Genomic DNA, 121,896 nt, shown 5'->3' with positions numbered 1-121,896 from the left:
TGTGAAATGTACGTGGGTATCAGCTGAAAATTGCTGGATCCACCACTTCACCAAACATCCACAGAAAATCAATGTGGATTTCATGATTTGTGCCCACTAGGTTCACAGACTTCTCACACAAAGGGGAAATCTGAGGTCTAGCAACTGTGCTTCACCTTTGCCTTGAATCTTCCATTTATGTTGGTAATTACTTGGAATGATTGATACTGTGTATTTTTTTGGGAATGCATTCCATAGCTTCATATATACATAAAACATATTTAAATACTAATAGTTATGGTTCTCCTCATTTTAATGTCCTAACTTTGAACAGATCACATTAAATTCCAATTAGTTTGTCGGTTCATTAGCTGTATGGTCGCCCTCTGCTGTCCATTTTAGAAATGATTTCTGTGTTTCTGTTGGCAAAGAAGGCTGCTAAGCTACCTTGTCACTGGCATTTTGAGTCCAATAAACGACATCTTGTCATTTAGCCCTATACATATTGGAATCAGCGATAGGAATAATTTTTAATGTTGACTTTTCTGTCAATTTTAAATGTCTTAGCTGCACTTAATGCACGTGCGGGTAATACGTTCGGTACAATGAGCGGCAAACTTCGGGGTCCAAGTGAAAAACAGTTACGCGTCATAGCAGATTCTGTCATACACTGGATCGCGCTGCTCAGCTACGCGATGTGCTGAGGTCCGCGTGTTCCGTTAGCACCCGAGACGTAACCCATCCATATTGTCACCCGTTCTGTGATTCTGCGCACTACGCTTTACGTTATACTATATTTTTACAAAGAAAAAAAGAGATGCTCTTATGCATTTGACAAACATTTCCATCTTGTTTGTAAACCTACTAGAGCTCTTGCACTAAAAATATTATAATCGTTTACGAAGTAAACACGGGCGGGACATGTATCGGTCGTACGGGTTAGACAGGGCAAGCAATCACGTGAGTTCCATCCGAAGATGGCGGAAGAGCGCGCGGCGCCCGCGGGACGAGTTTCGGGAACTTCGGATGCAGCTGAAGATGACAAGTCGTGTGCGAGCGACAACGGGGAGGTGGCGAGCAGCCCGGAGGGCTCGTTCTCCCCCACCTCGGTGATTTACTTCAGGGAGGCTCTGAGCTCCGGGAACGTGCAGTTCGCGCAGACGAGCGCGTCCCCGACGACGTCCGCGTCCACTCAGCCGCAGTACGAGTTTCACATACAGAGAAGTACCAGGAAAAGTGAGTGTGTGCGCGCGCCTTGTCCGCGTTTTCCCTACACGAACCGACACGGCCTGCTGGGTATATTCCTTCGTATTTCACTGCACGTGACAGCAACGAGGTGGCAGTTTGGGTTGTAAGAGCTGCCAGGGCGTGGAGCAGTCGTGCGCGGTGCAGCTGAGCGAACTCTCGTTTCCTCTGCCCCCCGGCATGAGTCCATGTTCCTTTTCTGTCAGCACACACTTAGTAAATTACATTACACGCATTCGTGACATTCCAGGAATGATTGCTCCGGAATGAACCGAGTTACAATGAGGATATGATATCGCAGTTTGACGTGCGAACCACAAACTGAGGCAAAGATGGTAGTGTAGTGGTTAGAGTTGCCGCCTCTGCATCAAAGGTTGCAGGTTCGAATCCCACCTCCAGCTGTAGCACCCTCTGAGCACCCAGGCCAAGGTGGTAAAAATTGCTCCGGCGGTGAAAAAAACAATTCATCTGATGCGTAAATAATTGTAGATGTCTTAGGATTGTAAGTCACTAAGTGGCTTTGGAGAAAACGCCTCAGCGAAATGAATACATGTCAATGTAACCGCGACGATTCACTTTAGTGGCTCTCCGAAGGGGGCGTCGCAGTTAGCGATTCCCTCATCGTCCGAACGTCTCCGCTTCAAATGCCGAAAGATCTAGAACCGTCGATCAAGATTCTCACCCTCAGCCGAAAGAGTCAGAAGATCCTACTGCCACTGCTGGCTTTCTCAGCGTAGACATCGTAGGGTTCAACGACGGAAGGGGAAAAGAAAACGTTTAAAGCCAAAACAGACTGCGATCCAGAAATTGGATGCAACTGAAAACTGCCTTTGATAAACATTATTCCATTTCTAGGCATTTCATAAAATGGTTTCTTTAGTTTCTCCATCACTCCGCAGTTTAGCTTTACTGTGGTGCGAAGTGCACATAAACATTTGTGAGAAAAAGTGCTTCGGGCCTGTGAGCGCTAGTATTCAGACCTTCTTGCAGTATAAGGGGGTAAATCAGTGTAACGCTCATTATTTAACACTGCGCTTTGTTGCGGGCAGAGCCGTAGTTAAATGTGGGCTAATAATAAAAAGTAGCTATAATGTCGATGTTATTGTATGAAACATGTAAATTGTGGAACACCCATTGGACGGTTGGCAAGATCGTCTCTCATTTAATTTGAAGGCCGACTGTGTACTTTATTTACTACTGTTGATTTGCTGTTTCGTGACCTTACTTTTAGTCACTTTAAAGAACTTGTATTTGTGAAAAAATTGATAAAAATGTCTTTACTTGGATCTCAGGAATCAGTGCTTGGCAGAGAGTGCTGAAATCATCGGAAAGAAGATTAAATAATAATACATAGTTACAAAACACGTGTTATACTTGATTAAAGGCGTATTTACGTTTACATTTATTAATTTAATACACACTTTTCTCCAAAGTGACACATCTCCGAGAACAATACAGAACGTACGTTACATCAACGGGAGAGATTTGGATACGGACATGTGATTCTTGAGTACCGATTGTCACAAATCACCATTTGAACCACACACACACACATTTTCGGAACCGCTCATCCCATACGGGGTCGCGGAGAACCGGAGCCTACCCAGTAACACAGGGCGTAAGGCCGGAGGGGACACACCCAGGACGGGACGCCAGTCCATCACAAGGCACCCCAAGCGGTGCTCAAACCCCAGACCCACCGGAGAGTAGGACCCAGTCCGACCCAGTCCAACCCACTGCGCCACCGCGCCCCCCTCCATTTGAACCAGTATACATTATACGAGTCCCTGCATAAAGATTTTTGAATTCTTAAACAGTTGTTATAAATTATAAAACATAAACACACGTTTATTGACCAGGGAAGAAGCGAGTCCAAATGAGGGGAGTTTTGAGACACTTCTGAAATGTCGAGAGAGATTCTGCAGTTCTGAGGGAGAGGAAGATGTCATTCTGCCACATCGGAGCCAGAACCGAAAACCTTCGAGCCTTTGATTTTTGAACCTTTTGCAGATGGGGTCACCAAGCGGGCAGAGGTGGAGGAGCACCGCTAGCAGTCTGGTTCGGGTGTAGTGAGTGATCAGGTCTTGTATTTATCAGGGAGCAGATCTATTAATGGTCTTCTAGGTCATAACCAGTCTTGAATTCGATGCGGGCGGCTATAGGACGTCAATGTGGAGAGATGAGGAGGAGCGACACGTGGGAACGCTTCAGCAGGTCGAACGTAACTCGTGCAGCAAAGGCTGGAAAACTATACAGGACAGAGGTGCGGTAGTCCAGGCGAGATGTCGCCGTGGCCTGGACCAGGTGTTGCGTAGAGTTTGCTGTGAGATTGTGGCAGATCCTCTTATGCAAGATGTATCTGCAAAACCAGGTTTTGGTGAGAGAAAGACAGGAACTTCTAGATGGACTGGTTTACATGAGGGTTTGTTTCGGTAAATTTTAGTTACTTGGTTTGTGCCACATTTTGTGACAGAGCTTTTTACGGGAACGTGGTTATGCTTTATTAACACTATTCATATATATGATTAGACAGTGCAACATTCCATCTCTTACACACGCAGCATAATATACGTTACATTTTTTAGTTCATTGATTTTTTTTTTTTCTTCCATTGGTTTTCTTCCAAAGTCTCTTTTGAAAATGTATTGGACAGACCATCAATGAGCAGTGACACCCCCCCCCCCCCCAAAACCGATGATGCAAGAATAAAATAGTTGAAATAGAGGAAGTTTCAACTTATATTTGAATATCACACTGGCATAGCTGCACTGACACGTCATGGGGAATTTCCTGTATTTTCTTAATTCGGCCGTGTTATTTTTAATTCAACGGTCGATGCATGCACTTTGTTTTTTGTCCAGGAGAACAAAGGCCAAGTCGATTGATCCTCGCCCGTCACTCAGGCCATACCAGTTGCAATATGCGCTGCTGCTCTGCGTTGTCCAGCTGCAGTCAGCAGATGACACAAGCAGATGGCCTTCAAGCTTGACCCGCAGGACTCGCATTTCGGGTTCAAAAGAACTCGCTTACTGATCGAATCACTGTATAGTGCTTCGTGTGGAGGTAGAATTTATCACACGGTAGTTACGATCTGCCGTTTTGGGTTCTCTGCAGCAAATACAACACACAGTAAGAGAACCGTCAGGTCAGAAAAACCACAAGAATTTCAGAACTGCTTCTCCTATCATGGAGGTACATGGAGGAAGTTTCCACACCTTACAAGCCCCTCTTGTGTGTCCTGGCAATTGTCCCTTTATGCCCCTCCTCCAGAGCATCTGCTCACGTGACGCTCGATCCTCAGCGCCGCTTATCAGTCGGCCATACTGGTTCACACCCAGCGTGCTCCGTCTCCACGGCGCGCTCAGCCAACCCCGTTCTAGTCATCCAGGCTGAGCGGGGTAAAGGAGGCTGCGATTTTGGCTCGGGGAGGGGCAAGCTTTTCTCTGCGTCTCCGGGTGACAGGTGGCCAGCCGGGGTGGGCTCGTTGGGCTTTTGTTGTTGACACGGCAACGTTTCCCCCTCCTCTGTGGGGGAGGCGCGGAGGCAGAGAGAAGAGCAGGGTCCTGGTGGTACGGCTGCAGGAGACGCCTCACCTGCTTTTGTTCTCTAATGTTCTCCTGGCCTCCCATTATTTCCGAAAGACCGCGGACTGAGCCATAGCGGATTATTCTCGTTTGTTCTCACGTTACGCCGTGCCTCTTCATCGAGCCGGATCTTTATTTGAGAGAGCGTTTCTCAGCGGTAGTGGTGGTGTTGTCAGCTGAGTCATCATGTCTGATCTGATACCTGAGAGCGATGCTCCCACGCCCACCACTGACAAGATCACTCAGGCCGCGCGGGAGACTATTTACCTTTGCAACTTTCGGGTCTCTGTGGATGGGGAGTGGCTGTGCCTTCGAGAGCTCAACGACATCTCTCTGACTCCTGACCCTGAGGTGGCCCGCGAAGGTACGTGGTGGACGGTGTGGCGCTCCGCTCCCTACAGGTGTGAACCTGAGAATCGCTCTGTGAAATAATGCAAGGGCTCCTGTGTTCCGTGTCGGGGCCCAGCGCTGAAAGAATAGAATATCTAAAATGGAGCGTGAAGATGTTTAGGAATATCCTTTTACTTAATGTTACGAGCTGCAGAAAGACTGTTTTAACTATGCGATAGTCCTGCTCGGTGTAATTTTTGCATAATGAGACATGTTTCAGTTGGTTGGAAAACGTGATTTTTGTTTTAAATCATTGGACTTTGTTTCGCCTTTAACTCTGTTCTGATCATAATGCTGCTCTCCTCTTTCATTTTAACATATTTCTGTGTTCTCCAAGCAAGAGTCAATAATGCAGTAACGTTGCTGTACCATTATTTAGTTTTTTATTAATTGTAGGTTTTATGCAATGAGAAACGCACTAATTCACATACTGGAAACATTTCATGAATAAACTCCATTCCTGTATCGTGGCTTTAACTGTTGTGTATAGTAAATGCCCCCCCCCCCCCCCCCCCCAAAACTGCAGATGAACCATAGGTCATTCATCAGATATTAAAATTCTATCTTCATATAGTTCAGTACGTCCAGTGCATTGGTGCAGCATTGCTTTCCTTTGTCTTTACACTTTTATGACATCAGTGTGTAATGTCCTGATGCAGCCAGGTCTTAGTCACTGTCCTTTTGCTGAGACGTAGGTTGCTTTGGACAAAAGTGTCTCCTAATTGAATAAATGTAAATGTCTAAAGCTTTTAAATTATGCCTCTTATGCAATGAAACGGATAGATGTCCTCCTCGGGACGTGCTGTAGTAAAGTAATGTGAATCTCGTGGAAATATGCTGGTTTTTTCACTAATACGTTGGACGTACTACAGTTGGTGCATTGTTTTCTTTATAGACATCAGGGAACATCATGCTTTGTGTTTTGCTTAATAGGTCTGTTGCGCGAGCAAAGAGAAATGCTTCCTGTTAGTTTTAATAAAAACGTACTGTACCGAAGTAATCTCTGCTGTAATGTGACTCCCTAAGCTAAATGTTTTTACTGCATTAAGGCAGGTGATACAAGGAGCCACTGTAACTGGAGTCTCAAACAGTGGTCTGCAGATGCTCTCATTGCATCATCAGCTGGACTTTGGTTTTAGTGTCATCAATTGGCGTAACATTTTAAATCAGTGTTTCACCCGATGTTTGTGACTGGATAATGTTAATTTGTCATAAACCACTTTATTACTGTAATTAGACTGTCAGTATAAATGTATTAAAACAAAAGGCCGGATGGTGGCACAGCGAGTAGTGTTGTTGTCTCACAGCGCCTGGGTGGTGTGAGAGGACATGGGTTCGATCTCCACCCAGTCTGTGTGGAGTTTGCATGTTCTCCCTGTGTCTGCTCTGGTTTCCTCCCACAGTCCAAAGATATGTTGTTCAGGTTCCCCATAGTGTGTGTGTTCCATTGACATATGGATGAGTGACCCATTGTAAGTAGTGTGTCTAGCAATGTAAGTCACCATGGTGAATGAGGTGTGTGGGCTGGTAACACTGCATAGAGTTCAGTGGAAGTCACTTTGGAGAAAAGCATTTGCTAAATAAATACATGTAAATATGGAAATGTAAAAGTTATCAACTTGATGGATGCCATCTGTTTTTTCACAAAAAATTACTGTCCATTCACTCCAGCTAATGAAATGTATTACCGTTTTGATACATCATACTTATTATTTGGCATTTTCGCCCGATTGCTGGTCATTTTACTCTCACAACAGGTATTTTATTCACTGCCTACTTTCACTCTGTAAAGCAAGCAGACACTCTGCTTCTTCCATTAGAAAACCAGCTGCTGTATGTTTCCTTTTTCCTGTCACACTGATTTGTAACCAGTCACAACCCTTGATTAAGAAAAATGCAAGATCACAACTGAAATCTGAAATAACACATTTACTAATCTGTTATTATTATTACTGTTATTCATTCATTTAGCTGATTCTTTTGTTTAAAGCAACTTACAATTTTAATAAGTGGCCTAGATATACATTTATATTGCTGGATATTTTTGCTGTATGAATTCAGGGTTTGGGGGGCACGGTGGCACAGCAGGTTGGGATGGGTCCTGGGGTTCGAATCCTGTTTGGGGTGCTTTGTGATGGACTGGCGTCCCGTCCTGGGTGTGTCCCCTCCCCCTCCAGCCTTGCGCCCTGTGTTGCCGAGTTTGGCTCCGGTTTGCAGCGACCATGCTTGGTACAAGCAGTTTCTGACTGTGTGTGTGTGAATTCAGGGTTTGTACCTTTCTCATGAGCACTATAGCAGGAGAATAGATACGCGATCTTGTGAACTTTATTACGTTTATATTGTACCCATCTGTGAAGGGAGTTATCCCAAAGTCTCTGTCCAGAGTGAAGCCTGCGTGTTGCTCTGTGCTTCGTGGGTGGACTCGAGACCAGTTTCCCTCTAATTTGCAATATTTATTAGTGCGATATGTTTAACCTTAGCTGAAATATGGTGCGTGCAGTATCTGTGTACACTGACCTGAGCAGGCAGCTAAATGGCCAAATACAGAGGTGAATGTTATGTACAATGTTTGACATTTGGAAATGTGAACTCAGTGTTTTGCCATTTGACCACAATTAATAAACTGTGTGCATATCTTGGGGGTTGGGGGGGGTGGCATTGCTGTGGACAGTGCACTGGTAATGAATGAATGATTTAAATACAGTAATAATTTTTACATCATATTGTAAAACATGTTATTAGATGTTGTTGTCATGTAGAAATTCTTTTAAATACCTATTTAAATTTTTTGGGACAAAGGATTTAATTAAAAAAAAATTTGACAACCTTTTTTGTCTTGTAAGAAATAATGTGAATTTCATATTAATTTAATGCTCTTACAAGAATTAGCCTAACAAGCTGATTTCACGGAACAAATTAATCTGGTTATTTGAGGAATGGATCTATTGGATCACATCTGCTGAAATTACTGATTATATTTTGCCAGCATTCAGCCTGTGAAACAGAGGAAGTGCCATGCTTGTGATTCATTTTTAAATTCCCCTTTTCGATAATTGTTGCATCCATGTTCCTGTTAATGTCGTCTTAGAGCTTCAGAAAAAAGCAGTAATTTAGATTATTAACATGTAATTCTGAAATTGTTAGGAATCCGTATTTTTATAGTTGCATTACCGGCAGGTCTTTGCAGACTCATTTTGAATAGCTGTGGTGGTTTGAGTCTGTGGAACGTGGACGGATGCATCCTGGCATTACCAGCATCTGCTGGAGACATCTTTAGGTAGGTAAATAATATCCTTGGTCACTTGGAGTAGTCATGTTAAAACTGTAGCCCTCCCAGCTGGGAACAAAATAAAATAGATCACTGAATGCACATAATTGCTTTAGAAGGTTATGTGACACATTCATTTTGTCATTTGATGGAATTAGTCAGACAGTGTCAAGGCAGGAAAATGTGTCCCAGGACATTATGGAACAGACAACCTTGTACTCTTGTGCCAGGCAGGGGTGTAGAGTCCCTCTAATTGTTGCTAAACATGTGCACATCTTTTTACCCAAAACACAGTGAAGAATAATTGGTCAGGTGAGCACACGTGTTTGCAGCTATGGAATCACAAACAGAGAAAATGATCTGAAATGCACACTCCCTTTTGGGAAATGATCCATTATCTAGGGCATTCATGGTTCACGCGGAGTAAATGGATACCCCCTTGCTTTTAGAGAAGCGTTTGGGGCTTCCCTCCTGTCCCCAGGGTATCCCGTATTGTATGTAATCTGATGCCTAATTGCATCATTCTGGACATTTTTTTTTAAATTCAGAACCAAGAAGCCGTATTGTCTCTGCTAACACAGGATGTTCAGAATCTTAAATCCTTAAATTGTTTTCATTTCTTTAATGTCAAGGTCTAAAAATGTCATTGTGTCTTAAATGCGATTCTTGGTGATATTCTAAATATTTGACCTAATGAACAACAGATGAGCAACTTTTTTTTGTGCGGTGGAATTTTGTCCTGCGTAAAGTTTTTTTCTTTTTGAGTCTAGAAAGTTCACACCTTTTCGAAGTGTTAAATGTTGAGGACTGCACTGCAGATTCAGTTAAAGCTAGGGCCATTTCTGTAGGATTTAAGTAAACAAGAAATGTGTGGTGATTTTGTCAGTAGAAAGTCAATCATTTATGATGTTGTCATATTACTACTTACACTGGGTCACTCATCCATACATCGGTGGAACACTCTCCCTGTCACACACTCTGGGGGAACCTGAACAGCTTGTCTTTGGACTGTGGGAGGAAACCAGAGCACCCAGAGGAAACCCACACAGACACAGGGAGAACATGCAAACTCCACACAGACTGAGTAGGGATCCAACCCCTGTCCTCTCTCACCACCCAGGTGCTGTGAGACAGCAGCGCTACTCGCTGTGCCACTCGTAGTTTTATGAATATGACAATGAGTTCACTGTTCTTCAGTGGCCTTTCTAGTCACCAGATCTGAATCCAGTAGAACACCTTTGGTTTGTGGTAGAACGGTAGAGTCGCAGCATGAATGTGCAGCGGACAAATCTGCAGGAATTATGTGATGCAGTCATGTCAGCATAGACCAGAATATCAAAGGGATGTTTCCGACATCTTGTGGAATTCATGCCACAGAGAATTGAGGCTGTTTCGAGAGGTTAGGGCTACTGCCGCTGGATCCACGGGTTACAGGTTTATCCCCACCTCTGGCTGTTGTACCCTTGAGCAAGGTACTTACCCTGAATTGCTCCAGTAAAGTTACTCTGCTGTGTAAATGGGTAAATGATTGTAACCTTAGCACTGTAAGTCGCTTTGGAGAAAAGCGTCAGTTACATGAATAAATGTAGCTTGTAAATTTTTACACATTTACAGCTTGCATTGTATTAAAGTTGCTAATTTTGTTCTGCAGCAATTGTAGTTTTTTCCATCAAGAAATATGAAATAGCCTTAATTTAATATAAACATGTATTCCAAGCTTCTAGCGCTGGTCCCTGACAGGTCCTGGGCTCTGTATTTGAATCTTGGTTTTTGTGTCCTTCCCAAGACATAGAAGAGCTGTGGAAAATGGTACATGTCTTTTTTTTTTTTATTTTTTAAAATGTCACAAGATGCTTTTGAATCCTTTGTTTCTCATAGCTTTGAGTGTAAGCTTCATTACAGCTGTAAAACTTGATTTTTCTTATTTGTTTATAATTGGGTAAAAGTCCCCCCCCCAATGTTCATTGGTCATCACACCTTTTTTCTTTCCTCCTCATAGTTTTGTTTTTATCCTCTCCTTTGTGCATTTTCTCAAGAAATTTCATGACATACCTTTTGTCCCTGAAATGTCTGACTGAGACTGTGTCAAGTTTGTCATTTCTCTGTTTCCTCCCAGATCCCAAGGATCCCATTGCCATCGAGAGACTCAACTTGATGAATATGGCCAAGCTGAGCATAAAGGGTCTCATTGAGTCGGCGCTGAACCTGGGCCGAACACTCGACTCGGACTACGCACCTCTTCAGCAGTTCTTTGTTGTGATGGAGCACTGTTTGAAACATGGTCTAAAAAGTAAGTTTCCCCCCCCCCAAATGTAGTTTTATTTATACGGTGCCTGTATATACACACATAGTCACCCCAACTTTATGAAGGTTCTTGAAAAATCTTTCATGAGGTGAATTCTCGTAAATCGGACATAATTACCATTAGTTTCAGTTGTAACATTTGTGTTCTTAAGCCCAAAAACTGACTCTCATTTATACTAAAATAGCATCAAATCACATTAAAATGGACACAGTTACTTGAGTACTTAACACCAGTTATGATAACGTAACAAAAGTAGGCAGGTTTCCTTCTTGAATTACTCTAATACCGTATGGCCCTCTACTTGTGCTCCTTTGTCTCTTTTGTAGCTAGTAAGGCTTAAACAAACAGAACATAGATACCGTCACGATACTCAGTGTGTATGTACTAATTTAATCGTTAATGCAAAAAACAGAAGCGTAAGACAAAAGAAATGAATGAAAACGATGCAAATGACCAAACAAGTTAATATGTTACCTTAGGTGTCATAATGTTCACTTCCATTGTCCTGCACTCATAAGGTGTTCTGGGTTCGAATTCTTCTGTGTTGCCTCTGGGCAAGGTACTTATCCGGAATTTGTGAAGTAAAAATAACTGAACTAAATGAGTAGGTCTGTCACTTAGTATAAAAAGCCACTGTTGTAAGATGCCTTGGACAGATGATGTCAGTTACATACCCAGGAATGATTTTGTGTAATTGTGCAGCGTTCAGAACTTTTAAAACTGATACTTATATTTGTCAAAGTATTCATTTAGGAAATAGTTTAGTACAAAGCATTTTCTGTCCAAGCAGCTTCCGTAAGTAAAAATTTGTATAGATTTATGTCATTTCTGATTCAGTGTAATTTGTTGTTTCAAGGAGACTGCTGGTAGCCTGCATGTATTTGCGCCCTTTTGTTCGGTTCCCTTGTCACAACTGTCTGCTTCAGTCTCTTTAGTCTGTTTGTCGAAAAATGCTTCTCGTTATTTTGACATGATTACGGACTCAAAATTTATTGCCAGCCATCTGGAAAGGCCATGCTGCATGGAAGATTTTCAGCTAGCAAGCCGTGATGTATGAACGTTTTCCAAATGCGACTGTGAGACCAAATGGAGGCCTAAACTAGAAATTCTGCAGAAAACACAATTATAGAGCCAAGGGAACTGGTTCTTTTAGTTAAGGCTGATATTCAAAGCCAACAATTAATCAGATTATTTTCCTATACCAAACAAGGCATGTGATAATATGAATGACTTTTTTTTTCAACCTGCTGGCATGGACTGTATAATTATAATCGTTGTTGTAGAGCAGGCTCAAAATGTAAAAATTTTGTACATTTGAATATTTATGGGCTGTATCTTAAATTGTAAACATTATGATATCTTAAATATAATGTCAAAAAATACTGGAACAGCTTTATAGTTTTTCATTGTTTTAACTGTACAATGTTTTCATGTGGTTGCTGACTTGAGCATCATGGCGTTTCTAATCGAACTCATGTCTCCCGATGTGACAGCCAAGAAAACATTCCTTGGACAGAACAAGTCCTTCTGGGGCCCTTTGGAGCTAGTGGAGAAGTTAAATCCAGAAGCAGGTGAAATTGCAGCAAGCGTGAAAGACCTCCCAGGGCTCAAGTGAGTTCCGAAAGTGTCAGTGTTGTTAATTTCCGTGTGCTCAAGTAGCAAACTGACATTAGTCTTGTTTTGATTTTTTTCTTCATAATGGTCGACTGGCAAAGTGAATTATTGGCAGAAACTCTCCTGTAATGCGTGGTAAATGTTCAGTCCTTGCAGTATTTAGTACACCTCTGGTTTAAAACTGCTTGTTTGCCGCTGTAGAACGCCGTTGGGGCGGGGAAGAGCCTGGCTGCGTCTTGCCCTTATGCAGAAGAAGCTGTCAGATTACATGAAAACTATAATAAACAGAAAAGACTTGCTAAGGTATGAGTTTGTTGTTACCGTCTTTGAGAACCATCCCTATGGGATGCTTGTACGTGTTTGTCTTTGGGTTTTGGTGCGGTCACAGTGTCCGTTGTCTTTCCTCAGTGAATTCTATGAACCAAATGCATTGATGATGGAAGAGGAGGGAGCGGTGATCGCAGGCCTATTAGTGGGTCTCAATGTCATAGATGCAAATCTTTGTATGAAGGGGGAGGACTTGGACTCGCAGGTGACGTGGCTTTCTTGCTTGCATAACATGAAGCTTTTTGTTTTGTGCTTGTTAGTTACGTAACTTATTCTCGTTTTATTGTTGTACATTATAGTAGGGTTTAATGTAGCTTGATTTAGAATTTGATTTTAATTTTCATTTTCCCCTCAGTATCAGTTTTTTAATTACTAGATAATCTGTAATGATTGCATCTTGAGTTGAGTTTTAATCCTTATAATAGATGGCTAGGTGAAGTGCTGTTACGTTTGATTAAAACAATTTATTTGAAGCATTGTGGAGTGAAGCAAAGGAGACAGGCGTGAAATTGGATCATTTGTCTCTTTTGTTTGCTTGTTATAAATTTCATCTATTGTGTTTTAGGTTGGTGTTATAGACTTCTCAATGTATTTAAAAGATGGAGGGCATAGCAGCAAGACCACAGAAGGGTATGTCATTTTTTTTTTATATAGTCCGGTATCTCATCTCAGCAAGTGCCATAGTTGTTTTAACAAATGCCTTTTCAGCATTTACACAGTGATACTTGAACATTTTTTTTTGTTTTGTTTCAGAGATGGACAGATTACAGCAATTCTTGATCAGAAGAACTATGTTGAAGAACTCAACAGACATCTCAGGTACTGTAACTTCAATTACAGAGGTGTTTTTTTTGAAAGTACAGTAAAGACTCTTTACCTTGAGCTCCTCTTGTTCTGTTCTACCAACAGTGCTTCAGTGAATAATCTTCAGGCAAAAGTTGATGCGCTTGAAAAATCAAATACCAAGTTAACAGAAGAGGTGGGCAATTACTCATTAACTGCATTTCAGCAAACACACACAGCTCACTGCTTTTAGAAATGTACCCTATACATTGATATTTCCCCTCACATCAGTTTATTAACTTCTCAAAGAATGTGACTAACTTTTTAATTTTATTTGTCATAATTCTATAAAGCATATCAGGTTTTTTAGTTACTGCAACAGACATCACTCATCTCATGTCACTCATTTTACTTAGCTCGCAGTAGCAAATAACAGGATCATAACTCTACAAGAAGAGATGGAACGGGTAAAGGAGGAACATTCTTACCACTTGGAGTCAGCGCACAAGGTATTCACATTAATTTTTTTCGTATCTCCACGTTGCTCGGCAACACTTTTTGAGCTGGAATATTACTTCAGTTTGTTAAAGTGTTGATTGCAAGGTGTGCTTGTACAGGTGTCTGGATCAGAGGACAACGCAGATGGCCAAGTGTTGGGGGACACTTGGAAGCAACTCAAGGAGGAGACTCAGCTGCGGCTGGTCAGTTTCTCCTCTGTGAGCTGAAGAAGCGTACCCAGCATATTCCTTATGGACTCCGGCTTAAGGGAGATTTGCTTTAACAGACCGTTCAGTTTAGGAGGGGAAATTAAGAGTACTTGTCTGATTCAGTAGACAAATTGTCTGCTAAGCAGTGATACAAGCATGTGGAAACTAGTGTGTAAGAACAGAAACACGTAACAGGTGAATGACTAGTGTGGATGAATTCACACACGAGATGAGTAACCATTGCACGTATGTAAGTAAGGGGTTAGTGCAGATGAATACACGCACCAAGTAAATGACCTGTGCAGATGAAAATACACATATGCGAGATCATACAAAATACATAAAAGTGAATCAAAGCCTAGTGCAAACACTCAGTGGTAGAAGCTCAAGATCTAAGCTACTGGAATATGCAGTATGACTCTAGTTTGTCACTTTTACTGTCACTGTGCCCGCCACTATCCCATCTCTCCACTTCCCTTAATACTCCACCTTGTTCTTCCACCTGTAAGTCACTTATTCATTTTTTTATACTTTTTTTTTTTACATTTAAGAGCCAAAATCACTTGCACTGATATAGTGTTGATGGAGATTGTCAGTACATAATGACTTTTATGTGTAAAAATTACAGTTGCTTGCTGTTAGAAGCAGCAGGCAGTGTAGTGGTTTTGGTTGTTACCTTATCCTGAAGCTCCGTGGTCTGAATTCCCTCTCCTGCCGTAGTGCCCTCGATCAAGGGCCTTTCTCTGAATTAAAACCCTAAGAAGCTCCAAGCAGCTATTTACGTGCTATAAACAGCTATTGTACAGTTTTATGGTGGTCACATATGCATCCAGATCTCCTCCTGTTGATGTGATGCACTTTTTGTATTGTTCTGAGATGTATGTCGCTTTGGAGAGAAGCATCTGTTAAGTGAAAACAAGTAAGAATACCGTGCTGCATAAATAGGTTAGATACAATCTGGGAACATATAGTAATTTTTTCTTTTGAAATTAATGCAAGTATTGTATGTGCATAGCAGATATTGTTCTCTTTCTCAGAATAAATTAAGTGGATGTTGAGTGTACGTAACTGGGTTTGCTGCACTGTGATACAGGAATTCTTTACCAGCTAAATATTCTGTGTATCTTTGAGACTGGTCTCTCTTGCACTGGCTCAACCTTGAGGAACAAGTTAGCACATTACTATATCGAAATTGCTTACATTTCTTTGCACTCCAGATTTTTTTTTTTAATTTATTTAAAAATAAAGATAAACTCGTAAATACTCATTCTATTATAGCAATATGGTAGAGGATGAAAGAGGAAAAAAAGTGTATATATATATATATATATATATACTGTACTCCAGGATGTGGAAAAAGAGCTGGAATTGCAAATAGGAATGAAGCAGGAGATGGAGCTGGCCATGAAGATGCTGGAGAAGGACATCTGTGAGAAGCAGGATGCTTTGATGGAGCTCCGGCGGCACCTTGATGACCTGCGCACTCTCAACCATCAACTTTCTGTTAAGACGCAGGTACCGCAAGTTGCCAGGACATGCAGCTGTCAAGTCCCTGTCATCTAAAATCTTTTGCACTCAAATAATAAAGGCGTTTGAAAATAAATATAGATTTTAATGAGCATTTTCAGCCTTGCCCTGACTTTTCTAATAGTACTAATTATTGTTGAAGCTGAATATCTGACCAATATTCTGTTGTCTTAAGAAAATATCATTTTAGACTAACTTCACAATTCTCTGCATATTTGTTTTTACTGTGGAGTTTTTGCATTTTGATAAATGTAGCGGCTAAAGTACGTTCACATTGTGCGCAGACCTCTGATGCAACTTTGAAGCAGAAGAGCGAAGTCATCAGTCGTCTGGAGGAAAAAGCAAATCAAATGGCTGCGACAATCAAGCAACTGGAGCACAGGTGAGAGAAGCACTAGGGTGTCCACTTAGCGGTAAGAGTAGTAACTTTTGATGTTGTACTGTACAGAGGTCTCAATATGATTCTTGTAGCGAATGTGTGCCTGCTCAGTTTGAAGCTTTATTTGTGTTAATAAAACATTACCTTCATTGTTTGACATTGTTGTTCTGTTGTTAATCTATTAACATAAATTCAGCTTCAGACAGTTTTAATTGCACAACTGAACACTTGTCAAAGCTTTATTACTTAGAAGGTTAGTTTGAAAAAACAACATATTTAGGGGGACGCTCATGGCCTGGATTACAGAATTCTTACCTGTATGAGTTACTATGGTTTGGATTGCTAATTTATGATTCATGATCTGTGATTGTTTTTAACATTTCAAGAGTGTTGTAGTACAGTTATTGCTGCCATGTTGAGGTTCTTGTAAACCTTGTGCATTTGTGTCTTCTGAAAAAGCAGGACTGCAAAGGCTTACTGCTTGTTCACAACTTTCCTTTTGTTTTGTTGCTTTTTTTTTTTTTTGTTCCTCCACTCCATTTTCATCACTTCAATTGATTATTTTCTTCCATCCTAAGTGAAAAAGATGTGGTGAAACAGGCCAGAAGTCTGAATTCTGCAGCCTGGAAACTCCTCCACCATCAATAGACCAACCATAAGAAGGAGTTTCCTAAAGTTGTTCCATAATCTGATTTTGATATATTCTTATGTATTACTGAAGTAGAACGATTCCCGATGAGTTACTACTTTAATAAATTGAAAAGCAATCATCATCAAGCCCTATGTGACTCTGATGTATATGCTTTAGTTGAGCAGTTGTCAATAATTTCCTGTATTTTAAAGACCTTTTGTTAATTATGAATATATGCAGTGGCATTATGGAGATGGATACTAAATATAAATTTTTGTAACGCTGTTTAGCCTGTATTGAACTAAATTGATACCCATCTTTAATATTTTGCTACTCCTGTCGTCTTGTGAGGTGCAGTGTAGAAAGTTAGGTCTGCTGACCTTTGTTTTCTCTGCCAACATACAAATAAACTCAAGAGTTTTGAACTGGAAGAAACTGACCTACTTTTTTTTTTTTGGAGTTGATACCATTTTACCAAAGTTGTAAAAATATGGATGAGACTGTATTGGTCCTGAAAACCCATTAAGAAAAATGTTACGCTGGCAATGTTGCAGGAAAAAAGACTGTCGCGGCAGCGGAAACAACTGACCGAACATGAAATGTATTAAAACATTTAACAATACAGATTAATGTCTGTATGAATCCCATAATCGGATTCCAGCAGGAGGGTAATGTGTAGTGTATGTTTATTCAGCCTAGATGTAAGTTACAGGGAAAACAGTGTAATAAAATAAGGATAACAAAGAATGGCCTGGTTCACCTTTTTTGCAGAAACTTCTCACTTTGTTTCTCAGTTCCAAGTTATGATCTGAGTTTGGTATTTTTGTTTTTCATCCTGAAATTGGGGTTTTCTTCCCCTTCATGGCTTTTATTTTACCATAAGTTCATGTGGCTCAAACCCAGATCCAGACAGGCGGAGAAGGAGCGTGACCTCGCAGATGAGGCCAACCGCTTCTTCAAGCAGGAGTTTGGGGACAAAATCGAGAGTCTACAACTGGAGGTGGAGCAGCTGACCAAGAAAAAGTAGGTTTTGCCTTTCCGTTGTAGATGAAAAGGAGGGCTGGTATAGAGCAGGAGGGAACCATGGTGACCAGAGGCTATGCAGTGAATTCTTCCTGATGTAAAACCCCCTTCCATTATTAAAATGTGTGAATGCTCTCAAGACTTTAGTTTTGTAGTTGTAGTAATGATATGTAAAAGCTGCCATTCATCGGCTTGTTACACATGTCCTCAAAAGCACATGGTTTCCCTGTGGCCATACATTCATAGATATTAGAATAACTTTGTAAGGAGAAATGTGTACAACAAGGAGCTGTATGTCGGGACTGTTACAGTGACATACTTTGAATGTGTAACACAGGGCTTGTCTGGAGCAGGAACTAAAGAAAGAGAGGCAACGCAAGAGTGGCCCTAATGATGCTGTTCCTATGGAAGTGAAACCCTCACTGCTGGAAAGGGATGTCAACAGGCAAATGGATGACATGAGAAAGGTAGCAGTGCGGTCAATTGGGTAGCATTCTAAAATTTGTCTCCGCATACCAACTCCCCAGTACACTTTGGTGTGAAGTGTGCTATTTTATAGGCTATAAAGTGAAACCTATACTCAGTAAAGGAGTTAAATCACAGTATTTCATTAACTCGCTTCATGTAATACAGCTGTTGCTGAGGGTCAACATTTTTGTTGTTTCAGATTCATCAGTGCAGACCAAATTCAGTCTAAACGAATTTTTTTTCCCTTCTAGGAGCTAGAGGTAGTGAGGAAGGAAAATGTTCATTTGCGAACAGTGTTGGAGGAAAAGGAGAGTCTTAGTTCTAGCATGTAAGTAGAGGGAAAATTCCAAAAAAAACATTGCTCCTCTCTGTAAGATGCACATTAATGCCTATTATTTCAACCCTTAGGTCACTGTCACAAAATGAAGAGGAACAGGTACGTTCATTATTATACATTTAACCATTAGTTTGGTAACTGTGGGTCCAATTTTAAATTCAAGTTGTAATTTGTTCCTGATCATTTCAAGGATCAGTCAGTGACTGAAGACAATCAGCCCTCTGTCTGTAATATGTGTGAAGAGGAGGAGTCCTTGATTAGACCCAAGGTATACTGGCTTAGTTACCCTCATGGCATATTAAAAAAAGTGAAATGAAAACACATGCAAAACATGCAGTTCAATATTTTGTGTCTCAATTTTGCCTCTCATACTTTAGAAACTTTGTAACAACTGCAGAGAAGTGTTCTGCGAGAGCTGCCTTGCCAACGAGCTGCCCTTACCATCTTCAATCAGCCCCGTTCAAGTCTGCAACCAGTGCCACTCAAAGTTACTGCACCAGTATTCCTCCAGTCCATCTTGAGTTGCTAACTAATCATATTCTTTATAAAGGGAGGAGTGCAACTGTTGGAATTAGGAAATTTTTTACACATGTTAATTTGTAGAAAGGGGTACTGTTGAGTGCTCCATGCTGGAAATAAGTCTTGTACAGTCACTGAATCAATGATATCATGTAATAAATGACAGATTAATGTCCACCAGGTGGATTTATGCTGTGCATACTCAGTGTTGTAAGAAATAGTACAATCGTGAATTGTTTTTGAGATTGATGAATGTCTTTCCCATGTTGATTCAGTGTTGAATCAAATTGAGATCACTCATGGATCATAAACATATCCATTTAGGTTTGAAAAACCATAATTATACATATGGACTTCAGTTTTATCTTTCTGAACTGGAAAAATTTCTGCCCTGTCTATAGTGACAAACTGTTAAGTTACTATTTTGCCTGTATTGTACTCAAAGCATTAAATTGAAACAAACATGCATTACTTTTTAAATTTGACAGATTGTGCAGTTTAAAAATTAACATTTCATTTAACAGCTGCAGTTGAAGTGTCCAGCTTTATGCAAAACTTTACCTCTACTGCTCCGTATTTAATTTAGCATCACCTATACCTGACTTAAAGGGGCGTTTCTAAAAAAGGAGGAATATTTTTTTACTTCAAGGTCATATTGTTTAATTTAACAAATGGTGGAATTCTATAGTGGAGTAAAACATTAATGCAGAAAATTATGCAGACATTCCTCATGGTTCCTAGCAGGTCTATTTAAAACTGAGCACTTTTGGGACAGTTTTTTGCAGTAATAGGTATACAAAACTTGTCACCCAACCACTGAACATTATGTGCTTAAACAAAAAACAATTAAACTGCATTATGATTATACATTACAGAAATGCATTTCAGTACATAGATAGTACTTCACAGCCTAAAGATGTAGTTTTGCAAAAACCATTCTTTCTCCTGCAGTGGGAGGAAAATAATTGTAGACAGAGAACCACAGTGTAGGCAAACAAGAATTACTGCAGTCTACCCAGAACATTTTACAGCGCTGCTAGTGTAGGGCAGCATTTGTCTGACTCCTAACTTCGGGCCGTTGGAGAATTCAGGAACAGCTCGATGTATCGCTCACCTACAGAGGGAAGAATATTTTGACAAATGTTCAAGAATAAAATGGTAGCACTAGAGACCCATTTGCTCACTTCATCCCTGGAAGCTGCCTCAAACAAAGATTTCTGCTAAGTAAGCATATTTAAGTAATTTACTAAAATGTGCTCATTCTAAACACAGACTCTGGTCAAAGTACTAACCGTCTATTTGACACCTTTGAGCAACCTGAAGTCCTACTGGAGATTACTTTCCAAACAACCTTAACCAGTACTAGTATTGTCAAGGATGTGTTCAGCCTAGAATTTTTTTTCTTAGCATAATATATAAAGCATTAACAGCAAACTGCTATGCTAAGGTTTTGTCATGCAACTCTGATGTAAACGGAGTTAACTGTAAAATTTCATCCACTTACCAATACAGGCCTTATCTCTGGACATTGCTAACACGGCATCTTCGTGGCAGGTGAAGTATACATCCGCTTCCCCACTAGCTCTACCATCTGGACCGTATTCAATACAGATCTTAGCCAGCTGTAGTGGAGAGAAGAACTGAAAGGAAAATACACTGAATTCCAGTACTGCTGCTTAAATGTATGCAACACATACAACGTCCAATTCACTTACATTGACGATATCTTGTCCAGAAGCGCAGAAGGGCAACCCCCTCACATGTACGCAGTGTTGTGTTATGCTGGGAATGTTAGTTGATCCCAATGCTGGAGCAACATTACCTGTGGAATAAAAATCTTAACCATTTTTGTATACATCGTATAAAGCCACCGAAGAGTTAGAGCCATAAGGAAAATGTAGTATAGGAAGTTTCATATGTGCTCACTGCTTTGAGGATGAAGGTCAGGCTGTGTAGCTTGGTCAGTGTTCCCTTCCATTGTGGGGACTGGAGAGACTGGAGCCCTGCTGCTGTATCCAGACCTGATGCCACTTTTTTTGCTGGGGAACACCTCAATGTACCTGAGGTGTGACAAATGCATGACAACAGTTAGTGTCCCCAGTAATGAAACATTCCTGGATACTGTAAAGCTATTCCTGCGTTGTTCCTCACCTGCTCCCCATTGTCTCCCGGTGCTTCTCCAGAGCCTGAGCAGCCATTTCCTGTGATGTGAATTCCACATAGGCAATGCCTGTACTCCTCCCTTTTCTATCAAAAACCAGGGTAACTCCATCTTCAGCAATGTCCAGACCTGTGGGGCAACAATGTTGTGTTCATTTGATATTTCAAACTATAAAATGAGTGGAATTCTGTACACATTACTGAGGCAACGATACCTGCGAAAAACTGAATAACATCTTCCTCAGTGGCGCTATATGGGAGCCCTTGGATTTTAACCACACCACCATTTGTGGGGAGCTGCTCTGGTGCCTTCGGCAAGCCTTCAGCATCACTGTCTGACACTTAAAAACACATGAACAAAACCATAAGCTTTTTCTTTCACAACTACTGTTTTTTTTTTTTTAACAGTACAAAAGGTCCTAATTTCACAGTTTAATGAAGTGCCAACCAACACTGACGAAGCATGAAAGCAGGAAGACTTGATGTAACAATTTACACTGCATTTGCTTTTTCATTTTCTCCAAAACAACTTACAATAAAATTACCTAAAATTATGCCACTTCGTTTAAAACCTATCAAATTCTTTTTTTGTTTTTGGGGAATAAAGTCAAATGAAGTGATGGCTTTCAGGTGAGCACTTACCTTGTTCGCTGTTAAAGTAGTCTGTCAGAGAAACCCTCTGGCTACGGAAGTGAGACTGAATGGCACTTTTTCTGCTTGGGAATATTTCGATGTACCTGAGAACAATAAGATAACAGCAGTTAACCCCCAGAGCAATTATAATACCTGCGGGGCACTTTATAAAGCAAGGGGCAACAACTCAGTTTCTTACCTGCTTCCTATTCGCTCTCTGTCTTTTTGTAAAGCCTGATCAGCCATTTCCTGTGAAGCAAACTCGACATAAGCAATGCCTGTGTTTCTCCCGTGGGCATCAAAAACCAGGGTCACACCACCTCCAACAATATCCAGACCTGTAGCCAAGAAAATATTGTTCATATAAGGGATAAATATTACATAAAAATAATTTTGTATAAAACAGTTCAGGGAACTCAAACCTTCAAAGAAGTGAACAATATCCTCCACAGTGCAACTGAAAGGAAGCCCTCTGAGTTTAACCACTCCGTCAGCGGCAGGGAGCTGCACTGACGCCTTCACTATGTTCTCAGCATCGCTGTCTGTCACTTCCTGTACTGGATAAAGCACAAGGACATTGGCATTTTCCTTCACAGCTTCCATCCAAAGACATGAAATCCCACCATGGATAAGACCACAACATCATGCTTAGCATCCTGGAAGAATTCCACCTGACTGACAATGTAAGATATCGTAAGAAAACAACACACCCTCTACATAGCGGTGACCCAGATAGTGCATGTTCTTCCTTAGTGCTCTTCGGACATCTTCCTTGCACTGCAGCTCAATGAAAGCTTTCCCGCTTGGCTGCCCATGTTTGTTGTGTATCATATGAATTCCATTCACTCCACCACGGATCTTGCATTCTGAGTAGACAGAGGATATGCAGACAACTGTTACCAATTTTCCAAAGAAGTGTTCTTAAAACTCCGTACCAGTAAGCCATCTGCAGTGTACATTCTGACTTTATGAAACATGATAAAGAGACATTGGTTGTGACACCGAGGAGCTACAAGTGGAGTTGATGCAGTTGCTGCAGAAAGGTCCCGTTTTGTGTTTTCTTGTGTGTTTGTTGCACTGTTTTTCTTTAATAAAACACTCAGTAAGCCCTCCCCATACTGCCTCTTACCTGGTGACTCTCTGGACGCAGCACGCCTGGTATGGTACCATATTTTAAACTAACGTGTAATAATTTACTTTTGTTGTTGATGCCATGACACAAAACAACATAATACACTCTAGAATAAAATATAGTATAACATAAATGTGGACATTTATTTTACATTCATTTTCACTCTATTTTTATTCCCCCACCAAAATTCTGAAAACTACAAAGCCCTAATGCTTTTATTTAAGCATAGGTATACATTATAATCTATGTTTTAGGTCTGTGTTTGCAAATAATAAATGAACACTGATATTTGGTCTTTGTACATGTGTACGCAATGAACAAGTACAAGGTGGTGTGTCTGCACACAGGCAAACATTACTTGCAGGTCACAGAGGTCCTGTGAAAGATATGCATTTTAATGAAATCATACTCATGAGCACAGTGCCAAAAGTGAGCATGATCCCAAAAAGACACGGCTGTAAAAGTGCATAGCATTAACTGAGCAATGACTATACTCGCACATACATTTACTCATTTAGCTGATACTTTTCTCCAGTGACCTAGAAGGTGAGGCTACTTGCAGTCATTTACCCATTTCTAGAGCTGGGTAATTTTACTAGAGCAACTTTATTATGTTAGCGGCTGTCCCAAATGACACTCTGGGAAGTGAGAAAATATGCTGTTGAATAAATGGATGAATCTATTTAACATTAGAAGTAACTCTGGACAAAAATCTTGGCAAAATAGAGGTTAATAATAATTCCAAAGTGTATTTACAATTAGTTTACTGATACCTGCATTATTGATTTAGCAGAAGCTTTTCACCAAAGCGATGTACATCTCATAGAAAATACAATGTGTTCATTACATTAACGGAAAGAGTCACTCAGATGCAGACCGTGATTCTAAAGTCCAGTTAGTTTGTTTCTTTCCATCACATGAACCATGGACGTGACTGACACGTTTAGGGGGAACTTAGGAGAAGCGACTCCCAAAGAGGCGAGTTTTGAGATGCTTAGCGAATAGAGAGATTCAGAGAATGAGGAATGACCAAGAATCACCTGAGAAGAACACGAGAAGATCTTCAGCTGTACACGACCAGGGGAGACCTTTTGCCTGGACTATGAAATGCTCCTTTTCCCTTTGCTCGCAGCCGTACTCGGGCAGAGGTGGGTATTGCTGGCCTTCATCGTGGAAAGGAGACGCCGGTGCCTGCACACAAGGGCACACATCACGGTGATGATCACCATATTGAACTCTCAGTACCTAGCGCAACACAAGAGCAGAGCTCTCTCTCTCACACACACACACACACCTGTGATCAGTCCCAGGTATGAGCAGCATCCAGTGCCAAGAACTGTGCCTCACTCACACTAACTCTGATCGACGCACCTCGCTGCAGAAACTGCGCAGAGCCACAAACTGCCTCTGAGATGCGAACACATCACGATGATGAATCGGATGATGATGATGCTGCCGATGATGCGCATCTGGATCTGCGCTCTTCTTTCCATAATCGTGCGCGACCAGCCACTGCTGGTGGTGGCACTGAGGCCCCGCGGGCCTCCTGTCAAGCAGCAGCGCTTTCCTCGAAATGCCACCAAACAACCGGCCGCGAGGCCTGAAAAGAGAGGACACGAGCAGAGATGTGCCGCGTGCAGCCATTGCACATCGGGCTCCGCTCAGTCTGAGTCAGAGACAGACACAGAGTCCGGCTCCAGCAAGGACAGTGAATATCGCAGTAGGAGAAACCACTGAGCTTCACTTTCCGTAGGTGTCGTGCAGACGAGACGGGAAACCAGAGAGCGCTCAACACATGAGAAGTATGTCAAAAAAACAGAAAACAAGCAAACTAGTTGACATAAACGTGCCAGCAACTCCTAGAATGTCACTCGCAGAAAGACACGTTTTCCGGTACCGAGTCGACGACGACGACAAAGAAACAGAGAGAGCGACGCCGACGTGATGGGTCCACAGCACCGCAGTACTGTGCTGCCCTCTAGAGGAGCGGCGGAGTCGGCACAGATCTCATTTCATCGGTTTCTGATTGAAGGCCGAGATGCGGGGACCTTGAAAGCGTTTAAAATTAAATGTTGTTTAGGGAGGAGCGCGAATAGCGCGTATTGTGAGCTCTCCAATTATTTAACTGCAATTTTTGCATATAAAAAAGAAATGTAACGTATACTATCATAACCATTTCAGCGAATGATAAGAATCACGGCTTGTTTCAAGCCTATTACTATTGTAACGACCCGCGTTACTGATTGAATGTAAATAGTTGCATTGTGGGAGATCTGTAAATAATGTCTGTAACCGCTGGGGCCACTTCGGGGGGAAATGGTGGGTTGACTGTGTCTGCTACTATGTAAAGGAAGCCTAGGGACGCTAAGGTAGGCTGGCTGTAAGCGCACGTCCTGGAGGAAAAGGGGTCCTCGGACCGAGAGTATTATTTCCCTTTGTGTTGGTGTTCGAATAAACCGTTCGTTATGAACACTACTTCCGCGTCCTTCCTCGCCCCATCCAAACCCACGGCGCTGCGCGCCACACTATCATAGGTACAAAAAGTATGAAATTCTTGAGTGCTTTTCCACAGACTATAATGAACAAAAACAGTATGTAATACTGCACAAAACAATAAGTCATGCTAATAATAAATAACAATAGACAGCCAGAGTACAGTTAAAACTGAGAACGTAAGTGACAGTGACCGTGCTTCGAGGGAGTCCAGCTCTAGTCACTGAAGGTGACACGTTGGTGAGTGTTGTTGTATACTCTTACAGCAGTGGGGTAAAAGCTGTTCCTATACCTACCTAGCAAATGCAGTGCGGGTTCCAATAGACCTGAGCAGCCTTACGATAAGAAAAGTGCCTCCGTGCGGTGGTGACTACACTTCACCACAGAATGACGAATTAAATTCCACTAAGCTCGTAGCTGCAAAAATTATAAGCTTCTACTGTTCTACTTATACGCTTCTTTTTTGTTTTTAAATAAAAAGCTAATATGAGGGGCGGGTTTACCGTACACTTCACTGACAGGAAGCGCATCCGCGAGCCTCGCGATTTCGTTACGTTTCCGACAGGAGGGCGCGCGCGTGTGACGTCACGACTGCGCCAATTTTTGAATCGCCACTTTCTTCATACAGTACATAATACTCGGTGTCTCTGCTGTCTCCGCCGCAATGTCCCCGGTTTCGAAGAGATCATGTCCCAGTCCCCCTAACGACAGCCTGGGGACACGACTGAAGAGAATTTCCATCGAAGGCAACATTGGTGAGTACTGACACACTATTGTAATCATTCGTTTGTGGATGATACTCATACTGCTCCTTTCGCAAGAACGCAGAGTAACAAACTCACTCAGCTCAGCTAGCCCACTAGTACTAGTCGCTCTTCGTCATCTTAAAAAAAAAAAAAAAAAAAAACTGGTGGCGGGCTGTTGAAATTATAGATAAAATATGCATGATAATAAATGATGATAAATATGGAAAAAAAAAAAACTTCCCGGGCTGGCGTCGTCGTGTACAGAATTAGAATAAAAAAAACTAGCCAGGCATCTAAACTTTATCCCTTCTTCGTAAATTTCTTATGTAAAACATATTTCAAAATTTTCATGACATTTTTTCTTCGCTCTGATCCTCTAATATATAGTATTATCCCTAAATATTAACTTTTCACCCGGGGAAGTTGTTTGGCGCGCGAAGCGGGAGAATTTGGCGCTGAATGGCAGCGCGCGTCACAAGGAAGGAGGGAGGAGCTCGTGCCGCTTCCGGCTACACAGTAGTTGTGAATCGATTCAGATGTTAATGAGTTCGCACCTGAAGCCAGTGCTTTTGTTATTAATTATATAAGTCGTGTCCGCCCTTAAAGTCAGATTGAATTCAATGGGTGTAATTTATTAATGTTGAAAAAAACTATTGTTTTCTGTTACTTACAGGTCAGAATACACCAGCCTTCTAACTTTAAAGGTTTTTAAAAGCAAAAATGTTATTCCGTGTAATCAATGCAGAAATGATTTTTCCCCGGGTGTTCGGTATCACATATACAGTTTATTACTGCGATAAATCGATGGTATTTGGTATCTTATCAGGGCCGGTCGCTTTCAGAGTCGTATGCCAAAGGCAGATGTGAGCTATGCTACAAAGAATAGAATCATAATTTAAACGTTGGCAATAATATGTAATAATAATATGTTTGATCATTATACACAGTGAAACATTTCTGCTTTATCCATTTTACTGAGATTCCAGCAGTAGTCGACTCGAGTATTGCCACCATGTTCTAACCTGCTCACACCTTTCGATTCGTTCGAGACTGAATTACAAACTCTTTTCAGGTCGTAGGTTCTTATGATTTAGGAGAACTTTAAACATGCTCTTAGTTTGGATTTTCATTTTTCCCCCCAACTTTATTTTGTTTCTTCAATATCAGCGGCAGGAAAATCGACATTTGTGCAATTACTGGAGGACTACAGTAAGGACTGGGAGGTAGTACCTGAACCCATCGCCAGGTGGTGCAATGTGCAGACTGCACACAGTGAATTTGAGGTATTGTATAACAAAAATAATAATCATTATCATCATAACAGCAATTGTGATCATTGTTATGTTTATATTTACTCACAATCAAATATTAAATAATGAATTCAAATCCCAACAGAAAACCAAATATTAATCCAAGCGCTTTGGGTATTTGGTACGGTTCCAATTAGTATGATCCTTGCTGGGAGCATCTGCATGTTGTTGAAGTCTTTCTAATTCTTTCCCCACTACCAGTGCCACTGTGGTCCTGACATTCCACATTCATGACATCTAGATCCTTGTACTTGCTGAGTTCTTCAGGTTTTTCTTTGACCTGACTTGGTGTTGAACAATACATTTTACAATAATTTAAGGTATTCTTTCTGGATAAATTAGGGGTAAGTACCTTGATCAAGGATGTTGCAGTTGTTGACAAGCTGATGGCTTTAACTGCCTGCTCTGTTGTATCTTAAACTCAAGTTCAAGGTATATTGTCAAAAGTACAAGTACTGTGTGCAAAGTACTATGAAATTCTTACTTGAATGTGCTTCTCCACAGACTATAGACAACACAATAGATAGTACTACAAAAAAAAAAAATAAATAGCCAAAATAATTAAAAGTGACAATGCAAGTGATGCACTTGGAGGGATCAGTGTAAATTCTAGTTGCAAAAGTGAGAGTGTAAAGTCCAATATCCAAACTCTGTTTTGGGGGCCATGTTCAATCATAGTAATTATTCCAGGGGTTACTGTATGGCAGTGAAACACAGGCTACTAATGTGTCTGCTGGCACAAAAATTAACTTTATGCATTTTGTTTTTGTGTTTTCTGCCAAAATTTATTTTTATGGTCTCTGCTTCCGTACCCCTTGTATCTTAGTTGGTTTGCAGAACTACTACCCAGCAATGTGTTGCTGTGTTGATGTGACTGCTTTTTTACAGTGATAATCCACAGAAAAGGAGACGTGAATACCGTGGTGTCTGCGTAATGTTCCTTGTCACATCCATTATGATCAGTATTCACCTGTCCAAATGCAGTGTTGCTACAGTCCCTAGCCTATCCCAGCCCCTTGGCATATGAGGCAGAGTACACCCTGGATTGGATGCCAGTCTATTGCAGGGTATTCCTTTTTAACATTAAAAAAAAAAATCACATAATTGCGTTTGAGTGTCTTTATAATTAAAGTGTTTGGACCACTGGTTATATCTAGTGTTATGTTTAAGATGGCTTTCCTTTGTTTGCCATAATTTCATAATTCTCCCCCACAAATTGGATAAATTTCTGGTTTTTGTAGATTAGTACCTGGAAAAGTTGGGCTCTCTTTCCTGGTATTAGAAAAAAGTATTGCAGAGCAGTGGGTAACACCTGTACCTCAAAGTGCCCGAGTTGCACATTGCACATACAGTAGGTTTAAATTCAGCTCAGAGTATCCGGCATGTGCACACTTTTGTGTCCACAATCCAATGACAAAGTGGAATATTGCATTGGTAAATCACTCGCTTATCCTGAAAAGCATGCGAGTGGTCACTGTGAGTTGAACTCAACTTGATGGCACGTACTCTACCTTGCTTAGAACGCTGTATAAACTTAACATTGTACAGTAGTTTGCTTTGGAGGAAAGCTTGACCTAAATGGATGAATAAACAATAAGGAACATTGCCCATTGTCTGTTGTGCTGATGGGTTATTGCTAAACATGAATTTACCTCCAGCCCCCAAAAAAGAGGAGGAAGACTGATATTTGTGTTTTAGGTATGGCTAATAACTGTTGACTTAGTAACAAGTAGTGTTTTACCACAAGAGGGTGCAATTGACCGTATTATGTATTAAAAAAAAAAAAAAAAAAAAAATGAAGCCATAAATGAATGCCCACAGGATGAGAACAGCTGTGCTATTTATTACTAAGTATATGACAAGCCTTTGCATCAATTTGATATTAAAGTCTTTCTTCTAATGCTTCTTCTCTTCTCTCAACCATCTGGGTACATTTTTCTTCATCATTCCAATAGTTATTTCATATTGTACCAAGAGGTCCTTATTGTTTGATGTCTTACATGTATTGAGTTTCCTTTAAAGTTCTGCCAGATGCCCCTGAATCTTTTACTGGTAGGAATGTTTTTCTTCTGCGTCTTGTCAAAGACTTATTCATGGAATAATTTTCAGCTGCTTGATTTTTTAAGTTACAAAAATGAGTTCAATAGCAGAAAACTGCTGAACAACATTTTATTAAACCGTGTGATACTTATATGTATTTGAGTGATATTAGATGATACACGTACCTATCATGTACTTCTGGCAGTTTAACTTGCATCAGGCAAATGCATGAGAATGTCAGCTTTTGTTCTCATTCTGTTGTGGCAAATATTCAACATTGATTTTGGTTTAATTTCTTTGTACTTTATACAGCAGTACATGGAAAAAACTTTGAGCTGTTTTTATCTGATATATAATCATTGACGAAATGTTAAATTCAAAGGTTGTTTTTACAAGAGAACCCAATTAAATTGTATTACTGATAATAAACCTAATCTCAACAACAGTACCTTATTGAACCTGAGTGAGTCATTTTTTTTTATTGCCATGCTAATTCCATAAGAAAAACAAATCATATTATGCTATAGAGAAAGACAAGGAAAAAAAGGTCACTATGAACCTGGAACTGATGGTGATCAGTAGTTTTCCATGCACATCCAGTGGCTGCGATGTCCATGAGGATTTTGTACCTGATTTAAATGAATCGTGGCAGACCTATAAACACTGATGGCCCTTTTACTGATGCTTGGATGCACTCCTCCATGCAACACAATTTTATTAGTGTCAGGCACCCCATTTGTACTGCATTGTACTTTAAAATACTTTGCTTTCTCTGCATAATGACCATTAATATTATTGTCACCTCATTGTGTCTGGGTTACTTGATCTGTCAGAAGTTGCTGCAATTCTCCACTTGATTGACCAATTAATGGGTTAAGGAGTACAAGGATTACACTTGACGTGGTCTTTCTCAGTCATTAATAATAATAAAGTGTTGTGTGTGACATAATCTGCTTTGACATCCCCTGAGGAAAAGCCACTTGTCAGTGGAAAGTTTTCAGAACATCTTTGTTTCCTTTACAGTTTTAATTTTGTAAAGAAAGGCAATGTTTTTGCTTTTGTCTTGCTTACAAAGGCCTGTGTCACAAGTACTACAGTATATCTAAGTATTTTTTAATGCCAGCCCAACTGTGATGCAGACAAAGAATCCTCAGGTGCAGTAGCTCATAACTTTTTCATGATTCTTGAAGGAGCTGACCACATCTCAGAAGAGTGGAGGGAATGTTCTTCAGCTGATGTACGAAAAGCCAGAGAGATGGGCCTATACCTTCCAGAGCTATGCCTGCATGAGCAGAGTGCGTGCTCAGATGAAATCTACCAATGGGAAAATCCAGGAGGCTGAGAACCCTGTGCAGTTCTTTGAGAGATCTGTGTACAGTGACAGGTACTATCCGCTAGGGCACACCAACTCCATCTATTTATAGGTCTTTGCTTAAGATCAAAATTGTCGTAGCCTTCATGTTTTTGCTGCTTTTGACTCTCAAATAAGAAATACATAATTATGTTTGTGCTTTCAGAAGATCTAATAAACCTAGCTAAGAGGTAAGATTTGGTTATTTAATGCCATAGATTTGTATTGTCCCTGAATTGTTGCAGTAAAACACAATTGCTTAAATCACACACACACACACATACACACATTTTCAGAACCGCTTGTCCCATACGGGGTCGCGGGGAACCGGAGCCTACCCGGCAACACAGGGCGTAGGGCCGGAGGGGGAGGGGACACACCCAGGATGGGACGCCAGTCCGTCGCAAGGGACCCCAAGCGGGACTCGAGCCCCAAACCCACTGGAGAGCAGGACCCAGTAAATCAGTGAAAAGAAAAGATGAATAAAAATTGTCAGTGTCAATTAGCTTGAAAGCTACAAATGCTGTTAAAGTATAGATAAATGAGTAGATTTTTTAACTGGGGTATATAGAATTATAACAGTTTGTAATGTTACGTAACTAATTTTTCTGGATTCAGTAAGGTTGTATTCTGTCAATAAGGTAACAGACCCAGAATTAGACTCAGGTTTTAGTTATTCAGGTTTTGGTGACTGGTATTTACTGCATACTTGATTACAAGTTTGGTTTGTCAAGTCAATGAAGTATATCCATTGCTGATGCCTTACCACTGAAATTTTTGAATATGATATTCTGCTTAGTAGAAAGATTTTAAGGTACTTAGCATAGCTTTCAATCATGTTCAGTGTCAAATCTAATTGTAACGTATTTTTTTAGATACATATTTGCTGCAAACCTTTATGAAAGTGAGTGTTTGAATGACACTGAATGGGCGATATACCAGGACTGGCATGGATGGCTCCACAAACAGTTTGGGAAACATATTGAACTGGATGGTATTATCTACCTTCGTGCATCGCCTGAGGTGTGGACAAATTCTCAGTTTTTACACTGCTTAAAATATAGAGGTCTTGGTTGTCTTTTTGTTTATAGCTTTTATTCCTAGTTAATATTTATATAAAAAAAATACGCTTTCAGCCAGTAAACTTCTAACATTTTATTTATATTCCTATATTTTTAAGAAAACATTTTTTAAAACTTTCTAAGCCTTGGCTTTGTTAGAGGGCAGCATGGACCTGGCTGTTTTTGCTGAAGCACCATGAGACAGGGAGTGCTGCCATGGCCAGAGAAATCTCACAGTACAGTGTGTCTGGTGGATGAGCTGACTTACTGAAAGGTTCTGGCATTTTGTGCTCTGAAAAAAACGTTATTCATTGGCCTAGACCTGCCCTTGGTTCACTGCTCTATCCAGGAGCCACACTGTGCTGCAGTTAATTATATCTCAGTGTAATTATAGATCTGCCTGGATCCTTTACCCTGTGCCTACAAAAACCACATAATAAAGAAAACAACAAACAACAATATTCTACTTTCAGATCATAACCTTGCATTTAATTTCTTGCTCATGAATCAGAAATGCTTGGAAAGGTTGCATATACGAGGGAGAGCGGAGGAACAAGGTATCCCCCTGGAGTACTTGGAGAAGCTCCACTTCAAACATGAGTCTTGGCTCCAACATAAAACGATGCAGTAAGATTTCCCAGATCAGACACACTCCCCAGACTTTCTGTAAAATACCTTGAGCTAAACTTCAAAAATGAACAGGCTATAAATGGGCACAAGAAAATCTCACACTTAAGAGGGGTGCCAGTGTGACACCCAGAAGCCTTTGTGGTCATTGTCAGATATGACAGATGATATTTGGCCCTCTTTTTGCAACGATATTTTTGTGTCTCTCTGAATCAAAATTCTGCTATACAGTTTACTCAGTTTTTTTTCTGTAGCACGAAAATGCCCATTAATTTAATTCTCTCTCTTTTTTTTTTTTTTTTTGCAAAGCACTCTTTAATTTGCAATTCTTAAATTATTCAGGGCACTTGAAACCATTTCACAACACACATGTACAGTATGTGTGTGTATATATACTTACAGTACATAAGAAGAAGATTGTTTTGGTGGCTCTGGGAATGCATATTAAGCTGTGATCCCTGTAAATTTAAGTAGTTCAGTCCACTTACCACTTATTAATTTCTTTTTTCAGCATGGAATTTCAGTATCTTAATGAATTACCTGTTTTGACATTGGATGTAAATGAGGATTTTAAGGGGAAGAAAGCAAAATGTGCCGATATGCTCGAAAAGGTTTGTATGGTATTTTGTTTTTTATTTAAGCATTGGTGTAAACTAGTTCTGTGGTTCTAAAGTTGACCTTACAATGGTATCTGCTTTAAGAGGAAACTTCAAGGTGCAAGGTGTAATGGTAAATATTACATACATTTCCATAATCAATGAAAATTCAATCTCAGTCAAGTTATGTTGGATTCTAGAAAAATTTCTGAAAAAGTTCAGGCATCATTTGCTTATGTGTTTTATACACTGCAACATTTCTGGCATGTTATTTTTTAGATCTTTTTAGTTTTCTTTTAATGCAAATAATGTTTGAGGCTGTGAGCAAAGAAGTACCGTTTTGATAATTCGTGATTAATGATGCAGTTTTTCAGTTGTATTTACTAAGCAGGCTGGGAATCAATATCATCAACATTAGTTGCTCTGTAAATCATCTATGTGTAACAATTTACTGAAAGTACATCTAAGACTGAATTTCTTCCTTTCACTCTTTTCTTCCAGGTAAAAGAATTTTTGAGTACATTGTAGATGGCGATTGTCTGCAGAAGAGGAGTGTCATGTCTAGTGCAAAAAGAAGGATGAAAGTTGAGGTCATAAGAATCACTATTATATGAAATGGATGACTCAAAGTCAGCGCTATGGATTTTTGCACAATGTACTCTAATCTTTAAAAAACCATTTTTGTGTATACTTCATTTTCAGACATGTTTTGGTCCATTATGGATATTTTTTCAGTTGTGTAGTGCTATGCATTGTAGCATTTTTGTTCTCATTTGTTAAATATAACTTTAAATATAATCAACTTTTCAAGCATTTTGTCTTAAAGAAAGTGTGGTAATATTGAGAAAATGTACCGTTAGCCATACATTAAGTGAAACGTTGGTTGTTACTTGGGTAACATCAGACAAACATGACAATGACAGTGAATTGCCATGTTAATCACACCCCACTGTAAATTTCAGAAACAAAATCATAAACTTGTATTACAGAACTTCACTCTACGTAGTTATGACAAATGCAATATAAGTGTTTCAAGATTTACCATCCAAATTTTCAGAGAACAGAGGGTGACTCAATAAATGTGAATACAGCAGCTCAGCTTCTCCAGTCTTCAGTATTTCATGTAACGTCAAAACAAGTACACGCACGCACGCACGCACGCACGCTGTCTGAACCACTTGTCCCATATGGGGTCACAGGGAGCCGGAGCCTAACCCAGGAACACAGGGCGCAAGGGACACACCCAGGATGGGACACCAATCCATTGCAAGGCACCCCAAGCAGGACTCAAACCCCAGACCCACTGGAGAGCAGGACCTGGTCCAACCCACTGTGCCACCATGTCCCCCACTCAAGACAAGTAATGAATGCTTTTATTCTGTACTCAGCAATCTTAAGAGTAGAATCGTTTCAAACAAGGTGCATTCCGTAAACCTGACTTTTACTCACATTTAGACTGAGCACCGCTGTTGAGCCTCAGAAGCTGCTCAGCTCAAAACATCATGGTGGAGGGCCTTAAGTCAGGTCTCCTCAGAACTAGCTAGAATAAACTTATATACTGGAATAAACTGTCAAAACGTGTCCCTAGTCTAACTAGATAACTAAACACAAGGTCTTTGTTTCGAAATCAGATATTGCACTGACATGGTGATAGAAGTCTCAGAAATTGCACAGTGTAGCCCTGCCCCGATCTCCATGTCTGGATGAAGTCCATGTGCTTGTGAAGTGTGTCTAGGTTTTGAAGTTGTAGGTTAAGTGAACCTATGGCAAACGCAGAGTCCACCCCAATGTCTTTTGAAATACACTCACCAGAAGAAGACAAGAGCAGGTCTGCTTGGAAAAATCCATCCCATCAGGATCACAAAAGCCAGCCGACAAAGGTCACAAGGCTTCCAGGGACCTCAACAGTGGTCACAAGCTAATGACTACACTTTTTCTATTTTTAAGGGAATCAAGGGAAAGGATTGTAAATGTATAAAGTCAGTTTTCTTGCAAAGTGGAGCATTTTAAACAGACGTTTGATTTGCAGATATCCTTCTGGAAGGTACTGCAAAGTGATCATACCGATGATAAACGGTAACCTTTTGACCCCAAGGCCTCACAGTGGACTTATTTGCAGTTTCCAGTGTACTGTTCATAGAAGCAGTTTGTAAAAATGGAACATTTTAGAGAGCAGAGTAAAAGAGCTGGGCACATAACTCTTAAAACCCACACATGGTCTTCCAGTAACTGTAAGGAGCCTCAGAACAGTTGCTTTGGTGCTCCCTCATCGGTTACTATGTCTTACTTTCTCCCCTCACAAGGATTCATTGTTACTCAAAATCAAAGGCTACAGAGAAGTATTTTTACATGTTTACTTATTAAAAGGTGTTATACCTTATTAGGAACACTACTGGTAGAGAACCAACACAGGGCACACATTGTAATTATTATGTAAATATGGCAGGACATGTATAAATTCACACGTGGAATTGAATAGAATAACATAAATAAAAGCAGACATGATGAATAGACAGGCGAAGGAAAGCGGTGCTCCAGAAGTAGAAGTGCCGGAACGGCTACTTTTTACCATGCTAATCGTGGTAAAATATTTCCGTGGTTCTAATTCTAAGATGACCTTACGATATCTGATATACGTACGATACCTTTCCAACATTTGCCTAACCCTACTGCCACAGGTAACAACCTTCTTCCGTCTTGCACTGAAGACGCTGCAACGCGGAACGTACACGATGGTCACAATACATGGCGTCTTACACAGAGTTGTTGAAAACTTTCTTCCAGAAATAAACACTTTTAGCTGTAGATGTCACTGCGCCACTAGGTCTCGTCTCGCGGCCCTTCGACGATCAATAAGGAGCCTTAACGCGATCCGCTAAGTTCATGGTGCACACAGTGTCATATTTTGAATTATTTTAATGAGAACTTGACTTGCCGGTTCTGTATTTATGATGGGAAACGTACGACGCATGTCATAAGTGTCTTTAAACTCATTCACGCGCCAACATTCGTCTGTGACACATGATGAAGCTTTTTGTCAGCGTTCCGTCGTATCGAAGCAGCGCCAGCTGGATGTTCCCGGCGGACACGTGTTCGGCACGAGGGCTGAGTCCGCTCTCCGCGGGTTTTGCGCGCGCCGTTGTCCTCCGCGCTCACCTCCCACCGGTACCGTGACGTTCGCACATGGACGCTTCTTTAAATATGGCCAGAAGAGGCGCGCGCAGCGACGCCCCGCGACACTCCCACGGCCCCACGCGCGGACGCAGGGGGCGCGGGTCTGCGAGAAAGTTCACAAACACTGCGTGTCCGTGCGCTGCGCTGCGCGCGTGCTTCTGCCGTCCCTTCTTTTGAATAAGTGCCACCTTCGTGCGGTGCGCGCGGACAGGCGCTCGGTCTCGCGCGCTTCTTGGCACAGCTCGTTGTTCACCGCGCGCACAGTGAGTACAGGCACAGGGACACTCGGTCAGTATTGAGTTTATTAGTGCAGTGCGAAGAAAAAGAAAATTCATCCCGAGTGCAGAGAGAAAAAGAGGCAGAAGAAGCTCAAGAAGAGCCAAGTGAGCTGAAGACGAGCTACTCGCTTTGGGATAAAATAACGTGAACAACAATGAGCAGCGATAAGAACAAGTAAGTTTTACCTCAGCGGTAACATTTTTTCAGTCTTAGACTCTTTGTTCAAATGGAGTCACTTGTGTCAGGCAAAGTTTGACATAAATTTAATGCGTTTGCAACGTGCGAAGATGAACTGTGTCATTTTTCATTTCTGACGTAGTCGTCGACTGAGTAAAATAAATAAAAATGTAAACGAAACGCAAGGTGAGGTGAACGCAGGCTTTCAGCGACTGTGGGCTCGGCAAAGAAAGAGAGTTGCGAGTGTTGAGTTTTTTGCGTTGTGTGTGGAAGACGCTCTTATTTACCCCCTTGTGGTTATTCTTCCATTGAGCTTGACATCATGTGCTTCGAAATGAGGGGTTTCCCTAAATATCACAGTGACAGTGGGACACAGACAGAGAGAGACACACAGTCGCTGTCCTCTGCTGGGACGCGTAGGTGCGGCTGCACGTGTCGATGCTCGTTGGTTGCAAAGGCAGAGGTGTGTGACTCTACATGAAGTGATGTAAAAAGACATCCACCTGGGGACACAGTCTAACTGGACCTTCCTTTGCTCCACTGGAGATGCTCCACGGTCAGTTAGTGCACCTGAGTGTGCGGTAAAAAGCGTGGTAAAATCCAGCTTGTTCTTTCGCTAAACATGACTGTTGAGTGGTATTCCAAGATACTCTAAAGCATGGGCAAAAACCAGTTCATAGATATGAATATTTTCCAAAAAATCTGATTTTCCGACACCTGACCTAAATTTGAATATCTAAATCAGCCAAATCATCAATTTTTAATTTGTCCAGCGCCAAACAAAGACCAGATTTAATCTGAGTCTGATATTCCCAGGCATGCCAAATAATGTAAGATATTTTTTCTGTACCACGTTACTAGCACAAATAGTATTGTGTCGCAGCAATAGTTGTTGTAGCTATAATAATAATCACGAGAAGAAGAGGAAGAATTTTTAAGAGGAAAGCATCCCAGCTTTTTGGTTGATATCCAGAGAATTATGTTTGAATAAACATGGTTGTGAAGGCTGTTTTCTTGCAGTGTGAAGGTGACTGGTTCGAATTCAACTCATTTTGCCTCAGTTGATACAGAAAGAAGATCCTGCTGAATAAATGGGTAAATCTTTGTAAAGTTGTATATCACACATATTAAGCAGCCCTGGACAAAGACATCATCTAAATAAATGCGAATTATAATAAACTGTTTAGGTGGCACAGTGAGTAGTGTGTCTGTTGCATGTTCTCCCCATGTCTGCATGGGTTTCTTTTGGGTGCTCTGGTTGCTCCCACACTCCAAAGACACGCTGTTCAGGTTCACCCATAGTGTGTGAGTGACAGAGAGAGTGTGTTCCACTGATATATGGATGAGTGACCCATTGTAAGTAGTGTATCTAGCAGTGTAAGTCACCACAGTGAATAAGGTGTGTGGGCTGATAACACTACACAGAGTTTATTGGAAGTCTCACACACACTGTCTGAAACCGCTTGTCCCAAGTGGGGTCGTGGTGAACTGGAACCTAACCCGGCAAACAGGGCACAGGGCTGGAGGGGGAGGGGACACGCAGGACAGGACGCCAGTCCATCGCAAGGCACCCAGAGCCAGACTTGAACCCCAGACCTGCCAGAGAGCAGGACCCGGTGAAACCCGCTGTGCCACCGTGCCCCCCTGTCACTAGAAGTCGTTTTGGAGAAAAGTGTCTGCTAAATAAATAAAAGTAAATGACTGGAAGGAATATGCGGTGCTCTATACCGTGTACAGTTTCTAATAGATAGGGGGATGATAAAAGGTAAATGGGTTTAAAAATATCAAACAAAACAGAGTGTGAGGTACATTACTGATAGTGATGGTGCTCTGACCTGTAAGTAATGCTCTTGTCTTAGGTTTACTGCTGCAAATGATCCAACTTTTGATTCCGTTGCAAACGAATGCGTGTTTTCTGGGGAAAGGAAACCAGAACAAGGTTTGCAGCAATTTGTTTAAATAAAAAGTGTACATTTTATGTTTTTCTTAATTTTTAATCCTTTTTTGCACTGAGATATGATCACTGAGAACTTTATAACCTTGGTTTTTGGGACGAGCTTGTTATATCAGTGAACGTTCTATAGGTGGCTCAAGTCGACTTGTTGGTAGATGAGTGGAAAAAGTTAATTCTCAATTCCGAATGTGAAAAATGTGCATATATTTTCAAAAGACAGTGTTAAAATTGCTCTACTAATTGGTTTTTGTGAGATGATATAAATGTGTTTTAAACCTCTTTTATTTATTTTCTCCGCTTATTATGAATAATTTAAATAAACATATATAAATAATTGTATAAGAGTTGTCTATGGTTGTGGTCTAAACCTGGTGTGAAAATTTTTATCTTGAGAAAATAGCATTAAGTATTTTTGCACCACATATATTAAATGGTACATTAACATTTTGTAAGCGTAGCTAGACCTTCTTTTATTACCTCTGTGTGTTATGTGACCTTATATACCTCCAGAACATGTGCTTATGTAGGTAAATGGTTGAAAACATGGAAAAGTGGTTGCTTGCTTATTTGCTGCATGTTTTATGATTTTTAAAATGTTTTAATGTCAGGTAATTTTGTCTTCATATGGTTGCTGAAACATTACTCCCTTTAAAACACACAAGGCACTGTCTAGTCATTTGAAGTAAGTTGTACTGTTTGACTAACAACTAGGCTAACTACACAAAAAAACTGTTCATCTGTCAAAGATTGTCATAATTAGGTGCATTGATCATCTATATAAATGTTTTTGAAAGTGTCAGGATGAGATATGAAAATAAATTTATCTTCAGCGGGAATTTGCTGCTTTTATAATACTTGGAAACTCTTTAACAGATTTCCTTTGGTGTTACAGCATGTAGAAGAATAGCGGCAAAGAAATTACTCACTTTCGCTGTCATTGAGATTTAGCACAAAATTTGAATGCCTTTCAGCAACATTTTGAAAGAATATATTATAAGAATGGTTTTATTTCAGTTGCTCACTGTGGCTTTGATGCTCAAGTTATCCTCATCCGAGAGTGATGGGAGTAACTAAATTATGTTTTGTTATATAAAAGGTAAATACCTCTGAAAGAGCTACAATGAAGGTATAGTTTGTGCATAAACAGGAGGACAAAATCATGATATACCTTACTATTATCACCAAATATTTATGACAGTTATCCAATACATAGCCCATTACTAGTAATAACATTTAACAGGGTAATTATAATTATTATAATAATAATTATTATTACTGCTTCATAGTATAGAAACTTGAGTTTTCTTGTATTCAAATTTGAATGACATAACGCATAATTATATACCTTTGCATTATATACCTGTGTTAATCAGATCTTCTTCCTTGATTACAACACAAAAGAGCAATTTAACAAAATGTTACAACAAAATATTATGCTTCCTCAAATAAAGATAGTGATACTGGATAAACATTTTGATGTGCTGATAACAGAACTAGCTTCTGAGCTGCCAGTTTTCCATAACCATTCTCATTTGAAAATAAAAGCATGATACTGTTATTCTTACTGAGTATGAGAAAGCTATTATGAGCAGTTCACATGTTGCTTGTTTTCTTTTCAGTGTTTTACTATGATAAAGTTGTATAGATAACAAAGTCAGTAGTTGAATTTAACACTAGAGGGAGCAGAGAAAGACTGTTAAACTGTGACGTTGTCCTTTAAAGAAGTAATCTGGTTTATGAAGCGATAGGACAGCAATGAGAGAAGTGGCTAAAGATTTAACATAGAATATGAAGACTATTCCATGTTCTACCTTCTAATTGCTTAGGAATTGGTCATCACTGACAGTTACTTGCAGTATGTGCTTCAGACATCATTTCAGAGTGCAAAAGAGATTCCTTTGCTGTGCCTTTCTGTGACTTCTCTGCATGCATGGTGCTCTTGGGTAGGAACATTTTCCAAGAGAAGGAAATGTCATTTTTGATACTGCCTGGAACTGATGCACTGTGCAAGTGGCTGGTGCGCGTGACATGTCAGAAAAATGATGCATCAGAAATGGATGTAATTTTTCAACTTGTGACGAAAGACTAGTTTTATATCAGGTTATTTACATGTGGAAAATTTTGGCTAATCTCTGAAAGAGAGATGTGTACAAACATGAGAGTGCAGGTAAGCGAAGGATGAGTGCATTGAATTACGTTCATTGTGTGACAGTAGTAATGATGCATGTTAAGTTGATGTGGACGGGCAGCATGGTGTGGCACACAGAAAGTAATACTGCCTCATGGTGGTTTGACTCTGCATTTGGATGTAGGTTCCTGCTCAGGCTGTGTGGAGTTTGCACGTTCTCCTTGTGTTCATGTGGGTTCCCCCCGGGTGCTCCATTTCCTGCCTCAGTCTAAAGATGTCTACTTCAGGTGAACTGGTCATTCTGAATTGCCCTGTGGTGTATGGGTAAGTTAATAAATGTGTGTGGGACTGCCCTGTGATGGGCTGGCGTTACTTCAGGATGTACTCTTCCTCACACCCTACGCTTTTGGTATGGACACACGACTACCGTGGCCCTCTCTTGATAACTGATTGTCTAAATATCAGCATCAGGTCTTGAATAAAGCCATGTCAATCAGCCAGTCAGCATTATGTTAAGAGGAGATTGGTGTCAAAAATACTGATTTCATCTGCATTATTTTTACTTTTATCTAGTGCCAAAATGCCTTTCACTGGTGATGTTTAAATATATCTACTTATTATACTGAGGGGGGTGCGGTGGCGCAGTGGGTTGAACCGGGTCCTGCTCTCCGATGGGTCTGGGGAGTCCTGCTTGGGGTGCCTTGCGATGGACTGGTGTCCCGTCCTGGGTGTGTCCCCTCCGCCTCCAGCCTTAGACCCTGTGTTGCTGGATTAGGCTCTGGCTCACCGCGACACTGTATGGAACAAGTGGTTCAGACGGTGTGTGTGTGTGTGTGTGTGTGTGTGTGTGTATGTACTCCTTATATGACTTAACTGTATTATTCGATCCAGAAAAGTAAATTAAAATCATGCTGAGGCCTAAATATCATTTATTTAAATGAGAAAAATTATAATGCATCCCTGAGAAAATAATTGAATTTTAACCAAATGTGGCTGCTAATTAGGTTATTATTTCCCATAAGCAGTCATTGTTGAAGTGTTTGTCAAGTTGTGATTTCTGAGTAAACAATTGTAATCACCATGGACAATAAAAAAACTATAGCTATACTGTATCAGTGAGTGCTTTATAAAAAATGCAATTGATAAACATTTCATAATTTAAACAGTAAACATAAATACAAAACTGAGAATATGTGCCAAACGAATAAACTACCTGAAACCGCTTGTCCCAAGCAGGGTTGCAGCAAACCGGAGCCTAACCTGGCAACACAGGGCACAAGGCCAGAAGGGGAGGGGACAGACCCAGGACAGGACACCAGTCCACCGCAAGGCACCCCAACCAGGACTCAAACCAGAGACCCACCAGAGAGCAGTACCTGACCAAACCCACTGCACAAATACACACACACACTGTCTGAAGCCACTTGTCCTAACTGGGGTCACAGCAAACCAGAGCTTAACCCAGCAACACAGGGCGCAAGGCCGGAGGGGCAGGGGACACACCCAGGACAGGACACCGGTCCATCGCAAGGCAGCCCAAGCAGGATTCAAACCCCAGACCCACCAGAGAGGAGGACCTGGCCAAACCCACTGCACCCCCTAACAAACAAACAAACAAACAAGTAAACAAATAATTGGATGGAATTATAGAATGATAGGTGAGGTTACAACTGATGCTGTTGTGCTAGATGTTGATACTTTTCACTAGCAGTGCACATTTCGGGAGGTCAGCAACCCCAGGTAGATGATCAGCTGAAAGAAGTTGATTTCGGATGTGAATGTGATGGCAGCAGAGAGTGTTCTCCTCTATTCTTGGCCTGAGTGTTAAGCTTACATGTTCCTCCTGGCCAGGTGAAGGCAGAGCTGTCGCCTCCTTGTTATGTGCTTGCGCTTGTATGTTACATTCTTAAGTAAAGCTGGGCTAATCCCCAAAGGACAGATTGTTATTAAACTGCCACGTGATGGGTGGCTTGTTGCTGAGGTGAGGAGTAGGAGGCTATGGTATTACTGTCCAAGTGGGACAGACGTCTTGCTCACGTATGCATGTCTGTACAGGCTCAGTGCAATATAGTGCAGCTTCCTGGAGGGCACAGGATTTGCTCATGGCAACTTACCGTCACGACCTGGCACATCAAAGAGAATTAGACTTGAACAGGCCAACTCGTCTAGCGCCCCTGCTGTGCGTTGCCGAGTCCAAACCGGCCACCAGAAGTTGTCTTCTGAACGTTCAGGTCCTATAGAAAGCAATACCCCCTTGGGTTTAGGGGGCTTCTGGTGGTGTTCACTCCCAGACACAGGAGCTGAGAAGGGAGCCCCTGTGCCACGTGAAGATGAACCCCAGCAACACGCTGCAGGTTCAGGAGTGCAGAAGCCGATACGGCTCCACGCTCTCCCTGGAGGAGAAGTGTGAGCAGTCTTTCTTTCTCTTCTACTACTACAGGATGGAGGACGAGGCCGTGCTGGACCGGGGGGCATCCTTCCTGAAGCACGTCTGTGATGAGGAGGAAGTGGAAGGTATGACCACCTGCACATTTCTTGTCCTTTCACTTTTTGAAAAAATCTCCATTTTATTCAGCATCTTCTTCTGGCTGGTGTGTATTGCATCCTTCTGTTTTTAAATTTCCTCTTAGGTGGGCTGCATTTCCATCTGTATGTATTCATAATTTCTTCATGCATGGGTCAGTGGTTTAATACAGATTTTTTTTCTAATAACTGAGTTCACATACACAATTGAAATGCAGCTGTCTGTCGCATGCGAAAGAAACCATTTCTGTAACGCCCTTGTGTGTGTGGATTGTAAACGATGTCCGAACGGCCCGCACGTTTCAGTAAGACTGCGCCGTAGCCACATGTAAAATGAAATGTAAAGAGAAAACCAGGTGAGGCTATCCTGCAAGTGCCTGTTACCTCTTAAAAGCTGAGTGTGGCCTGACCTCAATGCTTCCTCTCTCTCCAAGTACCCCAAGTGTGTGAGCTCATTCCACTTTTGGCAAAGGTCACGGCACTCTTCCGAGGACATTCAGCTCCCTCTTGTTCTGTTGCCGAATCATATTTTCTCTTAACATGGCTTTGCAGAATTTATTGTACAGCCGTCACAGCCTTTGCGAGCAAAGGTGTGCTGCATACCACCGAAAGCATAGGACCGCAAAGTTATCCGGTTGCACATTAGCGTTGTATTTTTCTTAAACGGTACGCTATTTTAATCTTTTATGTTTATTGCAGCAATGTGTTATGCCTCCTCTGGCACCTTTTCACTCATTCTAGCTTTTTGATAGATTATGAACTGGGCCTCAAGCCAGCTACTACAGAACCTTTTTAGAAAGTGTCTTTAAGGCATACAAAGTAGTCGTTGCAGAAGAGTAGGAAAATATATCGTGTCCAAAGCATCTCAGTTTGACTTTTGTTTGAAATGTGTGACAAGACAAATGTGCTCACTCCCTGTTTTATTTGCTGTTGGAACAGTACAGTGTATCCGCTGGCAAGTACCTCTACCATAAATGTCACATTAATTATGAGTGCAACATTAAAAATAAATTCAAAAGTGTAAAAACAAAGCTTTTGATCTTCTATTTTCGGTTGGAGAAATTGCATCCTATCCTGTTCTGTACTGCACAAAACCACACTGCTTTCAACGGATTTACCCAGTGCCCACTTGCCAGGGGAAAAAACTAAGCGTACAGTAATGTGTAAATAGTAATGAACTGCAAATTAATGAGTTCTTTCTGCAGCGCTGGAGTTCCATTGATGATGTTGGAGGTCCCTTTGTACTACGCAGTTGTATTAGCATGATCTGTGTGCGCGGTGGCTCTCTGCCATCCACCACATTAATCCTAAACTTACCCCCCCACCATCCGGTTACTGAGGAAACTGGAGGCTCACAACTCCAGCGGCTGAATGAGCTGAACAACACTGACAGCAAGTGCTGGCAGTTCTCTTCACTGAGTGATAAACGTTTAAGATTCAGGCCTTTCTTGCCGAGGCTTTAAAGAAATCCATCTACGAAAGGACAGGAAGTTCAGTACAAGTCCGCCTTGGCAGCGTGTCCTGCTCAACTTCTCTCTCTCTCTCTCTCTCTCTCTTTCTCTCTGTTTCTCTCTCTCTCTTTTTCTCTCTTTTGCTCTCTCTTTCTCTTTCCCTTACTCTTTCTCTGTTTCTCTCATTTTCTCTTTCTCTGTTTGTTTCTTTCTCTCTCTTTCTCTCTCTTTCTCGCTCTTTCTCTGTTTCTCTCCGTCTTTCTCTTTTTCTCTTGTTCTCTTTCTCTCATTTCTCTTTCTCTTTTTCTTTCTCTTTTTCTCTCTCTTTTTCTCTTTCTCTTTTGCTATCTCTTTCTCATTCTCTCTTTTTCTCTCACTTGCTCTTCCTCTCTCTCTTTCTCTGTCTCTCTCTGTCTCTCTCTCTCTCTTTTTCTCTCTTTTTCTCTCTTTCTCTCTCTTTCTCTCTCTTTCTTCATCTCTCCCTCTGCTGCTCTCTCTACTCTCATGTGTTCTTTCTTACTCTGTTTCCTTCACTTATGTCCATGATGGTTTTCTTTGTTTTTTGATACGTTCATTTAAACTCATTATGTGTCTTAACTAGGATCACATAGTTGTTGCCGACCACCGTGTGTCCGGGTGAGAGAGGACTTGTGAGCACAGTAGTGCCACTTAGAACAATGGCCGTAGGGCTGTATGGAGATGAGAAAATATAGGGCTAAAAGAACCAATGCAGCATCAGGCTGTAAATATGCTTTGTATGTATGTACTTTGCACTTAAGTTTGAGTAACGTGATGTTAGCAGTTTTAACCCACTGACCCAGTACCACTTCAAAAACTAGTTCTTAATGGATTTTTAAAGGAAGCCAAACAGAGCAGAATATTCCACTACAATGTGTTGTAATGCCCATTTGGTGAATAATTAATATGTTTTTGCAAAGTGGGAACAGAGTGGTGTTTTCTGGGTTTCTTAATAGAGGCTGTTTTTTATACAGACTTCAGAGAAACAATGTTTTATGTCTACTGCTTGCAAAAAATATGCAAAATTACACATTTTTTTTCATAAAACAATATTTTACCAGGAAATAAAATACTATTTTACATTATGCAATTGTATAAATGGGTAAATAATTGTAGGTAGACTAACATTGTAAGTCACTTTGGAGAAAAGCGTCAGCTAAATGAATAAATGTAAATGGGGGGAAAAAGTACAAATACAACGTGAGCAAGGACAGCAACTGTTGCTTCTTCTCTCATGAAGTAGCTGGTTTATGGAGTTACCTTGAGGGTAAATACAACAGGAATGGATGAACGATACTGTTGTTAAACTTTTACTGTTGTTAAAACCACTGAGTGCACTTTCACAGTTTATGCAGAACAATTAAAATATCTCGCTTTTTTGACTCAGTTACTAATTCCGAAGTAACACAGCCATTGATAGGATGAAATTGATGTAGTTTCTGAAATGTGGAATATGGAGTTGTTCAAATAAAGACTGCAGGGGATGATTTCTTTCTTCATTATGGGTCACAGGGGTACATGCGTTAGTAGGTACATAAATGTGTGTGTAGTGTGTATGCTTCCTTGACCACATCACTCTACCTTAATTACCTCTTATAAGTGTATACTTTCACCCATTAAACCTTTTACATTTGTATACATCATTTAAAGTAGAAGTACTGACTGAATAAATTAAGGGACCTCAGGAGCCTGAACCTGAGCACACTCTCAATATTAGGCTACAAAAACTAAGTATGTTCCTATAACGTAAGGGAAATTAATTTGATTTTGGCTGAATAAACAATATTAACTATGTTATCTATAGCAGGAATGGAAGGTCATTTCCATGTAACATTGAGACTTGTCAAACCATTTTATGAAAAACAAAATGTTTCCCTTGGCTAAGGAAAACAGTCAGGGTTGCATTGTTTCACGCTCTTATTGTATTTCCACAACTAGGAGGAAATTGTCTCTTCAGTTATGATCTTAAGTGAAATCACAGAACTTCATTTCCATCATACCCAGTCTGCAACCCCTTTCATACCCTTTCTCTGCCTGTTCCCATGGGAACTTTAGGTTCTAGACCAACAATATATGACTTCAAACTACAGGACTTGTTTCCTTTCCTTCCTTCTAATTCTAATTTAGTCTTTAGCACCAGTTAACAATATTTGTATTGTTAAGTACTTTTTTATGGTCAAGGCCACTACGGTCTAGAGCTTATCCTGGAATCACTGGATACAAGATGAGTGTCCAGTTCAACTAATTGCATGTCTTTGGACTGCATGAGGAAATCAGAGCACCCATGCAAAAATGCAGAGGAAGCATGCAAAATCCACACAGACTGACCTGGGTTCTCATCTATGCCTGAACAACCCAGGAGTTGTAAGGTAATGTATGTGGAGGGAACTTCTGATGTCGGTCATAGAAGTTAAATACATTTTCTTGCCAAACATGTAAGAATAATCAAGCTGTTCCGTATCTTCATCAAAAACAGAATCTGGGTTGTGGTTTGACGGGAATTTAGACAGGGACTTTTGACAGATGATGCTGTCCCGCTATAGAAACATACAGTACGTACATCCATATCCACATTCTCAGTATTTGCAACAGGGCGAAGAGACAAACCAAACTTATTGTTCAAGATCTTTTGAATAGTTCAAATGAACAACATTTCAGTAAGCTTGTTTCCTTGCCCATTCCTAGAATGAATGAGTCCTGGAGTAAGTTCCTGGAGCAGCCTCACATTCAGAGAACAAATAAGACACCCTGGAAAACATAAACCTAACCTTTGACATATTACCTTTACCCCTAGTGTTCAGGTAATTTTTCCACAAATTCTAAAGAGACAATGTGTAATGTAATACCACAAGTTACTTGGTACTGGTTAACTTTTATCCTTTACCCTTTACATACTGCTAAAACTACTCATCCTGCTTGCAATAAACTAATACATATAAATTACACCATTGCACAGTTGTAAAGCATGGTGATAATGTTATTTTTGGTTGCAGCTGGTCCAGTGCACTCTCATTTGGGAAGTTCTGTGATCACTTACTTATTCTTACAAGATGCGTGTTCAGCTTTTAAAGGTCACATACTTTCTTCGCAAAGGTTAATGCTATGAACTAAGAGCAGTGATTAGTAGTAAACTCTGAGTGGCCTTTTCACTTTTTATTTAATACGTACTTCACAGTAAAACTGCCTCTCTAATTTATTTATTAATTTGAGCAGCTGGGCCCTGCCTCGTAAAATTCCCTTTCTTTTCTAACAACTTCACTTGTTTGCTTTGTTTAAATGACTGTCGTTCTCTGAATTGCATATACTTTTAAGTATAAATGCATTAATGGGTTCTGGGATTTTGTGTCCCAGGTTTTCACAGTTTCAACCTGTTCATTATGTAGCCCAGTGTATGCTGATTTTTACTGAAACTGAGATTAAAGTTAATTATTCTTGATCGAGCAGCTCCTGAATGAATTATTACAGCAAGGATGGAAACACTCTTGTATGAACCTAACATTTTAAGTTGCCTTTCACAAAGATGTCAACTAAATAATAAAGTTGTGTTAAGGTTTTTATAGTAAGCAAAACAAGCTTGCTAATTGTGCTACTTTGAGAGGAAGATGAAAGTATTTAAAATAACTACTCACTTGCATCCAAGGCACTGTGAGAGTATGGAGTAGAACTGCTGTATTGCTGGATATCAACTTTGTTAACATGTACCTCTGGCACAGATGTCATTTTTCAGTAGCTGTTTCTGGGAAAAGTTAGCCATTTCCTCTATAAATCACGAAATTTGGCACTGTGTGTGGTGTCAAAAAGTTTTTTTTTTCTGTACTTTATTGTGAGATGACCAAATTTCCTTCTTACAGTACTGGAAGGAAACAATTGACACCCAATTCCTGACTTCAACATCCTGTTTAATATTTTATTTTATTCATTAAATGTGTAAACCCTACTATTGTAGACACAAAAGAATCAAGTATTTTGACCTCCTTTAGAAGGAAAAGAATTAGTAGCACAAAACACCTTTTGGATTAGCCAGTTCATATGCTTGGGGTTAGTTGTACCTGCCCCTGTAATTCAGTGATTAAAATAAATAACTGATAAACATACAGTATTTTTTCTTTGCTGTAGAGCACTTAATGTACCATTAAATCACAGTGGACTGCCAAAATGCCTATCGTGAATGATGCCTTCTCCTTGTAGGTCATCACACATTCTACATTGGTGTGCACGTGCCCAAGAGTTACAGACGCCGGAGACGTCATCGCAGAAGAAGCAGCCACAAGGACAGGAGGGAGAGGGTGACGGAGAACGCCTCTGACAAGTCGGACACAGAAAACAATGATGAGGCCAGCAATAGCATCCTCAAACCCCTCAGTAAGTGCTGTAAAATGCATGTCGCTCCACATTAGCGTCCGCGTCATCTCCGTGCCAAAATGGGCACTCTTTCGGAGAGCAGGCCCTGCGGTCTTCCGGCCAGGGGGACTGCTGACTCCCCTTAATCAGAGCAGATAGCTGGGTCTGGCCTGCCTGGGTAACAAGCGCATTTGGACGGACTCAAGTTCGCCCCTGCGTATGAGTAGCAGGCTATAAATGGGGCTGGATTGTTCATATGAGTCTCGGAGCAGGGTGAGTGGAGACTAAGAGCTCCATCTCTGGGGAAATTGCTTTCCGCCTGAGGGCGTTGCTTATTAGCGTCTTTGCTGCTTTGGATACTCTGTGAAAGTGTGCTAATAGTATTGCCCGTGTGTGCTGTGAGGGGGATAGAGCAGTGCTGTCAAAGGAGCCTGTGCTTAGTAAGAAATTGCTTTCTGTTCCGTCAAAACAATGTATGACATCTTCCTCCGGACAGTTTTCCTCTTCTATCATTTGCAGTAGATTTTCAGGAGAAAAATTCCTTACTTGACTTTAAAACCAATTAGTTGCTCATTGTTAAAATATATAAATAACTTAAATGGTGTGGACTATGTTTTAGATATGCAGTATTTAGTTTCTGTCATTTAATATGCAACTTTCTCTTCATTTTTAACTCTGGTATGGGATAGATAGCTGTTACTTAAATTTTATAAGTCAGTAAGCAAGGTTGCTATAAATGTCTGAGAAGAGTTACCCAGATTACTGATGGTGATCATGGAAAGTAATTTAAAAGAATTTAACCTTATATCTTTCATGCCCAGGGGGGTGCGGTGGCGCAGTGGGTTGGACCACGGTCCTGCTTTCCGGTGGGTCTGGGGTTTGAGTCCCGCTTGGGGTGCCTTGCAACAGACTGGCATCCCATCCTGGGTGTGTCCCCTCCCCCTCCAGCCTTATGCTCTGTGTTATCGGGTAGACTCCGGTTCCCCACAACCCTGTATGGGACAAGGGGTTCTGAAAATGTGTGTGTGTGTGTATTTCATGCCCATTTGTCATCAGGATTTCTTGTGCATCAGTCATGTGGCATACAGTATATGTGTTTGTGGCTGCAGTGTCATGTGCTTCTGTGCTTGGCGTCCTGTGTATATTAATGCCAATTCCTGTGTATGCACAGAGTAGATGTTTTCACAAAGACGATGCATTGTAGTGACTTCAAACAGTACTGTAACATTTTGCCGCGAGATCCACACATCGAGCAGCAGAAGTTGATAGATTTGCACTCACCTCTTATTCATTTATAAAACATTTGAGTACTGAAATAATTTTCTATTGTGAACTGTTTTCTTATAGTGAAAAGTTTTCATAGGTACGTAAGTATGACATATGTCACAGCTGTGCTTTTACGGTGGTACAGTGCTGCAAGATGTGCTCGTGTGAGTTTTTTACTGCTGGTGTTTATATTGAGGGAAAGTATAAGGCAGAAAGTACTGTGGTTTATTATTATCATTCTTGTAACAAAGCACTTTCACCCTGACAGACTACAGTTTAAATTGAAGTCTCTGCTATATAAATGATAAGCTGCATTTCAAGGTATCGTACAGATAGGCCTTTGAAGTGCTTTGTACGGCGTGTACTGCAGCTCTTGTCTATGACTGACTTTCACAAAGGCTTCTTTTTCTCCAAACTCTCGTGGAATACAAAAAAGGGATCACGTTAGCCAACTTCCTGGATCCCCTACGAGCCTTTGTCAAGTTGTCATGGAGGTGTTTTCTTGTTCCCTGTTGTGGGGGCTTGCTTCACAGTACCTGCTAGTGTTCTGCATGGTTCACCAGCACAATATGTGGGAGCAACCAGTGGGTTAGAGTCATAAGTGATCAGAAAGGTTACAGACTTTAGTTATTAATACCCCTTTGAAGAATTCTCATCCACAAGATGCACATTGAATTAAACTTTCTACAGAAGTTGTATGCTTTGTCAGGTCTGGCTGTACTGGCTAGCTTCAGGTCACTGAGAGTGTGAATTTGAGGACCCCTTGCTTTGCTAATGCTGACTTCTGGTATCGGAGATGCTTTATTGTTTTCCCAGGTCTGTGTGTTCTCAGGCCTTCATCTGTGATATTGGTCTTGGGCAACAAGTAGGTAGACATTTCATCCACAAGTATGATGTTTCACTAGCAGTACTGAATATCTCATATATTCTTTGCATTAATTATGTCTGTTTGGGATATTTGCTTAGGAATGCTTTCAAGGTTCCTGACGCTGTCCATCTTATCACAAGTGCTTGACAGTCACAGGCGTATGCAGCACTTTTTGGGTTTCTTAAAGAATTTTTTCCTCAGTAGGAAAAGGGGTTTGCTCACACCCAGGAAATGTGTACAAGTAACGACTGTGTTTTAATGGTTTCATGGAAGGACAGACACATTTCAGCTATTCATGAGGATGAAATATGTGCCCTCAGGACTGTTAAGTAAAACTTCATGACCAATATTTTCTTCTCACTGCATGGGGTCGACAGGTTTTAAGACTTTTATAGCTTTTGTGTGCCTGCGTAGAAACCACTTTGCTCTGATACCTTTAACTGCTGAAAGTAAATTATTATATTTAATCAAACTGTCTGGCTACCGGGGGTGCGGTGGCGCAGTGGGTTGGGCCACAGTCCTCCTCTCCAGTGGGTCTGGGGTTCAAGTCCCGCTTGGGGTGCCTTGCGATGGACTGGCGTCCCGTCCTGGGTGTGTCCCCTCCCCATCCAGCCTTCTGCCCTGTGTTGCCGGGTAGGCTCCGGTTCCCCGTGACCCCGTATGGGACAAGCGGTTCTGAAAATGTGTGTGTGTGTGTGTGTGTGTGTGTGTCTGGCTACCCAGTATTCCTGTGAGAAAATAGGGCTGTGCAAAAGACAGGTTTGAATGTGGCCATAATGTCTTCAGTACAGTAAATTACTATCTATACTTTGAATTTGTACTCAGAATTGGGTAAAGAGATTAGCAGAGGGTCGGTTGCTTGCCTGCTGGAGGCCAGCGGGACCCCCATATTGCTGCAGAAGAAGCGGATGTTGATGTTCCTTTGGGATCATCTGTGTACTCAGGGGTGCTGCTTCTTCCTGCACACCCACCCTTGGCTAATCCCCACTAATGCAGTTTCCTTCGTTAGCAGTTATAATTAGTTAATCTAACCTCATTCTCCACCCAAGCCCGGTTGCTGTGTACACTTTCAAGAATAAAGCCAAGGCAAATGACTTGGAAGTAGAACACTTTTGGTTTTTATTTCAAATATTAATGTTTAGTAAACCACACACTAATCAACATCATAGATTTTTGCTCAAATTAGAACTGAATTAAGAGGAGAAATACCCAGAATCTGTCTGCGCTAACTAAAGTATGCCTTGCCTACTCCGGGAGGTGTGGTGGGCAATTTTGAAGGCAGTATTGACGCACATTGGGCAGTAGTGTGGCTTGGTAGTAACGATATTTGTCCTGGCACGTCATCTTTCTTTAAAAAGAATTTACCATGACAGTATAGAGCTTCCGACAACCTCACAAGATGCATGTGGTACATTAATGTAGTAGCATTTTTGCATTGCTGCCTGGAGGAATGTCTTTTTGATTTTTCTTTTTGTTTCCATGAGTTTATTTGCACCCAGGGCAAAAATGTAATCTATCATCATTGTTAACACCCCAAACCCATATATATATGTGCGCACATACATCAATGTTAGATTTTTTTTTATAACAATAACAGAAACATTATTACAATAATGGTTTTTTTACATAGCAGCTTCCAATGAACTCTATGTAGTGTTATCAGCCCACACCTTATTCACCCAGATGACTTACACTACTAGATACACTACTTACATTGGGTCACTCATCCATGCATCAGTGGAACACACACTCTCTCACACACACACACACACTACAGTTGAACCTGAACAGCATGTCTTTGGAAGGAAACCAGAGCACCTGAAGGAAACCCACACAGACATGGGGAGGACATGCAAGCTCGACACAGATTGAGTAGGGATCACCTCCTCTTGCACCACCCAGGTGCTATGAGACAGTAGCGCTACTTGCTGCACCACCATGCCTATCTTTTTTTTTTGATTGTTCTATAAAAAGAATGGAAGCAGAAGCCATTGAAATAACATAGAAGGGCAGTTGGTGGTTTGCCTTTTTGTTAAAGGCAGTGGGACAGCTGGTAGTGTAGTGGTTAGCAGTGCTGCCTTTGGACCCAAAGGTTATAAGGTTGAAAGTTGCTCTGGAGGAAAACATCTGCTAAATAAGTAGCTCTAATTAATTAGCAGCCCTCATCTCTCTCATTTCATCAGTTTTTCTCATAGAGTAATGAAATGTTAAATGCTTATGTCCTCGTCCCATTTGGATTTTTTGAACTACAGCTTTATCTTCTCAGCTTGCTATGAGTAACATCTTAAATAAACAATGTGATTTAAAAGTAAGAAATTTTACAGTGATGCAAAAGGTGTTTGTTTCCTTCTTTGCCTATATCCTATGATACCATGTGATACTTATCCCACAGTCATTTTACGTATCTTAAAATTGAATAGGCTGGTGACACAACTTTTTTGGGCAGTTTTTAAAATTAAGTATTCCTGAGCATTTAGTCTTTAATTTTCTTTCATTGTTTCATTCTTCATACAGAAAATATACTGTGTATTAATAGACATTTACTGTTCATTAATAATTGCTGCAGTTGAGAGGATTAAGGGTTATGAATTTTGAAATTGTTTGACCACATTATTTTTTGCTTGCCCAAATAAGTTTTCATTGTGATAACGTGAATGAGTTGATGAAAGTCTTCTGTACTGAGTATGGTGTTAGAGAACTTTAACAGAGAATTTTTTTTTGTAATAGCTAATGTATTTATGAGACTTCACTTTGGTAAAAGGGGTAAAACGGCAGCACAATCAACAATCCCAGAGAGAGAAGAACATTCATTGTTCTAGCAACAGAAGAGAGGATGCATGTGACTGCAGTGATGTTTTGTTCATTCGTCCCCTTCCGTGGTGGTGCTTCTAGGCAATGATACTCTGTGTCCACCTCCTTAAACGTGGCTCTGTCTTTCCCGTTTGGTTTGTGATAATTGAGGAACCAGACTAGCTGATAGTCCCTTTACAATAGTACTGGCTGCTCGTTCGTGTTCAGTGTTATTTCAAATAAAACTATTGGGCAAGAATAGAAGGTACAGAAAAATATTTGAAAAGGCAGTAACATAATGAATTTATATGTTAATGTTAGTATTGAACAGGGGGTGTGGTGGCGCAGTGGGTTGGACCGGGTCCTACTCTTCGGTGGGTCTGGGGTTCAAGTCCTGCTCGGGGTGCCTTGCGGCGGACTGGCGTCCCGGCGTCCCGTCCTGGGTGTGTCCCCTCCCCCTCTGGCCTTACACCCTGTGTTGCCGGGTAGGCTCCGGTTCCCTGCGACCCCGTATGGGACAAGCAGTTCAGAGAATGTGTGTGTGTGTGTGTGTGTGTGTGTGTGTGTGTTAGTATTGAATAATATAAGTAATGCTGTATGAAACTCACATTCCAGATGAACTTATGTACTTCACATACATTTCATTGCTTGCAAAACTGTTCTTTGTGGAAGAATCATGAATTATAGATGGCAGGTGGGACTCTAAAGTGCTGCAGTGTGAAGTCTGCCTGCTGAGTTTTGGCGCTTGGCTGTTTTTTTATGATTTTTGTATTTGTTTGCAATGTACTACTGGAGTGCCCTCCAAGTCCATCAGCACTGTTTGAAGATCAAACAAGTAATCAAAGGTTATTTAATATTGCATTTTATCAAAGAAGATATCTGAAAGTGCCCTATAGATTATTTCCAGAGGCAATAAAAAAAAAACAAATAACCCCATTTGCTGAAAATATTAGCTTAAACACAGATGGTCTTAAACTTACTATTAAACTTGAACCATTGATCTAAATTCTGACTCACTGTCATTAACCTCTTGTCCAAATCAGTGTAGCAGCTTTCCAGAGCTCATCCTGGAAGTACAGGACTCCAAGTAAAGTACTTGTATGATGCACCTTGGACAGGATGCCCATCCAATTTAGAGTCACCAGTTCACCTGAAACATGTGTCTTTGGACTGTGAGAGGACCTGTAGGAAACCCACTCAAACGTTGGGAGAACTCTGCATAAACTGATCTGCATTCCAGTCTACGCCCAAACAGCGGAGGAGCTGCGCAACAGCCGCTTTCCCCACTGCACCACAGTAATATATAAGACTAAAGGTGAAAGCTGCCATATGAATGCTGTCCTATATTGGTTGAGTTGAGTTGAAGGGTGGTGAAGATGAACCCTAACCCATGCAGATTTTGGACACTTGCATTTGATCTTGTAGCTTGAGGTAGAGCCATGGTTAGTGGAATAAAAGACATTGCACTATTGTAATTTTATAGCTGACACAAGATAGGTACGTAGAAGTGCCACAAATGAAATATCAACAATTATTAACTTACAGCATATCGAAGAGGTGAAGGTCAAGAGATTCACGTGGCTATGAGCACTAGAACTGAGCCTTACCGTGGACCAGGTGTACCGAAGGAGGCTGTGGCTAACTGATACAGAGAGAGCAGTAGGTTATAGTTTCGAACATCATAAAACACTATAGCTATAAATCTCATTCCTACACTCAGCACTGCGTATATGACAATATAAAATAGGGTAGGATTTTATCCTGTTCTTCATATGTTGTAACATGTATTTCTTTGTACAAGCTGAGCATATGGGCTTCCCAGTGGTGCACTGAGTAGCACTGTCATCTCACAGTGTCTGGGTTCTGAACTCTGATATTGGTTTGAACCTGGCTGAGTCTATGTGGAGTTTGTATGTCCTCCTCATTTGTATGTGGTTCTGAGGTTATATCTGGGTGCTTTGGTTTCCTCTGATTTGCCCGGAGTGTGTGTATGTGTGGGTAAATGTGTGTGTGATTGTACTCTGAACCTGATTCCCCATTCAGGGTGTATCCTGCCCCACGCCCCATGCTACCAAGATAGGCCTATGCTCTGAACCATGCTGCGATACACAGGAAGTTGTTGAGAATGAATGAATGCAAATGTATAAACTACATTATAGATTACCGCTGTAAAATATCTGCTGTTAGGTTTGTGATGGTTTAATTTGTTGATAGCCTGCTGGCAAGAATTCAACAGGTTCTAATTTTTGAATGTACATCTGCTAGGCTTTTTTTTTTTTAATGTTATTGGGTTGCTCTTTACAAAAGCCTAGAGGAAAGTATGAGCTGGAACAGCTGCATGCTTGCTTGTTTTGGTACTGCACAACATTATTTGTGTATATTGGTTTTTTCTCAGAGGGGGTTGCAGTGGTGCAGCAGGCTTGGCCAGGTCCTGCTGTCTGGTGGGTCTGGGGTTCAAGTCTTGCTTTGGGTGCCTTGTGATAGAGTGATGTTCCATCCTTGGTGTTTCCCCTCCAGCCGTATGCCCTGTGCTGCTAGGTTAGACTCCGGCTCACCATGACCCTGCTCAGGGCAAGTGGCTTCAGACAGTGTGCATGGGTTTTGATCATACAATTTCTTAAGAGATAAGAGTTCTGTGTAACACTCACCTTCTTCCATCAGTTTTTATGATCATTGCACAGTTTACTTTGTTCAGAAGTCAATAATTTTCTGTGGAATTTTAGAAGAAAAAGGGAATTTTCAGCTCAGCCTCAAATTGTTGCAGTCAGCAGAATCCAAATTGTGTCTTGATCCTCTTTAATGATCTTGCTATGCTGTAAGGTTTGGCAAAAGAGGAACTCAGTTCCTATTAGTTGTAGGTAACAACAACTGAATGTCTAGCCAGGGATGGGTGCTGCAGCAAGCAGCGCTGCTGTCTCACAGCACCTGGATGGTGCAAGAGGAGATGGGTTTGATCCCTCCTCAGTCTGTGTAGAGGAGTTTACATGTTCTCCCTGTGTCTGCCTGGGTTTCCTCCCACAGTCTGAAGACATGCTGTTCAAATGCCCCCATAGTGTGTGAGTGAGACAGAGAGAGAGTGTGTTCCACTGACGTGTGGGCTGGTAACACTACATAGTGTTCATTGGAAATTGCTTTGGAGAAAACTGTCTGCTAAATAAATGTAATGATGAGTGTTACCCTAATAATGCTGATTTTATCACTAAGTAATATTCAGTTGAACAAAGGTAACCAGATTAGTTTGCAAGTGTTGAATGATTAATGACGAGTGTACTACAACTGGTTTAAATGTTAAACTCCAGGCCCTTTATTACATTTTCTCCCAGAATTCATTCTCCATGCTACAAATCTAGTGTCTTATTATTTAGAAAATGCTGAGTTGATGAATGCCACTTGTTTTGCCACTTAAAACCTCCCTGGAAATTCATGTACCTTATTTCGTACCATAATGGTCTGTTGAGTCATAGTTTTTAGAACCTGATTTTTCAATATGGTTTTTTCCCAGTATCAGATTTGGAAATTATAATACAGTATAAATATTAAGTATAACATTTAGAAATATACATATCTATACCATTTATTTTTGTATTAATTGTATTTATTTGCTAAAAAATGTTAAGAAAATTATAATTTGAAGGCATCGTAGAATATTTCTGAATTTCTCCTCCAGTAAAGAACATGAAAACAGCACAGATTCTATTTTCTTTCACCAGGAGGGAGAGACATCAGGCAAATACAAGCAACCTTCTTCTGCCAATCATTCTTATCACAGAACATAACAGGCAATATTAATAATATAACAATTAGCTTTTAAGACTCCCCTGGCTGCTTTCAGTAGGCTTTCTGAACCATCATAGTATAATACATGCACACACACACACACACACACACACACACACACTTTCTGAATCGCTTGTCCCCTACAGGGTCACGGGGAATCGGAGCCTAACCTGGCAACTCAGGGCGTAAGGCCGGAGGGGGGGGACACACACACCCAGGACAGGACGCCAGTCCGTCGCAAGGCACCCCAAGCAGGACTTGAACCCCAGACCTACCGGAGAGCAGGACCCGGTCCAACCCACTGTGCCACCACGCCGCCCTCATAGTATAATACTTTGCCTTTTATTAAAGTACATAATTTAATATATTTTGTACACATAAAATTAGTATTATTTTAACATTTTGGGTTGTCAATCATCATAAATAAATTTTAAACATATGAAACAACACTGGGATTTTAGAACTTAATAAATTTGGCCATGGTATTCCAAAGTCAATGTGGAATTAAGGTAAACACTGAAGACATTATCCCAATTCACAGAAGCAGATCTTTACTTCCTTTATAGGGGTTGTTTTCAGTTTGAGAACATGTGCATGACCATACACCAATGGCAGACTACTATATTCCTGACTACTAGTCAGGAATTAAATGAAGAAGACAGACCATCTGCAAAAAATACTGAGTTATTATCAACTAAGCTATAGGAAGGTATAGTATTTAAAGTATTTAAAGGGGATGAATATTGTGCTGAAAGAAGAAGTCTGACCTAAAACATCGTGGAACGGTAGCTCCTTTAAGCCCCATTCTGGGCAGCAAGCATTCTTCCCCTCTCCTTTCCCATGTGCCCCCTTGCAGGGACAAAGTCCTCTTTGTACGCACAGGGTTCTTGGCTACAGTGCACAGAGCTTTGAAACTCATTTGAACGATGTGATTTTCATTTCTATCTCTTTTTCGGGCCTTCTCGGCCTTGCACTCGCCCATACTGAACACCCCTTCCCCTTAGCAACTGCAAGAATGGGCAGCCAATTGCTGCCTGAAGTACAGTGGGTGGAATCTATGCCATGTTTTTCTATTGAGTCAAGTGAGGATTTGCTGAGCGAAACAGAATGGAAGTGGGGAGTAATAGGCCTCGGTCTGCACGGCACTGCAGCTTTTGCTATTCTGCTTTGCACAATGAAGTGTCACACAGACTTGTTGTTGGTGCGGAAAATCAACCCCTTTTCGCTTCTTATAGTGCAAAGAGCTCAAAGCACAACTCATGTCCCTTTGCTGAAGATGTTTAATAATAAACAGATTCATACTCAGATACTGCAGGAAAATTGTTACATTATAACATTGTGAATATGAACATCCCAGATGAAGTAGTGGGATGATGCTGACTGTCTTTCTGAGTCCATCGTACAGGTAAAGTAGGATATCTATATGAGTAGGTGTAAGTACTTTTTAAATATTTGAATAGTAAAATTTCAACAGAACCCTTGTGTTATTGCATGTCAACTATGAGACATACAATGGTATAACTAATGTTTCACTTTTGTTGCCAAATTTAATACGTTCTTCCGTCTACACTTAGCAAACCAAGGCAGGCAAGGTCTGACCTTGTAGTTAATATTTAAGGACGTGGATTAGGTTCAAAATCCTATGTTCAAAGTTAAAAACAGTGACTTTCATTAAATTGACCTCTTTGTCAATTAAATGACTCATTGTGAAAGACCCTTTACAAAATGTATCTTACAAAACTTATTGCTGTTACAGAAATCCAATTTGAGTTAAAAAACCTAATATCATTTTACTTTCTTTTAGCATAAACTGGTTTAATCACTGAGCCAATAAAAAATCTGTTTAGTGTTATTTTTATGGCATTTTAAGGCATTTATCACAACAGTTATTATACCTTTTATTCATTAATGCTCTGTTCTCACTGTGATTTTGAAAATAGTTTGCTAAATCATTGTAAACGATAGAAACAATATGCATTTACTGATTAAAAGGTAGTGAGTTTTGACCGTAGGCACAAATCAGCTGAAACAATGAAATAAAACATGAAAAATTAAGAATCACTGAGGGGGCTATAGCAGGCCTCAACCTCTGTGCAGTGAGTCAGGCAGTTGGTTTTGTTTAGTTGCATTTTAGTACTAAATGCAAGGCTCACAAAACATTAATGGAATTTTCAAGTAAGACAATAAGTTCTGATAAGTACCATTTAAGTTTGCAAAAATATATGCCTTGACACTTTATTATAGCTGTAACTCAACAGGTCTCAAACTGAGGTCTCAATTAAATACTCATTCAGAAGTAAATGGGAAACCCTAAAGAGATGTGCAATGAACTTTTTTTGGATTCATTTTCAGTATGTGTTTCTGCTGTATGATAGAAGTGTTATGCTGTGTGCTTCCTACTAATGTATCTGTAGCACATGTTGCTGGTTGCACAGAAGAGAGGAAATTATTTCTTGGAAGGATAGTAAAGGAAAGGGTGCTTCTGCTGAGTTGCGAAAAGCCTAGGACAGTAATAAGACACAAGCATGCTTACTTTTCAATTTCATCATGCTCTGTGGGATTGTATAATATTGGATGTCATTGGATGTGCACAGATGACATCAACACACAAAGAACTTGAGAGTTGCTGGTGCTAAGGAATTTGAATTAGAGCAGAGGGAATTAAAATAATTCTGTTTTGAGGATTTTTTGTTATGATTGTATTTGTGCAGTTTAAATCCAGCATTCCAGGGTGAAAGTGTGTGTGCTTGCATGTTTGTATATGGTCTTCATCCTTACACTGTTTAAGAATCTTGAATTACCTGTGGGATACACTTCAGGTGCTGCATAATGCAGTTGATGTTTTTTAAACATGTTGTTTCATGTCAGTATCAGATGTGTTAGAAGAATATCTGCTATTTCGCAAGAAGGATCTGATTTCATTCTAAATTTGATTTGTTTTCTAAATTTGTTTTAATAACGGCAGTGATGTAGCTGAACGTTGTTTTTGATAATTGGAACTATTACTATAGATTTAAAAAAATGTAGTGGCCTGCTTGATTACTTATATTTATGTCTATGTACAGTATATGTATATATTTTATTTGTGTATTATACATGCATATATACACACAACTACATATATATGTGTCTTTGTATATTGTAAGCTTTAGGGGTGCTGATTGGTGACACTTTTCTGAGGGGTAGGGCTGATAGTATACTGGTTCATGCTAATACCCTTGGTCCTGGAGGCTATAGGTTCAAATTCTCTCCCAAGTTTTGAATTTAAAGAGAATTGCTCCAGTGTTTAAGCTGACAAACATCTGTTAGTAATTTATTTCCTAATGTAATGCACAAATGATATTTTCTATAAGATGTACATTGCTTTTGAGAAAAGTGTTTGCTGAATGAATAAATGTAAATGTAAATATTTATATAATGTGTATGAACAGATGTATTTTCTGAGAAGTCAATACTACATTAATGAAGTCTCCGCTTTAAAATTCATTTCTGAAGACCGGAGTGGGACCATTTTGTTTCTATATTTGAGGTATTGAACTTCCAAGGGCTTTTTTCATGTGCACTGATGCTTGACTAAATATTCAAATTAGAAGACAAGAGGGAAGGAAAGCAAAGCCCTCTTGTGAAGAATGAACAGTTTGTGAAACATTTCCTAATTGTTAATGAGGGGGTTTTTGGCCAGGGGCCGAGCTTTCCCGAGGGCCAATGGTGAGGGCTATTGCTTGTGGCCCAAAGGGAGGGCACTAGCTGTGGGGGGAGTAGAATCTCTACCTGCGACTTGTTGCCACAAAGTTGGGCTTGAAGACGACAGGAGCTTTCCCAAGATATTAATGAAGGTGTAGATGCTTATTGCTCCTGGGCGGGATGGTCTAGCTTGCCTCTGGCACTCATAACACTCATCTTCAGTTTCTGTCGGACGGTATCTGAGAAGGTCCTGCCAATGTCTTCTGCCAACGGGATGAAGACTTGTGGGGTGAACGAGAATGAGGCGTCCACAGTAGAGCTCCCTCTGCTACCGGTGGCAAAGGTGTCCCCTCCTGTGGAGAATGTGTCACAGCCCCCTAAGACACCCCCACCCCTGAAGAAGATGAATGGCTTCGGTGAAGAGGTCAAACTGAATGGCCAAACAGCTGTCATCACCTACCATGTTGTAAGCCGCAGTATCTTCCCCTTTGTAGTTTCACCAGCTGCCGAAAGGATTCGGTTCATCCTGGGGGAGGAGGATGACGGTCCAGCACCACCCCAGCTCTTCACTGAGCTGGATGAGCTGTTGGCTGTCGATGGGCAGGAGATGGAGTGGAAAGAGACAGCAAGGTAGGCTTTCTGTGAACCCCTGTCGGTGCATCTCCCACATCTTGGAACATCAGCAGTAACAGTATGTTTGTGGCAAGGGTAGTGGAAGCACCTTTATTTCTGAAGTGACTGCTGAAGATTCTGAGCTAAAAAAGCACAGACTGAGAAATACGTACTCTCAAAGCAAATATCAACATCAAACACCTCTCAAATGTCTTGGGAAAGCTATGGTTGATGGAATAAGTTAACAATAGTATATGTTTGTAGGTACTGTACGCAAACCAGAAACAGTCATAAACAGACTTTTTTAAGAGCATCCCTTATATTTCAGTACCGTGCTAGAATGAATAGTAAGATTCAGTCCATTGAGTTTTGTGTGGTTAAAAACCATGTTGCGTTAATAAAGAATTTCATCTGTTATTGGTGGTTTAATTTCTGATATAGTTTCTGAAGGCATGTTTCCAATTGTAAAAAGTTTCCTATCAAACATTCAGCAGCCTATGGTGACAGACTTGAGCTGCAATTTTCATTAATCGCAGCTGTCTTCTTTATCTTGTGGAACACATTTTAATGAAAACTGTTGTCTTACTATAAAGACATGCCTATACTTGTCTTTTTCTTGTTTTTCTATTTGGTTATAAAATGCTATTAGATGAGGTTTAGATATTTTTTCAGTATTGCTTGCTCTCGCTGATTTTTTGTTTTTTATTGAACTCACCTGTAGTTAATGGAAATAGAGCTGTCTAAATATAATTTTTCAAAATTTGAAAAACTAAGATAAACTTATGTGTATGTAGATGCTATTTAAGATTAAAGTATTTAAAGCTGAGATATTTTTGTTGTACTGATGGCATGTATATTGCAATTAAAAGTTGCTGCAAGCTCTTAGTATACAGCTCCCTTTATGCACTTCATTCACACTCTTGCTTTGAGTGATACTATTATAAACAATCTACCATCTTCAATTCAGTAAAATGTTGTTTCTCTGCTTCCACAGGTGGATAAAGTTTGAAGAAAAAGTAGAGAAAGGAGGTGAGAGGTGGAGCAAACCACATGTTGCCACATTGTCCTTACACAGCTTGTTCGAGCTGAGGACCTGTATTGAAAAAGGCACCATTATGTTGGACTTGGAGGCCTCTACTCTCCCGCAGGTTGTGGGTAAGCAGTGATTTGCAATGTACAAGCATGCAAACGGACTGTCAAAATTATATTTTTGTCAGGTGTCACTTGGATTAGTATTTGCAGTAATCCCACTTGCAATAGTAGATTTAGAGCATAGATTTAGAAGAGAGGGTTAAGTTTTGGGTACTGTCCCAGACTCAGTGAAGGCCAGGGTCCAGGAGCATTACCATTGAGGAGTTTCTCAGTGCTGCTGATCCATTTGATTCATTTCTGCACTGCACGCTGCCTTAGTGAGCTGCATTGAAAAGAGATAGACTTAAATCTGAGCTACATCCACCCTAGTGAATTCTTTCTTTGACACAATAAAATTGAAAGCCTATCCATTAGAGATTGGGTCATTCATAAATGGCTTCGGGGTGGTTTGTTGCACACAATCATGAGCTGCAGAAGGCAACATGATATCAGATCCTTTTTGTGTCCTGTAAGAACAGTGTTTTTCCTTAATGTGGGGCATGACCTTTTCTTGAGTAATTTATTACCCTCAACACAATTAGAGTTCGACTGATCATACTCTTCTTCCGTTTCTCATTTTCCAGAGATGATCACTGACAGCCAGATTGAGAATGGTCAACTTAAAGCTGATCTCAAAGAAAAGGTTATGTATACCTTGCTGCGCAAACATCGCCACCAGACTAAGAAGAGTAACCTACGGTCACTAGCTGACATCGGCAAGACAGTCTCTAGTGCAAGTAGGCTGTTTTCCAACCAGGATAATGGTAATATAGATGCCAGTTTGGTGCAGTCTTCTTCCTACTTGTTCTGAAAGTCATGTGTGTCATTTAAGGTTTCCCACATTTGCTACATTAAAATGTCTTGAGAAAACAACCATATATTTTGTAGAGTCCATATTTAGTCTTACTTTGTTTATGCTATTATACTTGAGGGTGTTAAGTAGACACTGTTAGTGTTTTGAACATCCAAGGTAGTGTTAGCTTTTTGTTTTGCATAAGAAATTGAGAAAATTTGTTTGTACATAGGGGGTGCGGTGGCGCAGTGGGTTGGACCGCAGTCCTGCTTTCCGGTGGGTCTGGGGTTCAAGTCCCGCTTGGGGTGCCTTGCGGCGGACTGGCGTCCCGTCCTAGGTGTGTCCCCTTCCCCCTCCGGCCTTACGCCCTATGTTGCCGGGTAGGCTCCGGTTCCCCGTGACCCCGTAAGGGACAAGCGGTTCTGAAAATGTGTGTGTGTGTGTTTGTACATAGGGGTGCAGTGGCGCAGTGGGTTGGACCACAGTCCTGCTCTTCGGTGGGTCTGGGGTTCAAGTCCCGCTTGGGGTGCCTTGCGACGGACTGGCGTCCCGTCCTGGGTGTGTCCCCTCCCCCACCAGCCTTACGCCCTGAGTTGCCGGGTTAGGCTCCGGTTCCCCGTGACCCTGTATGGGACAAGCGGTTCTGAAAATGTGTGTGTGTGTTTGTACATAAATATTTATTTGACTGCATAATTATAAATGTTCTGTATTGTTAATAATTATCCACTTAACCAGTTACCTGAAATACAGGTAATTAAAAAAAATAATGTTACATAATAAGAGTGTAAAGAACCAGGAGTATCAGTCTTTGCTGATACAAAAAGCAAAATGCCAAGCGTGCATAAAAAGCTGAAGTATTGTATCAGTTGTCTACACATTCACTTGAAAAAGACGCACAGATGCATCATCAGATCAGACACCTTTCAAACCAAATCTACATTTTTTTAAGTTCAGATAGTTTTCTGGCCAAATATAACAGGCTGCACAAAGCGATCAAACTTGAGAAGTCTGCCAAATGTGCCCCCTTAACAATTATTTCCACTTGAAAAGATTTGGCAAGCAGGCCAACGTCATTCTACGATAAAGCCAGTGTGGGCCAAAAAGGTTTCCCTGTGGGCTCTCACAAATGGCTGGTTGGGAGATTTTACCGTATATTTATACGCTTATATTTACATTTACATTTATTCATTTAGCAGATGCTTTTCTCCAAAGTGACATGCATCTCATAGAAAATACAATTTGTGCGTTACATCAGGAGAAAGAGACATAGTTGCAGACGTGTGATTATGAAGTAGTTAGTTACTTTCACGATATGCACCAATGTAAAAAAAAAAAACTGCTGATTAATTTGATTGTCATGAGCTGGTAGTCAATTTTTAAAATGTGAGGTGTATGAGATGGATTTTTTAAAATTGATTTGCACGAAGTGCTTTTCTCAGTTTGATTCATGCATGGCATTGTGTGCACATGAGCTTGGGCCGGTGTGAGGCAATCCTTTTCATCAAGGAGTAGCTAACTGTTGTTCATGGAGCTGCTCTCACTTTGATAGACTGCACATGTAGCTTGAACAGACAATCAGCAGTTAGTTTCCTTATTGTGACCTTTGTTGGCTATTCTTGGAAGGTTGTCAAAGATATTCACTTGACATTGTTGTACTGCTGAAAGAAGGTGGCAGCTCAGTTGCAAATGTAGTTCAGGATCACTGGGTGTGGTTAAACAGACATTATTCTTCATGGACATTGTCTTCAATACATATGAGAAACCTTTATACACTACAGCTTTTTCTTGAGGTGTTCAATCAAGTGATGTTATTGCAGCTAAGCTCTTACCATTATTTGGGTTTTTCTGTGTTAACTGGTGCATTTGCAGCTTACACTAACCTCATTTCTTCCCCTCATGGGACTAGTGTGTACATACGGATATGTACAATGTATGCAGAACAGATGCAATGTATCCCATGCAGATTTCAACGTACATGTGCTTTTATCAACTATAACCCAATTCAGATTAACAGTTTTTCATAGTATAAATAGCATATTCATGGTCATGAGTTTGCCTTCAGCAGTCTCAATGATCAGTGAATCAGTCAGTGAAGGTTGCTTTAGGCACAAGAACTATAAAATAACCTTCAGAGTACAAATTTGTGCTGTTTGAATTTAGCTTAAAGGTTAAATGAATGTTCCTACAGCTGAGATATGTACAGAATGTCTGTGATTATGTGCTGCCCATACCAAGAAAAGTATGGCCATTTTACTGCTAAGTCTGCATATAGGAAAACTATTTTTATATTTTTGTTGTTGACTTTTATAGAATGTTCAGGATGCACTCAATTCTATGGATTATAGTTCATACATTTCAACAACTTATTCGTTCTTTATTTATTCGTGTACATTCTGAAACATGTATAAAAAAATACCTGATTTTTGTTTCTCTGTAAATGCAGTCATTTTTGCAACCTGCATACAGTTGTTATGTGGTGTTATGGAAGCCTTTGTTTTGGTAGCATATCAGAATTATACGTGCGCATGCGCGCACACACACAAACACACACACACTCTCTCTCTCTCACTCAGCTTTGTTAACAGCTTGTCCTGGTCATGGTCACAGTGGTCTGGAGGAACAGGGATGGGCTTCGTAATAAGTAAAAATGTGCCCTTCATTTGGTAAAGTATGTGAGTGGGATCGTATAGGAGTGGAACTAACACTCACAATAAAATGAAGTTATTAATCTGAATAAAGCTTTTACAGAAATTAACATTTCAACACTAACAGTAACTTTGTTGCCATGAGTCCCATATGAGGCCTTTCACTTTTCTGAATGTTGTAATACAGCATTGTTAACAAACAGAATAATTAACTGGGTACATTCTGAGCAGCTACTGAAACAACATGCTTCCCTTTGCACCAAATAGCTTGCAAAATCACGTTTTCTTTTTTATTTGCCTGACCACCACTGCTTTGGCTTTGGGGCTCTGTCAACAGTTTCTCGACTTCCTTCCCTTCTCTCCATTCTCTCCTTGGCCTGGTTCGCACTCTGCTTCTTCCACTAAAGCACGTAGTCCGCTTGAAAACTCTGTGCCTTGCCTAACCGTCCGCACCTCTGAGGAGGAGCTCCAGGTCCAAAGGAGCCCGAGCGTGGGATGGCTCAGTAAGTTCACAGGACCTGTGCTTTCACATCTGTGCCACCTGTTGGAACGCAGCCCCATAACGTACTGTACTGTGTGCTCCCTTCCGTCTAGTGTTGACATTAGTGCTGTGTAATAACACCAACTGTAGCACTGTACTGCTGTGCCTAATGTTCCTTGTATAAAACATTTTTACAAGGTAAAGGCTTGGTTTTTCAGCCAAGTTTTTTCATCAAATTACTGAAAATTGCCAAGTACACTTGAATGGCTTTGTTTATGCAATATTCATTACTATCTCAAATGTCTCATACCTGCCCACATACATGCCAGCAACAACAAATGCTGCAATTATGTTCAGTCTGTTTTGTCATTCTTAACAAGGACCAAAGTAGTGTACTGGCTGCATCAAACTGACATTTACAACCATATCCTGTATTTTCAGAGGGAATTATGTACATTTTTGAATTTACCACAGTGGCATCAGATTTTATATGCTTTCCCCACTTTTTCTGCGCATCACCACTGGCTGTATACTTAACAGTGTGAAAAGCTTGCTTTGGGTTGAGACATATACAGGTGGTCCCCGATTTACGATGGTCCGACTTGCGATTTTTTCGACTTTACAATAGTGCACTGGCAATAGACATTCACTAGAAACCGTACTTTGAATTTAGAATTTAGATTTTTTCCCGGGCAAGTGATACACAGAACAATACTCTCTCATGATGCTGGGCAGCGACAGCGATCCGCATCTCCTTTGTCACGCATATGTGTGTATTAGTTGTATTAAATGCATTTTCGAATTGCGGTATTTTCGACTTATGATGGGTTTCAAGGAGCATAACCTCCTCGTAAATAAGGGATCACTTGTAATCACAAATATACTTTAGTCACCTTGCCAGCTAAAAGTTTTATGTTTTGTGTTTACTCTGAACCCACATGTGTGTTAGTAAGATTTGCTAGTTCTATACATATTTTTCTGCTTACAGTTGTTAATGTTCAGTGAATCATTAAGTCTGCAGTATTTTCTCACAGCTTTATTCCAGTCAGTAAAGACTTTTTTCTGAATTTGCATCCTGTGAGATGGTTACCAATGTGACCAAGTAACCTGAAGGGTGCTAGTTCAGATTTCAGGAAAGGTCCTGTTATACTCTTGATGAAGTCACTGAAAAGTGGATGCAACATGTCTTTATATGGTACTGTAATACAATATCTAGAAACACATGTTTTCCAAGATCTGGGTGGTTCAGTTAATTTTATTAGTCCTTACTTGATGGCTGGCAGTGTGACTTGTCCATTTCCCTTCTCTTTTATCTTTAATTAAAATATTTTTTATACTTCTTACAATGTTGCTCTGGACCGTTACATTCTGAATTAATTCTTTCGTCAACATTCTGTATCTGGAATAAACTGTGCCACTGTTTATTTCTGTAAATTCATTTTGCATTCTTTTGAAGTTTACACTAACCAATTTGTCTTCCTTAATTCTTGCTAAGTTCTCTGATTTATATGTTTGCAGGTAGCCCAACAACCACTCATCGAAATTTGACATCAAGCAGCTTAAATGATATTTCTGACAAACCAGAGAAGGATCAAGTAAGTGTGATTTTGTGATGTAAAATAAAATAAAATAGGGGGTGCGGTTGCACAGCTGTCTTGGCCAGGTCCTGCTCTCTGGTGGGTCTGGGGTTTGAGTCCCGCTTGAGGTGCCTTGTGACGGACTGGTGTCCCATCCTGAATATGTCCTTACCCCCCCTCCAGCCTTGTGCCTTGTGTTGCCGGGTTAGGCTCCAGCTTGCTGCGACCCTGCTTGGGATAAGCAACTTCAGCAAATGTGTGTGTGTGTGATAAAATGAAATAAATATAAAATATAAACAAAATAAATTAAGAGTGCCTTTCAAATGAAAAAGTAACCTTTCAAGCAGAGGTTCTGCTGATCTTTCTCTACATGACTAACTTGCATTTGGAACTTTTTAAAAATCCATGGAAAAGTTTTTATCTTCATATGACTGCGCTAGATACCTCTCTGACTTGACATTAGTTTTAATCTGATGTTTCTCAAGCTGGGCACAAAACGTACTTGTGTTTTTGTAACGGACAATACTGGGAGGATGATCTGTTTCCTCCTGTGCTACAGTATGTGGACACCCGTTTTTATTAGTGGGGTAGCAATTATGACGATTTTGTTCAGTACACACTGGGTAGTTGTTTTCTGGCTTTCCCCTTCTATTCTTGGCGGAAATTGGCTATATCATATTTTGTCAACATCAATCAGTTGTTTTGTACTGAAATTACATGTTGTCATTGATCATTAATCATGAGAAACTGATAAAATCAGGTTAATTATTCTATTTTTCCTTGCTGTACTTTGTACCTGAACAAACTATTCTGTTAAGTTGTCCAACTCGATCGTACACAAGCAAGACATAAAACATGGAGACAATGCTTTCTGATAAGAAAATAACAGATGTCTTTCCAGCTGATGTTCACAAAACTATAACTATGTATTTACTTTTTAAAACAAAATTGAAGGGAATAAACAACCTGGAAACTATGAAGACAAGCATGCAAATACTTTTATATGTTTTTTCTTAGTTACACATTTAAAAGTTGTGCGTGGTAAATCACTTTATTGTGTAGCTCTGTGCACTGTGACACTGTATCTGGGCACTGCTATCACATACAGTATCTGTCAGTGTGCAGATCTGGCATTTTCCAAAGCTGAAATTGCCCCAGACCTCTGACCCTTCTTCTGATCACAAATCTGAATCTGTGTCTGAAAGTACTGTGCTTAAAATATTCATGGTCAGGTAGTGATCAGCGCCAGTATTAAACCAAATACAATCCTTCCCCATCTATTTGTTAAAACACAAATTAGTTAGTTTAAAATGAACAGCTGAATTCCTTTTGTAATTACTTCATAGCAAGATAATTATTTATGTGGAATTACTTATCTGTGCTGTCCAGCATTGAATATACAAGTGTTGTGCAGTCAGATAATTTACTTTAATTTGCTGTTAATACAGTGTAATTATATTTAATCAATCTTTTCTAAAACTGGCCAGTTACTGCTTAACTGCAGTGTTGTTGGATAGAATGAGGATGTATATAAAAGAGTGTTATTTACAGTCTTGTACATACACATGATGTTTCACTCTGGAAAGAAATTGAGAATTCTTGTATTCTGGTAATCATCATAATGTGTAATTACTCTTTTACCATACTGAGCACTTCGCCTCATTAATCATGAGATTGGAAATAGTTGGCCCATCGCTTCATGAACAATTAAAGCACCAGTTACAGCACTAAAAACTGGTAATATCAGTTCCATCTGAACTGCATATGAATTTGCAGATGTAACAGAGTAAATGTCCAGCTGTCCATCATTTTCAGTTACTGCTTGACCGTTGGAGGGCTGAGGGTGTCCGGACCTTATCCTGGAAGTATAGGGCAAAAGGCAAGGTACAACATGGACAGAGCACTAGTCCATCACAGGGCAAACACATACACACACACACACACACACACACACACATACACACACAAAGGGTAATTTAGAGTCTTCACTTTACCTAAAATACATCTTTGTTCTGTGGGAGGAAACTCACACAAACACTGGGAGAACATACAGTCTCCACACTGACAGAGCCAGAGTCAAACCCATTCCTGAACATACAGGCTCGAATCTGTGTCGCACCTGTGCTACCTGCTGCAACACCATGATACCCCACAAGAAATACTTTTAATTCAGAACTTGATAGCACAGCCTTTTTCTAAAATAACTGTCATTAAGCACTTCCTAGTAGTTTGGCTCACTCTTCTTGTCCAAATTGCTCCAGTTCTCCCATGTTTGAAGGGTGCCTTCTTCCAACTACTGTTTTTAGATCTCTCCACTTGTTTTCAGTGGGGTTCTGAATCAAAAACAAATGTTTTTGTAATATTAACACTGAAGTTGTCATGTCGTACACAGGAGACATACACAGCGGACTCAGATGCAGGTGCTTTAGTTGTGAGGAAAAATCCACAGAATAGTCGGGGACTGTCAGGGTTCGCTTGATTTGCAATCGTCGTTCAAAATGGGGCGTTCAGTAATCAAAGTCGAGGACAGGAGCACAAGTCAGGGAGCCGAAGGAGACGTAGGGGGGAAACCAGGAGAAGGAAGCAGGAAAACACAACGAGTAGAGAACAGGACATGAAGCACTGGTTGCGGTGGATCGTAAGAGGTTCCGCAATCTGCTCTGGTCTGGTTGCGTCCTTTATACTCGCGTGCCTGGATTGCCCGCAGGTGCGGCAGCGGGAGTGACAGAGGTAAAGAATTATGCTATGTTGCACAATTTTTGTTCCTGGGTAGTACACGTTATTTCCTCATAGCTTCTGCCTAAAAAGTATAGAAAATGCCTCTTATTCCTTTCAAACTTTGATTTTGTGATCAGGAACTGATTTTGTGAAATTTACCTATTTCCAATGGGAAACAAAAACGCACATTTTAATTCACATAAAGTCAGAAAAAAAACATGAATCAAAATTAAAATGTATTTATACTTGTTATACAAAAATGACCACAAAAGATTCAGAAGTGAGTAGTTTTTTGAGATTTCCAATTATATTGTAAATCACTTTCATGAATCAGCACCACAGCTCTAGATAAGGAGTCTACAGCCTTCAAGTACCTTCAAGACTTCCTCCCAAAGCTGTCTGAGTCAAAGTTCAAAGCTGGTATCTTTGTGGGACCACAGAAAAAAAAGATCCTGGAGTGCAAGGAATTCCCCAAGAAGCTCACTAGGAAGGAGAAAGCTGCTTGGGACAGCTGTGCCGCAGTGGTTTGGGGCTTCCCGGGCAATCACAAGGCTGAAAACTATGTGGAGCTGGTTGAGTTCATGATGTATATATACAGTCATATGTCTATATGAGAGTATTTGGCGGCTGATTTGTGAACGTGATTTACAGTATAATCAAGTAAAAATAAAATAAAAAGCTTGCCAATATTTTTGACCACAACTGTATATAGATAGATGGTATGAATTCAGAGAAATACACAAGTCTCAGATTAATCTTTCAGTCCTCCCTTGTGTGTCTGTCATATTCCCATGGGATGCTGTTCTTCGGCTGCATTTTATTGTCAGTGGGAGTACTCTGCTGATGACATGGTTTTAGAATCACTTTTTCTTACAAAATGTTACTCGTGGGAAATAAAAATATTAGGACAAGAGCTAGGCTGGAAAAGAATATGGACACATGCGTTCTTAGAAGACTTGGATTTGCATCTTGTTGCTGCCCTTTCTTGAGCTGATTTTCTTTTTGTGTAAAAATACCGTGTAGGAAGTGATAAAACATAGTCCCTAATATAGTACAAAAATTAACATTACATTCAGTCTGTTCTTGGTACACACAGCTGGAATTTCATTTTAATGTAACTGACTGTGTTTAACTTACTTGGGGGGGCGGGGGGCATGGTGGGTTCAGCCAGTGCCCGCTGTGTGGTGGGTCTGGGGCTTGAGTCCTGTTTGGGATGCCTTGCGATGGATGGGCACCCCGTCCTGGGTGTGTCCCCTCCCCCTGCGGCCTTGTGCCCTGTGTTGCTGAGTAAGGCCCCGGCCCACTGCCACCCTGCTCCTGACGAGCGGTTGTTGACAATGGATAGATGGAACTTAACTTGTCAAACACTTGAGCTTCGACAGTGGGTGGCAAACTGGAAAAGTCATTCCTCAGAACCCCAGGGAGGGTCAGTAATCTCCCCATGTCTTGGCAGTGAGCAATGGACTGTCATTAGCTGGCTGTGTCCAGGAGCTCAGTTGTGTCTGGCATAATTTGTATTGTTCCTGCAACCAGGAGTGGGCCACATGAGCCAAAAGCCCCTGGGCTGGCGCCATTACAGCATTTCTTAGAGTTGCCCGTCAAACACTGTCGAGTTACAGTCTGCCAACAATAAAAGATGCCCTCATTCTTACATTTGGTGTGTGTCGTGTTATTCTTCATTAGATTTAATTGCAGATTAAATATACAGCTATTAACCTTTATCTTTGCAAGGAAATTTACAGGAATTTACGTTTGTTTATTCTGTAAAAGTATTATTACGAAGAGGGGGGGGCGTGGTGGTGCAGTGGCGCAGTGGGTTGGACCAGGGTCCTGCTCTCCAGTGGGTCTGGGGTTCGAGTCCCGCTTGGGGTGCCTTGCGACGGACTGGCGTCCCGTCCTGGGTGTGTCCCCTCCCCCTCCAGTTTTACGCCCTGTGTTACCAGGTAGACTCCGGTTCCCTGTGACCCCGTATGGGACGAGCGGTTCCGGAAATGTGTGTGTGTGTATTATTACAAAGTCAGCTTCCAGCTGTCAAAGTTTATATGGTTTAGACCTGAACTGCTGTGGCCATAATGCACATAAAACAAAGTTTATAGTCAGTTGTGGTTTATTTTCCAGATTTTACAGGAAGGCAAGGCCACAGCAGAGTGTATTATGATCATAGCCAGTACATGTGTAAAGGGGTTTCATTTTTCTTATACAAGTAGCATTGTCTCACTACTTTTGACTGGACCACTCTATTGCAACAGAGGATGAAGGTTGTATAAGGTTTTTCAGCTAAGACCTTAATCAACTTGCCTACTTAATATGGTTCTGAGCTTGGCTCATAATCTTTCTCGTTCTCTGGCTAATGCTATTCTAAAATTAATTTGGTTATGATGATGTTTGGTCTTGGAAGGGTTTGTCTTTTAAAACTCTTGTTTTCTGGACACAATGCCATAACCATTGATCCAGATTTTTGCTTGATTAGGAATTAGTGTTATAGCTGCTAATGAGACAGTTTTATCCACTGGCAACAGGATTAATTTGATTTACATGATTAAATGAAAACCTTGACTCTCCTACTAATGAAGTGTTATGACTGCATAGCTGACAATTATAGGTTGGCCAGTGCTTAACCCATATTCAAGTTTTGTTCGAAATTATTTTGATACTAAGACTTGCCTTTTCAGGAAACTGTATACATACTGCAGTTTATATTTAATGTGCGGTTCTTGTAAGGATTCATTTTTTGAAACCTGTAATTTACTTATTTGCTTATATATAAATATTTGACTGAATGCACTGACCCACGTAAGTTGTCTGAATAGAAGTATAACTAAATGTTCAAATTTATTAGGATCATTTATTGTTGCATTCATTGACTGGATGTCTGTAAAGAACACATTTATGACATGTTTGTCTGAAAGGTTTTCTTATTGTAGGGGGTGCGGTGGTGCAGTGGGTTGGACCGCAGTCCTGCTCTCCGGTGGGTCTGGGGTTCAAGTCCCGCTTGGGGTGCCTTGCGGCGGACTGGTGTCCTGTCCTGGGTGTGTCCCCTTCCCTCTCCGGCCTTCTGCCCTGTGTTGCCGGGTAGGCTCCGGTTCCCCGTGACCCCGTAAGGGCCAAGCGGTTCTGAAAATGTGTGTGTGTGTGTGTGTGTGTGTGTGTGTGTGTGTGTGTGTGTGTGTGTGTGTGTGTGTGTGTGTGTGTGTGTGTGTGTGTGTGTGTGTGTGTGTGTGTGTGTGTGTGTGTGTGTGTGTGTGTGTGTGTTTTCTTATTGTTTCATACAGAACACAATTGTCTGGTCATCATGTTTAAAATTTTTTTAAAGAAAATTAGCTCCAAAAATTTCAGTTATGGGCAAATATTGCCAAAATTGAGCATACAAATCAAAACATAAACAACAGGTGTAATTCAGTTGTATAAGTCTTATTAGGTACTAGATATTTTTATTTTGTTGGGGGCTGCGGTGGCGCAGTGGGTTGGACTGCAGTCCTGCTCTTTGGTGGGTCTGGGGTTCGAGTCCTGCTTGGGGTGCCTTGCAACGGACTGGCATCCTGTCCTGGGTGTGTCCCCTTCCCCCTCCGGCCTTACGCCCTGTGTTGCCGGGTAGGCTCTGGTTTCCCGTGACCCTGTGAGGGACAAGTGGTTCTGAAAGTGTGTGTGTGTGTGTGTGTGTGTGTGTGTGTGTGTGTGTGTGTGTGTGTGTGTGTGTGTGTGTGTGTGTTTTTTACATTTTACTTTTGGTTTTCTTTACAAAGAAAAATGTTTCTAAATGTTCTACAATGTCACTTAAGTTTTTATTGATAACACATGAATGATGTATGTTTTAACAGGAAAAATTTGTACGTGTGTGAACAAGTGTGTTATTTTGCTCTGCTCTATCAGTGGGTCAATGATTGTAGCCAGTGCACTGCATCTAATGTCGTAAATCGCATTGGCCAAAGGTGTTGGGCTAATATTAGCTCATAATAATAACACAATGTAACAAAAATTTTACTATGTCGGATTTTTTTTTTGCATTTTCCATTTAGTTTTGTTAGATTAAGTATTCTTTTGGCATTAGTTTGTACTGTATATTTGTTTTTAGAAAAAATATTCCACATTCTTGAAATTAGCAAATTTTGACAAATTTTGGCACCAAATTTCCAGTACATTTTAAGATCTGATGCTTTCTAGAATGTTTTGATATTTTCTACAATGTTCTGGTGCCCTCTAGAATGGCTGTAAAGTACCAAACTAGAACTTGACGCTCTAGAAGAACTACTAGTATTTTTGTAATCAGTAAACTTTAACTAATCATAATGAAGGTGAAAATCGACATAAATAAGAAGTCTGAACATTTTTGTTGCATTGTGAAATTAATAATAGTTACTGACTTAATAGTTGCTTTTGCTATAAATCTATCTAACAGTGGTTGCTCTGCTGAGTTCAGTGTTGGGTTCTTACCAACCCTTTTCCATCATCCACTGTTTGTTTTCAGCTGAAAAACAAATTCATGAAAAAGTTGCCTCGGGATGCTGAAGCCTCCAACGTACTTGTGGGAGAAGTTGACTTCCTGGAGACTCCGTTTGTGGCATTTGTCCGCCTACAGCAAGCTGTCATGCTTGGAGCTCTGACAGAGGTTCCTGTTCCAACAAGGTAGAAACAGTATCTGTGGAGCAATCACCATTTAATTTCCACTTCTATCATTATTATGCGATTAATGTCATGTACAAATTTTCTGAGAAAAACATTGTGAACAGTTTTACTCTATTACAAGGACATTTTGTTTGCTAAAGCAAATGAACAACTTCCTTTCTCCTTTAACAATATTCTTTTCAGATTTCTGTTTATCTTGCTTGGACCCAAAGGTAAAGCAAAGTCCTATCATGAAATCGGAAGAGCAATTGCCACCCTAATGTCTGATGAAGTAAGTTTCGGCGTTTTGTAAATAAGCTGGTGATGCATGCTTTTGTTTAATTACAAACTAAGATGTCATGGCTACATCTGTCTTGCAATGTGGCATTTCAGAAGTTGTCATGAAAGTTGTGCAGGTGGTAATGTAGTGGTGAACACTGCTGCCTTTGGACCTGAAGTTTAGCATTTCTGATCCCACCTTTGACTGTACTACCCTATGCAGGATAGTTACCTTAAATCACTGGAGTAAAAATTGTGTAGCTGTGTAAATAATCATAGGTAGCTTAATGTTGCAAGTTGTTTTGGAGAAAAACATCAGCTACACAAATGAATAGAAGTTGTCAAATATTTTTAAATGCACACAAAAAAATTCTCCCTTCTTCCCTTCTTCAACTCACATTGTAAAATGCTTAGAAGCCATTATACAAATCACACACACATTGACTGAAACCGCTTGTCCCAAGCAGGGTCGCAGTGAACTGGAGCCTAACCCAGTAACACAGGGCGCAGAGGACACACCCAGGACTCAAACCCCAAACCCACCAGAGAGCAGGCAGAGGTCAAACCCACTGTGCCACCACGCCCCCCTTTATACTAATCAGTGCTATACATTTGTATCACAATAGCTACATCATTTCAGAAAGGCAGTGATTTGATCTGAAGGGAAATAAGAATATGACAGCAAAAAAACACAAAAGTTTTGTCTAACTTTGTAGGAGGTTTCAATTTTTTCATTTCACCATTAATATGAAAATGTAAAAAAATATTCTCATTAACCTAGATACTTAGCTTCCATCCCAAGATGACACGACATTATCAGATTTAATGTTTATATGTATATTTATGTGTGTCTTTACATATTTTATTGATGAAATTGCAGTTTGAATTTCACAAGAATTCATTTTTTCCTTCTAATTCTAATAATAGTAAGACTAATTTTAAAATTACTGTGCTAGTTACCCTCCTTTCAGACTTTTATTTTTTATTCGTTATTTATACTTTTATTCGTTACATTGTTTTGCAAGTATTTTTTAACAATCTTCGTATTCAACAAATTTCATTCATAGTGTTAAGTTCCATTAACCCTTGATGGTTTTAGAGCCTCGCACTTGTAATTCTTTTTCATTGCTTCATAAGAGTTTATAGTCAATATTTAATTACTGCAATCTCAGTGTTTACTTGGCTGGTTCATATGAATAGCTGCAGATTTTTTTCCAGTGACACCAGAAAGGCTTTGCGTGGCGGATGTGCTTGTCGGCTAATGAGTGGAAACATGTCAGTAGTGGCATTAAGAGATTACATGGCTCAGGGAGGGAAGCACTAAACCACCTGCTTCATGAACACGGGTTGGGCTAATCTAGCAAATAATTATATGGACAACTCATCCAGGGCAAAGCTCTGTGCCTGTAAAACAATTAACTTTGCTACGAAGGTTTCATTGAAGTACTTTTTTTACCCTGGATAAACTTATACGTTACTATGTACGTAATTGCTATAAACTCAGCCTTCTGGGTGAATTTTGTTTTGCTGCCAACATTTTGGCAACATGCCTTTGCAGTTGTGGATCAGATCAGGACCCACGTGTTGCTGAGAGTGGAAATACCATAGTGTGCAACTAGGTAGTCCCAGTATTCAAGTTTTGGCAAACATTTATATTTCTGTTTGTAATAAATGCTATTATTAGTACGGCAGTGGATGGGTTGTCAAATGTTGTTTAATGCAAAAATTGAATTGTCATTTTGTGAGTTGTGTACAATAACACCTATAATAAGCACAGTGTGTTCATGATGCACATTATTCATGGTCTGAGTTATATGTGTCATTATCTCTGTTAATATTTCATTGCATTTTAAAGTACCCTATGCAGATATGGAACATCTGCTGAACCACAGTGTCAATTCTGTTTGATGTATTTAGGTCTTCCATGACATAGCATACAAGGCCAAGGATAGACAGGATCTGCTGGCTGGCATCGATGAATTCCTTGATGAAGTTATCGTCCTTCCCCCTGGAGAGTGGGACCCAGCAATCAGAATAGAACCTCCAAAGTCCCTGCCATCTTCAGACAAAAGGTGTGGTCACCTTGCCTGTCAATAGCACATTGTGGTAGCCATTACAGAGCTGCGCTGCGATGCGGAACAACTGAAACTTTGCAAAGGACTTTGGGTGGAAAAATAGTGCCAAAATGGCAGGCAGCAACGCTCTCAACAGTTTTTGAAGTGTTGGAGTTTGAGTGAGGAAGCAATCACAGAGAGATGTGATGTTATGGATAAGTTAATTCCGTGGAAAAGTCCTTGTTTTTTGCGTCATTCGGAATGACAACAAGCGTCACGTCTGCTTGCCAGTCAACTGTGACACTTCCCAAAGCACTGGGCTACTCTTTCCTATACATACACTATGTGCCTTACACTTGAATGTTAAAACAATTCTTTCATTACATTTCCACTGTAATTTGTCCCAGTCCTGTTTTAAATCAGTGTATTTTACTGTGTGATGTTCAAAATTAGTACTGTGCACCTTATTTGTGCAAGTCTGTACTATCAGAAGATTTACTGGCTAAGTCCTAATGTCTTTAGTCTCATGTTCTTAGTAATTGTAATAGTTATTTGCATCTTGTGTTTTATGAATTTAAGTATAGTAAATTGCAGTTCGATGTCTGAAGAATTCCTTTAAGCATATTTTAGTTCTGAGTTCATAAGTTACTTCCTTGGTGTGTTTTTCTTGTGTGCTCATGCAGGAAGAACATGTACGCAGGTGGGGATAACGTGCAAATGAATGGCGATACACCCCATGATGGAGGTCATGGAGGAGGAGGGCATCAAGTTGGTGATGAATTGAAGAGAACAGGAAGGTAAATTGCACTTATTTGAACATGTAGACCTGGATGCAGAAAAAACAGGTTACAGTCACTCTTTTAATGTTGTGAGTGACTGTAATTGAAGTCAGTTGTGGCTTCTTTGCTTTTCCAAATAGAAGCTCTTCTTGTGTGAAAGACCTAAACTTCTCTTGCATACACTAAGTATAGCAACTAATGTTAGCATGTTTCTGAAAGTCTTTCTTCACAACCCAAACAGCTATAAGACTCTTAATAGGGATTTTGTGGAGCTTACACAGTGTTCCTCATAATTAAGATACTTGACTGGATTATTAAACCTCTCTGGCTGTAGCTTGTTGTGCCTAGTTTTGAAGTTATGTGACCATACATCAGGTAATGTAACACTGTGTGTATTTTTTTGTATTCTAATAGATTTTGTGGTGGCCTTCTACTTGACATAAAGCGGAAAGCTCCTTTCTTCGCCAGTGATTTTTATGATGCATTGCACATACAGTCACTCTCCGCTATTCTCTTCATCTACCTGGGAACTGTGACAAATGCCATTACTTTTGGGGGCCTACTTGGGGATGCCACAGAAAACATGCAGGTGGGTCTTCATTTTTGCTTTCCTTCTTCACCTTGTATAGAAATATAATAATATGTCAAGAGAGGGGCTTCAATCTGAAAGGATTTATTCAGTGCTGAAAGGATCCTCCAAACAAATTTAGCAATGAACATCTGCACATCAAGTCCCAAAGGTAGTAATGCGCAAGCTGAGCTCTGGGTTCTACCAAAGCGTTTGCTTCTGAAGAGTTTACTAGTTGCCCTATATTTGTTCTCCATGGTAGATGTATTGGCATTATGGAAGATGAGGTTACAAGCCAATAATTCATGTCAATTACCTTATTAATGTGTAATGTTGTGTGGCAGAGTGACGCCTACTGGTACCAGTTCAACATAGAACTCACATAATAATTTCATGAGATTACTAGATTACTAAATCTAGAAGGCTAATTCTGTGGACTGTATGTTGTGTTGTTTTACAATTAAAACAGTATTTTTTGGCTCTGTCTTTTACAGTTGAGGCATAACACTGAATAAACTGAAATACAAGAAACAGAACAAGATCTGTCAAAGTCAAATGTGTTTCTGTATAATGATGTGAAACTTTATTATTATTTTTTATACTCATCTTTGAGATATTCGTGGAGAACACATCATATACAGTACATATGTCATATTGCTACACAGAAAAATGTCATAACAGCATTCACAGTACATTATTTTACTGAAAGAATATGAGAATGAAGAAGGTGGTATGAAAAAGACACTTTGTTAGTTTCCCATTGGTAGACGTACAGGGACAGATGCCTTGACTGTTGCCTTTCCTCTTTGACTTAGTGTACCCACAGACATCATGTTGGGTTTGTGCATGTTGGCTTGTTGCTCAGTGATGCCCTTTCTGCTTGACCTCCCTACAGTGCATAGTTTATTCATGGCGTGCTGTGCTTTGGCATTTCTTCAAGGGTGTGTTGGAGAGCTTCCTGGGCACGGCGGTCTCTGGGGCGGTCTTCTGTCTGCTGGCGGGCCAGCCTCTCACCATCCTGAGTAGTACGGGGCCCGTATTGGTCTTTGAAAGACTCCTCTTCAATTTCAGCAGGTTTTTCAATTCAGTATTTACCATTGCACTAAGCCAGTGCATTAGCTGACTTAGATTGCATTACACTGTGCTCTGTGTGCTGGTAGATAGAGAGCAAACAGCTGCATTCTTTCATCTCTGTTTTTCTCATTGCAATTTAATGACATATCTTTGCTAAGCACTGTATGCAAAAAGGATTACGAAGCAGCTGGTATTGGGCTTTGCACTACTTGACATTCTTTATGTTCATGTTTGAAAAATTTTGTTTTTCAGACTACAGAAATATAATAATATGTCAAGAGAAGGGCTTCACTTTGTTTTCGAAAATTTTGTAAATAATTCAATCGTACATGTATTTTAGAAATTACTCAACCCATCAAAATAGATACAGTGTGGAGCAAAAGTATTCAGACCCTTGAAAATGTGTCTTTTTACTGAATCACAAATAATAGGCTGCAATTTTTTTCCTGTAATATTTAACTTGAACACTGAAACACTGAAACACTGAAACTCACAATGAAACTCTAAATGAGTTATTATAAGATGGCCATCTTTAGACCGTTTGAGAGAGATTATGGCCAATTTTTCTAGATGGATTTGCTTTAGGTTGCTTAGATGATGCTCATGAAGTCCAGATTTCAAGCAGTGCCACAGGTTCGGAACGAAATTTAGATCAAACTTTGACTAGGCCACTGTAGGACATTAACCTTTTATTCTTGAACCATTCTAGTTTTGCTTTGGCCATGTGTTTGGGATCATTGTCCTGCTGAAAGGTGAACATTCTTCCACACTTTGGCCTTAGCTGCCTGAAACAGGTTCTCTTTCACCTTTTCCCAGTATTTTGCTCCATCCAATGTTCATTCTGTTTTAGCAAGATAATCAGTCCCTCGGATGAAATGCAGCCCCACAGCATGATCCTACCATACCAGGCTTCACTGGAGGGAGAGTATTTCTTTAGATATGGGCTGTGTTATGTTTGAGTATGGGAAGGTGACAGAAAATAAGGGATTCAAAGCACTAAATGTGGATCGACCAAGTATTAATGTGTAGAATTTCAATACTTATGAAACAATTTTCAGTTTTTTCTTTATTTTTCTTTCAAATATTTTCTGGCATAAGAATGTCACCTGAAAATAATTTATTTTGAGTTTCAGTGATTTTATAAAAAATGTCATACAGAACAGAATTTCATTGTATTTCTGATGCAGTAAAATGAGAGGATCAGTCAAGGGTTTGTACAGAACCTAGTAAATGGAGGTACGTCTGCTTTCATAGATTGTGACTTACTGGTAAAAGGGACTTTGGAGTTTTAAAGCAGCCGAATTACACACTAACTTCTGGTCCCAGCTATGTTTGTAAGTTTAGGAGCCAGTTTATAGCAATCATTTAGTTCATATTTATATTGATCATTCAGATTTGCTTTTTGTAAGACTTGTCACAAATCCTAACGACTGTCTGGATCATAGTAGTCAGCCAGAGTTTTTGATGTTTGTGGAGCACCCCTATTATTTACATTTCCAGATGAGCATGTGGCTATTGTGTTTGCACAAGTGCTCAAAGATTTGACTCCCAATACAACATAATCACCTCAAATTTCTTATCATAACAAGTATGGGGTGTATATCCCAGATATTTCCTATTATTTGTTCGGTATTCTTGCAAAATACAAGTCTCCCACTGAGGCTCTTGTGTGCCGCCCAGATTTACCAGCTCGTTCATGGGTCAGAGCCACAGGGGGTTCTGTTCTACCTCCACTTTTGCTCTAAAGTTCAAAAGCTTCACAGAACAGTCACACAACAGTTGATTTTGTTGTTTTCCTAGTTATTCTGTTAATGCTTCCTTAGCTTTAGTCATACTTTTTTTCTTGAACACATTATGAATATTAAATGAAAATATGAATAAAGGAAATTGCAACAACGTAATTAATGGAATGTTTTTCTTCACTTTTTCCCAAGGGATAATTCATTTGACTACTTGGAATTTCGACTGTGGATTGGTCTGTGGTCAGGTTTTTTCTGCCTTGTCTTGGTGGCAACTGACGCCAGCTTTCTGGTCCAGTATTTCACTCGGTTTACAGAAGAAGGCTTCTCCTCACTCATCAGCTTCATATTCATCTATGATGCTTTTAAAAAAATGTTGAAGCTGGCCCACTATTACCCAATCAACTCTGATTATAAAATTGACTACGTAACCCAGTACGACTGTCTCTGTATGGCTCCCACAATAGGTAAGCTTCGTGTTACTGGTATCACTTATTGTAAAGTTTTGTGTGTAATAAATGTTTTCTGGTGAACAGTGAAAGCTTAAAAGTAACCACGTGTACACCATAACTACAAACAGAACCAGAAAAAAAGCACACCCATGCCATGCACTGTACTGTGATCAAGTTAAACCAACACAATTAATACTAGTTCAGGGAGACTGTGATTGCAGTATACATACAGCATATCACAGATTAAATACAGACATCAAGAAAAAAAACATTACACAGTAATTAAATATGTTTCGTTAAAAGTATTTTAGAGAAAAGGGACAGATTTTTGCAAATTGCAGTGCTGTGGTGGATCATGCAGGGCGAAAATATCAAAAAGCACTTCACCTTAAATATTGACTGTGTGTCTTATTTACTATTGAGAATCCAATTAAACTGGCCATGAGTAAATGATTGATGCATTACATAAACATGTTTGTCAGCATCTGATAAATTTATGTTTACTGTCTAAAAAACATAATATTAGAAACATACCTCTGTTAATCCGCTGGGTAGTTTATGTGCAAGTAAAAGATCTCGCTCGCTCACTCACTCACTCACTCACTCACTCACTCACACACACACACTTTCCGAACTGCTTGTCCCATACGGGGTCACGGGGAACCGGAGCCTACCCGGCAACACAGGGCGCAAGGCCGGAGGGGGAGGGGACACACCCAGGACGGGACACCAGTCCGCCACAAGGCACCCCAAGCAGGACTCGAATCCCAGACCCACCAGAGAGCAGGACCCAGTCCAACCTACTGCGCCACCGCGCCCCCCAAGTAGAAGATCACTTTCTCTTAAAGATATAGCTGTAATTAATGAAAAAAAAATATTCTGACTGATACTGATCGGTCTGTGAAACTGCCCCTTTCTCCTCTCCTCTCCCCACAGTGCCAGTGGAGTCTCTGTTCTATCTCACTGTGGTGGCAAAGCAGAAAAGCAGCCCATTTTCTGCTCTGCAGCAAAGAAATGATAGAAAATAGGATGGTGCAGAATATACAATTAAAACTGAATAAATAAATGTGCAGCAGGTAGCACAGTGGACAGAGCTGCTGCCTTTAGGCTTGAAGGTCACAACTTTGAATACTGTACCACCTCTGGCTGTAAGCCCCTTGAGCAACGTACTTACCCTAAACTGTTCTAGAAAAACGTACCTAGGTGTCTAAATGGGTTGATAACTTGGAGCAAAGCTTCATCTGAGTGACTGAGTGTACATGAAGTGGGAAACATTTGCATCTTTTGAACATTTCGATGTTTGTAGTACGATGTACATGTGTATCCCAATTTTAAACATGCAATCTGTGTTACTGAATCATTCAGGTTAGTGTATTTTCTTTTCCTTTTTCAGTATTAGTTGGCTAAATAGTCAGTAAAAAATACAGTATCCCATTAATATATGATCTCTGATGTTCTGGAATATGTTGCCCAAGCAGTAATAACATGAACAACTGTTCAACACATTTTGCCCAGAATGCATTTAGAACAGGCACTTCTACACATATAGTAGCTCTCACTGCTGTCGTCAGGGACATTTCTACCAGTTGTCTTTGAACAGATAATTTGGTCTAGAAGTGTTGTGGAGCAGCACATGACCTGTCCTTGCGTGCACCACTTACACCACAGATTATCCCAAATCTGATCTGACAGTTTAGCAGGAGTGTGCAATACAAGGAAATGTGCCTCTCAGGCCCATTTGCGTCTCTGTGCTGAGAAAGAACTCATGTTTTGTGTAGTGCTTTCCACAGAGTCTTTATGTGTGTTACATAATGGCCATAATGCAATATTCAGAAATCTTAATATCATACTTCTGATCTGTAATTTTCTTTAAAAATAATCTATACAAAATGTAAATTAAATGTAGTAATAATTATATTTTCGTAATAATGTGCAATTATATATGGAATAGCTCAGGCTAGCTCAGGATCACAGAGGCTGGTGGAGATTTGGCGCCTTTTGCTCCACCTGGAGTGATTAATGAATAATGAATATACGGAATAATTATATATTAACGTATAATTTTGTATATAGTAACTAATTGATTATTTAGTCTGTAGACAAAATATATATTGTTATTACTATGATTATTACAATTTGAGATAGCTTTTTTATACAACTTGTTCTGTCAGTGTAATTATCAGCAGGTACAGTAAGACACAAAGGCATGTGAGCTACCTGAGTGAATCTCCTGTGGAACAGGGAATTAATGTAGTGGTTTGAATGCAGCACCAGGTGTTTGTGTGCCACACAAGGTGTCTTCTTCCTAGGTCGCTTTCCCTTCTGCCTTGGGGGGGCACATTGCACTGCCCCCTGCTCGCATGAGCGAAACTCACTTGTGTTTAATTCGAAAGACTGCACTGGGGGAAACAACAGATGTTTAGAAATTAGTTCCAGTTACAGTGCATAGCCAAAGGCTGCTGTGGCTGTAAGGCTCTTTAAAAATTAATCTGGAGGAGAACGCAAGTCCTGCTTGGTAGACAGGGCAGGCTGGGGCTTCATCATGTACACTGCGAAAGTGCTGGCAGTGCTGGGGAGCGGGGGTTCTTCCTTTTAATTACACTTGTCCATCTGGGATAGAGTATCTGAGATGAGACCTTCGTCCATAGTCTCAAGTGAACTGTGAGATGAGGGTGTAGGCAGCTATGAAATACCAGTTGTGTTTAGTTCAGCCTACTAACTATACAAATGCCATGACATTTTATGCCTCATTCCATAATGTGTCTATAAAAAGTGTCTTAAAAACACCTGTCAGATGCTCTAAATTAAGGTGAATGAAGTAGAATAAAAATAAGCTTACACTTGCAAAAGAATTTCATATGTCTTTACGAAATATACTGTTTTTGCCATTCTGAATTAATACTATTTCCACCTGTTGGGCAGATTTTATTCTTATTTTTAATCTTTTGTCATAAAGCAGTATTATATTTTATCTCTCGCACAAGATTAAGGTGGAGACTTAAGATTGTTGTTTATACAAAACATTTTTTATTTATTCATTTGGAATAGAAACATATCCATTTATCTTTATGTTTGAGATACTGTACAGGTTTGAGTTGTATGCCCACGGCTTTTCATTTTACATTATATATTTGTTTGTTAGGCACATAGTACATAATGCTGCACCCTCCTGACCTGATATGACAAAGATATAAAGCTGTGTTGTACTTTCCTTTTTTCATTTTTCTGAAGTATTTCTGTAATACTATTTACAGTGAAGTGTATGTGTGAAGTTCTTCAGAATTCTTTTGTGTCCCATGTGGTGGACCTTGAGTGGCCACTGTGTAACCTTGTGCATTGTGCTTCTGGGTTAAATTGCTGTCTTTTTGCATCTCTGAGATCTTTTGGTTTGTGGGAATAGTTCAGCTGACTGAATGAATAACTCTTTGTCCAGTTCTTTCCCGTCAAAGGCACTACAAATTGCCATTTCATATTTTCACCATCAGGTTATAAAGTCACTTATTAATAGTACAATAATGAACAAGAATAGGTTCCCTCATTGCCATTGAAGCCAACAGAAATGCAATTTTCTGAATGACATTAAAGACTGACGACTGATTTTTCTTTTCACAGACAATATCTCAGGGCTCTACAGTGATACATTGGATGGTACATCAGCATGGATTATTAACGCCACCGATCTGGCAAGTATTTTTTGAACATATTGCAAATGGGCTACTGGTGGTGATCATTACACTCTGCTTAATAGCCACGTATCTACTTCTTAGTGATTGCTGTTTACCGTTGTGATGTACAAGTAGTTCTTGATATACGAAAAATGTGACTTACAACGACTCTCGCAAAGACTTCATTCTATAATTTTCCCAACATTTAGTCATAACATCTAAGGATGACTACTGTACCGTCTGCTGTATGATAACATTGGCTGATTGTGCTGCCATAAGGCACCTATATTTCTGACTAACTCTGTGTGTTTGTCAGCAGTTGCATTTTATTTAAGAAAAAAGTTTGTAATTCCCTCCTCCATGAACCGCTACCTTACCGTGGTGGAGGGATTTGAGTGCCTGAATGAGTCCAGGAGCTATGTTGTCTGGGGCTATATGCCCCTGGTAGGGTCTCCCATGGCAGACAGGTCCTGGATGACAGACGAGACAAAGCGCGGTTCAAAAACCCCTTATGAAGGAAAAATCAAGGCTTTCGTTTACCCCGCCCGGTATGGGGTCACCGGGGCCCCACCCTGGAGCCAGGCCTGGGGGGGGGGCTCGCATGCGAGCGCCTGGTGGCCAGGTCTATGCCCACGGGGCCTGGCCGGGCTCAGCCCGAAGCCATGACGTGGAGCCGCTCTTCGGTGGGCTCACCACCTGCCGGAGAAACCGTAAGGGGCCGGTGCATTGTGATTTGGGCGGTGGTCGGGGCCGAGTGCCCGGCCGACCCAACCTCGGGCGCCCAACTCTGGTTTTTGGTACTTGGAATGTCACCTCACTGGCGGGAAAGGAGCCTGAGCTGGTGCGGGAAGTTGAGAGATACCGTCTAGATATAGTCGGGCTCACTTCCACTCACAGCTTGGGTTCTAGAACCACTCTCCTCGATCGAGGGTGGACTCTCCACTATTCTGGCGTTGCCCAAGGTGAGAGGCGGCGGGCTGGTGTGGGCTTATTAATAGCCCCCCAGTTCAGCCGCCATGTGTTGGAGTCTACCCCGGTGAATGAGAGGGTCGTCTCCCTGCGCCTTCGGGTCAGGGAACGGTCTCTCACTGTCGTTTGTGCTTATGCGCCTAGCGGCAGTGTAGAGTACTTGGCCTTTTTAGAGTCCCTGGGGGGCGTGCTGGAAAGCGCTCCCACTGGGGACTCTGTCGTTCTACTGGGGGACTTTAACGCCCATGTGGGCAGCGACAGTGATACCTGGAGAGGCGTGATTGGGAGGAATGGCCTCCCTGATCTGAACCCGAGCGGTGAGTTGTTATTGGATTTCTGTGCTAGTCGCGGTTTATCCATAACGAACACCATGTTCATGCATAAGGGTGTCCACCAGTGCACTTGGCACCAGGACACCCTAGGTCGGAGGTCGATGATTGACTTTGTAGTCGTTCCTTCTGACCTTCGGCCATATGTCTTGGACACTCGGGTGAAGAGAGGGGCTGAGCTGTCAACTGATCACCACCTGGTGGTGAGTTGGATTCGATGGCGGGCGAAAAAGCTGGACAGACCTGGCAGGCCCAAATGCATAGTGAGGGTCTGTTGGGAACGTTTGGCGGAGGCCCCTGTCAGAGAGGTCTTCAACTCCCACCTCCGACAGAGCTTCAACCAGGTCCCGAGGGAGGTGGGGGACATTGAGTCTGAATGGACTATGTTCCGCGCCTCCATTGTCGGGGCGGCGGTTCGGAGCTGTGGCCATAAGGTCTCCGGCGCCTGTCGCGGCGGCAATCCCCGAACACGGTGGCGGACACCGGAAGTAAGGGATGCCGTCAAGCTGAAGAAGGAGTTCTATCGGGCCTGGCTGGCTCATGGGACTCCTGAAGCAGCTGACAGGTACCGACGAACCAAACGGAGCGCGGCTCTGGCAGTCGCCGCGGCAAAAACTCGGGCTTGGGAGGAGTTCGGTGAGGCCATGGAGGAAGACTTTCGGTCGGCCTCAAAGAGATTCTGGCAAACCGTCCGGCGACTCAGAGGGGGGAAGCGGTGTTCCACGAACACTGTTTACAGTGGAAGTGGTGCTCTGCTGACCTCAGCTGAGGATGTCCTCAGGCGGTGGAAGGAGTACTTTGAGGATCTCCTCAATCCCTCCGACACGCCTTCCGTAGAGGAAGCTGAGGCTGGGGACTTGGAGGGGGACTCGTCCATTACCCTGGCTGAAGTTGCTGAGGTAGTCAAAAAACTCCTCTGTGGCAAGGCTCCGGGGCTGGATGAGATCCGCCCCGAGTTTCTCAAGTCTCTGGATGTTGTGGGGGCTGTCTTGGCTGACACGCCTCTGCAGCATCGCGTGGAGTTCGGGAACGGTGCCTCTGGACTGGCAGACCGGGGTGGTGGTCCCTCTTTTTAAGAAGGGGGGACCGGAGATTGTGTTCCAACTACAGGGGGATCACACTCCTTAGCCTCCCTGGGAAAGTCTATGCCAGGGTACTGGAAAGGAGAATCCGACCGATAGTCGAACCTCGGATTCAGGAGGAGCAATGCGGTTTTCGCCCTGGCCGTGGAACACTGGACCAGCTCTATACCCTCACTAGGGTGCTGGAGGGTTCGTGGGAGTTTGCCCAACCAGTCCATATGTGTTTTGTGGACCTGGAGAAGGCATTCGACCGTGTCCCTCGTGGCATCCTGTGGGGGGTACTTCGGGATTATGGGGTTCGGGGCTCGTTGCTACGGGCTGTTCGTTCCCTGTATGACCGGAGCAGGAGCTTGGTTCGCATTGCCGGCAGTAAGTCAGACCTGTTCCCGGTGCATGTTGGACTCCGCCAGGGCTGCCCTTTGTCACCGATTCTGTTCATTATCTTTATGGACAGAATTTCTAGGTGCAGTCAGGGAACGGAGGGTGTCTGTTTTGGTGGCCGCGAGATCTCGTCTCTGCTTTTTGCGGACGATGTGGTCCTGTTGGCTTCATCAGGTCAAGACTTGCAGCGTGCACTGGGGAGGTTTGCAGCCGAGTGCGAAGCGGCGGGGATGAGAATCAGCACCTCCAAATCCGAGGCCATGGTTCTCAGTCGGAAAAAGGTGGATTGCCCCCTCCGGGTTAGGGGGGAGTTGCTCCCTCAAGTGGAGGAGTTTAAGTATCTCGGGGTCTTGTTCACGAGTGAGGGAAAAATGGAGCGGCAGGTTGACAGACGGATCGGTGCGGCGTCCGCAGTAATGCGGTCATTGTACCGGTCTGTTGTGGTGAAGAGGGAGCTGAGTCGTAAGGCGAAGCTCTCAATTACCGGTCGATCTACGTTCCTACCCTCACCTATGGTCATGAACTCTGGATCATGACCGAAAGAATGAGATCGCGGATACAAGCGGCAGAAAATGAGTTTCCTCCGCAGAGTGGCTGGGCGCACCCTTAGGGATAGGGTGAGGAGCTCAGTCACCCGGGAGGAGCTCGGAGTAGAGCCGCTGTTCCTCCGCATCGAGAGGAGCCAGTTGAGGTGGCTCGGGCATCTGTTCCGGATGCCTCCTGGACGCCTCCCTGGGGAGGTGTTCCGGGCTTGTCCCACTGGGAGGAGGCCTCGGAGCAGACCCAGGACACGTTGGAGAGACTATGTCTCCCGGCTGGCCTGGGAACGCCTTGGGGTTCCCCCAGAGGAACTGGAGGAGGTGTGCGGGGAGAGGGAAGTCTGGAGGACTCTGCTCGGACTGCTGCCCCCGCGACCCGGCCCCGGATAGAAGTGGAGGAAGATGGATGGAAGTTTGTAATTCCACTGAAGTCACTTATTTACAGTGGTTAGCAAGCAAAAACATGAGTGCAGAAAACAAAAAACAAAAGAAAACAGATTTAAAAATGAAAATTAGAATAATAGTGTACTTTGAACACCATATTGCATTTATGTCATTATTCTATATTGCTAACATTTTAACATGGATAATGTGTAAAATCAAGGTTTCATAAGTTTAAGGTTCAGAAAATCTATAGTTGGTCCTTTGCTTACTTTCCTGAGACCAAGAGTTGGATTGTTAGTTCAAAAGTTTCCAAGTAACATGGAGTGGGCATGGGGCTCCTCATAATTTCTATATGCAGGTACTCACGTAATATATGCTGGAATAAATGGTGTTTGAGTAAATTGCTCTTATATGACTATTGTGTGTCTATCTGCATCTCTCTGCTGGTGAAATGCACTTTTTTCCCTCTGAGTTTTATTTTCCTTTGGAAAGAAGTGTCAGCAGCTCTGTTAGATGGGAAGCAACAGTGGGGTTTTTCAGACATAAAGAGAGCAGCACAGCAGACTGTCTCTCTCTCTCTGTCTGTCTCACTTTCTCCCAGCACTTTCCTTCAGGGAGCCACGGAGACTCATGCAGTCACTCACTTGGACATTTTGAGTCCCCTGGCAGAGGTATTTATAACACATTATCAATCATAAAACATAACAAAGAGCCATGCCCAAAGCAAGAGCAAGGTTTTTGTGCTCATCTGCGGCCCTGCGATCCTTTTTTTTTTATCCTATATGTCACACAAAATTCAGTAATACCAAATACAAGTGTAATATTAAGAAATGATATCATAATTATTTTAGTTTTATTATTGTTATTATTAGTATTATTATTTAGAAATTTAAAAGACATGGTAAGTTGTATATTATTCACCTTGAAGTCGAGACAACTGTACATCACCTCAGAGCCGGAGGTATTACATTGAGATGGAGGCTCAAAATGGGTAGATGTAGAAGCCATAGGATCATCTACAGCTTGTTCGACAGCTGTTTTCTTCTCCGGTCTTTTGAAATTCAGCACATTATCTTTTACGATCGCATCTTCAGCCTGCGATTTGAATTGTTATGCTGGCTCTCTTTCTGAAAAATTAAATACACAATACTTCTGAAAAAGGTCTAACGGCAAAGTGCTGTACTGGAAAGTTCATAAGTCATGGGGGCCACTGTTTTTGTGTAGAGGAGTATTTCTATTTATTCATTTTGGGCTACTGAGAGCCTTGCAGTTTTTTAAAGGGCAGAGCAAAATTAAAGGGTTTAGGACATGAAGATTCCGTTAAAGTATGACTTGCAAAATAAATTTGCATATTCTGATCACATTTTGTGGACTGGATTTGTACTCTGGTAACTTGGTATGGAAATGTCTCCTGCTATATGCAGCCTAGTATAATATCACTGTACAACAAAGCACTAACAATCCAACTGTGTTCTCTGCTGAAAATTAAGCATTCCTTGTAGGACAGGGTCACCATAACAATCGTTCTTTTCTCAGATCTTTTCTCAGTACTTTGTATGTTTATCTGTGCTTCAGTAATTCTGATATTGGCTTGGTGGTGAAATGGACTGAATGGTTATATTTGGAATATCAGATTCATTGTATTCAGGACAATGCCTGCTCATTAAACTTGGCACATTAACTCCATTATGAATTTTTACTCCAGTAGTAATTTTGTACAACACAATTTTTGCATATTATGTTTTGTTTTGTTACATTGTGTTGTTTTAGCCATTTTTTAGCATATAATTCCTTTTAAAGCCCCATTTATATGTATGTGTATAATACTTTCAGCCGTTAAATGCTACATGGTCATCACTGACAAAGAAAGAGTGTCTGAAGTATGGAGGAGAGCTGGTGGGCAAGGCTTGCAAGTTCATCCCAGACATTGCCCTGATGTCCTTCATTTTGTTCTTTGGCACATATACGTGTTCCATGTGTCTCAAGAAGTTCAAGACGAGTCCCTTCTTCCCCACCACAGTGAGTCTGACTCCCGTTTTCCTTACTTGTGTGTTTTTGAAAAATACAAGACATTTGCAGTTGCTCTGCTAATAGCTCAGTCTGTTAAAAGGCTTCTGTTGAATGCAGTCTGGGGACAGATGAGAAGTTTTGACTTGTGTTCTATTGCAGCTCTATTGAGGAGACAGGTGCCTGTGAGTGTTTGCTAGTGGTCAGGGTTAGGGTTAAACAACCACAAACGCACATGGACAACCACAGATGTCTAACACATGCAACAAATATAATAACCATGTTGATACAGCACATAAATATTCTGTAGTGATATGACAGCCTGTAGGAATAAGTATCAGTTTAGTGGTTGATAAACCTTATTTCATTCGGTTGTATACGAATAGAAATGAATTTTATCTAGCTAATATTAAGTTATTAGTTAGCATTTCATTACACATAATATATATGAGAACTTGGGGTGCGGTGGCGCAGTGGGTTGGACCGCAGTCCTGCTTTTCGGTGGGTCTGGGGTTCGAGTCCCGCTTGGGGTGCCTTGCGACGGACTGGCGTCCCGTCCTGGGTGTGTCCCCTCCCCCTCCGGCCTTACGCCCTGTGTTGCCGGGTAGGCTCCGGTTCCCCGCGACCCCGTATGGGACAAGCGGTTCTGAAAATGTGTGTGTATGAGAACTTGTTGAATCACACACACACACACACATTTTCAGAACCGCTTGTCCCATACGGGGTCACGGGGAACCGGAGCCTACCCGGCAACACAGGGCGTAAGGCCGGAGGGGAGGGGACACACCCAGGACGGGACGCCAGTCCGTCGCAAGGCACCCCAAGCGGGACTCGAACCCCAGACCCACCGGACAGCAGGACTGCGGCCCAACCCACTGCGCCACCGCACCCCCTCTTGTTGAATCATCTTTTTACAATTAATGCTGAACTTTAACATTTTTACACTTGTTTGCCTTGCATTTGTTGTCGTGTTTTTCCAGGTAAGGAAGCTCATAAGTGATTTTGCCATAATCTTGGCCATTTTAATTTTCTGTGGTGTTGATGCATTGGTTGGAGTGGACACTCCAAAGCTTATCGTGCCAAGTGAATTCAAGGTAATTATTTTTTTATACAAATTTATTTCTGTTAGTCGTTTTGTTTTATGAGTAGCACAGCAGGTGTTGCAGCTGGACATAAGTTCCATTCCCACTCAGACTCTGAGCAGACTGCATATTCTCCCTGTGTTTGCTTGGTTTTATCTGAAAGCTATAATTCACACTATGCTGAAGGAAGCATGAAAGTTTCCTCCTGATGCCCCCATTTCCTCCCGCAGACAAAAGATGTACTTGCTCTTAGTGTTTGAGTACATGTGTGTTACATCACTCTGCTACAAAAGTAGGTGAATGAATGTAGGGAGTTTAGTGTAGTGTACCTATCCTTGTAAGGTGTCACCAAAAAACCAGTTAATCATTGTAAGCTGCACATGCAAATGTCATAAAATGCACTCCATGCTGTCATGTAAAACTGCAGTTTTTTTTTTTTTTTTGATTTTTGTTACAGTAAATATTCATATTCAGCTTGAACTCGTTGCAAGATCGTGGAGCTTTCCGTGTAAAAATGTATTGCTCGATGTATCATGCATTACTGTAATGTCTAACCTCTCAGTTGATCTTTGGCGTTTGTGATGCCATAATTTGATGACTGGATTTTGGAAATTATTCTCTTTTTATAGCCAACAAGCCCCAACCGTGGCTGGTTTGTGCCCCCGTTCGGGGGAAACCCTTGGTGGGTGTACCTTGCATCAGCACTCCCTGCGCTGCTTGTCACCATCTTGCTTTTCATGGATCAGCAGATCACGGCCGTCATTGTCAACAGGAAGGAGCACAAACTCAAGGTGGGTCACTAAGACAAAACGCAGCCCTGCTTCTTTGCTTTCCATGGCGCTGCACATCAAAATATTATCCCTCGTCGAAACGTGACGTTTATATGTGCATTCGGAATACTAATCTTTAGGCTAGAAACATTTTTTGCCAGATATACCATTTAAAAATAAACTTACGATTGAATATGTACATGCATATATTAATTCATGAAACAACATTAATTATTTAAATAGTTATAACCCTTAAAGCAGTTCTACCAAAACATTGAATAAACTGATCTAAATTTACTAAAGGTGTGTTGCACTGCAAAATTAATGGCTGAATTTCTTTTGTTTGAAAAACCCTTTCTTATTGCTGCAGACAATTTTGAAGGGATCTCGTCATATTGAAAGTCATACCGAGAGTTGCATTTTCATAATGTGAAATGCAGAGGAAAAGACTGAAAAGCTTTTTGAGTGTTGCTAGGACTCATCTGTGGGGTCCCTTCAAAGCATTGGTAAAACCTCTGGGAGTATTTTCTTTTCTCTTGGGATTCAGCAACAGGTCCAAATCTCCTCCACAACATCAAGGGTGAATTGGCAGAACAGCACAATACAGGGATTGTTAACGGAGACAAAATGTGCTTTTCAGCATTGACTTTGGCCAGAAGTGTCGGAATCCTCCCTTAACGTTCTACTGATGGGTGTTTTTTGTTCAGCTGAATTTCCAATGCAAGTCTTTCTTTTGTTCTGTAAATAGAGATGCAGTTGTTTCCTTTGGGAATTCAGCATTTTTGCTGAAAATGCTTGGAGCAGTATGTTGCTTTTGGGTGTGCCAGTAGATTGTAAGTCTTCCAAGAAGAACATGTAACATAATGGCATTTCACAGTAGATTCTCATGTTACAGCAAGTTCCTCAGTGTCACATTTTTCTCTCTTCTCCACAGAAAGGTGCTGGATACCACCTTGATCTGTTTTGGGTTGCTGTTTTAATAGTGGTGTGTTCCTTCATGGGATTGCCATGGTACGTAGCAGCCACAGTTATCTCCATTGCCCATATTGACAGCTTGAAGATGGAGACGGAAACGTCAGCCCCTGGAGAGCAGCCCAAATTTCTGGGAGTGAGGTATGCCATTTGCAAAGCCCACTCACTACTGTTACTGTGCATGTACAGTAGGCCCATTGTTCCGCATGTACATGTATGGCATATTGCTCTTCTTCCTCCACACTCAATTCATTAGGGGAGACAATCCAGTTTATTGCATGCAAATTAAATGAAAATAAAGACGTCTTTAGTACACTTTTGTAAACCGCTCTTAATAGTACTCTCTTGGATGTTTTAAACAGCTGTTAACTTCAGGTTTTATTTACTTTTCCATGGTACAGATGGATGACATTTGACCAGCAGCTGTGGAGAAATTCCAAATACCAGCCTGTTTGTGTTAAGAACATTGCTTATTTCAGTCGCCTTAGGGGGCACCTAAAGCTGCAGCTGTTAGCTGAACAAATACCAGCGGTTTAGCTGGAGACCTCAGTCTCACAGCAATATTGAAGGATTATATAATTAACATTGGGTTACACAATCTGCACTAAGTTGACAAGTAGACAAATTAGGATATTAACAGCACTGATTGGATTTACATGTTATACTTTGTGTCGTAGTATAACATTATATTTTATCTTCAGCACAGGGCAATTTAATTTTTACAAGATACAATTTATTTCTCACTTTAAAAATATAAACGCAGGCATAGTACACAGTATTGGTCTCCTGTTTCGTTTTGCTTTCAGTGGTAGTCATAGAAAATGGGATGCTTTAACTAAAGCTTTGCATTTTTACAGGGAGCAGAGGATGACTGGTGTCTTTGTGTTTATTCTGACTGGACTGTCCGTCTTCATGTCTCCTGTCCTGAAGGTACTAGTCATATTCACCAGTTGTTGGGTTTTCGTAAAAATTCACAGGAAAATCATGACATCGAGTCACATACTGGAAGTTGGAAAGTTCAAATTACAGTACATTCATTTGGAATTAATCAAAGTTTATGTGTTAGTTGTGTAAATAATTTAATGTGTGTGTTTCAAAGCTTGATTGATATGAAACAGGTCTATAATATACAGTATGTTTTTCATTGTTGCTTACAACATCAGCTTAGAAAGGTATGATTTAGTGGGTGCTTGAAACTGCTTTGATTTCTGTGCAATTTCTGCCTCCTTGTGGACAGACCGTGCAGAGTAAACTGAGCAGTGCTTTGGGGGGGTTCACAAAGCACACTTTCATTTTTGTATTTCCTGGCCTCCCTCTGGCTAGTACATTATTGATTTCAAGTGTATCAAAGAGGGTGAAAGACATGCATTTTGAATATGTTGATGTGATGTTATTCATGCCATATGTTGAACTGCTGGTGGAAGCTACTTGTCAGCCACTGGTATTTTTCCTTGGCCCTGTGCTTGTCCTTCCACTTTGTCCGTACATGTGTGCAAGGTCTCTACAGGTTATATTTTCCATTTACAATGTTGGCTCCTCAAATTGTCAGCTAAATTTAGTCGTGTTGCAATGAAATTTCCTTTTTGTGCTTTTTCACAGTTCATTCCCATGCCTGTATTGTATGGAGTCTTCCTCTACATGGGTGTGGCTTCCCTCAATGGCGTACAGGTGAGATGCTGGCAAAATATAATATTATCACTATGCACTTTGTAAAAAACACACACACAAAGTACAACATACACAAACACACACAGGGTCTTAAACCTCTTGTCCTGAGCGGGGTTGTGCTGAACCGGAGCCTAACCCGGCAACACCGGGCGCAAGGCTGGAGGGGGAGGGAACACACCCAGAACAGGGCAAAGTAAAAGTAGTATACAAAGTCCACATGAAACACACCGTGTATACTTGCAGTTTTGAGAAGCCAAATGTTCCACAGAAAATTGAATGCATTTCTCTCCTGAAACTATACCTCAGACTCCCCAACAGAACAAAATCAGGATGCGATGGGATACATTTCTGATGTCATGGATCACCCTAACATGGAGCACAGTGTTTTGAAGGGTTGTCTCGTTTCATTTAGTTCGCTAAACCTCTGTCTGTGCCTATAGTTCATGGATCGCCTCAAGTTGTTCCTCATGCCAGCAAAACACCAGCCTGACCTGATCTACCTGCGACACGTTCCCCTGCGCAAGGTCCATCTCTTCACGTTCGTCCAGGTGCTCTGTCTGGCTCTGCTCTGGATCCTCAAGTCCACGGTGGCCGCCATCATTTTCCCCGTCATGGTAAGGTGCTACCTTGGCTTAGCTGGCCAGCACTTTCCAACGTCACAGGTTATTTCTCTGAAATCCAGCGTAGAGTGCTTGAGAAATTTGAAAGAAAGGTGAGCTGCCCAACTGTAAAAGTATGATGATTGTAAATTTCTCTGCTTTTCTAATGTAGGCCAAACTCGTGTTGTGTGTCACTAAAAGTTCTGTTGCAGTTCTGCGGTGGATTTTCACATTTATTTCTATACTTGCATCTATTGTTTCACCTGAACTTGATCAGCATCCTCACTGGTACTTTCTGATGAGGTTGTCATCGGGTGCACTTTGGGTGATCTGAAGTATCAATCAATCAATCAAAGGTTTATTTATCCAATGCACAACAATACAGCGTACAGCAGTAGTTGCTGGCAAGGAAATGTCTTTTTCCGCAAGCTAGTGGGGGGTGGGGATACAAAAGGTAACAATATACATTAAGATTATTAGAAGTTAAAAATATAAACTTCCTGTTTCAAATAAGTTAAAAATAACAGCACGATAGGAATTGGGTAACACTGATAAAATATTAAGTGAAACTATGTAACGAAAACCAGATAAGTTATTGAATTTGGATGCTGCTTGACTGTTCAGGAGTCTAACAGCCTGGAGGTAGAAGCTGTCCTGCAGTCTGTTTGATTTTGATTGGATACAGTGGAAACGTTTGCCGAATGGCAGGAGAGAAAATAGTGTATGACCAGGATGACTGGGGTCCTAGAGGATAGCCCTTGCCCAGTAAAGTAAAGCCACAACTCTCCTTGGATTACGAACTGGAGGTTTTCCAATCAGCTGTGGAGCTGTCATGTCCATGTCATGTTGAAAACAGGCTTGTTCATACAGTATTTTAAAATGCAGGGAATTGGCGATCCCATCAATATCCTGCGCTGTTCTTGCTCTCAGATCTTGGCGTTGGTGGCTGTGAGGAAGGCAATGGACTATGTTTTCTCCCAGCATGACCTCAGCTTCTTGGATGATGTTATTCCCGAGAAAGACAAGAAGAAAAAAGAGGATGAGAAAAAGAAGAAGAAGAAAAAGGGCAGCATTGACAGTGATGCAGATGATGTGAGTTTCACTATTTCACTTATTTGCAGTTTCAGTTTTTTCTATATTTTCAATCCTCTGTAAAGGGTTGACTACACAGTGGCAGATAAACCTTTTCTCAAGGTGGCTGGAAGTTAATAACGAGAGTATTAAAAATGTCCTGTTTCACACAGTATTGGATACTGAGATGTTACAGATTTACACATATCTCATTTTGAATTCTCCACGTATGTACTCTACTTTTGTAAAACTAAGTGGAATTGTAAAAAGGTACAAATCCCAGAAACCTCATTGTTCCAGTTCTACAGCACATTCAGAAATTTTGGACATATAAACTTGCATATAGAATTCACTTTATCTGTGTGCATGTGTGTTTCTAATGAAAATAAAAATGTAATTTCAGTGGTTTAGAACCTCATAAGCCCCGAGCTCAGTGAGTACAAAAGCAGAAGCAGACAGAATGCCATTTCGATGCTGACAAGCTGATGTGTGTGGATTATAAAATTAACTGCTTTCACATGCTTTGGTGTCCTCAAGTGCCACTAAAATGATTGAAGAGTGTGAAGTTCAACGATGTCAGCAGAGCACAGCTGTTATTTTCATTAATGCTGGTGCAGTGAGTAGTGCTATTGTCTCACAGCACCTGGGTGGTGTGATATGACATGGGTTTCGTCTCTGCTCAGTCTGTGTGGAGTTATGTTCTCGCTGTCATTGCGTCCGTTTCCTCCCACAGTCCAAAGACCTATGTTTCAAGTGAATTGGACCCTCTAAATTGCCCATAGTGTGTGTGTGTGTGTGTGTGTGTGTGTGTGTGTGTGTGTGTGTGGTGCTCTGATGCATAGAAGGGTCAGTCACTGTAAGTAGAATCTCACGTCACCTTGGGTGAAACGGTTTATGCTAAGTACTACATAGTGCTTGTTGTAAGTTGCTTTGCAGAAAAGCATGAGCTAAATTAATAATGTAGGCGTATTGCATTCCAGCACCGAAATGACTGAACTTAATAAAAGAATGAGCAATTTCCTATTGCCACCCTGTCCTTGCTGTCGTCATTGGACTGGCCAAACACAGTATACTGTACGTGAAGCTTGACTGGCTCACCAGTGGCCTCCCTATGTGCACCTCTAAGCCTCTCTGCCAATTTCCTCCACAGTCTGACTATCCCTACAATGAGAATGTCCCCAGCATTAAAATCCCAATGGATATGATGGAACAGGAGCCCTTCTTAGGTGATAAGACTGCTGACAGTGAGTAGAAGGCACTCATAGCCAACCGTTTGTGGGCTGCAGCTGGGAAGGAGGCTCTTTCCTCGTCTTTATTTGTTCCGAGATTCTGACATAATTGTTTGTCACGTCGCTTTCGCCCTGTCTTTGCATGCCACAGTCTATTCTCCAGCTGCACCATTGACCGAATCTTCTTAGCTGTTACTCTTCCGCACATTCTTCATCCCTAACATTTCTTTCTTGAGCCAATTTTCATTTTTGCATTTGACATGTCTTAACTTTGTTTCACGTGCCTGCTTCTAGAAAATGTGGCCCTGTACTCTGTGGTTTTTCAGCATTGCCAGGAAATGATCATTCGTTCTTTATTGCTATGCCTATTAATTGTTATAATACAGAAGGAATTATTATACATATACAAACATCTATACAGAAATACACACACACACGTAGACTGTACTCAAGAATTATGTTACGTTGCTTTGCAGAAAAGTGTATTCTAAATTAATAAATTAAATGGAAATATATGAGTGAGTGTGTGTGTGTATACGTGTACATATATACAGTGCATAACCTTGTGCAGTGTGTTCTGCACATCAGTTCAGAAGTTTTATAGTCTGGCATTATTGAAATATGTTGGAAAATCATTGCACAGTGTTGATGTTGGTGCCTTTACTAACAAAAATGCTTTGCTCACTAAAAAAGATCCAAAAAATCACCCATGAATGAAGTTTTACTTTACTCATTTTTATACATCAAAAATGTTTGTTCTGTGATTGATCAGCACAGAATAATATTGCATATCTTTTTCTTGAAATCTGCATTGACCAACAACAATGGAATAGCAAATTATTTTGGTCAGCTCTACAGCTACAGCACATTTGGTAATATTCCTGTTTTTATAATTCTGGTGTTATGTGTTAATAACAATGTATTTCGATTTTACTGTCACAAAGGACTATATTTTATCTTTTTTAAACTCATGGGGAAGATTCAATTGTGCCACAATAAGCCCAGAATTTTCACTTTTGTATAGAAAGCGTAAGTCTGAATATTTAATAAATTTTTTTTTTAAAAGCATTGCTATTTCCACTGTCATGAAAATGTCCGTTAAATGTTCTTATCTAAAATGAGTTGAAACGGTGAATGTGAATTATTTTTCACAGGGAGCCCTGATGCATGCCAAAGGAAAAGCTCGAGTCCGTCAAATAACCACAACTAGCGTGTTTATTTGTTCCAGGAGAGAAGTCCCCATCTTTCTCTGAACGACACACATCATGCTGAACGGCTGCACTATTTCCAGGCCAACTGTATGTCAAGGTATCAACCTAACTGCACTGATGAGCCGCATGCTTCAACCATTAAACAAACAGTAAAAACTTACAAATGCCCCAAAGCCAGTACAATTTTTATTTTTAAAGAATTTTTAAAGCCCTTTATATACCTTACTTCACAAACTTCACAGTGTATAAAAAAATGACAAACAGTGAAAAGAACAACCAAAGAATATAAATGGAGGTATTTACTTGAGACTTACATGTCTGCAGCTATGTCTCTTTCTCTTAATGTAATACATAAATTGTACTTTTGCTGAGATGTATGTCACTTTGGAGAAAAGCGTCTGCTAAATGAATAAATGTAAATGTAAATATTATTATTAGTTTAAGTATTTTTAATTAAGTACACTATTGTGCTTTCAGAAGTTAATTAGTCCATTAATAGGCACAGCGTAGTTTTTGACATTGCATGTATAAAATGTGTAGCTATTGTTCTGTAAATTAGAATGAGAACATGCTTCCTAGTTGGGGGTCACCTTCTAATGATTACCTTTGACACTAGTCCACTTTGCATTTATAGAGCGGAGCACATATGGAAAAAGCCACTTACAGGAATCTAAACCGAATGATTACGGTAAAATGCAAGAGATAGCTATCGAGGAAAATGACATTTTAAACACATTTTTTTAAATTACACTCAATGCATTTGTAAGTACTCGTACAGCACACCTTTCACATTGTTACATTTCAACATTGAGTTTGCACTTTGAGTACAGCTTTGTGTGTGTACAAGTGCATCGGGAAGAATAATTAGTAAAGAATAGAAATTGGTATTTTACTCTCTCTCTCTCTCTCTCTCTCTCTCACACACACACACACACACACACACACACACACACACACACACACACACACACAAACAGGGAGAACATGGAAACTCCACACAGATTAAACAGACTAAACAAAGACTGAACATTGCACAACTGACAGCTCGGGTGCTGAGGCATCTCAACCCGTAACTCCTTCCCAAGGATTTTTTTTCCTCTCAGCATCTTTATGTGAAGTAGTCTGTTGAAATAAAATTAAAAATGAGTTGATGAAAGAAGGAACTAAAAAATCTCAATGAACTGTGCTAATGGAGTCCACAAATTGATTGTTAACATGTTTCCTTTCTCTTTTTTTAGTCCTGAAAGAAATCCATTAAAATCTGTGCCTCAGATTAGAATAGACCTCGAACCAGAAGACAACGGGTTCTTTTGGAGAAGTCACCGCTCTGAGACGTCTCTTTGACCTGCAGCGTCCATTCTTCTCCAGCACAATATGCCAATCATTGCTCAAACCACACTTCTTCCTTTTTCTGTGTTCTGCTTGTGTCTCTCCTTAAAATCTGTTTCCGATCTCTTTCACTGTCTGACACGTATGTGAAGCAACGCTTGTTTTATCACAAGAGCTATGTCCCTCTTCTCTTCCACTTGCTGGAGTGAACATCAGAACATCAGTAGAGCATCAGTGGGCTGCACATCTGCACTGGAAACTGCTGCTTTCCTGCACCGAGTACAAATACAACCTGAAAGCCTTTGTTTTGTCTTTCAATCCCTTTGTGTAGCTGTGCACTTGCACTGCTCTCGCAATGAAAATTCCTTACTATGCAAACTCTACAAGAGCAAACACCTCTTGAGCAACAGTAAGTGGCTCTTCGTGAACATGCATGGTAACATACTTTATGGCCCACAAGGATTTCTTTATTCCTCTTGTTCTTGAATTTTTCCCCTTGTTTCATATACTGTCATTTGTAACATTTTTCCTGTAGCAGGAAAATAATCTTTTGATCAATTTTGTAGCTCTACCTCTTATTTCTAGATGCTAGGCATTCTTTAAAAAGATTTGTGTTGATTTTGAGGCACAGCATGGAACTTTAGTATTGTTAATACTGGTAATGTCATTTTGAAATACTTCTGGAACAAGAGTAATTAATAATTAATTGAAAATATATATGTTTGAGAGATAATGTGATTATGCTTGTTTATTAACTTTATAATTACATATATGGCCACGTGATTTCTGACTTTCTTACTTTCTTACTTTTAATCACGTTTTGACTACAATACAATGTTAGTATTATCTTTTTCAAAAAAGTATTGGTGTTTTGTTGTATGTTCAAGAATGAGTCTTCAGTATTTGGTTGATTTACAGCTACGCAAAGAGAGCAAAAAATAACTGCCATCCATTTTTTTTTGATCATTTCAGATATTCTGAAATAAAAGTTCATGACATAAATACAAGATAAATATTTGTTGAGAAATGATGTTTTGTCAAAATCAGATAGATTAATTTTTCATCTTAGATTACTGTGTGCACACACACACACACTTTTTCAAGCAGAACATAAACAGTTGAACTGCTTTTCCTGTACAAAAAGACTTACCTAAGTGGCTTACAAGGGTAAAATTATACCATAGATATTATATTTAAAATCAACACATGTATTATGATTAACAGTAGCACAACATTTTTAAATCAAATACGTGCATAAGCCCTTGTTACCAATTGTAATATTTCTGTAATTTCCTTCTTCAGTTCAGGATGCTGTTTTCATATAGATTTTTATATAGAAATTCATATGCACAGTTAATGATTCCAGTAAATTGAGTGTCTTCCACTTGCATGCTTCTTAGTTCCTTTAGGATATTAAAAAAAAAAAATCTCTGAACTTTAATAATGCAGTACTGTACTGGAAGATATATGAATCTGAGACTTGAGAAAATCTAGCATGCAAATACTGTCTGAAATGGCCTATTTATGACCCCACAAAGCATTGGTTTGACATACATGCTCTTTGCTCTACATTTGGGCATTTAGTTATTCCAAACTGCTTGTGGTATTTCTGTGTTGTTGTTATTATTATTATGCTGTTTTTCTTTTGTGTTTCTTCCCTTATAGTAATTAACTTTGATTTTTATCCAGACTATTCCAGTTCTGTACAAGTAAGATCACTCTTTCCAAAAATCTCATATTTTAACAATATTGAAAATGTTTTTTACTTACATTTGGGAAATGGAATATAGTCAAAACATGGTTTGAAACTAGATACATGAGCATATCAGAAAAACTGTAAAACTCTAAGAAGGAAAATTCTAATGTATTAAAGACTGATACATTTTTCATTGATTTTTATTGTGACTTTTTAGGATGAAACAAGTGAAATGATTTATTTTAGAATTTCTATTTTTTAAATGAAATATGTATTAAAATAAACTGAATTTATGCAACTTGCCCTGTTTGTTTTCTGTAGGTCTTCTTTATGAAATGTTAAAGGACTAATACCCTTTTAATGACTGAGGAACATGAAAGGACAGAAGCGGCGTAACGATATTCTCTGGTATCAAACCGGATTTCATTTTATGTCCAGTACACACAGGATATTATCATTAGCCATTTAAACTTGTAGTCCATGGTGGATCTCTCTCTGCATGATGGTTATTTTTCCAGCTGAGCTAATTAATAAATTTGCTGTGGTTTAGTCATTGTTTGATTTAATTACGTGATTTGTGGAGGCTTGCTGTTACATGTTATTTGTTTTCAACTGAAAAAATATTTAGCAATTTTTTTCCCCAATTAAGCACATACGGATAATGAATCCTCCACTTGGACTTAAGTTTTTACATTAATTAAAAGAGATGATTAGGCAGATAAATCAGGGTAAATTAGGATCTTATTTTGAGCACACTGAGAACCACAGATTTGAATGTTTTAAGATCACTCTTTAATCGTCATGTGCAGTTTTTATTTTTTCATTACTTCAATCTTTTGTATAAAACTTTTGTCTCTGAATTTTATGATCCCTAAAGTTAAGAAATATATCTTTTTTCTGGATCAATGTGATGCTTTCCATGCACAGATTTGTCACAGGTTGTATCTGAAACACTGAAATTGATCGTCTTCAAGAATTGAAAATAGTTTATTTTAGATGATTCACAGAAGAATTCCAGGAAATATGTATTTTGCAAGAGTAACATGTCAATGTCTATAGCTTTTAAAGACTAGAAATAACTGGCTTCACTGTTTTTAAAGCAGGAGTTCAACAGTTTGTAATGGCCAAGGAACATGTGATAATTGGTAAAATTGGCATAAGAGATGAGAAAGAGTATAATTTCATCCAGATGTTTCATGCGTGCTCCTACTCACTCAGCTGTGGACAGATGCCTCTACCATGAGCTCAGTCACTAAGATTGTACTAGAGGACCCAGTGTGTTCTTCGACAGCTTTCATGAGCTTCTCCAGTGATTGAAGGATAATTCTCTTAGTCTATCCAGTAGCTGCTAGGGGAAAAGGTTAACCCACAAAAAAAGTACAGAGCTGTTGTCCTGTTTGACAGCTTGTAAATTTTAAGCATACATTACTGAAGCAAGTTCATCTGAACAGGTAAGAAAAAAATGGAAGTATATTATGGTCATTTGTAAGTTTGTGTCGTGTTATGCTTGCTAGAAATACGCAAAGCATGAAATGATAACATCTTCAGGGCCAGTTCTGGTCATTCTTATATGCCTTCTGAAATTATGCGTACTGAATTAATTTGTCTCTAAGAAAAGCAGAACATGAAACTGACTGTTTCTGTTGTTTTCGCACTGATGAGAACTGGGAGATGAGCACGGAGCCTGTAACACAGACTCCAGCAGGAACTAGCAGAGGGGGGGATCAGCTGTCTTCACACTAGTCCACTGTGTCAGATCCACAAATCTTAAAATGTAAAGATGGATGGCCGGTACAAAAAAAAATGAATGAAAGAATATATTTAAAGTCTGAAAATTTGATTTTTGTTGAATGATTTTTAAGAGGGGATATCTTAATAATAACCCTAAGCATTCAATTTTTGAGATTAGTTTGGTTCTATGTTCAGTTTTGGATTAAAATAGTATCCAATGGCCTGTTTTAGGTAAGTGAGGTATTGTGTTTCACTGTTACTACAGAATGTTGGTTGTTATTACTGTATACCATTCAAGATAGAATATGAATAAATATACTTGACAGAGATTGTGGATGCAAAGTAATACGATGAAGTCACAAATTGCATTAGCCCTTTAAGGAATATAATGAACAAGATGTTTACAGTAACAGTATATATATTGTTACTTCATTAGCTAACTTCTAAAAAAAACTTTAAAAACTCTCAGAGCGTTGGCAGCAAATTTCAAGATATCAGAGTTAGTGTTGTCACTTCTCATATTTGCTACTAAGTTGCAAATGAATACATTTTGCAGCTTTTTACATTACAAATTATTATTACTTGGCAGGTATGTGGGCATTATTTTAAATAAGGCAGTCTCAGTGTAGGGTCCATGGACCTGTTGGGGGGAGGCTGTGGACAGGCCTCAAAAGGTCCATAAAGCACAGGCTTGTTCTGAAAATAACACTGTCTAAATAAATAAAAGTTAAAATTAATATATTGCTATGATATTACTATTTATAACCTAATTCTATGTGAAGGAGGTCAATTTTAATTGCGAATCAACTGATTGCAAGATTTTCTCTGAATTTACTTGCGGATATTTTTTTCCACAGGAAGGACTGCTTCGTTTTCATTAACTTCTTAAAGGGTTGAAGAGGTCAAGAACCCATACAGAGCCAGGAGACCTGGAGCTGAATGTATTAATGGTATGAATCAATAGCAATGTTAGCGTTGCAATACACTTCCATGTATGCATCCATTTTCATGAACCACTGGCCCTGAGCAGGAGAGAGGAAGGAGATGAAGTACGAGGAGATGGTGGAACAGTGATGGTGAAAAGGTTGGAGGGAAAAGTGTGTGTCCAGCGAAGTGGGCTGCAGGGGCTTTGCAGGGAGGTGGCTGTGTAGGGCTTTCAGTGTGTTGGGTACCACAGGCAGCGAAGGGGAAGGGTAATAAAGCTGGACGGGGTGTCTGCTGCTGAATGACCTAAAACAACCACTGATCCCAAGATACATCATGACGATGTGACCAGGTGAACTGCGACGTGTGTCTTACAAAAGATCAGAAGCTTTTAGTGAAATTGCAAGGCAGTGATGAGGCCACTAGATGCAGACAAAGAACAGCAATTCGGTATTTATATTTATTCATTTAGCTGATGCTTTTCCCCAAAGCAGCTTAAAATGTGGTGCCACCTGCACATCTTGACCTGTTTAAACAGCTGGGAAATTTAGGCTGCTTACCTTACTTAAGGTTATTGTAGCTGGATTTGGGATTTTAACCTCAACTTTCAGGGCCAAAGGCAGCAGCTCTAAGTGCTACACTACCATTTGCAAGGTAGAAATGACATTTTTCATTTTGTGACAACTGACAAATGTTAATTTTTGTTTGCCCTATTTGAATTTATAGAAATATATACATTGACTTACGCCCTGTGTTGCCGGGTAGGCTCCGGTTCCCCGTGACCCCGTATGGGACAAGCGGTTCTGAAACTGTGTGTGTGTGTGTATACATTGACATACAGTATATATATTAGAAAGAATTAGAGAGCTAAACTTCATTAATCTTTACATTATAAGACTTCTACCTGCTGTACTTTTCATGTACCTTTCAATAGCCATACAGTTCTCAGTGTTTTTCGACACCCAAAAAGTTGTTTTTAGACACCCTAGTTGTTCACTTCCCTCGAAAATTATTTGACATCTGGGACAAAGCGGACAGCTGTCAGTGCTAAAATGCTCCGAAAGTACTGATCATAGAGAATGATAATCAATATGGATGGAAGGACCAGATAAGGATGTTTTGTTTATAAATCAGTGTACATGTCTGCAGCCTTACATGTTGTGAATCTGTGATGTACCATGAACCATAATGAGTTCTAGTGTTTAACTCAACATACATTAGCTGACAAGGGGGCACAGTGGCGCGGTGGGTTGGACTGGGTCCTGCTCTCCGGTGGGTCTGGGGTTCCAGTCCCACTTGCAGTGCCTTGTGACAGATGGGTGTCCTGTCCTGGGTGTGTCCCCTCCCCCTCCAGCCTTACGCCCTGTGTTGCTGGGTTAGGCTCTAGCTCCCTGTGACCCCGTATGGGACAAGTGATTCAGACTGTGTGTGTGTGTTGAGAGACATTTATATAGCTTAGAATTTACTAAATAAATTGCTAAAGTTCTGCACCTTTAAAGTCTCAAAGTGCCTTTTCAGCATGTTTATTTTAAAATGATCACGAATTCAGAGCATTCACTTTAAAGTTACAGCACAGGCTACACCGTGGTGTAGTATTTTCACTAGGCTGCGTTACAAAGAACCCTAACCCCTAAACAAATAATGTGAACGTAAAAGTAACTCATCTTGTGCAGTTCTTACACCACTAAGGTTTAAGGGGTGAAATTCAAAATTCAAATGTATTTTTGTTAACTTTATGGTGATATTCCTTCCAGTGTGCTCTATTAGTGTCACTTTACCATGATTACAGTAATTATAAGGATTTGTCTGAAGGCAGTGGAAGCACTGATGATAAATCTGGAAGAAAACACGTTTCTCACAGGCATCAGTTGCAGGAATAACAGGGTTTCGATTCCAACAGCTAGAGGTGGTCATGCTTGTTCAGCTGGGTGTCTGTCACCCGGACTGACCGTGGCCGTGACCGAGACCGTGACTGAGACCATGCTCCAGAGAATGACGCACCAAGTTTTCAGGCCTGGAGCAGAACGCACACAAAGAGCAGGTCAACATGGTTTTGAAAATGACTCTCTTACCAGTGGAGCTTTGGGAATGAATGAATTTCAGCCATGTTTCTCCACACGGTGTATCAGATACGCTCCTGGGATGATACAATAAATCTTGATATTATAAAGTCCAGCAAAGCAAAGGAAATCTAGCAGCAAAAATTTAAATTGTTACCTTTATCAAATGAAGGGCTGTCATTTTTATTAGGAGGTTTCATGATATTTTATGCAGATGCCCTGAACGTACAAGATTTTTATAAGTAGGAAATGTATAATTTAATGGTGCTATTCTGAAAAAGGGCTTTGATCAGAAGGTTTTTTTTTTCTTTACAACATGTGGCTATTTTGTGCAATTCCAACCCTGCTGTCATTCTGGAAAACCAGTCCAACTGTGGCTTTCTCACTGAAGGAGAGAAAAGTAACGGTGCACCCATATAACACATTCCACTCTGGACTTCACATCTTTCTTGAAGACCATATTTAAACACTAATAGCAATGAAATTGGTGGCATGGTGACACAGTAAGTAGTGCTGCAGTCACACAGCACCTGGGTGGTGTGAGAGAATGTGGGTTCAACCCTCACTCAGTCTGTGTGGAGTTTGCATGTTCTCCCTGCCCTTATGTGGGTTTCTGCTGGGTGCTCTGGTTTCCTCCCACAGTCCAAAGATATGCTGTTCAGGTTCCCCCATAGTGCGAATGACATGGAGAAAGTGTGTTTCACTCATGTATGGATGAGTGACTGATTGTAAGTAGTGTATCTAGCAGTGTAAGTCACTGTGGTGAATAAGCGTGTGGGCTGAAAACACTACATAGAGTTCACTGTAAGTCACTTTGGACAAAAGCATCTAAGTGAATAAGTGAAATGGTATCATTCACCTTGTCATATTGTGTGTGAAATCAAACTTTATTACACTAACAATAATAAATCATTAATGATTAAACTAGTAGCAGCTGTACATACAATGGGGAAATTTGCAACCCGCCCACCGATTTCGTTTCTTATACAAGAAACAGTAGGATCACATTCTTAAAAACACAAGAATTTCTCCATGGGGATGATGAGACCAAAAGAGCTGTGAAGCTTTTGCACGACTATATTTATTGTTATTTATTCTTTAAATGACTGCCATTAATATAGCATTATAGTTTGTGTCTGCATGTATTTGTCCCTTTCCATCTCTGCTGCATTCCACCTGTCGGGCGTCACATCATCCGGGTACTCAACAGTCGTCCTTCTTGCACACCGTCATTTCTTCTACCTGTCCGTGGGGACGAACATGCTGTTATTAGTTGTTACACACGAGCTGCAGAGCGTTCAAATAAGAGAAGGAGGCAATGAGACAGAGTGCAGGTGAAGGTTACTGGCACACAGCGGATGTAAGAAACGCCGCGGTAAAATGATCCCATGTTTACCCGTCCCTCCCTTCTGGCTCAAACGGACTCAACGACCGCAGTTAATCGACTGCGTGTCTATAACTGTGTGCCAGGAAGTGCGGAAATGGCCTTTTGCCCTGCAGCAGACACTCTAACTTAGACTAACCACCGTCCATTAGTGAGGGAAAGTACCCCGTTTTACCATGTTTTTGCATTTCCTTGCCGGTGCGTATCGGGAGCAGCAGCTTGAGGCGAAATTTGTCAAGACCTGAGCCCTGGCTTCGTCGTGGTTCTGGCTCGCCGCCTCCGCCTCCGCCGCCGCCGCCGCCGGGGCTTCACTTTGCAAGTCTCCCTGAACCCTGAGGAGTTTCACAGGTAAACAGTGTAAACACGGTTAACAGCTCACAAGTGTGTTGTCGAGACAACTTCAGGTTGTGGTAATAGTAGCGGTTACTCTGCTACTTATCCGTCACTCGCTGTTTTTTTTTTTTTTTTTTTTTGTCTCTACGGAAGTGTTGCAGTCGTCGACACGAAATCCGTCTCACGAGTCACGAGAAGCGAATCGCGATCCTGCTTCTGTCCTGAAATGACACTCACGCTTTTTTGAACTCGGCCCAGTCCAGTTTGAAATATTTTGAGCAAAGGTGTTCAAACTTTGAAGCAGCCGTTGCGAAGTCAGTCAGGTTGAAGTTCTGGAAGAGAAAATTATGTGATCGATTCAGGCAGGTAAATAACAGCGGAGTGAAAATAGGCTGACGAATAAAAAACGGTGCAGCTGTACCTGGGAGCGGTGTGTTGTTTTTTTTTTTTTTTTTTCTTTTCTTTCAAACTTTATTTAACAAAGTTATCAATAATACACACAACCAAAACATTAGAAATACACAGTCAAACAAACCCAACACCATTTTCCTACAGTTGGTCAACAAAATGACTAAGCAAGCATTACATAAAACACATTGTCAAGACAAAGTCTTTCCCATAACAATCCCCTTTCTGGCTTTGAAAAATATAAGTGACCCATGTCTTCCCCACACCAACATACCCAAAAGGACGGTCCCCCAATAGTAGTTTAACCGAAGTCATCATATCACAATACATGCTTCCTTCAAAACACATAAAATACTTCTAAATTACAATATAAAACTTGATCATACCCCTAAAAACAGACAAATAAATACAAAACAGACATACATGAGTAGTCGTCAGTATAAAAACTCAAAGTGCACAGAATCACCCGATAAAACAAGGCCATTAAAATCTGTAGATAAAACACTATACAAATAAGTGTGTGTGTTTTTACTGCAACGCGACCGTCTTCATCACATTTCTATCTCCAGTGAGACCCCTCCTTTCTGGAACTTTGTCTCCTGTGAGACTCCTCCTTTCTGGAACTTTCTGTCTCCTGAGACGCCTTCTTTCTGGAACTTTCTGTCTCCAGTGAGACTCCTCCTTTCTGGAACTTTGTCTCCTGAGATGCCTTCTTTCTGGAACTTTCTGTCTCCAGTGAGACTCCTCCTTTCTGGAACTTTCTGTCTCCAGTGAGACCCCTCCTTTCTGGAACTTTGTCTCCTGTGAGACTCCTCCTTTCTGGAACTTTCTGTCTCCTGAGACTCCTTCTTTCTGGAACTTTCTGTCAGAGACTCCATGCATTTCTCAGTCACTTCAGTGAAATGAAGCGAACAACTTGACAAGGAACACACTGAAAACGCTGCACCTTCACGGTGTGTGTGCGTGTGCGCGTGCTTTATAAGTACTACTCTGCAGAGATGTTTTTTCCACCCTTAAGGGTTCTCGCAAGATGTGCAGCTCTCTTTGAGTTTCTTCCTGCACCGAGCTCCTGTTTTTGCCTGAACGGGAACCTCCGTCGCCAAGAAAAAGTTTCAGCCCAGAAAATCCAGCCGCGTCCGAAGTTACGCGGTTAATGTGAGGCATCTTCTGGGTGCAGCAAACATGTACAAGAACGGGTCGGAGCCACGATACGCGCGGTCCGGAGGCAGAGTGACCCACGGTGACCCACGGTGACCCAGAGCGACCCATGTGCGCAGTGGCCGTGTCCATTTCCAAAGAGTGACCTGAAGGCCGCCAGTACGTCTCAACCGTGGCACCCTTCAGCAGAGTAGTAAGCCCAGAATACTCCAGTAAAATATCCAGTTACAGAAATAGATAGAAATTTAAGCTGCCCTGGACGGAGAGATTCAGAGAATAAAAGAATTATAAAATAATATCTCACCACGCAACCTTTGGCATCAGAAGCATTGCAGCAGGGCTCTGAAATTAGTTTGATGACGTCCATGAAGGAAGCAAACACTGACACAGGGATAGAAGGATACTTGGCTCCAGTCTGAAACCAAAACCTGAAACACACACACACACACACACAAAACAGTTAATGAAGTCCATAGCCAGTTTTACCGTACAGTACCCTGTCACCACAGAAGTTTTGCCACGTAATCATTTCCGTGACAGACGCTAAAATAAACATGAAACATGCTTGCATTTTCATGTAATTAAAATGCGCCGGTGTTGCGGATGTATTTGTTGTTCACACAATACAGATTATATAATAAGACTAACGACACACTCAAGAAGAGCACAAGACTGAGGATTATAATGTGAACCGTGACCTGAACTGCAATGCTATACCGCGTGTAAAACTGCGCTCTGAGAACTGTGGGGGAATTTGGTCCGTTACATTCTTTACAAATTTGGTGTTTGCATTGCAGATACAAACCAGCAGCTGTGCTCTTACACAGGTGCCCTGAAGCCTAAGACTGTGATTTTATCCAAGTCCTACAGCAATAACTTGCATCTCCGAGTCGAACTGCCTGCTCAGCGAGCCGCTTAGTCTGGAGTTCGGAGTGTGCATGTTCTCCCTGGTTTTTCTCCTGCGGGTGCTCTGGTTTCCTCCCACAGTCCAAACACATGCTTTCAAATGGTGACTCTAAATTGCCCGTGTTGTGTATGTATTTGATGTTTGTGAGATAGAGAGAGAGTGTGTACAGTACTGTGCAAAAGTCTCAGGTGTTTAGATGTTTCACAGAATTATTTGTTTTAGATGTTTATTTGTCTTCTGCATTGGTGTCAATGGGGAAGAGCATATTTCAGATTTCCAAGCATTCTTTTTGCAGAAATTACAGTATTACAGTAAGGGTTTTGTATGTCATTAAAGAAAGTACACACACACACACACACACACACACACACACACACACACACACTGTCTGAGACTGCTTGTCCTGAGCGGGGTCACGGTGAGCCGGAGCCTAACCCGGTAACACAGGGCCCAAGGCTGGAGGGGGAGGGGACGCACTCAGGATGGGATGCCAGTCTATTGCAAGGCTCCCCAAGCAGGACTTGAACCCCAAACCCACCGGAGAGCAGGACCCAGCCAAGCCCGCCGTGCCCGGCGGTTGTTGACGATGGATGTTTACTAAGCTTTGTAGGAAGTTCATTAATTAAGAGTATTATTTTTGGAAGCATTTTCATTTTACAGCTTTTTCCCCAGCCAAGTGCCAAAAGCTTTTGCACAGTACTGTACGTGTGTTTCACTGGTTTGCGCAGTGTATTTAGCATTGTACGTGATCTCGGGTAAAAAGGTGTGGACTAAATAGTAGTACATAGTGTCAATTGGAAGTCACTTTGGAGCAAAGTGTCTGTGACTCGAAATACACCGTGTGTCACTGTAACTCGCTCATTTGCCCATTGCTTTGCATTTCTGGTAAATATCAGAAGGTGCCGTTGCATCTGTCCTTCTCTACTGATCCTGATCCTGGCCAGTGCCATCGCTGACGATCATTCCGATTGTGGCTGAGTGTTTCGCTGCACTGACAGCCACTCATACTTTATACCAGCCACTCGTACCTTTGCAGTGCCTTGCCGTCGCCGGTGTCACAAAGGTCAGACAGAGAGGACAGCGCTGTGCCGGGGAACAGCTGGGCGTGTCTCTCCAGGTTGTCCATGCAGGGCAGGGCGCCCGGCGGGGCTTTGCCGCAGCATTTCTGAAAGTCCTCGGACTTCAGCCCAGGGGACGAGTCATTACAGAGGGCTTGGTGGAGTTCTGTGAACTGGGAGAGACACGCACACACATCCCGAGCCATGAATGATGCCTGGTTCACCCCTCACCGCTGCAGGTAACGTTAGGGTTACGTACATTTTTTTTTTTTCACATCTCTCTTCCACTTCTGCTTCATCTACGTGCCTCATTCAATTTCATTGCTCCAACTGGGCCGGTTTTCCGAGGCACAGACGCACAACTCACTTTTTTAACATTTACGCTCAATACCGTATTAAAAAGTAAATGTTTCTTGTGGTTTTTTTTCTAAAGTTTCCAATTTCTTAACTTTAAGCAATTTTAACATCAATTTGCCAGCTGATAAGCTCCTTTTTGTCACAAAATTACTTTACGGGAACCAGAGCATTTTTTTTTAAACTTTCTTATGCCGCCTTAGCTCACGTGCAATACTTACACATTAGGGATCCAAGTAATTTCATGGTATTTTACTGTATTCTAATATAAGGTTTTAGTCATAGTTGCTGACTGGGAATTCAACACAGGAATAAAAGTAATAGCAAATAACGCTGAGGAAGTGTATTGATCACAGGTAACAACTTGATGCCTTTCACACTTGCGCAGCCCACGATAGTAAAGGGCTATGAAAAGATGAACAACCTTCTCTGTCAGACAACGGGAATTTTTCTGTGAGCAGCACCAGGCCAGATTGTCACGTATGGAGCGGGTCGCGGTGAAGGCGTCGTCGAACGGGAGCTTCAGCAGACTGGCGTAATACACCATGAACCTAAGGAGAGCAGCAGAGCAATGTTACGCACCTACAACAGGTGTCACGTGCACAGTCACTTTCCTTTGGAATGCAACAATAGTTTATGCAATGTGAACATTGATCATTGAATAATGGAAGTTGTTTCCATCCAGAAATCTGACATTACCATTAATTCTGAGTGCATGCTCTGAACGAGTGTTTTTAACAATTTCGTTTTGCGCTAATCGTACACTTTCAAATGGCTTATTCTTTTTGGAAGGCTTTCGTGCAATTTTAGTACTTACGCTGTTTTATGGGTTTTCAAGTGTCTTGCATTTTCACAAACATTTGAAGCATATCTCAAGAAAATATTAAAATCCTTGTGCTGTAATCTCTACAAATGAAAAGAAATTCATATTTTTATTTATAATACTTCATTAAAGAACGAGGACTGGGAGCTCTGGAGCGCTGTGTGTTAAAAATTGCAGGGTGTAATAAATTGCAAGGATGAGACCTTTCGGTTCCCTTAGGGGAGAAATTAGGAGTTAAGGCGGTTTGCGGGAATATACATTTTGATAAAGTCTGGTAAGATTCTTTAGGGTCTTTCTGTTCCTGTTTTCATCTTTCGTTCTTTACTTAGTTAAGAAAAGTTATATGATGCACAATGTTTAACATTGTGTGTTAAATTCCAACACAGCTAATTTTTACTCAGCAGTGTCCTACATTTTTCCCACCGAATTTACCAGAATTAGTCAGGATATTAATAAATGAGATTCAACGAACAATACCAGACACTGGAGTGGATTCTTTTGCTCTCATGAGCCTTACAATGCATACATGGGAGGTGCAGTAAATTTCTTTGAAAACGCGTGTAAATCTATGTTCAGTATGGAGAGGTCTTTGCTTTTTCACTCCACGTTCAGGAATTATCTGCATAAAAATGCCTATCATCCCTAAGAACATATAAATATTTTCCTGTGGATCAAAATTAATGAAATAAATGAAGACCTGACCATTCTTGCTCTTCACTAAGTGACATTTTTTACTCCACGAAAGAGTACCCTTCCTGCTGAAAGTGGACATTTCGCCGAGCCGACTGCATCACGGTTGCTTTACTGTGTCCCGACGAAAAACGTTTGCTGCGTTTTGGCGCCAAAGACGCGGCAAATGAGATGTTGCTCATCGCACATGGTGCACATGGTGCTCCGACTGGCTTCTCTTTACACGCACAGGCAAAACCCAATGAGCTGCCCGCTGGCCCTTCTACTTCTCGGCTCAGCGCGGTTATCCGAGTGCAAGTGATGACATGGTGTTACTATGCAAGCGCACAGTGCAGTACCTCTTGGAGGAAACAGATCTTGGAAAGTGATCGGCTGCAGCACTTCTCAGCCATTTCCACATAATTCTTTGTAGCTTTTAGCACCAGATCAGCTGGAATAGATTGGTACCTCCTGGAAAGCTCATACGTATACCTGCAAGGAGAATAAAGGAGAGCCCCGGTATGACTAGCTTGCGCTTGGCTTTTGTGGGGCTCCGGGATGTCAGAGACGGCGTGATCTCAGGAAAAGAGGCGGCATCTGGGCGGGCAGCTGATGAAAGGCGGTGGAAGCGCAAGGATGAGTACCGGCTGTCTTCTAACATACTCTATATTCCTGAGAGCAACAGCTGCAGCGTTTCAGAGGTTTCAGTGCCAACGTTTTCTCCCGAACCCTACGTAACGGGGGGATGTGAGCCACATCTCTCCATCTCATGGCCTTCGCAAACAGACGAGCAGCTTCACAGTAGCATTAGATGTTGTAAGTATCTTCCTGGCAAGAAGAGCTGTAAACAGAGGTTTCTTATTGGTGTCGGAAAAGCCGCCCTCACAAAGGCACTGGTGCCAGGGTGCGAGGCTTCGAATATACAGAAAGGCTGCACCGCCTGCTACGTGTCCTGTGTGCTTTAGAGAGTCGAGCAGGATGCTGTAGACGCTGGAACCCTGAAACGATCAACGGCGAAATGTGCTCATCACACATTGCAAGCAGCTTCCTTCATATTTCATTGTTATCTCTGATTGGAAGCTATCGCTGAAGACTGTGCCATAGTGTTTCAGAAGAGAGAAATTAATTCAGTTGAATAAAATTAAACACTTAGATTAAAAAAATAATTTCACCTGCACTGCTGCCCCACCTGTCTGTCTCTTCATTAATAATCACTAATGGCTACAGAATCACTCAGTTGGTCATGTGCTGCTTAGAGCTGCTGCCTTTGCGTTCACAGGCTCAAATCCCAACTCCAGCTGTAGCACCGCTGAGAAAAGGTACTTACCCTAAATTACTGCAGTAAAATTTCCCTGCTGTATAAACGGGTCAATATCTGTAAGTCGCTTGGGAGAAAAGTGTCGGCTAAACGTGAGCCGAAGCGCACGGGTCGGTTCCTTGAGCACAGCAGGCCGAAGACATGCTGGCATTTGTTTCATGGCCACACCGTACCTTGCTGAGAAGACTTGAGCGCCATGTTTCAACTGCTCACAGATTTCCTCGTTTGTGAGCTCCTGGAGAGACGGCAGCTCCTCAGAGGAATAGTGCAAGGACGCGAGACACAATCCCCATTCATGTTCACCTTTGCCGCAGCACTTGTCCAGATCTGGGTGCTTTGGAAATGGGGAGTCTTTTCTACAGAACAATGTAACCAGTTCCCGAGTCTGAGAAAAGAAATTTTCGAGTCATTTAAAAACAACACTGACTCTTAGTGTCTGAAAGTAACAAAGAAACACACGGACTCTAGTTACTCAGACACACTTGCGTGTCACATTACATTTTGTTCTGCTTACTTACTCTTCTTGCTGCTCTAGACACCTTTAAATCCCACCTTAAGACCCCAAAATTGCTTATATATACCTTTATCTTGAAACATTTCAATTAGTTATTTTCACGTTTTTAGTTTATTGTTTTATTGTGTTGTTTTTACATTTACATTTATTTATTTAGCAGAAGCTTTTCTCCACTTCCAATGAACTCTATGTAGTGTTACCAGCCCACAAACCTCATTCACCAAGGTGACTTACACTGCTAGATACACTACTTACACTGGGTCAGTCATCCATACACCAGCGGAACACACACACTCTCTCTCTGTCACTCACATACTATGGGGAACCTGCACAGCATGTCTTAGGACTGTGGGAGGAAACCAGAGCAAACCCATGCAGACAGCAGAGGTCAAACACACATCCTCTCACACTACCCAAGCGCTGTGAGACAACAGTACTAATCAGTGTGCTACCATGCTTCTAATAGCAGTCCACCTTAGAATTTCGATTTGATATGACTCTCATAACATGTAGGTGTTTGTAATGCATACACAGTCTGAAACCACTTGTCCCAAGTGGGGTCGCAGCGAAGCGGAGCCTAACCCGGCAACACAGGGTGCAAGGCTGAGGGGGGAGGGGACACACCCAGGACAGGATGCCAGTCCATCACAAGGCACCCCAAGCAGGACTCGAACCCCAGACCCAGCAGAGAGCAGGATCTGGCTAAGCCTGCTGTGCCACCACACCCCCTTTTATGTTTATAATGGTAAAGGGAAAAATCTAATTGTGATAAATGTACATTCTGGACAAAGATACAGTTCACTGAGATAAGAAGCAGACAGGTGAAAAGAATCATTATTTTCTCATCATATAAAGAAAGAAAATTTTTGAAAAAGTACTTTAAACGTTTGAAAAATGTACTGCAACTATATATACAGTATATTTACAGTGGAAAGAAACAAAGTAGGTTTACTTAAGAATCACGTATCTGCAACTATGTCTCTCTTTCTCCTACTGTAATGTAATTGTGTTTCTCTGAGAAGTACGAGAAATGTGTCTGCTAAATGAATACATGTAAATATATATATAAGTGTAATAAGCAAGTGTTCCATTCAGTTTAAGCATGAAAAACAACTCACCTCCTTCTCATAACAACCTGGATTAGCATCAGGGGAACAACACTTTTCCAATATTTTAAGAATGTGGTCAGAAGTGGCACTGATTTCTTCAAATGTACCATTGGCAAACTTCTGACTGTACAGAGCAATTACCCTAGAAAAGAAAAAAAAATATTGATTACAGAAGTGAATGAAAGTTCTCTGGCAAACGATTTAACTGATTTCAATGGTCAAAACCACTGAAAATTCAGTGTAAGTGTAGTATTGTGTGCGTGTGTGTGTGTGTGTGTGTGTGTGTGTGTGTGTGTGTGTGTTTCCATAAGTCTTATGTTAAATAGAAAATTGGAAATACAGATGAATGCAGAATTACACTTTCAGTCAGTCACTACATTAAAACTCATTAAATGGCCATGGCTTTGATATTAAAACCACATTTTAAAATAATTATCCTTTTAAAATTTGAGATTACCCAGTAAAACCTCAAATATATTTATGCATTTGTTTCTATGAATAATCACACAAAGAAGGGACATGACTCAGTCAAAACTGCACTTTTCCCTGGGGCAGGATGAGTCTCCCCTCTCCATCACCTCCTCCAACTGCCCACAGATTGGAAGCAGGACTCTGCAGTGCATGATGCTAATAACCCCACCATGGGATGGAGGGCATAAAAGAGGTCAGGCTGTCTTAGCTGGTGCAGAGTCAAACCCCTGTTACACTTGCCTCCCTGCTCAATTGTTTCAGCTTTGTGATGCCTTCATTATTTCTTGTCTCTGAACAGCAACTTCTGCACCACATTGTCTGACCTGCCAGTCCTATACGGGGACTCAGGGAACCGGAGCCTAACCCGACAACACAGGGCGTAAGGCCGGAGGGGGAAGGGGACACACCCAGGATGGGACGCCAGTCCGTCACAAGGCACCTCAAGCGGGACTCGAACCCCAGACCCACCGGAGAGCAGGACCCGGTCCAACCCACTGCACCACCATGCCCCCACTTGTGTTTAAAATTGTAATACATTGCACAAGCTGACCTCATAGATTTATTTGTTTAATTAATTCCAAATAACATAATTTGCGTGAATTTTTTAAAAAAGAACTTTATAAAGAGGTCTGTCCATTATTCACTGTATACTGTGTTGTCATATAACATTAGAAATAAAGCAGAAACAGGCACAGGTTCCAACTGAAAGCAACAAAAAGAGTGCCTGATGACCTTCAAAGCAGCTGTAAAAATTCATCTGCAATTAGCCACAGAAACTGCTCTTGCACCAATGCACAAATTAAATTCAATAATAATAATAATAATAATAATAATAATAATAATTACATAGCTTTGAATGCATCTTTTCCCGCTTCGTTTCGCTCCCGGCAAAGTTCTTCCACTCTGGTCTCTCCTGAATGGACAATAATCATTAAATTCATCTGTAGAGTGCACAAGGTAAAAATCACATTCTTCAGCGTAAGTTACATTTATCATAGGTAAAGTGTTTTTAGAAAATGATTTGTTGTAGTTAACATTGCAGTTAATACTTTAACACTTTAAAATATTGCAGTCTTTCAGAAGCATCTTCCATATCACATTTTTGAATAGCTTTCCAGATTTAATCTACCGTCAAAACAGGAGGAATTATTCCGCACAAGATGTGAATGGCTAAATGTGAATTACAAGCAAATGGCCCCAAATATGTTGGCGTCTCACTCACCGCATGTAATTTTTAACCGAGCCATTTATTAGAAAAGCATTCCTCAAGTTCTTTCTTACCTTCCCATGCTGCAGAGACCAAAGTAAATGCGGAAAGCGTCAGAACTACTTGAAAGATCCTCATTTTGGAAACAGGATCCAAATCCGAGTGAATGCGACGTTCTTCTCTCAACATAAGTTAAACCGGTGCGGTCAAAAATTAACCAAGGTAAAGATTTACAGTCATGTAAATTATGTAACAGCATATCGTTATGTAACAGCAAGAATTGTGCGCTCTGATCCACGTGTTTGACAAAATTGTCTAAACTGGAGTATTTGCGTGCATCGTGGCAGCTGCACTGCTAATTTCCATGATCTGATGTCCTTTGTATGAAATATTAGGAATTGCTCTGCTGCTGACAAGAATTAATGCACTTTTTGCAGACACTTCAGACGCCTTTTGGCAGTTTATTTAAATGTGCATCCATGCAATTTACTCAGTTACACTAAGTCACTATCAATAGCCTCTTCACCCAGTGCAGTGTCACGGTGGGCCGGAGCCTATCCTGAAAGCACTGGACACGAGGTCAGGCAAGGCGCACCCCAGAAAGGATGTCAACCTATTACAGGACACCCACCCACTCGCATGCAGATTTTTTCAAGTTTATTTACTATAGTATTAAAGATTTGTTTTTATCTTCTCGAAAATGTGTACATTTTATTGAAACGTGAAAATATATAGAAATTAACATGTCGACCAAATATCCAAAGTGTTCACAACTAAAAACACTGCAGAATTAAAATATGAATACCGTCCAGTACGCGCATATTTTTATTCTGTCTGAGAACCTCATGCAACTGTTAATAAACACTCACTGATTTTTTGGAATTTTTTTGTTCTTAGAAAAGCTCGATAGTACTTTGGCAGGCTAATAAAGTCAAAAGTGCTTGACATCATACAGAAAAACCCCCTGTGTCAGTGAAAATCTTTAGTCTTCATTGTGTAATGTTTGATACACAGCTGAAGTGCAGAATTGTTACTACATTATAAAAACAAAGGATAAGTATGTGTCTTTTATTTTGTACTATATTTTGTATATTTTACTGTTTTTTGTACTATATTTTGTGATATTATGCACAAGAATACAGTTTTGTTGCTGAGCACGACAAACAATAATAAATAATAATGACATAATATGATAATATGACAATATGATAATAATCTGCCATGAATGCTCTTACATTCACTGAATGTAAAGGTGACAGAAAAGGAAAAGTATGTCCTTTAACATTAACTCATTGCTGCAGACACTGGGGAAAGGA

At 40.8% G+C, this 121,896-nt stretch overlaps 5 protein-coding genes across 13 annotated transcripts; 3 read left to right on the top strand and 2 right to left on the bottom strand.

Annotated features, from left to right (window-relative positions):
• The first annotated feature begins 945 nt into the window (after positions 1–945).
• Positions 946–19,357, top strand: LOC108938357 (protein RUFY3-like). Of its 4 annotated transcripts, none has more exons than XM_018758881.2 (18): positions 946–1,215; positions 10,583–10,756; positions 12,265–12,382; positions 12,587–12,688; positions 12,794–12,917; positions 13,278–13,342; positions 13,466–13,531; positions 13,622–13,691; positions 13,912–14,004; positions 14,113–14,196; positions 15,550–15,717; positions 16,014–16,111; positions 17,643–17,762; positions 18,100–18,229; positions 18,482–18,558; positions 18,639–18,666; positions 18,758–18,835; positions 18,945–19,356. In XM_018758881.2, exons 1-18 carry the CDS (start codon positions 957–959, stop codon positions 19,086–19,088), a joined length of 1,998 nt encoding a protein of 665 aa, XP_018614397.1. In that variant the 5' UTR covers positions 946–956; the 3' UTR covers positions 19,089–19,356. The 4 variants fall into 4 exon arrangements, with proteins under 4 accessions (XP_018614397.1, XP_018614399.1, XP_018614398.1 ...); XM_018758882.2 differs by lacking the exon at positions 946–1,215 and adding an exon at positions 4,554–5,172 and having other exon boundaries at positions 18,945–19,357; XM_018758883.2 differs by lacking the exons at positions 17,643–17,762; positions 18,100–18,229; positions 18,482–18,558; ... (1 more) ...; positions 18,758–18,835; positions 18,945–19,356 and adding an exon at positions 16,687–17,636.
• A 235-nt stretch (positions 19,358–19,592) lies between these two features.
• Positions 19,593–24,876, bottom strand: LOC108938662 (G-rich sequence factor 1-like). Its single transcript, XM_018759478.2, has 12 exons — positions 24,383–24,876; positions 24,052–24,202; positions 22,590–22,745; positions 22,302–22,436; positions 22,079–22,217; positions 21,889–21,983; positions 21,462–21,587; positions 21,238–21,376; positions 21,013–21,146; positions 20,802–20,908; positions 20,591–20,726; positions 19,593–20,200 (listed from the first exon to the last, which is right to left on the bottom strand). Exons 1-12 carry the CDS (start codon positions 24,653–24,655, stop codon positions 20,151–20,153), a joined length of 1,641 nt encoding a protein of 546 aa, XP_018614994.2. The 5' UTR covers positions 24,656–24,876; the 3' UTR covers positions 19,593–20,150.
• A 31-nt stretch (positions 24,877–24,907) lies between these two features.
• LOC108938663 (deoxycytidine kinase-like) lies at positions 24,908–34,323 on the top strand. Its single transcript, XM_018759480.2, has 8 exons — positions 24,908–25,744; positions 26,133–26,259; positions 27,418–27,533; positions 30,791–30,984; positions 31,827–31,974; positions 32,524–32,639; positions 33,151–33,250; positions 33,737–34,323. The coding sequence occupies exons 2-8, from the start codon at positions 26,169–26,171 to the stop codon at positions 33,761–33,763; spliced, it is 792 nt and encodes a 263-aa protein (XP_018614996.1). The 5' UTR covers positions 24,908–25,744; positions 26,133–26,168; the 3' UTR covers positions 33,764–34,323.
• A 2,121-nt stretch (positions 34,324–36,444) lies between these two features.
• LOC108938570 (electrogenic sodium bicarbonate cotransporter 1) lies at positions 36,445–102,438 on the top strand. Of its 6 annotated transcripts, XM_018759208.2 has the most exons (28): positions 36,445–36,862; positions 43,388–43,461; positions 49,128–49,301; positions 62,160–62,295; positions 63,272–63,432; positions 63,993–64,172; positions 67,254–67,349; positions 68,846–68,922; positions 76,088–76,245; positions 76,429–76,516; positions 78,421–78,575; positions 79,241–79,354; positions 79,751–79,925; positions 80,845–80,978; positions 82,913–83,184; positions 86,782–86,852; positions 92,352–92,537; positions 93,506–93,619; positions 94,237–94,398; positions 95,312–95,490; positions 96,207–96,279; positions 96,949–97,017; positions 97,458–97,631; positions 98,547–98,708; positions 99,838–99,931; positions 100,750–100,788; positions 101,145–101,224; positions 102,366–102,438. In XM_018759208.2, the coding sequence occupies exons 1-27, from the start codon at positions 36,843–36,845 to the stop codon at positions 101,186–101,188; spliced, it is 3,381 nt and encodes a 1,126-aa protein (XP_018614724.1). In that variant the 5' UTR covers positions 36,445–36,842; the 3' UTR covers positions 101,189–101,224; positions 102,366–102,438. The 6 variants fall into 6 exon arrangements, with proteins under 6 accessions (XP_018614724.1, XP_018614727.1, XP_018614728.1 ...); XM_018759211.2 differs by lacking the exon at positions 67,254–67,349 and having other exon boundaries at positions 36,446–36,862; XM_018759212.2 differs by lacking the exon at positions 67,254–67,349 and having other exon boundaries at positions 36,447–36,862; positions 63,993–64,145.
• A 7,297-nt stretch (positions 102,439–109,735) lies between these two features.
• On the bottom strand, positions 109,736–120,757 carry gc (GC vitamin D binding protein). The gene is made up of 12 exons (XM_018759083.2): positions 120,655–120,757; positions 120,220–120,286; positions 118,912–119,044; positions 117,453–117,664; positions 116,321–116,453; positions 115,287–115,375; positions 114,894–115,020; positions 114,086–114,288; positions 112,455–112,578; positions 110,822–110,916; positions 110,427–110,583; positions 109,736–110,109 (listed from the first exon to the last, which is right to left on the bottom strand). The coding sequence occupies exons 1-12, from the start codon at positions 120,716–120,718 to the stop codon at positions 110,071–110,073; spliced, it is 1,443 nt and encodes a 480-aa protein (XP_018614599.2). The 5' UTR covers positions 120,719–120,757; the 3' UTR covers positions 109,736–110,070.
• Positions 120,758–121,896: the final 1,139 nt, after the last annotated feature.

The sequence above is a fragment of the Scleropages formosus genome, chromosome 17 (assembly GCF_900964775.1).
Source record: "Scleropages formosus chromosome 17, fSclFor1.1, whole genome shotgun sequence".
In the NCBI taxonomy this organism is placed as follows: Eukaryota; Metazoa; Chordata; class Actinopteri; order Osteoglossiformes; family Osteoglossidae; genus Scleropages; species Scleropages formosus.
The sequence above is the reverse complement of the archived record's forward strand: the minus strand, read 5'-3'. Positions and strand labels throughout refer to the sequence as shown.

Bases quoted from the DNA above. Each gene is read 5' to 3' on its own strand.
- LOC108938570 (XM_018759208.2), top strand. From the start codon at position 36,843: ATGAGCAGCGATAAGAACAA. The intron at 36,863-43,387 runs GTAAGTTTTACC...CTACTACTACAG, and splicing joins ATGAGCAGCGATAAGAACAA to GATGGAGGACGAGGCCGTGC. The intron at 94,399-95,311 runs GTGGGTCACTAA...TCTTCTCCACAG, and splicing joins GGAAGGAGCACAAACTCAAG to AAAGGTGCTGGATACCACCT.
- LOC108938357 (XM_018758881.2), top strand. From the start codon at position 957: ATGGCGGAAGAGCGCGCGGCGCCCGCGGGACGAGTTTCGGGAACTTCG. The intron at 13,343-13,465 runs GTATGTCATTTT...GTTTTGTTTCAG, and splicing joins AGCAGCAAGACCACAGAAGG to AGATGGACAGATTACAGCAA. The intron at 13,532-13,621 runs GTACTGTAACTT...TTCTACCAACAG, and splicing joins GAACTCAACAGACATCTCAG to TGCTTCAGTGAATAATCTTC.
- LOC108938663 (XM_018759480.2), top strand. From the start codon at position 26,169: ATGTCCCCGGTTTCGAAGAGATCATGTCCCAGTCCCCCTAACGACAGC. The intron at 30,985-31,826 runs GTACTATCCGCT...GTATTTTTTTAG, and splicing joins AGATCTGTGTACAGTGACAG to ATACATATTTGCTGCAAACC. The intron at 31,975-32,523 runs GTGTGGACAAAT...CTCATGAATCAG, and splicing joins ACCTTCGTGCATCGCCTGAG to AAATGCTTGGAAAGGTTGCA.
- gc (XM_018759083.2), bottom strand. From the start codon at position 120,718: ATGAGGATCTTTCAAGTAGTTCTGACGCTTTCCGCATTTACTTTGGTC. The intron at 116,454-117,452 runs GTACGGTGTGGC...TTCTCCTTGCAG, and splicing joins GCTCAAGTCTTCTCAGCAAG to GTATACGTATGAGCTTTCCA. The intron at 112,579-114,085 runs GTACGAGTGGCT...TGTGTGTTTCAG, and splicing joins GACGGCAAGGCACTGCAAAG to GTTTTGGTTTCAGACTGGAG.
- LOC108938662 (XM_018759478.2), bottom strand. From the start codon at position 24,655: ATGGCTGCACGCGGCACATCTCTGCTCGTGTCCTCTCTTTTCAGGCCT. The intron at 22,746-24,051 runs GTGATTCTTGGT...CTGTCTACTCAG, and splicing joins TCTTCTCGTGTTCTTCTCAG to AATGCAAGATCCGTGGTGGA. The intron at 22,437-22,589 runs GTGTGTTGTTTT...TGCTTTATCCAG, and splicing joins GGGTCACCGCTATGTAGAGG to TACAGGAAGTGACAGACAGC.